Source organism: Heptranchias perlo, unplaced genomic scaffold (genome assembly GCF_035084215.1).
Source record: "Heptranchias perlo isolate sHepPer1 unplaced genomic scaffold, sHepPer1.hap1 HAP1_SCAFFOLD_59, whole genome shotgun sequence".
Lineage (NCBI taxonomy): Eukaryota > Metazoa > Chordata > Chondrichthyes > Hexanchiformes > Hexanchidae > Heptranchias > Heptranchias perlo.
The window spans coordinates 4,216,665-4,359,110 of NW_027139612.1; the positions used below are offsets into that span (position 1 = coordinate 4,216,665).

At 48.1% G+C, this 142,446-nt stretch overlaps 1 long non-coding RNA gene and 12 other non-coding genes across 13 annotated transcripts; 7 read left to right on the plus strand and 6 right to left on the minus strand.

The window, feature by feature from the left end:
- Window positions 1-18,966: 18,966 nt before the first annotated feature.
- On the minus strand, window positions 18,967-24,960 carry LOC137316378 (uncharacterized). The gene is made up of 2 exons (XR_010961541.1): window positions 24,874-24,960; window positions 18,967-20,041 (listed from the first exon to the last, which is right to left on the minus strand). It is a non-coding gene; the product is annotated as an uncharacterized lncRNA (long non-coding RNA).
- Window positions 24,961-57,011: 32,051 nt separating this feature from the next.
- On the plus strand, window positions 57,012-57,084 carry trnav-cac (transfer RNA valine (anticodon CAC)). The gene has a single exon. It is a non-coding gene; the product is annotated as a tRNA-Val (tRNA).
- Window positions 57,085-61,930: 4,846 nt separating this feature from the next.
- On the plus strand, window positions 61,931-62,013 carry trnal-cag (transfer RNA leucine (anticodon CAG)). Its single transcript has one exon. It is a non-coding gene; the product is annotated as a tRNA-Leu (tRNA).
- Window positions 62,014-70,873: 8,860 nt separating this feature from the next.
- On the minus strand, window positions 70,874-70,946 carry trnav-uac (transfer RNA valine (anticodon UAC)). The gene has a single exon. It is a non-coding gene; the product is annotated as a tRNA-Val (tRNA).
- A 1,132-nt stretch (window positions 70,947-72,078) lies between these two features.
- On the plus strand, window positions 72,079-72,151 carry trnan-auu (transfer RNA asparagine (anticodon AUU)). The gene has a single exon. It is a non-coding gene; the product is annotated as a tRNA-Asn (tRNA).
- Window positions 72,152-72,229: 78 nt separating this feature from the next.
- On the plus strand, window positions 72,230-72,312 carry trnal-cag (transfer RNA leucine (anticodon CAG)). The gene has a single exon. It is a non-coding gene; the product is annotated as a tRNA-Leu (tRNA).
- Window positions 72,313-76,940: 4,628 nt separating this feature from the next.
- trnap-cgg (transfer RNA proline (anticodon CGG)) lies at window positions 76,941-77,028 on the minus strand. Its single transcript is given in 2 exon segments — window positions 76,941-76,976; window positions 76,993-77,028. It is a non-coding gene; the product is annotated as a tRNA-Pro (tRNA).
- Window positions 77,029-79,888: 2,860 nt separating this feature from the next.
- Window positions 79,889-79,962, plus strand: trnan-guu (transfer RNA asparagine (anticodon GUU)). The gene has a single exon. It is a non-coding gene; the product is annotated as a tRNA-Asn (tRNA).
- A 441-nt stretch (window positions 79,963-80,403) lies between these two features.
- Window positions 80,404-80,476, plus strand: trnav-aac (transfer RNA valine (anticodon AAC)). Its single transcript has one exon. It is a non-coding gene; the product is annotated as a tRNA-Val (tRNA).
- A 2,079-nt stretch (window positions 80,477-82,555) lies between these two features.
- trnal-cag (transfer RNA leucine (anticodon CAG)) lies at window positions 82,556-82,638 on the minus strand. The gene has a single exon. It is a non-coding gene; the product is annotated as a tRNA-Leu (tRNA).
- Window positions 82,639-82,716: 78 nt separating this feature from the next.
- On the minus strand, window positions 82,717-82,789 carry trnak-cuu (transfer RNA lysine (anticodon CUU)). Its single transcript has one exon. It is a non-coding gene; the product is annotated as a tRNA-Lys (tRNA).
- Window positions 82,790-84,673: 1,884 nt separating this feature from the next.
- trnaw-cca (transfer RNA tryptophan (anticodon CCA)) lies at window positions 84,674-84,745 on the minus strand. Its single transcript has one exon. It is a non-coding gene; the product is annotated as a tRNA-Trp (tRNA).
- A 10,971-nt stretch (window positions 84,746-95,716) lies between these two features.
- On the plus strand, window positions 95,717-95,788 carry trnag-ucc (transfer RNA glycine (anticodon UCC)). The gene has a single exon. It is a non-coding gene; the product is annotated as a tRNA-Gly (tRNA).
- Window positions 95,789-142,446: the final 46,658 nt, after the last annotated feature.

Here is a 142,446-nt window from a genome sequence, read left to right on the forward strand (position 1 = left end):
CTGGCTTTAATTGACCTAACTTTCCTACCCGTGAGAATGTACCTCGACTGTACCCATGCCATCTCCTCTTTCAAGTCCACCCATTGTTCGATTACAGTTTTGCCTGCCAACCTTTGAATCCAATTTACTCGGGCCAGATCCGATCTCAACCCACTGAAATTGTCAATCCTGCAATGAATGTATTTAGATTGCTCCGTGTCCTTGTCCATAACTAATCGAAACCTCATGATACTATGATTGCCGTTCCCTAAATGTTTCCCCATTGAAACTTGCTCTGCTTGACCCACCTCATTCCCCAGAACAGCAGAACGGGAAGTTTCAGGAATCAGGAATGATGCTGAGAAGAGGCCGAGCCTGCGGAAAAATCACCGTGCTCAGTTTCTACACTGGCCGACCGGAAGCAGGATGTCCCGTCCAGCCAGACCATCCCCCACCACCTGTCCCAGGTGGATAAGTCTCTGAGGAGGAGCCACTTTGACCACAAAGCCCTCACACAGTGATCGGGACGGAACGTTCTCGGTATCCTGCAGGGAAAGGAGGGGGTGGATCCGAACGGGAAGTTCCTCCACCAGACGGCCGATGCCATTTGGCAGAATGTCTCATCGCCGGAACTGACCAAAAGGCGCCAGGGTGCGTCCTGGACGGTGGTGAGAAAGGCCTACCAGTGCAGTCCTTCCAACATGCACGGATCTGAGCACCACCGCTAGCTGACCTCGAGACTGCAGCATGGCGAGACTATCATCCACCTCCCGATGGACTGCCCCATTCACCCAGAAGGCATGGAGAGAGATGCATTGGTATCCATCCCGGTTCATCCCCAACACCTTTTTTTTATTCGTTCACGGGATGTGGGCGTCGCTGGCGAGGCCAGCATTTATTGCCCATCCCTAATTGCCCTCAAGAAGGTGGCGGTGAGCCGCCATCTTGAACCGCTGCAGTCCGTGTGGTGACGGTTCTCCCACAGTGCTGTTAGGAAGGGAGTTCGTGGATTTTAACCCAGCGGCAATGAAGGAACGGAGATATATTTCCAAGTCGGGATGGTGTGTGACTTGGAGGGGAACGTGCAGGTGGTGTTGTTCCCATGCGCCTGCTGCTCTTGTCCTTCTAGGTGGTAGAGGTCGCGGGTTTGGGAGGTGCTGTCGAAGAAGCCTTGGCGAGTTGCTGCAGTGCATCCTGTGAATGGTACACACTGCAGCCACAGTGCGCCGGTGGTGAAGGGAGTGAATGTTTACGGTGGTGGATGGGGTGCCAATCAAGCGGGCTGCTTTATCTTGGATGGTGTCGAGCTTCTTGAGTGTTGTTGGAGCTGCACTCATCCAAGCAAGTGGAGAGTATTCCATCCAAATTGGGCAGAGCAGCCTTGAGGAAGAGTTCATTGAGTGCATCAGGGATGGATTTCTTGAGCAGTATGTCAGTGATCCTACAAGGGGGCAGGCAACCTTGGACCTGGTCCTGTGTAATGTGTCGGAATTAATTAATAATGTCCTCGTTAAGGATCCCCTTGGAATGAGTGACCGCAACATGGTTGAATTCCATATCCAATTAGAGGGTGAGAAGGTTGATTCTCAAACAAGCGTACTGAGCTTGAATAAAGGAGACTATGATGGTATGAGAGCGGAATTGATTAAAGTGGACTGGGAAAATAGATTAAAGGGTAAGACGGTACATGAGCAGTGGTGTTCATTTAAGGAGTTATTTTACAACTTTCAAAATAAATATATTCCACTGAGGAAAAAAGGGTGTAAAAGAAATGACAGCCATCCGTGGCTAAGTAAAGAAATCAAGGATAGTATCCGACTAAAAACAAGGACATATAAGGTAGCCAAACTTAGTGGGAGGATAGAAGATTGGGAAGTCTTCAAAAGACAGCAAAAAGTAACTGAAGGATTGATTAAGAAAGGGAAGTTAGATTATGAAAAGAAATTAGCAAAAAATATAAAAACAGATAGCAAGAGTTTATACAGTTATATAAAAAGAAAAAGGGTGGCGAAGGCAAACGTAGGTCCCTTAGAGGATGAGACCGGGAAATTAATGGTGGGAAACATGGAGATGGCAAAAATGCTGAACAAATATTTTGTTTCAGTCTTTACGGTAGAGGACACTAAGAATATCCCAACACTGGATAAACAGGGGGCTCTACGGGGGGAGGAGCTAAATACGATTAAAGTCACTCAGGTGATGGTACTCAGTAAAATAATGGGACTCAAAGCGGATAAATCCCCTGGACCTGATGGCTTACATCCTAGGATCTTGAGGGAAGTGGCAGTAGGGATTGTGGATGCTTTGGTGATAGTTTTCCAAAATTCCCTGGACTCAGGAGACGTCCCGGCAGATTGGAAAACTGCTAATGTAACACGGTTATTTAAAAAGGGTAGTCGGCAGAAGGCTGGAAATTATAGGCCAGCTAGCCTAACATCTGTGGTGGGTAAAATTTTGGAGTCGATTATTAAGGAGACAGTAACGGAACATTTAGATAAGCATAATTTAATAGGACAAAGTCAGCATGGCTTTATGAAGGGGAAGTCATGTCTGACAAATTTGCTTGAGTTCTTTGAGGATATAACGTACAGGGTGGATAAAGGGGAACCAGTGGACATAGTGTATTTAGACTTCCAGAAGGCATTCAACAAGGTGGCACATAAAAGATTATTGCTTAAGATAACAAATCACGGGATTGGGGGTAATATTCTGGCATGGGTGGAGGATTGGTTATCGAACAGGAGGCAGAGAGTTGGGATAAATGGTTCATTCTCGGTCTGGCAACCAGTAACCAGTGGTGTTCCACAGGGGTCGGTGCTGGGTCCCCAAATCTTTACAATCCATATTAACGATTTGGAGGAGGGGACCGAGTGCAACATATCAAAATTTGCAGATGATACAAAGATGGTAGGGAAAGTAGAGAGTGAGGAGGACATAATAGACCTACAAGGGGATATAGACAGGCTGGGTGAGTGGGCGGAGTTTTGGCAGATGCAATATAATTTTGGAAAATGTGAGGTTATGCACTTTGGCAGGAAAAATCAGAGAGAAAGTTATTATCTTAATGGCGAGAAACTGGAAAGTACTGCAGTACAAAGGGATCTGGGGGTCCTAGTGCAAGAAAATCAAAAAGTTAGTATGCAGGTGCAGCAGGTGATCAAGAAAGCCAACGGAATGTTGGCTTTTATTGCGAGGGGGACAGAATATAAAAACAGGGAGGTATTGCTGCAGTTATATAAGGTATTGGTGAGACCGCACCTAGAATACTGCATACAGTTTTGGTGTCCACACTTAAGAATAGGCATACTTGCTCTCAAGGCAGTACAAAGAAGGTTCACTCGGTTAATCCCGGGGATGGGGTGGTGGACATTTGAGGAGAGGTTGAGTAGATTGGGACTCTACTCATTGGAGTTCAGAAGAATGAGAGGCGATCTTATTGAAACATATAAGATTGTGAAGGGGCTTGATCGGGTGGATGCAGTAAGGATGTTCCCAAAGATGCGTGAAACTAGAACTAGGGGGCATAATCTTAGAATAAGGGGCTGCTCTTTCAAAACTGAGATGAGGAGAAACTTCTTCACTCAGAGGGTAGTAGGTCTGTGGAATTTGCTGTCCCAGGAAGCTGTGGAAGCTACATCATTAGATAAATTTAAAGCAAAAATAGACAGTTTCCGAGAAGTAAAGGGAATTAGGGGGTATGGAGAGCGGGCAGGAAATTGGACATGAAGCTGTGTTCGGATCGGACAATGCCCTGTGTGTGGCGGAGAGGACCCAGGGGCTGAGTGGCCGGGTCCTGCTCCTACTTCTTGTGTTCTTTAGATTTGTGGTTGGGATCAGATCAGCCATGATCTTATTGAATGGCGGAGCAGGCTCGAGGGGCCGATTGGCCTACTCCTGCTCCTATTTCAGATGTTCTTGTGTTCTTATCACACTCCTGACTTGTGCCTTGTAGATGGAGGAAAGAATTTGGGGAGTCAGGAGGTGAGTCACTCGCCGCAGAATACCCAGCCTCTGACCTGCTCTCGTCGCCACGGTATTTATATGGCTGGTCCAGTTAAGTTTCTGGTCAATGGTGACCCCCAGGATGTTGATGGTGGGGGATTCGGCGACGGTAATGTCGTTGAATGTCAGTGGGAGGTGGTTAGACTCTCTCTTGTTGGAGATGGTCATTGCCTGGCACTTATCTGGCGCGAACGTTACTTGCCACTTATTAGCCCAAGCCTGGATGTTGTCCAGGTCTTGCTGCATGCGGGCTCGAAATGCTTCATTATTTGAGGGGTTGCGATTGGAACAGAACACTCTGCAGTCATCAGCGAACCTCGGTAACACAAAACGCTGTGGTGTACGGGCTGTTCCCTGGGACGCACACCGAGACAGATATCAACTGCCGCTGGAAGACCATTAACTCGGTGAAGGAGGCACTTTGGTCCTCCCGAAACCTGCTGACCTTCCATCTAAAGGAGCTGCCCACGACCGAGTGTTGCTGACCTGCACACTCCAAGGTCCAGGAGTAAGTGCTGCGGGACGCGAGGTGCTGTCGACACGAAGGCTCCATGGTAAAATGAACCGTGTAGGGCCATCCCACCTTGTTTTGGTCACCATGTATTGCGCAATATGTGCTGTGGTTGAACTGTAATATTGAGATCATATTGTTTACAATCTGTGTTGTATTATTTTGAATTGTATTGCTTTGAAATTGTGATATTTAATTTGAAATCTGTAGATTCTTACATTTTATGAAATAAGGTATATTTTGTGATAAAAAAAGTGTGCAGAAACCTTCGAGCCAGTTCGAAATCAAACCTACAATCTTCTGACCTGTAGTTCGACACGTAACCCATTGTTGCACTGGCGCAGTTAGTGGAGAGCGAGGAGCAGCTCACACTCCCTCATACCTGTGGGAAGAGCAGGTTCCGTGTCAGTCTCGGTCATGCCCACGTGACTTCACGAGTCCGGGAGTGTCAAAAGGCGCACAGTGAATATTTACCAAAGAGAGCAATCTTGGCTGCTTCCCTTCGATCGCTCAGCTGGTAGTGCAGAGGACTATGCTCAGAAACAAAGTCATCCTAAGGTTGCGGGTTTAAATCTGGATTGAAGAAGCCCGCGTGCTTTTGGAGTAAGCAGCAATTATCTCAAGGCCGCTTTCTTAACTTTACAGGCAGCCGACAGCTTAACATGTTGGTGCTGAGGTACAGGAGATCTCTTTTCCTTTCTCAAACCTGAAAGCTTTCTGTGTCTGCCCGAACACGGCAGTTTTGCTCGAGCACTTGCCTCTGCTCACCAGCAAGGAGTGCCTTTGAGCAACAACACGTCAAACCGCACTCACTTTCAGGCAAATAAGCCTTCGATCGGTCAGTCAGTCAGACAGACAGAGCTCTCGCTGTTTCCTCAAGCTCGGGGCGGCTGTTCTTTTCCGATGACCTCGTCTGCTTCCACAGGCTCGGGCTCTTCTCAGCATCATTCACGATTACTGAGCCTTCCCGTTCTGCTGTTGCTCACTTGCTGATGCTCGATACCGCGGATTGGAGCAAAGTATTGAATATATTCAGGGTGGGTGCAATTCGTGGCGCTGCTTTGAGGCGAGTGTGAAGCGATTATTGTGAAGGGCAATTTCCTTACTGCATTTGGCGAGTTAGTTCAAATGGTAAGTGCGTGCTTCGTATGCGAAAACTTGCGGGATCGATGCACGGATTTTCCACTCACTTTATTACCTTGGGGAAATGTCCGGAAACAAACTGCTGTCAGTTTTGAGCAAAACCATCACCCACGGAATTCCTAAGCTTCGATAAAGAGGGGTCAAGGGCAGTAAATCTTTTGGTGTGCTGCAGTAAGCAAAAGGTTTTGAATTTAGTGTTTCGCAAAGATGGAAAGATGAAGTGAGACATTGAAAAAAGCTTCACAGGTCCTGATATCTTTTCTGTGGATTGAACTCAGGATTTACAAAGTTAATGAAACTAATGCATTCCCTGCTGTGTGAAGAGCGCACGAATTGTGGAGACTGCCAGGCAGCACTGCCAATTCGGTCAGTTTGCAAGCTATCAAAAGTCATAAAGTAATGGGCAGTTTGCAAACACAATCCAGTCAGGTAGGATTTGACCAGACAATCTTCTGATTTGCCATGAGACACGATATCCACTGCTCCACTGGTCTTGGGTGTGCAGAGAAAGCAGCAGCTCACACTGCCACAGCGCTGCGGTCTGAGCAGGAAATGAGTCAGTCTCGGTCATGCACACGTGACTCCACGAGTCCGGGAGTGTCAAAAGGCACACAGTGAATATTTACCAAAGAGAGCAATAAGAACATAAGAACATAAGAAATTGGAGCAGGAGTAGGCCAATCGGCCCCTCGAGCCTGCTCCGCCATTCAATAAGATCATGGCTGATCTGATCCCAACCACAAATCTTGGCTGCTTCCCTTCGATCGTTCAGCTGGTGCAGCGGAGGACTGCAATACAATTAACAGATAAAAGTCATCCTTAGGTTTCTGGTTGGAACTAGCGAACGTGCTTTTGGAGTAAGCAGAAATTAGCTCAAGGCCGTTTTCTTTACTTTACAGACAGCCAAAAGCTTAACATGTTGGCGCTGAGGCACAGGAGACCTCCTTTCCTTTCTTAAACCTGAAAGCTTTTTGTGTCTGCCCGAAAACGGCTGTTTTGCTCGAGCACTTGCCTCTGCTCACCAGCAGGGCGTACCTTTGAATAACAACACGTCAAACCGCACTCACTTTCAGGCAAATCAGCCTTCCATCAGTCAGACAGACCGACAGACAGAGAGAGCTCTCGCTGTTTCCTCAAGCTCGGGCTGCTGTTCTTTTCCGATGACCTCGTCTGCGTTCCGCAGGCTCGGGCTCTTCTCGGAATCATTCACGATTACTGTGCCTTCCCGTTCTGCGGTTGCTCACTTGCGAATACTCGATACCGCGGATTGGAACAAAGTATTGAAAAAATTCAGGGAGGTGGCAATTCGTGGCGCTGTTTGGAGGCGAGTGTGAAGAGACTCTTGTAAAGGGCAATTGGTCTCGCTAAGCAGGGGAATTAGCTCAAATGGTAGAGCGCTCGCTTAGCATGCGAGAAGTAGCGGGATCGATGCCCGCATTCTTGACTCACTTTTTTACCTTGGGGAATTGTCCCGAAACAAAAATGGTGTCAGTTTTCAGCAAATCCAGAACCCACGTCAATCCTCAGCTTCGATAAATCGAGATCAATGACCAGCAAATCTTTAGGTGTGCTGCAGTCAGCAAAAGTTTTTGATTTTGGTGTTTAGCAAAGATGGAAAGATGAAGTGAGACATGGAAAAAATCTTCACAGGTCCTGATATCTTTTCTGTGGATTGAACTCAGGATTTGCAAAGTTAATAAAACTAATGCACTCCCTGCTGTGCGAAAAGCGCACGAACGGTGGAGACTGCCAGGCAGCATTACCAATAAGGTAAGTTTGCAAGCTATCTATAGTCATAAAGTAATGGACAGTTGGCAACAACAATCCAGTCAGGTAGGAGTTGTCCAGACAATCTTCTGATTTGTCATTAGACACGAAATCCACTGCTCCACTGGTCTCGGGTGTGCAGAGAAAGTAGCAGCTCACACTGCCACAGCGCTGCGGTCTGAGCAGGAAATGAGTCAGTCTCGGTCATGCACACGTGACTCCACGAGTCCGGGAGTGTCAAAAGGCGCACAGTGAATATTGACCAAAGAGAGCAATCTTGGCTGCTTCCCTTCGATCGTTCAGCTAGTACAGCGGAGGACTGCAATACAATTAACAGAGAAAAGTCATCCTTAGGTTTCTGGTTGGAACTAGCGAACGTGCTTTTGGAGTAAGCAGAAATTAGCTCAAGGCCGTTTTCTTTACTTTACAGACAGCCAAAAGCTTAACATGTTGGCGCTGAGGCACAGGAGTCCTCCTTTCCTTTCTTAAACCTGAAAGCTTTTTGTGTCTGCCCGAAAACGGCTGTTTTGCTCGAGCACTTGCCTCTGCTCACCAGCAGGGCGTACCTTTGAATAACAACACGTCCAACCGCACTCACTTTCAGGCAAATAATCCTTCCATCATTCAGTCAGACCGACAGACAGACAGAGCTCTCGCTGTTTCCTCAAGCTCGGGCTGCTGTTCTTTTCCGATGACCTCGTCTGCGTTCCGCAGGCTCGGGCTCTTCTCGGCATCATTCACGATTACTGTGCCTTCCCGTTCTGCGGTTGCTCACTTGCGAATACTCGATACCTCGGATTGGAACAAAGTATTGAAAAAATTCAGGGAGGTGGCAATTCGTGGCGCTGTTTGGAGGCGAGTGTGAAGCGACTATTGTGAAGGGCAATTTTTCTCACTAAGCAGCGGAATTAGCTCAAATGGTAGAGCGCTCGCTTTGCATGCGAGAAGTAGCGGGGTCGATGCCCGCATTCTCCACTCACTTTTTTACCTTGGGGAATTGTCCCGAAACAAAAATGGTGTCAGTTTTCAGCAAATCCAGAACCCACGTCAATCCTCAGCTTCGATAAATCGAGATCAATGACCAGCAAATCTTTAGGTGTGCTGCAGTCAGCAAAAGTTTTTGATTTTGGTGTTTAGCAAAGATGGAAAGATGAAGTGATACATGGAAAAAAGCTTCACAGGTCCTGATATCTTTTCTGTGGATTGAACTCAGGATTTACAAATTTAATAAAACTAATGCACTCCCTGCTGTGTGAAAAGCGCACGAACGGTGGAGACTGCCAGGCAGCATTACCAATAAGGTAAGTTTGCAAGCTATCTATAGTCATAAAGTAATGGACATTTGGCAAAAACAATCCAGTCAGGTAGGAGTTGTCCAGACAATCTTCTGATTTATCATTAGACACGAAATCCACTGCTCCACTGGTCTCGGGTGTGCAGAGAAAGTAGCAGCTCATACTGCCACAGCGTTGCGGTATGAGCAGGAAATGAGTCAGTCTCGGTCATGCACACGTGACTCCACGAGTCCGGGAGTGTCAAAAGGCGCACAGTGAATATTGACCAAAGAGAGCAATCTTGGCTGCTTCCCTTCGATCGTTCAGCTAGTACAGCGGAGGACTGCAATACAATTAACAGAGAAAAGTCATCCTTCGGTTTCTGGTTGGAACTAGCGAACGTGCTTTTGGAGTGAGCAGAAATTAGCTCAAGGCCGTTTTCTTTACTTTACAGACAGCCAAAAGCTTAACATGTTGGCGCTGAGGCACAGGAGACCTCCTTTCCTTTCTGAAACCTGAAAGCTTTTTGTGTCTGCCCGAAAACGGCTGTTTTGCTCTAGCATTTGCCTCTGCTCACCAGCAGGGAGTGCCTTTGAGTAACAACACGTCAAACCGCACTCACTTTCAGGCAAATCAGCCTTCGATCGGTCAGTCAGACAAACAGACAGACAGAGGTCTCGCTGTTTCCTCAAGCTCGGGCTGCTGTTCTTTTCCGATGACCTCGTCTGCCTTCCGCAGGCTCGGGCTCTTCTCGGCATCATTCACGATTACTGTGCTTTCCCGTTCTGCGGTTGCTCACTTGCGAATACTCGATACCGCGGATTGGAACAAAGCATTGAAAAAATTCAGGGAGGTGGCAATTCGTGGCGCTGTTTGGAGGCGAGTGTGAAGCGACTATTGTGAAGGGAAATTGGTCTCACTAAGCAGCGGAATTAGCTCGAATGGTAAAGCGTTCGATTAGCATGCGAGAAGTAGCGGGATCGAGGCCCGCATTCTCCACTCACTTTTTTACCTTGGGGAATTGTCCCGAAACAAAAATGGTGTCAGTTTTCAGCAAATCCAGAAACCACGTCAATCCTCAGCTTCGATGAATCGAGGTCAAGTTGCAGTAAATCTTTTGGTGTGCTGCAGTAAGCAAAAGTTTTTGATTTTAGTGTTTAGCAAAGATGGAAAGATGAAGTGAGACATGGAAAAAAGCTTCACAGGCCCTGATATCTTTTCTGTGGATTGAACTCAGGATTTACAAAGTTAATAAAACTAATATATTCCCTGCTGTGTGAAAAGCGCACCAACGGTGGAGACTGCCAGGCAGCACTGCCAATTAGGTTAGTTTGCAAGCTATCTAAAGTCATAAAGTGATGGACAGTTGGCAAAAAACAATCCAGTCAGCTCGGAGTTGTCCAGACAATCTTCTGATTTGTCATTAGACACGATATCCACTGCTCCACGGTGTGCAGAGAAAGTAGCAGCTCACACTGCCACAGCGCTGCGGTCTGAGCAGGAAATGAGTCAGTCTCGGTCATGCACACGTGACTCCACGAGTCCGGGAGTGTCAAAAGGCGTACAGTGAATATTTACCAAAGAGAGCAATCTTGGCTGCTTCCCTTCGTACAGCGGAGGACTGCAATACAATTATCAGATAAAAGTCATCCTTAGGTTTTTGGTTGGAACTAGCGAACGTGCTTTTGGAGTAAGCAGAAATTAGCTCAAGGCCGTTTTCTTTACTTTACAGACAGCCTACAGCTTAACATGTTGGCGCTGAGGCACAGGAGACCTCCTTTCCTTTCTTGAACCTGAAAGCTTTTTGTGTCTGCCCGAAAACGGCTGTTTTGCTCTAGCATTTGCCTCTGCTCACCAGCAGGGAGTGCCTTTGAGTAACGACACGTCAAACCGCACTCACTTTCAGGCAAATCAGCCTTCGATCGGTCAGTCAAACAGACAGACAGACAAAGCTCTCGCTGTTTCCTCAAGCTCGGGCTGCTGTTCTTTTCCGATGACCTCGTCTGCCTTCCGCAGGCTCGGGCTCTTCTCGGCATCATTCACGATTACTGTGCCTTCCCGTTCTGCGGTTGCTCACTTGCGAATACTCGATACCGCGGATTGGAACAAAGTATTGAAAAAATTCAGGGAGGTGGCAATTCGTGGCGCTGTTTGGAGGCGAGTGTTAAGCGACTATTGTGAAGGGCAAGTGGACTCGCTAAGTAGGGGAATTAGCTCAAATTGTAGAGCGCTCGCTTTGCATGCGAGAAGTAGCGGGATCGATGCCCGCATTCTCCACTCACTTTTTTACCTTGGGGAATTGTCCCGAAACAAAAATGGTGTCAGTTTTCAGCAAATCCAGAACCCACGTCAATCCTCAGCTTCGATAAATCGAGATCAATGAGCAGCAAATCTTGAGGTGTGCTGCAGTCAGCAATTGTTTTTGATTTTGGTGCACAGCAAAGATGGAAAGATGAAGTGAGACATGGAAAAAAGCTTCACAGGTCCTGATATCCATTCTGTGGATTGAACTCAGGATTTGCAAAGTTAATCAAACTAATGCATTCCCTGCTGTGTTAAAAGCGCACGAACAGTGGAAACGGCCAAGCAGCACTGCCAATTTGGTCAGTTTGCAAGCTATCTAAAGTCATAAAGTAATGGACAGTTTGCAAAAACAATCCCGTCAGATAGGAGTTGACCAGACAATCTTTTGGTTTGTCATGAGACACGTTAACCACTGCTCCACTGGTCTCGGGTGTGCGGAGAAAGTAGCAGCTCACACTCCCACAGCGCTGCGGTCTGAGCAGGAACCGAGTCAGTCTCGGTCATGCACACGTGACTCCACGAGTCCGGGAGTGTCAAAAGGCGCACAGTGAATATTTACCAAAGTGAGCAATCTTTGCTGCTTCCCTTCGATCGTTCAGCTGGTACAGCGGAGGACTGCAATACAATTAACAGATAAAAGTCATCCTTAGCTTTCTGGTTGGAACGAGCGAACGTGCTTTTGGAGTAAGCAGAAATTAGCTCAAGGTCGTTTTCTTTACTTTCCAGACAGCCAAAAGCTTAACATGTTGGCGCTGAGGCACAGGAGACCGCCTTTCCATTCTGAAACCACAAAGATTTTTGTGTCTGCCCGAAAACGGCTGTTTTGCTCGAGCACTTGCCTCTGCTCACCAGCAGGGAGTGCCTTTGAATAACAACACGTCAAACCGCACTCACTTTCAGCAAATAAGCCTTCCATCAGTCAGTCAGACCGACAGACAGACAGAGCTCTCGCTGTTTCCTCAAGATCGGGCTGCTGTTCGTTTCCGACGACGTGGTCTGCGTTCCGCAGGCTCGGGCTCTTCTCGGCATCATTCACGATGACTGTGCCTTTCCCTTCTGCTGTTGCTCAATTGCGAATACTCGATACCGCGGATTGGAGCAAAATATTAAAAAACATTCAGGGAGGTGGCAATTCGTGGCGCTGCTTGGAGGCGAGTGTGAAGCGATTATTGTGAAGGACAGTTTAACTTTTGTAACTGGGGAATTATCTCAAATGGTAGAGCGCTCGCTTAGCTTGTGAGAAGCAGTGGGATGGATACCCGCCTTCTATACTCACTTTTTCTACCTTGGGGAATTGTTCCGAAACAAAAATGGTGTCAGTTTTCAGCAAATCCATGAGCCACGTCAATCCAGAGCGTCGATAAAGAGAGGTCAAGGAGCAGCAAACCTGTTGGTGTGCTGCAGTAAGCAAAAGTTTTTGATTTGGAGGTTTAGCAAAGATGGAAAAATGAAGTGAGACATGGAAAAAAGGTTCACAGGTCCTGATATCTTTTCTGTGGATTGAACTCAGGATTTACAAAGTTAATAATAATAATGTGCTCCCTGCTGTGTGAAGAGCGCACGAACGATGGAGACTGCCAGGCAGCACTGCCAATTAGGACAGTTTGCAAGCTATCTAAAGTCATAAAGTAATGGACAGTTTGCAAAAACAATCCAGCTAGGTAGGAGTAGACCAGACAACCTTCTGATTTTTTTCATTAGACACGATCTCCTCTGCTCCACTGGCCCAGGTTGTGCGGAGTAAGTAACAGCTCAAACTCCCACAGCGCTGCGGTATGAGCAGGTACCGAGTCAGTCTCAGTCATGCACCCGTGACTCCACGGGTCAGGGAGTGCCAAAAGGCGCACGATGAACAATCACCAAAAAGAGAGCGATTTGCTGCTTCCCTTCGATAGCTCAGCTGGTAGGAGTGGAAAATAATAGTTAATTAAACTCAAAGCAAATTCATCCTTAAATCACTGTTACAATTCCAGTTTGAAGGAACGTGTCTGCTTTTGCATTAAGCAGCAATTAGCTCAAGGCCACTCTTTCAACTTTCCAGGCAGCCTCCAGCTCAACATGTCGACACCTCTTTTCCTTTCTCAAACCTGAAAGCTTTCTGTGTCTGTCCGAACACGGCTGTTTTGCTCCAGCATTTGCATCTGCTTACCAGCAGGGAGTGCCTTTGAGTAACAACACGTCAAACCGCACTCACTTTCAGGCAAAGAAGTCTTTTGTCAGTCAGTGGGACAGACTGGGCTCTCGCTGCTCCCTCAAGCTGTTCCTTTCCGGTGACCTCGTCTGTCTTCCCCAGGCTCGGGTTATTCTCCGCATCCATTCACGATTACTGTGGCTTCCCGTTCTTCTGTTGCTCACTTGCTGATGCTCGATACCGCCAATTGGAGCAAAGTATTGATTGTATTCAGGGAGGGGGCCAACCCAAGGCAAGATTTCTCTGCTGGTCATGGAGCTGCTTGGAGGCGAGTGCGAAGCAGCTACTGTGAAGGGCAATTTACAAGAAACAACCTCAAATATGGAATAAAGCGGGCAATAGAAACATGGATACAGAATTGGCTAAGGTGGAGGAAACAGACTGTAGATGTTGTTTTTCCGACTGGAGGAAGGTGTACAGTGGTGTTCCCCAGGGGTCGGTGCTGGAAACGTTGCTTTTCTTGATATATATTAATGACTTGGCCCTGGGTGTACAGGGAACAATTTCAAAATGTGCAGATGACCCAAATTTGGAAGTGTAGTAAACAGTGAGGAGGATAGTGATAGACTTCAAGAGGATATAGACAGGCTGTTGGCATGGGCGGACACATGGCAAATGATATTTAACGCAGACAAATGCGAAGTGATGCATTTCGGTCGGAAGAATGAGGAGAGGCAATGTAGACTAAAGGGCACAACTCTAAAAGGGGTACAGGAACAGAGAGATCTGGGGGTATATGTGCACAAATCATTGAAGGTGGCAGGGCAGGTTGGGAAAGCGGTTAAAAAGCATACGGGATCCTGGGCTTTATAAATAGAGGCATAGAGTACTAAAGTATGGAAGTCATGATGAACCTTTATAAAACACTGGTTCGGCCACAACTGAGTATTGTGTCCACTTCTGGGCACCGCACTTTAGGAAAGATGTGAAGGCCTGAGAGAGGGTGCAGAAGAGATTTACTAGAATGATACCAGGGATGAGGGGCTTTAGTTATGTGGATAGACTGGAGAAGCTGGGGTTGTTCTCCTTGGAACAGAGATGGTTGCGAGGAGATTTGATCGAGGTATTCAACACCATGAAGGGGCTAATCAGAATAGATAGAGAGAAACCATTCCCATTGTCGGAAGGGTCAAGGACCAGAGGACATCGATTGAAGGTGATTGGCAAAAGAACCACAGGTGACATAGGAAAACCTTTTTTACACAGCGAGTGGTTCGGATCTGGAATGCACTGCCCGAGGGGGTGATTCAATCATGGAAAGAAAAGAAAATGCAGGGATAAGGTGGGGGAGTTGGACTAGCTAGATTGCTCTTGCACAGAGCCGGTGCGGACGCGATGGGCCAAATGGCCTCCTTCCGTGCTGTAACCTTTCTGTGATTCTGGTCGAGTGCTCGCTCAGCATGTGAGAGATAGCAGGATCGGTTCTTGCATTCTCCACTCACCTTTTCACTTGGGTCAATTGTCCAGAAACAAAAGTGGCGTCAGTTTTCAGCGAGCCCAAGGTCCATGTACTTCTTAAGCTTCACTGCGTGCTACGGTACAGAGAGGTCAAGGGGCAGCAAATCTTTTGGTGTGCTGCAGGAAGCAAAAATTCTTGATCTTAGTCTTGAGCAAAGATGGGGAAAAAAACTTAACCATGCCTTCTTTGAGAATTGAACTCAAGATCTTCAGATTATGAGATTGACGCGCTGTCTGCTGTGCTAAGAAGGCACTTGAAGCATAAATGTCCAGGCAGCACTACCAAGTCGGACAGTTTGTAAGGTGTAAAGTCATAAGCTAATTGACAGTTTGCAAAAACCATCCATCCAGGTGGAAATCGAACCAACAATCTCCTGAATTCTGGTCAGACACGTTATTCATTTCTCCACTTGCCCAGGGTGCGGCAAGTAATTAGGAGCTCACACTCCCACAGCGCTGCGGTATGAGCAGGTACCGAGTGAGTCTCAGTCATGCCCACACGACTCCACGAGTCCGGGAGTGTCAATAGGCGCACGGTGAACAATCACTAAAGAGAGGGACCTTTGCTGCTTCCTTTCCATAGCTCAGCTGGCAGTGCAGAAAACTTGTAGAGATTAAGACTTGAAAGGAAAATCGCTGGTTTAATTCTGGCTCAAAGTATATTGCCACCAATCCCATGTGTTTTAATTTTGCACACTAATATGTGGGACTTTATCAAAAGCCTTCTGAAAATCCAAATAAAACACATCCACTGGTTCTCCCTTATCTATTCTGCCAGTTACATCCTCAAAAAACTCCAGTAGATTTGTCAAACATGATTTCACTTTCATAAATCCATGTTGACTTTGTCGAATCCCGTTGATATTTTCTGAGTGTCCTGTTATCACATACTTTATAATAGACTCTCACATTTTCCCTACTACTGATGTTAGGCTTACCGGTCCGTAGTTCCCTGTATTCTCTCTCCTTCCTTTTTTAAACAGTGGGGTTATATTTGCCACCCTCCAATCTGTAGGAACTGTTCCATAATCTATAGAATTTTGGAAGATGACGACTAATGCATCCATTATTTCCATGGCTAACTCTTTATTGCTCTGGGATGCAAGTTATCAGGCCCTGGGGATTTATCGGCTTTCAGTCCAATTATTTTCTCCAGCACTATTCGTTTACTAATACGAATTTCCTTTCATTCCTCCTTCTCACTTGTCCCTTGATTCTGGAGCATTTCTGGGAAATTATTTGTGTCCTCTTCCGTGAAGACAGAACCAAAGTATTTGTTGAATTGCTCTTCCATTCCCTTGTTCCCCATTATAAATTCTCCCTTTTCTTACTGTAATGGACCTACTTTTGTCTTCACTGATCTTCTTCTATTTACATACTTGTAGAAGTTTGTACAGTCCACTTTTATGTTCCTTGCAAGTTTACTCTCATACTCTATTTTTACTCTCATAATCAATCGCTTGGTCCTTTTTTGCTGAATTCTAAACCGTTTCTAATCCTCAGGCTTGCTACTTTTTCTGGCAACTTTATATGACTCCTCTTTGGAGCTAATACTACCCTTAATTTCTTGTGTTGGCCATGGTTGGCCATTTTTCCATTTGTGTTTTTGTGCCAAAAAAGAATGTGTAACTGTTGCAATTCATGCATTCGTTCTTTAAATGTTAGCCATTGCCAATCCACCGTCATGCCTTTTAATGAAGCTTCCCAATCTATCATAGCCAACTCACTCCTCACACATTCGTAGTTTCCATTGTTTTGATTTAGGATCCTAGTTTAGGATTGAACGACTTCACTTTCCTTCTTAAAGAAGAATTCTATTATGTTATGGTCACTCTTCCCTAAAGGACCACGCACAACAAGATTATTAATTAACCCCTACTCATTGCACAATACCCAATCTAGGACAGCCTGTTCCCTGGTTGGCTCCTCAACGTACTGGTCTAAAAGACCATCTCGTACACACCCCAGGAATTCATCCTCCACAGTATGATGGTGATTTGGGTTTAGCCAGTCTATATGTAGATGAAAATCACCCATGATTATTGAAGTACCCTTGTTACATGCATCTCTAATTTCCTTTTTGATACTGTCCCCCACATTAACACTACTGCTTAGAGGCCTATTGAAAACTTCCACCAGTGTGTTATGCCCCTTGGTGCTTCTTAACTCCACCGAGACTAACTCCACAGCGGCCATCTTGACAAAAAGGCAGTAAGTAGGCGGCCATATTGGACAAAATGTCGGCAGCACGGCGGCCATCTTGGACAAAATGGCGGCAGGTATGGCGGCCATCTTTGACAAAACGGCTGCAAGTACGGCGGCCATATTGGACAAAATGGCGGCAGGTATGGCGGCCATATTGGACAAAATGGCTGCAAGTGCGGCGGCCATATTGGACAAAATGTCGGCAGCACGGCGGCCATCTTGGACAAAATGGCGGCAGGTATGGCGGCCATCTTTGACAAAACGGCTGCAAGTACGGCGGCCATATTGAACAAAATGGCGGCAGGTATGGCGGCCATATTGGACAAAATGGCTGCAAGTGCGGCGGCCATCTTGGTCAAACTGGCGGTGAGGACGGAGGCGCTCTTGGACAAAATGGCGGTTATTACGGCAGCCATGTTGGACATAATAGCGTCAAGTACCTCAACGCTGTTCGACAGGAAGAGAAGGAGGCCATTCAGCCCCTCGAGCCTGTTACACAGTTAGAAGAGACCATTCAGCCCCTCAAGGCTATTGCACAGGAAAAGGAAGAGGCCATTCAGCCCTTCGAGCCTGTTACATAGGAACTGGGTGTAATTCAGCCCCTCGAGCATGATATACCGGAACTGAAGGCCAATCAGCCCCTCAAGCCTGTTACATAGCAACAGGCGGAGTCCATTCAGCCTCTCGAGCCTGTTGTACGGGATCTGAAGGCCATTCAGCACATAGAGCCTATTGCATGTGGATAGGGCTAGGTCATTCAGCCCTTCGTGCCTGTTATACAGGAACTGGACGCCGTTCAGCCCCACGAGCCTGTTAGGTAGGAACAGTAGGAGGCCATTCAGTTCCTTGAGCCTGTTCGGCCATTCAATTAGATATGTACCTTAACTCCATCTATCCGCCTTAGCTCCGTAACCCTAAATATCCTTACCTAACAACAATCTATCAAACACATTTCATGAACTTTCAATTGAGCCCCAGCCTTAACAGCTTTTTGAGGGAGAGAGTTCCAGATTTCCACGACCCTTTATGTGAAGAAGTGCTTCCTGACATCGCCACTGATTTTAAGGTTTTGCCCCCTTGTTCTGGATTCCCCACCAGAGGAAGTAGTTTCACTCTCTCTAACCGAGCAACTCCTTTAATCATCTTAAACACTTCAATTGGATCACCCCTTAATCTTCTATAGTCAAGGGAATACAAGCCTTGTCTATGCAACCTTTCCTCATAATTTAATTCTTTTAGCCCCGATATCTTTTTTGTGAAACTGCACTACACCCCCTCCAAGGGCAATATATCCTTCCTGAGGTGCAGTGCCCAGAACTGAATGCAGTCCTTCAGATGGGCTCTAACCAGAGCTCTGCACAGCTGGAACATAACTTCCACCCTTTTATATTCCAACCCCCTTGAAATAAAGGCCGACATTCTATTAGCCTTTTTAATTATTTTTGTAACTGTCCACTAGCTTTTAATGATCTCTGTACTTGGACCCTAAATCTCTCTGCTCCTCCACAGTTCCGAGCTCCTCACCATTTAGAAAACTCTCTGATCTATCTTTCTTAGATCCAAAGTGAATGACCTCACATTTCCCCACATTGAACTCCATTTGCCACAGTTTCACCCACTCACTTAATCTCTCAATGTCCTGGGAATGCTTGGTGCTTTTGTTTGGTTGGAGAATGCTTTACATCGGATCGTTATATTAAAACGATTACAATTGTTTTTTTATGTTGTAAAGTTTGAACAAGATCATTATTGCCCGATCAGTAAAATGTCCGTGTTTATTTAGATAATGGTGATAGTTCAGAGATAGTTGCCTTTTACCTACTTTAACGAAGTGAAATTTTGCTGACTTAAAATCAGCTGTATTTCGAAGGTTGAAAAAGCAGCTCCTCTGTTAGGTGAGGCTTCACTCCCAATGTCTCAGTGTTTCCGCTTGTCCTGATATCAATGTAACATTTGAAGGGCTCCAGGTAATGAACAGTGAAACCCCTTCAGATTATCTCAGCCCACTCGTTCTATCCAGTGCTTAATAGTGCCTGCTCTTCAGAGAGAGACAGATTCACACTACACTAGACCTTGTTTTAGACTTTAACTGCCAAACAAATTGATGAAACAGTAAGATAATAAACAAATAGTAGCAGTAAGACAACAGTTTTACTGTAAAGTTCAACCAGATCCTTATTGGAAAAGAAAATATATCTATATATATATATATATATATATATATATTGCATAGACTATAGCACGGCAAGAAAGAGACCATTCGGCCCATTTGGGTAAATCAGTGTCTCCGGGATTCCCTGTTTTACTACAACAACAATAACAACATTATCTATATTTGTACACTACATACAATTACATCGAATGTACAGCAGAGAGACAGGGGCCTTTCTGCCCGCCTGGGTAAGGAAATATCCCACAGAGTTCCCACAGTGAGCAAGTGATCCCACAGTGCAACCAGTGAGAGTTCCCCATTGATCCACAGTGTCCCAGTGATCCACAGTGCACCCAGTGATCCGACAGTGATCGCAGAGTGACCCAGTGATCCTACAGTGCACCCACTGATCCAAAGTGTCCCAGTGATCCAAAGTGTACCAGTAATCCCAGAGTGTCCCAGTGCTCTCAACGTGATCCCAATGATCCCACAGTGCAGCCAGTGTTCTCACAGTGCACCCAGTGATTGCACGGAGCACCCAGAGGTCCCAGGATCCAAACTGCAATTGTGTAAAAGTTGCAGATACTTTCTTTGTATATATATATATATATATAAATATATATATGTACAAAATATTTATGTGTTACATAGAATGGGTAAAGTAATTTCTCCGGTAACGCCACGAAGCTGAAACAAAATGGTGCCAGTAAGGCGGCCATCTTAAATAAAATGGACGCCATTGTCCCAGTGATCCCTCAGTAAGCCAATAATTCCACGATGACCCACTGATCCCACAGTGTCACAGTGACCCCACAATGTCACAGTGAACCTGCAGTGTCCCAGTAATCCCACAGCAACCCGTGATCCCACAGTGCTCCCAGTGATCCCACAGTGACCCAGGCAAATCTCACGTGAGTCACATTGAGTGCAGCCTGGGATGAAGGCCTCGGTCAGTTCGCTATGGAGAGAAAACTTCTTGTCCAAGGATTCATCCTCCTCCCAAAAATTGTCTTTCCACATCTTCATGTTACAGTATTTCCACAAAAAAATATCCGCTGTAGGGAGAGAGATGGTGAAAAACAATTGATTAAAAACAAAGCAAGTGATTGAAAAGGCACAGCAAGAGCCCAGAGCTCCCTCACACTCACTCACACATACACATTCACACTCACTCACTCACTCCATTACACAGGCAGGCAATCTCTCAGCAAACACCACTGACAAACAAAATCCCCAGTTACAAAGCAGAGAATCAAAAGAAAAGAGAGAAAAGTTGCGAGAGAGAGAGAGACAGAAAGATGCTCGGGCAGACTGAACAGCACAAGTTGCTTCTCTCTCTCCAATACAAGTTTGCAGGGTTTTCTCTCCTGCTTTGCCACTCACTCCCTCACTCACCCACTCCCCCTCACCCCTCCCCTAAAAAGTGCTGGTCTGTCAGCCTGTCCTAGTTCGTGTTTGCTGCAGGGTCCAAATTGCCCCTGTGCTCATTTTCTCTTCTGTTTCTGGAGCAGGGGACAAAAAGCCCGGGCATTTTTTGCTACTTCACCCTTTATGCTGCAGTTTGCAAAGGTGAACGAACTTTCCCTTTGCTCTTTTCTCTTGTTTTAATTCGCAGTGGATAAAAAGCCTATAGTTTGTATTCAACTTACAGTTTGTGGCTTTTTCCAATCAGCCAAAGAGTTCAAATAAATTCATGACATATAAAAGAGCCAAAGCGAAAAAGTTTTTTAAAAAACCTAATACACAGCATGATCCCTCACTCAGTTACAGGGTCAATCACTCAGCAACATTCATTTACACGGAAACAAAGCCCAGTTTATAAAGGAGAAGAATCTAAAGAGTAAAAGATTGAGAGACAATCTTTGTCGACAACAACAACTTGTATTTATATATTACAGCAACTGCTATAACATCAATTTGTTTATATATTAGTGTATGTGTATTATTACAACTACTGTTACAAAGCTTCCATAAGGGCAGTTGGGGAAAAGCAGAGCGGGAAATGGGACTAATTGGATAGCGCTTTCAAAGAGCTGGCACAGGCACAATGGGCTGAATGGCCTCCTCTTGCACCGTACCTGCAATGAAACCATGAACAACATCTTCAACGCCGTGAACGTGAAAAAAAATGGCCACCAGTAAGACGGCAATCTTACTCAGCAGTAAGGCGGCCAACTTACTTGGAGAGCAAGATGGTTATATTGAGAAAATTGGCCGCCATGAAGCTTAAAGAAAATTGCCGGCCTGATCCTTGAACTAAATGGCCGTCAATAGGGCATGCATCTTACTGATTGGTAGGGCAGCCATCCAACTGAGGGACAAGGCCGCGATGAATTTTAATCAAAATGGCCGCCCTGACCTTGAATCTAAATGGTCACCAGGAAGACAGCCATCTTACTGAGGGGCAATGAGAAGCTTGTTCTGGTGAGAGATACAGAAAGGGTTAATTTGCTGTCCCTGTTAAATCACTGTTGCATTACAGTTAAAGATACAAACTGAGTGAGAATCGCACTGGCTGGTGTTTAACACAAAGACAGCGGTTCAGTGAGGTAATTAAACAACAAATGTGAACTTCGGCAAAAAAAAGATTAACATTTGGTTATTTGGACGTAATGGTTAAACAAAAGGAGAGAGCAGACATTCGGAGGAAAGGTCCAATTAGCCATTTTGTGTAGAGAATGTAATTCTAGCTTCTATTAAATAAATCAGAGTAAAATTGGACTCAATCTGAATGTCGTTCTGATCTGGGATTTAATTAATTTCTCCATTATTCATATTTTTCTTCAATCTGAAACAATAACAGTATTTGTAACAGAAACAGAACAGGAGAGTGCTGTGGGACCCTGTCCAGTATATTATCACTGCAGCAGAGGTAAAGCTACATTGTGATTTATTAGAGAATCCAGCAGCTCGCTGGGAAAGTTACACATGGTCCAGATGGAGGAGCAAAAAGGTGCAAAGTGGTTTTTACTTTAATTTGGGGCAATGACTTTTTATCTCCACGAGGTTTAGTTTTACATTTAATTAATGGGCTCTTTTTCCGAAACAAACTTTAGGCACAAACCATGGCTTTATAACGAAAACAATCATTTATTATTAATTCAATAGAAAAAGAAATGACATTAGAATTTAAACAACACCTTGGGTTTATGTCCGATTTAGGATTGCTTTAACAAAAATAAAACAACACATTCTCAATTCTCAAAATGCATAACCGTTTGGAAATCAAATGCCTATCTTAGAGTTATTCCATAACGAAAGTTATGTACTGATGGTTGGCTCAAGCTTGCCGAGAAGATTCCAGGTATTTTGATGGATACCGTTATAGTGTAGCGTGACTTTCTCTTGTATCCAGGTCATCTGCTTCACAGGCAATCTATAAACCTGCATCGAGGCATCAAGCTGTGAGTTAGTAAGCAGTCAGGAAGATTCCAAGTGGGGTGGAGCTGCCAGGAAGCGAAAAGGGAGGTTGGAGCAGTTATGGTGCATCTGTGTCTCTCTCCACTCAACTTCTGCCCAGCTTTTAAAGACCGTTTCTACGCTGAACAACACCTCTGGGACGCTGGCTTGTCAACAATAGGTTCCTACAAATACAACCCACGATTGATTGACACTTCACTTGTTTTCTCTCAGTGTCCACAACGTAACCAAGTTAAGTCGGCAGGAGTTCAAACGACCTCCAGCCCTCCTGGAATCGTTATTATTGCTATGGTGATCTATCCCCTGCTGTCTGATCTTTTACAATGTGTCATTAACAATCCTTTCAACAGCCCTTCCACCTTTTAATCGTCCCTTTCCTTCAGACATGCTGAAGCCGATTTAGTCTCAGGCTTTCGTTTATCAGATGATTATTTACTACACAGAGCAGCTGGGAAACTCCTGCAGTAAGTAATGGTCAGGGTCAGGTACACAAGACTGAGTGACTTTATTGTGCAGCCTTCGGGCATCATCTTTAGAAATGTCAAGATTAAATCCACAGGAGTGTTACCCCAGAACAAACATGAACTGTCTGGCCAGCTTCATCTGCTGCTGTTCTGCTGGTCAGCACTCTCACACACTCCAGGCTGATTACACAGTTTGTTTGGTTATTTAATGCTTTCTGAGACCTATTTTCACTCCCGTCTCTCCCCTCCTGTCACTTTATGTGTTTCTCCATGTTTCACCCTGTCTGTTCTCTTTTTATATGGTTGATCTCTGTTTATTTTCTGAGTGTTTTTCTACCTGGTTATTTCCACTTGTACTGTAATTTCAGTCTCTGTCGCTGTTTATCTCTCGATCTTTTTCTGTTACTCTTAGTTTTTTATCGGTATGCCTCCCTTTCTCTCTCTCTCGGTCTGTTTGTCGCTGCCTATATTCCCTCTCTGCCTTCTCTGTCTTTTTCCCATCTGCCTCCCTGTCCCTCTCTCTCTCTCTCTCTCTCTCTCGGTCTGTTTGTCGCTGCCTATATTCTCTCTCTGCCTTCTCTGTCTTTTTCCTATCTGCCTCCCTGTCCCTCTCGCTCGTTCTCTCTCTCGCTCTCTCTCTCGGTCTGTTTGTCGCTGCCTATATTCTCTCTCTGCCTTCTCTGTCTTTCTTTCTCTCTGTCTCTCTCTCTATCGGTCTCGCTCTATCTGTCTCTCGCTGTCTGCCTCTCTCTCTCTCTCTCTCGCTCGCTCTGTCTCACTCGCTCTGTCTGCCTCTTTCTGTTACTGTCTCTCTCTCTCTCTTTCTATCTCTCTCTCTATGTCTCTCCCTCTCTGCTCTCTCTCCCTTTCTCCCTCTCCATTTATATGGAGTGCGCAAATTCCAATTAGACCCTAAACAGCTACTTTAATTATCAGCTACTTTAATTACCAGCTTTGGCCATTTATCAGGGTGGTGACTTAGTTCAAGTCCAGCTGAGCTCCTTCGTGCCGACATTTCGAGCAAAAATTCATGTGACGTCTGTGGAGTAAATGCTGTCTCAATTGGTCAGATTATCAATAAAATATAACATCAGAATCTGATTTAATATCATTTCAGGACTCTGTGCTGCTAATATAAAATATAATTTATATCCCCTGGGAAGTGTAGGGGATGGAGTATGAAATGGGATTTAGTTCTAGTGCTTGAAACCCTTCAGCTCTTTCTATCGTTTCACTAATTTAACAATTAGATTGAATGGGTATTTCGCCCCGTTCTTCAGCTCTTCTCTGAATTTAGTCTGGGTCAGGACATAAATACACGTGTTTGTGCAGGAACTGAGGAGCTGCAGCATCTTTGATGATTGATTTGTGATATAACAAGGGTCAGTGTGAGAGTAAAATGACCGAATGTCTGCAATTCGCATATAAATGTAAAAGACAACCTGTGTCAGCCACAACAATATAAAACTGCCCGATATACTGAAGAGTAAAATGATGGATTTCTTTCGGTTCTCCATCTCTGGATCACTCTGATTCTCTCCATTGCTGCGGCCCCGGAGTCCCCTGCGGGCTCGACTGGACACTAAAATACGCCTGACCGTCAGAACATTGAGCAGCAAAATCAGACAGACCGGGAGACAAGGGGTTAAAATGATGTGAAACATGTCAAATGTGGCCCATGCGGGGGAAGTACGGAAGCTCGGTTTACCCACACAAAACCAGGGAACATTATCAATTATAAATCTAGGTTCATATATAAAGTACGTGGGGACACTCTCCAAACAGCCCAGCACACTCACTGTTCCCAGAACCACAGCCGCCGTTCTCTCGGTGCAATATTTAGTTTTGAGCTTCTCACAACAAATGGCCACAAATCGATCAAAGGTGAAAGCCACTGTGAGCCAGACAGAAACCACGGTGGTTGCAAAACCCAAGAACCTAATAAAGCTGCACACGGGAGTGATGTCCAGGAATGACCGTGGGAAATACATCACATTAATCACCGTCAATATCGGATCAGTGATAACGACCAGGAGATCGGCCACTGCCATTCCCACCAGGTAGCGACTGATACATTTGGAGAGACCACACTTTCCTCGGGACAGGATCACAATCGCCACCAAGTTAACTGGAAGAGACAGAAAAGGAAGCAGAGAAATTACTGATCAGATCTGGAGCAAAAGCAGCAGTTTGAGAGGATCTGAGGTGAAATTTCAAGCTTTGTTGCTGCATCGAAGGGTGGAAAGTGATTGATTGACCTGGGCAGCGCTTTCGGGCAGAGAGATTTTTTTTTAAACACAATGTTCAATAATGAATTGGGAGATGGATACAGGAAATTAATAAGTTGAGCACCGAATCCAATGGAAGGGCTGCGTGAGGGCACAGTGCGGTGGGGAAGGGAGAAAGGGCTTCGCACACCGGGAATCAATCGGATTAAAGCCGCATTTGGGTTCCAAACGGACTGGGAAAGAGAAGGAAAGGTGAAGATGGTGAGAGGACAGGGGAAGAAGCAGTTTTTGTGTTGCTCTGGTTTAAGAGCGTCGACAGTGAGTGAGATTGGGAAGGAGTCAAGGAAAAGTGTAGTGTAGTTGAACGAGTGCGGGCTGGAGGGGAGTCAGGAGCAGATGGTTTGCGAAAACGGACAAACTGAAGGAACCGACGAGGAGACAGAGGATTCAATGCAATGGGAGGAGAGGCTGGGATTCACAGGGAGAGACTGCAGCAGAGTGTTTGAGGAAATCTAATCTATAGGTCTCACTAACACAATCCAACTAATACATTCAACAGTTCATTTCTGTGGTTATTGATGTCGGGGAACATGTGTTGGGTGTAAAATGTCGAAAATAAATTTAATTTGCAGATTCAATTAAACTTAAAATGAAAATAATTAATAAAATCAACCACGTTGTTTATTGAATTCAGGCTAGCTTTAAAAATACAGTATCCAAATAATTCATTCCGTACAAGAAATTCCTGATTCCATTATTTAAGCAAATTTTAATTATGTTTAGTGTTAAGTTGGAAAACAAGGAACATTCACAAAACAGACTGAGGACCTGACAGGGATATAAACATGAGGAGCGAGTCCCACATTAAAAACTCACCCAATCTGACCACATCATAATAACACCTTCAAATCACATTTTCTCTGTTTAATTGTACTGGAAGTTTCAGCAGTTCATTCTGATGAATTATTCAAACCACAGCCTCTCGCTTTCCCTCTCAGTCGCCCTCTCTATCACTCACTCCACTCTCTTTCTCAAGTCCATTTTCATATCCGATTAAATCCTATCATCCTGTGCCTGCATTCTGTTCACCAGCCCCGTGTTCCACCGATCCTATTCTCAGTGTTAGTTTGTTAAATAGTGAAGCCTCTGTGGAATAGTTTAATGTTTCTACAGATCATCCGATTCTCCACCTGTTCACCTACACTGTTCATTTCATCTGCAAATCATGGAACAAAAAGAATCAAATGCCTCTCCCAGGCAGATCTCAAAATAATTGAGATTCCTTCTCCTGTAATTATGAAGTAAAGTGATAGATGGCGGGACTGTTCAATTAACAAAACGCCAAAATCACACTTATAATCTACAGATATATAGAAGGGTTCTTATTCCAACAGGTACGGTGCAAATTGAGACAACATAACCTCAAAACATTTCATGTTACAGTGAAGTCCAGTGACAGTCAGTGAATTAACCAAAATGAAGCGGAGAAGGAGATGTGAAAGAGTCAGCAGCAAACTCAGTTCAGTCACCAGACATCTGAAGCGGCGTTAGATGCACAGATAAAGAAATAATATTTCATAAAAGGGATAACCAATACATACATTGAAATCCCAGTTAAACTGAAGCATGTTATTGGGGAGGGAAGACACTGCACTGGCTCCTTGTAACACTGAGACCGTGAGCTGTCTCATTATCAATCACTGAAAACACATTGATGAAAATATATTCCAGGACAGGTTAGTTCCACACGATGAATCTATTAACAGCTCCTGATGATCTGACATCAGCTATTAGCCCAGACACATGACTCCAATACATTCAGTACAGTGATTATTCCAGTAACAATGCCGGGGGGTTTGGATATGGAAAGGCCACTACAGATAGAATGTAACTCCTTCAAGGCCGAACTTTGAGAAGTTAAGGACATACCATTGTTCAACAATACATTCAGTTTAGAGAATGATCCAGTGACAATGCCAGGGTTGGATGTATAAAATCTTTGCCAAAATATTTCAACTCCGACAAGACAGAAAGAAACTTAACACATTCCATCATTCAACCAATATAACAGAACAGGCGGCTGCGTAAAACATGCAGGGAAAACATATAATTTGCCAATTACAGCAACAGAGTTAACACCGATTTACACCATTAAGAGCTGGGATAACGGCTTACCTGGAACTCCAATGGCTGCAAGAACAGGATAATAAATTAGCATTATCTGATAGATTACTGGATATCCCATTTCTGTGAGAAGCACTGACTTCTGTTGGCCTGGAAACCACAGCTCCAGCAGGCACTCTGAGCTGATCCATTCCAACAAGCCGTGATTTATACAGGAGATAAATCTCCACTGACACGGTTATACTCCTGATCATTGCTATTAGTTACAGTCAGTTTAACAAACACATTATATCTGCAGCTTTGTCTCCGATGTAAATAATGTGGTGAATAAAAAACAAACATTTCAAAGCCCAGGATATTAACTTAATCAGATCTCTCTCAGGAATAAAGTTTAACTCTGTTCTCATACAGGACTGATCGAACAATAATGCGCGGGTCCACTTACAGTTTTTGTATAATTGTATTGACCATGTTCACTCTTGGTGATTCATTTATTAATGTTACCGATTCTCCGCAGTGGAGATTGAATCCAGGGACACAAGCAAACCCGTTTCACTCTGCTCCTGCAGTTTCCCAGTTAAAATATGAATTGTGTGTCTCTGACACGAGGACAGTTAAAGGGCAGGTTGAGGATTGCAGCCTAGAAATGACTGTGGGTGATATTAGGGGACGGACACTGAACGTGTCCCATTGACATTCCTCTCTCCGCTATTTTACTGCAGATATTGACCCGTTTCTTCTACATTGGTTAACGGCTCCAGTAAAATTGGTCCCGTGTAACACCTAGCTGAGCTCATGACCCGATTTGACCTCCATCACAAAGGCCCCGTGATTCCCTCACCCGCCTCCATTCCTTCCTCAGCCCATTGCCATTGAAACCCTCATCAATGCTTCAGTCAGCTACAGACTCCATTCCTCCAATGCACTCCTAGCCGGCCACCCAAACTCCACCTTCCATGGACGTGAGCTCGTCCAAAACTGTGTGGTCCGTGTCCAACCAGAACCAGGCACTGCTCGGCCTCACTGACCCTCACTGGCTCCCAGTTCCTTAACGCTTAAATTTATAATTCTCATCCTTGGGTGTAAATCCCTCCATGGCCCACCCCTCCCCATCTTCACACCTACAGCAACCCACCCGTCACCTCCTCATTCATCAGACACTGGCCTCTTTTGCTGGGACTGCCCTCACTTGATTCCACTAACCTATCTGATCAGAGCCAGGAGAAGCTTCTCTTCCCACCCTATCACCGTTATCTCTGATGTTTCTAAAGGTTCAATCCTTGGCTCCCTCCTCTTCCTCATCTGCATGCTGCCCTTTGGTGACACAGTCCACAGACATGGACCAGCTTTCAGATGGACGCTGACAAAACCACCGCCTCTCTTGACCCTTCCAATGTCTTTGTGTTGCCAGACCCACATTCTGATTGATTTGAGCCAAAGCTCGCTACAGTTAAAAATTGGGCAGTCATGATCTTTGGCTCTACACAATCTCCACAATCTCCACATCCTAGCCACGGATTCCATCCTCACCCCTGTTTTTTTGATCGGTGAGTCGTTCACCAATCACCCAAGCCCTAACTGAACTGCATTGGATTCCAGTCTCATAATCCTGTAGTTTATTTCATCCTTTCTTACACGTAAATTCATCAGAACCTCACCCCTCCCTCGCTCTGTAACCTCCTCCAGTCCGACAGCCCCTCCCAAACACTCTGCTCCTCCACCTGTGGTCGCTTGTAAACCGCAGTCCATTTGCCCTATTTTTGACAGCCGTGCCTTCATCCATATCCACATTCCAGAATGCCCACCCTAAATCCCTCCATCTCCCTCTCCTAATTTCAGGTGTCAGCCGTGGCTCAGTATCAGCAGTCTCGCATCTGAGTCAGAAGATTGTGCGTTCAAGTCCCACTTCAGAGGCTTGAACACATAATCCAGGCTGACACTGTAGTGCAGTACTGAGGGAGCGCAGTACTGTCGGAGAGAGGACCATACTGTCGGAGAGAGGACCATACTGTCGAAGGGCCATAAAAACATAAGAAATAGGAGCAGGATTAGGCCATACGGCCCCTCCAGCGTGTTCTGCCATTTAATAAGATCATGGCTGATCTTCGACCTCAACTCAACCTTTCCGTCTGATCCTCGAATCCAAAAACCTATTGATTTCAGTCTTGAATATATTCAATGACTGAGCATCCACAGCCCTCTGGGGAAGAGAATTCCAAAACTTCACCACCCTCTGAGTGAAGAACTTCCTCCACATCTCAGCCCTAAATGGCCGACCACTTATCCTGACTCTCTAGCCAGGGTAAACGGCCTCTCCGCATTTACCCTGTCAAGCCCGCTAAGAATTTTATACGTTTTAATGAGATCGCCTCTCATTCTTCCAAATTACAGAGAACATGGAACCATTCTTCTCAATCTCTCCTCAGATGACGACCCTCTGACCCCAGGAATCAATCCAGTGAATATTCGTTGCACCACCTCTAAGGCATGTATATCCTTCCTTAGATAAGGAGACCAATTCTGTACACAGTAGTACAGGAGCGGTCTCACCAAAGCTCTGTACAATGTGAGCCAGACTTTCTTGCTCTTGTACTCCAAATCTCTTTCAATAAATTCCAACATACCATTTGCCTTCCCAATTGCTTGTTGTACCTGCATGTCAGTTAACTTTTTATGTTTCGTGGACAAGGACACCAAAATCTTTCCGAACACCAACATTTAATCGTTTCTCATCATTTAAAAAATATTCTATTTTTCTATTCTTCCTACCAAAGTGAATAACCTCACATTTCCCCACATTATCCTCCACCTGCAATCTCTTGCCCACTCACTTAACCTGCCTATATCCCTTTGCACTCTTTATGTCCTCCTCTCAGTTTACTTGCCCACCTAGCTTTATAGCATCAGCATAGTTGGATGCATTGCTAAGTATTGAGGGAGCGCAGTACTGTCAGAGGGTCAATACTGAAGGAGCGCAGTGCTGTCGGAGATGCCGACTTTTGTCGGACACATTAAACCGAGAGCCCATCTGCCCTCTCAGGTGGGTGTAAAAGATCACCCGGCAATATTCGAAATAGTGCAGGGTAGTTCTCCCCGGTGTCCTGGCCAATAACTTTCCCTCAACCAACTTGACAAAACTGATTGTCTGGCCATTTATCTCATTGAAGTGTGTGGGATCTTGTTGTGTGCAAATTGGTTGTCGTGTTTCCTAAATTACCACAGTGACTGCATTTCACAATGTACTTCATTGATATCGGACGTCCTGAGGCTTTGAAAGGCGCAATATAAAGGCAAGTTCTTTCCTTCTTTCAGACCTTTCATGAAACCCATCTCTTGATCCAAGCTTTTGTCATCCCTCCGAATATCTCCTTCTTTTGGGCCTTCTTTCAGGGACTATTGGGTCCTGCTCTCCGCTGCCAAAACTGCTCAGTACTCCAGGATCATCCTGGAAAGCAAATATAACCCCCAGCTTCTCTTCTCCACTACAAACCATCTTCTTAAAACCCATCTCCCCTGCCCACTCCAATCTCACCTCCAACGAAAAGTGTGAGGAGCTCATGGAATTCTTAGTCACTAAGATTGTGACCATCCGTTCAGCTGCCTCCCTTCCCCAAGCCCACCAAGCCAAACTTTCCCTAAGGCTCCCCCTGCCCTAGCCCTGAAATCACATCTTCCCTTGTTTCTCTCCTTTCTCCCCTCATACCCTCTCCAAGCTCATTTTGACCATAACACCCACCTCCTGCTCCCTCGACTCCATTCTCACTAAACTGCTGACCACACAACTTCCCTTCCTGGGCCCCCATGTTAGCTGATATTGTTAACTGTTCCCTCTCCTCAGGTATTGTCCTCCTCCCCTTCAAATCCACCGTCATCACCCCCCTCCTCTAAAACTCAACCTTGAACCTCTGTCTATGCAAATTAACGCCCCATCTCCGACCTCCTTTTCCTCTCCAAAGTCCTTCAACGTATTGTCACCTCTCAAATCAGTGCCCATCTTTCTCTCAACTCCATGCGTGAATCCCTCTCCTCAGGTTTCTGCCCCTGTCACAGGACTGAAACGGCCCTTATCAAAGTCACAAATGACATCCTATGTGACGGGGACGATGGTAAACTCTCCCTCCTCATCCTTCTCGACCTGTCTCCAGCCTTTGACACGGTTGACCACACCATCCTCCTCCAACACCTCTCCTCCATCGTCCAGCTGGGTGGGACTCTGCTCGCCTGGTTACATTCTTATCTATCCAGTCACAGCCAGAGAATCACCTGCGATGGCTTCTCTTCCTACTCCCGCACCATTACCTCTGGGGTCCGCGAAGGATCTATCCTTGAACCCCTCTCATTTCTCATCTACACGCTGCCTCTCGGCGACATCATCCGAAAACACAACGTCAGATTCCACGCGTACACTGACGACACCCAGCTCTACCTCACAACCACCTGCCTCGACCCCTCCACTGTCTCTCATTTGTCACATTGCTTGGCCGACATTCAGTACTGGATCAGCAAAAAATTCCTGCGACTCAATATTGGGAAGAGCAAAGACATTGTGTTTGGTCCCTGCCACAAACTCCGTTCCGTTGCCAACAACTCCATCCTACTCCCTGGCCGTTCGCAACATTGGCGTCCTATTGACCATGAGATGAGCTTCTGACCACAAAATCGCTCCATCACTAAGACCGCGTCCTTCACCTCCCCAACAACAGCCGTCTCTGCCCCTGCCTCAGTTCATCTGCTGCTGAAACCCTCATCCACGCCTTTGTTACGTCCAGATAGGACTATTCCAATGGTCTCATGGCCGGACTCTTATCTTCCACTCTCCATGAACTAGAGGTCATCCAAAAGTCTGCTGCCCGCAAACTAACTCGCACCAAGTCCCTTTCTCCCATCACCACGGCCCGCATCCTAACTCGGACCAAGTCCCTTTCTCCATCACCACGGCCCGCATCCTAACTCGGACCAAGTCCCTTTCTCCCATCACCACAGCCCGCATCCTAACTCGGACCAAGTCCCTTTCTCCCATCACCACGGACCGCATCCTAAATCAGACCAAGTCCCTTTCTCCCATCACCACGGCCCGCATCCTAACTCGGACCAAGTCCCTTTCTCCCATCACCACAGCCCGCATCCTAACTCGGACCAAGTCCCTTTCTCCCATCACCACGGCCCGCATCCTAAATCAGACCAAGTCCCTTTCTCCCATCACCACGGCCCGCATCCTAACTCGGACCAAGTCCCTTTCTCCCATCACCACGGCCCGCATCCTAACTCGGACCAAGTCCCTTTCTCCCAACACCACGGCCCGCATCCTAACTCGGACCAAGTCCCTTTCTCCCATCACCACGGCCCGCATCCTAACTCGGACCAAGTCCCTTTCTCCCATCACCACGGCCCGCATCCTAACTCGGACCAAGTCCCTTTCTCCCATCACCACGGCCCGCATCCTAACTCGGACCAAGTCCCTTTCTCCCAACACCACGGCCCGCATCCTAACTCGGACCAAGTCCCTTTCTCCCATCACCACGGCCCGCATCCTAACTCGGACCAAGTCCCTTTCTCCCATCACCACGGCCCGCATCCTAACTCGGACCAAGTCCCTTTCTCCCATCACCACGGCCCGCATCCTAACTCAGACCAAGTCCCTTTCTCCCATCACCATGGCCCGCATCCTAACTCGGACCAAGTCCCTTTCTCCCAACACCACGGCCCGCATCCTAACTCGGACCAAGTCCCTTTCTCCCATCACCACGGCCCGCATCCTAACACGGACCAAGTCCCTTTCTCCCATCACCACGGCCCGCATCCTAACTCGGACCAAGTCCCTTTCTCCCATCACCACGGCCCGCATCATAACTCGGACCAAGTCCCTTTCTCCTATCACCACGGCCCGCATCCTAACTCGGACCAAGTCCCTTTCTCCCATCACCACGGCCCGCATCCTAACTCGGACCAAGTCCCTTTCTCCCATCATCTCTGTGCTCGCCGACCAACATTGGCTCCAGATCCGGGAGCGCCTCGATTTTAAAATTCTCATCGTTGTGTTCAAATCTCTCCATGGCCTCACCTCCTCCCTAAATCTGTAACTCCTCTAACCCCACAACCCTCCGCGAACTCTGCGCTCATCCAATTCTGGCCTCTTGCACATCACGGATTTTAATCACTGCATCATTGACGGCCGTGCATTCTGCTGCCTCGGCCCTAAGCTCTGGAATTCCCTCCCTAAACATCTCCACCTCTCTACCTCTCCCTCCTCCTTGAAGATACTCTTAAAACCTACCTCTTTGACTCCTGTCCAAATGTCTCCTTATGTGGCTCAGTTTCAAATTGTGTTTGCTGATTGCTCCTGTAAAGTGCATTGAGACGTTTTCCTAACTTAAAGGACCTGTATAAAGGTAAGTTGTTGATGTTCTTGTTTCAGTCTGGGAGAGTGAATCAACATGAAAAAGCGATACCAAGCACTGCAGATATCCAGACTGTCCCCAGATTGTGTCATCTTACAGAGGGATGTCTGTGAGTGAGCCAACCTGTAAAATGGTTCCAAGGACTGTAGATATTCAGGGAGTCCCCAGATTCTGTCATTATTTACAGGGGTCTGTGAGAGTGAGTCGATATTTACAGCGATACCAAGGACTGCAGATATTCAGGGAGTCCCCCGATTGTGTCAGTATTTATAGGGGTTTGTGAGAGTGAGTCGATATTTACAGGGATACCAAGGACTGTGGATTGTCATGGAGTCCCCGAATTGTGTCAGTATTAACAGGGATCTGTGAGAGTGAGTCAATATTTAAAAGGGTACCAAGGACTGTGGACATTCAGGGAGTCCCCCGATTGTGTCAGTATTAACAGGGGGCTGTGGGAGTGTGTCGCTATTTACAGGGCTACCAGTGATTGTACACATTGAAGCTGTACCAGTCTATGTCAATATTTACAGGGGTCTGTGGGACTGATTCAATATTTACAGTGTTACTAGGCAGTGTACATATTCAGACAGTCCACAGATTGTGTGAGGAAATCCAGAAGTGGATCCATATTTAAAAGTATCCAGAGCCTTTCTCATAGTCTGTATGAATAATTGAAGGGAAATCCATAGACTGTGCGAATATTTACAGTAGATTCCAAAGATTGTGTCATTATTTACAGGTAGATCCAGAGACTGCCCCAATATTTACAAGAGGATCCATAGACTTGTCAATATTGACGGGGTATCCAGAGATTGTACCAATATTCGCAGAATGGTCTCCAAACTGACCAATAGAAAGGTTCAGTTCCCATCTCTGAGTTTAAACCCAACCCTTGAGAAGTGGGTAGAAACTCTGAAATTAAAGGGTTTCACTCAGAAATAATCTGCAATCTGTGAATGAAGCTGCTCTCCCTTCACATCAGTGCTGTCAGACTGTGGGTCTCATAGATTCTCTTCGTCCAAATATTTATTAAAATTATATACTGGGCTTTGGGTTTTCCATCTGTGTAATATTTGTTTAATTATTTGTTGTGATATAAGCATTGTTGGAATTAAATTTGTTAACTGAATCTGTTTGTTCAGTGACTGTAATTAATGTCAGCCTCCATGGGCCCTAATTGTGTCACTGGAGTGTTTCTCCCTGCTATTAATAAGCGACTACTTTCAACATGTTATCCCATAGTGTCAGTGGGAGCATCACCTCCAAGGTGGCCGATGGAGCACGTCACTCTAGATTGATGCGCGCGCATTCCGGACGCCATCTGGGCACATTCGGAGGCCGCGTAGCGCCGAGACAACGGGCGTGACACGACCCAATTTATAGCCCAGTGAGCTGACACATCGGGGGAGGCTTCACAGTGTTGGAAATGCAGTGAAATGTATTGAAGTGTTTATAAACACAGGGAGCTGACACACCGGGGGAGGACTCGCAGTGTTGGAAATGCAGTGAAAGACATTTAAGTGTGTCTCAGTTCTGGCCCATTCCCCACAGTTCCTTCGCCACAGTCACCCAAGCTATCTTCTACTTTGTCTGGAGGCGAAAGTTAGAACGTGTCCACAGGGACACCATGTACAAATCCCCCAGGCAAAGTGGGGAGGAGCGTCCACAATGATGCCCTCTCCTGATGGCCACCTTTGTGTGTGGCTGCCTCAAGATGTGTTTAGAGCCCCGGTACACAAACTCCAAGTGTCACTACGTGCTGAGTTTCTACCTGTCAAATACACTGAGATGACCGGATCTGGTCATGCTGGCCGTCCCCCACCACTGTCCCAGGTGGAGAAGTTCCTGAGGTGGAACACCGTTGACCACAAAGCCCTCAGACAGTGGTCGACACAGAACGTTCTGGGGTCCTGCAGGTAAAGGAGAAGCTGGATCCGATCGGGCAGTTCGCCGACCAGACGGTTGATGCCATTTGGCAGAACGTCTCGTCGCCAGAACTGACCAACAGGCACCAGGATGTGGCCTGGATGGTGGTGAGAAGGGCCCTCCCAGTGAGGTCCTTCCAACACACACAGAATCTCAGCGCCACCGCGGGCTGCTCTCGAGGCTGCAAAGGGGATGAGACCATCGTCCATCTCCTGATAGATTGGTCCTTCACGCAGAATGTGTGGAGAGAGATGCGTTGGTATCTGTCCCGGTTCATCCACACCACCTCGGTAACACAGGACACTGTGCTCTGCGGGCTGTTCCCCAGGAGGCACACCGAGACATATATCAACTGCTGCTGGAAGACCATCAACTCGGTGAAGGAGGCCCTTTGGTCCGGCCGAAACCTGCTGGCCTTCCAGCTGAGGGAGCTGTCCACAACGGAGTGTTGAGGAATTGTGGACTGACACACTCCAACGTCCAGGAGTACGTACTGCAGGACGCACTGAAACGTGGCCTACGCAAAGGCTCTATGGGGATAGGGCAGAATGTTAGGCCAGCCCATCTTATACTGTACAGAATATATTATAAGACATGTACTGTGTTTTGTACTGAAATAATGGGATCATAGTGTGTGCGATCTGTTTTGTATTGTTTTGAATTCAAATTGTGACTTTTACACTGAACTGTATGTATCCTTAAATTTTATGAAATAAAGTATTTTTTGACATTAAAAAAAATTGCTGCTCAAAGGCGCTCCCTGCTGGTGAGGAGAGGCAAATGCTCGAGTGAAACAGCCGTGTTCGGGCAGAAACAGAAAGCTTTAAGTTTTGAGAAAGGAAAAGAGTTGTCCTGCGCCTGAGCGCCAACATGTTAAGCTGTAGGTTGCCTGTAAATTTAAGAAAGCGGCCTTGAAATAATTGCTGCTTACTCCAAAAGCCAACATTTTCATGCACAAGTTCGAGCAGGACTTCTTCACTGCACAAGACCTCCAACCAACACTATACACCAGATACATCGACGACATTTTCTTTCTATGGACCCACGGCAAGGAATCACTAAAGAGACTACACGATAACATCAACAAGTTCCATCCCACCATTAAGCTCACCATGGACTACTCCTCAGAATCAGTTTCTTTCTTGGACACACGAATCTCCATCAAAGACGGGCACCTCAGCACCTCACTCTACCGCAAGCCCACGGACAACCTCACGATGCTCCACTTTTCCAGCTTCCACCCTAACCATGTCAAAGAGGCCATCCCCTATGGACAGGCCCTGCGAATACACAGGGTCTGCTCAGACGAGGAGGAACGCGATGGACACCTACAGACGCTGAAAGACGCCCTAGTAAGAACAGGATATGACGCTCGACTCATCGATCGACAGTTCCGACGGGCCACAGCAAAAAATCGCACAGACCTCCTCAGGAGACTAACACGGGACGCAACCAACAGAGTACCCTTTGTCGTCCAGTACTTCCCCGGAGCGGAGAAACTACGCCATGTTCTCCGCAGCCTTCAACATGTCATCAATGAGGACAAACACCTCGCTATGGCCATCCCCACACCTCCACTACTCGCCTTTAAACAGCCACCCAACCTCAAACAGACCATCGTTCGCAGCAAATTACCTAGCTTTCAAAAGAACAGCGTCCACGACGCCACACAACCCTGCCACGGTAACCTCTGCAAGACATGCCAGATCATCGACACAGATACCACCATCACACGAGAGGACACCACCCACCAGGTGCATGGTTCATACTCCTGTGACTCGGCCAACGTTGTCTACCTCATACGTTGCAGGAAAGGATGCCCCAGAGCATGGTACATTGGCGAGACCATGCAGACACTGCGACAACGGATGAACGGACACCGCGCAACAATCGCCAAACAGGAGGGTTCCCTCCCAGTCGGGGAACACTTCAGCAGTCATGGACATTCATCCACCGACCTTCGGGTAAGCGTACTCCAAGGCGGCCTTCGAGACACACGACAACGCAAAATCGTCGAGCAGAAATTGATAGTCAAGTTCCGCACCCATGAGGACGGCCTCAACCGGGATCTTGGGTTCATGTCACGCTACACGTTACCCCACCAGCGAACAAATGTTATCTGTTTTTAATATAATGGGTCATTTGCTGGCTTTCTCTGCCTTCCGGATGTTTCTGCCTCTCTCTGTTTTTTTTTCCTGTTTGTTTTTTTGTTGAATGTGTATTCGGGGGTTCTGCAGGTGACACCTCTCTGTCTGAACACGGTGATTGCCTTGGCAACGGGCAGTTGCAGGGGCATTCTGTAAACACCATGTATTGTTCTATATGTATAAATGCGTAGGCTTCGATGAGCTCCTGAACATTTACCTGAGGAAGGAGGAAGCCTCCGAAAGCTTGTGAATTTAAAATAAAATTGCTGGACTATAACTTGGTGTTGTAAAATTGTTTACAATCTTCCATCTGGAAGGACAAGGGCAGTTGGCACATGGGAACAACACCACCTGCACGTTCCCCTCCAAGTCACACACCATCCCGACTTGGAAATATATCGCCGTCCATTCATCGTCGCTGGGTCAAAATCCTGAAACTCCCTAACTAATAGCACTGTGGGAGTGAGAACTTTCACCACACGGACTGCAGCGTTTCAAGAAGGCGGCTCACCACCACTTTCTCAAGGGCAATGAGGGATGGGCTACAAATGCTGGCCTTTCCAGGGACGCCCACATCCCACGAACGAATACAAAAACTTAAAAAAATTCACAGTCCGCCCTTTATTTAATAAACATTCCCAAGGGGATTCACGGAGAATTAAAAGGAGTAAGAAGATATCAGGAGGACTGGTGAAAACCTTGGTCAAAGAGTGGTTTTAAGGAGGGTGTAAAAGAAGGAGAAGTAAATGGAGAGTCGGAGGGGATAAGATTGGTTTTCAAGAGTAGAATTTCGATGTCTGAAGGACAAAAATGGACCCCCAGCTAAAGAAGGAGTTATTAGGAGGGATGACAAAAGTTTGAAGCAAGAAATAGGTTTCATGAAAGGTCTGAAAGAAGGAAAGAACATGCCTTTATAAAGCACTATTCAAGGTGTCAGGACGCCCAAAACAGTCAATGAAGTACATTGTGAAGTGCAGTCACTGTGGTAATGTAGGAAACGTGACAGACAATTGGCACCCAGCAACATCCCACATACTGCAATGAGATAAATGGCCAGAAAATCGGCTTTAGTAATGTTGGTTGAGAGATAAATATTTGCCAGGACACCGGAAAGAACTCCCCTGCACTTTTTCGAATATTGCTGTGGGATCTTTTACATCTACCTGAGAGGGTAGATGGGCCCTCGATTTAACGTATCCTTCTGTTGGCACCTCCGACAGTACAGCGCTCCCACAGTACTGCCCCTCCAACAGTACCGAGCTCCCGCAGCACTGACCATCCAACAGAGTGCCACTCCCTCAGTACTGACCACCCGACAGTGCAACACTTCCTCAATACTGACTCTCCGACAGTGCAAAACTCCCTCAGTAGTGAGCCTCCGACGGTGTAGCACTTCTTCAGTACTAACCCTCCGACAGTGTCGCACTCCCTCAGTACTAACCCTCCGACAGTGTCGCACTCCCTCAGTACTAACCCGCCGACAGTGTAGCACTCCCTCAGTACTAACCCTCCGACAGTGTCGCACTCCCTCAGTACTAACCCTCCGACAGTGTCGCACTCCCTCAGTACTAACCCTCCGACAGTGTAGCACTCCTTCAGTACTAACCCTCCGACAGTGTAGCACTCCCTCAGTACTGATCCTCAACAGTACTGAGCTCCCACAGCACTGACCATCCAACAGAGTGCCAGTCCCTCAGTACTGACCCTCCGACAGTGCAGCACTTCCTAAGTACTGACTCTCCGACAGTGCAGCACTCCCTCATTACTGACCCTCCGACAGTGTAACGCTCCCTCAGTACTGACTCTCCCACAATTCAAAACTCCCACAGTACTGACCCTCCGAAAATGCAGCACTCCCTCAGTACTGACCATCCGACATTGCAACATTCCCTCGGTACTGACCGCCCGACAATGCAGCACTCCTTCAGGACTGAGCCTCTGACAGTATTACACTCCCTCAGTCGTGACTTTTCGACAGTGCACCACTACCTCACTACTAACCTGTACTGGTGGCCCCTCAGTACTGCACTGCAGTGTCAGCCTGGATTATGTGTTCAAGTCTCTGATATTGGACTTCAATGCACAGCTTTCTAACTCACAGATGAGACTGCTACCAATGATCCAGTCTGACACCTGAAAGGAGGAGAGGGAGATGGAGGGGCTTCGGGAGGGCATTCAGGAGCGTGGCCATGGCTGAAGGCACGGCTTTCAAAAATAGGACAAATGGACTGCGGATGCATAAGTGGCCAGAGGTGGAGGAGTAGAGTGTTTGGGACGGGCTGTCGGACTGGGGAGTTTACAGAGATAGGGAGGTTTGAGACTCTGATTCAATTAAGTGTAAGAAAGAATAAAAATAAATTACAGGCTTAGGAGACTGGAATCCAATGCAGGTCAGTAAGGGCTTCGGTGGTTGGTGAGCAACCAATCAAAAAGCCAGGGATGGGGATGGAATCTCTGGCAAGGATGTGGAGATTTTGGGGCCAAAGGTCATGACACCCCAATTTTTAATTGGAGGAACTGGTGGCTCATTTAAAACAGAATGTGGGTCTGACAACACAAACACATTGGAAGGTTCAAGAGAGGCGGTGGATTTGTCAGCGTCCATCTGAAAGCTGGTCTATGTCTGCGGACTGTGTCACCAAAGGGCAGCATGCAGACGAGGAAGAGGAGGGAGCCAAGGATTGAACCTTTAGAAACATCAGAGATAACGGTGATAGGGTGGGAAGACAAGCTTCTCCTGGCTATGATCAAATAAGAACATAAGAACATAAGAAATAGGAGCAGGAGTAGGCCAATCGGCCCCTCGAGCCTGCTCCGCCATGCAATAAGATCATGGCTCATCTGATCCTCACCTCAAATCTAAATTCATGTCCAATTTCCTGCCCACTCCCCATAACCCCTAATTTCCTTTACTTCTAGGAAACTGTCTATTTCTGTTTTAAATTTATTTAATGATGTAGCTTCCACATCTTCCTGGGGCAGCAAATTCCAGAGACAGAGGTGAGTGGAACCAAGTGAGGGAAATCCCACCAAAAGAGGCCAGCGTCTGATGAATGAAGAGCCGACGGGTGAGTTGTCTGTTGGTATGGAGACGGAGAGGGGTGGGCTATGGAGGGTTTTAAACCCAAGGATGAGGATTTTAAATTTAAGCGATATGGAACTAGGAGCCAGTGAGGGTCAGTGAGGCCGAGCACGACCTGGTGCTGGTTGGACACAGACTACAGAGTTTTGAACGAGCTCACGTTTATGGAAGGTGGAGGTTGGGTGGCCGGTCAGGAGTGTATTGGAGGAATGGAGTCTGGAGGGGACAGAGACATTGATGATGGTTTCAATGGCAATGGGCTGAGGAAGGAATGGAGGCGGGTGAGGGAATCACGGGGCCTTTGTGATGGAGGTCAAATCGGGTCATGAGCTCAGCTCGGTGGTACACGGGACCAATTTTACTGGAGCCGTTAACCAATGTAAAAATAACCGGATAAACATCTGCAGTAAAATAGCGAAGAGAGGAATGTCAATGGGACACGTTCAGTGTCCGTCCCCGAATATCACCCACAGTCATTTCTTGGCTGCAATCCTCAACCTGCCCTTTAACTGTCCTCGTGTCAGAGACTCACAATTCATATTTTAGCTGGGAAACTGCAGGAAAAGAGTGAAACGGGTCTGCTTGTGTCCCTGGATTCAGTCTACACTGCGGAGAATCGGTAACATTTATAAACGAATCACCTGGAGTGAACTTGGTCAACACAATTATACAAAAACTGTAAATGGACCAGCTCATTATTACTGGATCAGTCCTGTATGAGAACAGATTTAAACTTTATTCCTGAGAGAGGTCTGATTAAGATAATAACCTGGACTTTGAGATGTGTTTTATTCACCACATTATTTACATCGGAGTCAAAGCTGCTGATGCAATGTATTTGTTCAAGGCATTGTAACCAATAGCAATGGTCAGGAGTATAACCGTGTCAGTGGAGACTTATCCCCTGTATAAATCAGGGCTTGTTGGCATCATTCTGGGTTGACTGCGGGATCACTGGGGACACTGTGTTGGCGACTTGCCGCCATCTGACCAAAATGTTGGCCGCGCTGGCCTCCATTTTGTCCAAGCCGGCTGCCGTACCTGCAGCCGTGCTGCCCCTGTGCAAATGCACTTCAAAATATATCAATACATCATAAATATATCGGTGATATATACATATTATAAATACAAGCTGTTGTTGTTGTTGTTGTTGTTGTTGATGTTGGTGGTGGCGGTCTGATGATAAAGACCACCACTCTGGCATGACTGGGTGCAACCTGGGAACCCTGGCTGCAGCCTGGCATCATTCTGGATTCATTGCGGGATCACTGGGGACACTGGGTTGGCTGCTTGCTGCCATCTGACCAAGATGGCGGCGGCGCAGCCGCCTTTTTTCCAAAAGGTTGGCCGCGCTGTGCTCCATTTTGTCCAAGGTGGTGGCCAAGCTGGCTTCCATTTTGGCATGGAAGACGCGCCAGCGGCCTTTTTTTACAAAATGCTGGTCGCGCTCGCCCCCGTTTTGTCCGGGACGGACTCCCCGCTGGCCTCCATTTGGTCCAAGCCGGCTGCCGTACCTGCAGCCGTGATGCCCCTGTGCAAATGCACTTCAAAATATATAAATACATCATAAATATACAGGTAATATACATATATATTATAAACACATGTTGTTGTTGTTGGTGGTGGTGGTGGTCTGATGATAAAGACCACCACTCTGGCATGACTGGGTGCAAGCTGGGAACCCTGGCTGCAGCCTGGCATCATTCTGGGTTCACTGCGGGATCACTGGGGACACTCGGTTGGCTACTTGCTGCCATCTGACCAAGATGGCGGCGGCGCAGCGGTCTTTTTTCCAAAAGGTTGGCCGCGCTGTGCTCCATTTTGTCCAAGGTGTCCGTTCCCTAATATCACCCACAGTCATTTCTAGGCTGCAATCCTCAACCTGCCCTTTAACTGTCCTCGTATCAGAGACTCACAATTCATATTTTAACTGGGAAACTGCAGGAACAGAGTGAAACGGGTCTGATTGTGTCCCTGGCTTCAGTGCACACTGCGGAGACATCTGTCTAAATTATAAATGAAACGCCAGGAGTGAACATGGTCAATATAGTTATATAAAAGCTGTAAATGAAGCCGTTTATTATTATTGGATCAGTCCAGTATGAGAACAGATTTAAACTTTATTCCTGAGAGAGGTCTGATTAAGTAATATCGTGGACTTTGAGATGTTTGTGTTTTATTCATCACATTATTTACAGCGGAGTCAAAGCTGCTGATATAATGTGTTTGTTAAACTGACTGTAACTAATAGCAATGATCAGGAGTATAACCGTGTCAGTGGAGACTTCTCCCCTGTATAAATCAGGGCTTGTTGGAATGGATCAGTTCAGAGTGCCTGCTGGAGGTGTAGTTTCCAGGCCAACAGAAGTCAGTGCTTCTCACAGAAATGGAATATCTAGTAATGATTCAGATACAACGATTTTATTTTCCTGTTCTTGCAGCCATTGGAGTTCCAGGTAAGCCGTTATCCCAGCTGTTAAAGGTGTAAATCTGTGTTAACTCTGCTGCTGTACTTGGCAAATTGTTTTTTGTCCCTACATATTTTACACAGTCACTTGTTCTGTTGTATTGGTTGAATGATAGAATTTGTTAAGTCTCTGCACTTTCGGTATTGAGGCGCTGTATTATATCTGTCATGAATTTGTCTATCCAACCCTGGCATTGTGACTGGATTATTCTCTGTACTGAATGTATTGGGCTAAGAGTTGGTGTCAGACCATCAGGAGCTGTTAACAGTTTCTTGTTGTGGAACTAACCTGTCCTGGAATATGTTTTCATCAATGTGTTTTCAGTGATTGATAATGAGACAGCTCACTGTCTCAGTGTTACAAGGAGGCAGCGGAATGTCCTCCCGCCCCAATAACATGCTTCAGTTTAACTGAGATTTCAATGTATTTATTGGTGATCACTGTTATGAAATATTATTTCATTATGTGTGTATCTGACGCCGCTTCAGATGTCTGGTTACTGAACTGAGTTTTCTGCTGACTCTTTCACATCTCCTTCTCTGCTTCACTGTGGATGAATTCACTGACTGTCACTGGACTTCACTGTGAAATGAAATGTTTTGATGTTTTGTGGTCTCAATTTGCACTGTCCCTGTTGGAATCAGCAGCCCTTCTATGTAGCTGTAGATTATAAGTATGATGTTGGAGTTTTGTAAATTGAACAATCCCGCCATCTGTCCCTTTACTTTATAATTACAGGAGAAGGAATCTCAATTATTGTGAGATCTGCCTGGGAGAGGGATTCGATTCTGTTTATTCCATGATTTGTAGATGAAGTGAACAGTGTCGGTGAACAGGTGGAGAATTGGATGATCTGTGGAAATATTAAACTATTACACAGAGGCTTCACTATTTAACAAACTAACACTGAGAATAGAATCGGTGGAACACAGGGCTGGTGAACAAAATGCAGGCATAGGATGATAGGATTTAATCGGATATGAAAATGGACTTGAGATATGGAGTAGAGTGAGTGATAGAGAGGGTGACTGAGAGGGAAAGCGAGAGGCTGTGGTGTGAATAATTCATCAGAATGAACTGCTGAAACTTCCAGTACAATTAAACGTCGAAAATGTGATTTGAAGGTGTTATTATGAAGTGGTCAGATTGGGTGAGTTTTTATTGTGGGACTCGCTCCTCATGTTTATATCCCTGTCAGGTCCTCAGTCTGTTTTTTGTGAATGTTCCTTGTTTTCCAACTTAAAACTAAACAAAATGAAAATTTACTTCAAGAACACAATCAGTAATTTCTTGATCGTAATGAATTATTCGGATACTCTGTTTTTAAAGCTCGGCTGAATTCAATAAACAACTGGGTTGATTAAATTAATAAATATCAATTTAATTTTAATTGAATGTACAAAGTAAATTTATTGAACATATTTTACACCCAACACAGGTTCCCTGACATCAATAACCACAGAAATGAACTGTTGAATGTATTAGTTGGATTGTGTTGGTTGGAGCTATAGATTTGATTGCCTCTAACACTCTGCTGCAGTCTCTCTCTCTCCGAATCCCAGCCTCTCCTCCCACTGCATTTTATCCTCTGTCTCCTCATCCCTTACTTCAGTTTGTCCACTTTCCCAAACCATCTGCTCCTGACTCCCCTCCAGCTCTTACATATCCTTTTCCTTGTCTCCCTCCCAATCTCACTCACTGGCTCGGTCTCCAACTGCCTTTCCCATTTAGTGCCAGCCCCTGACGGCTCTCTTAACCCAGAACAACAAAGCAGCTGCACCTCTCCCTGTCCACTCACCTTCCCGGCTTTTCCCCTCTCTTTCCTCGTCCGTCTGGAGGCCAAACCCGGTTTAATCCACTGTATTCCCGGTGTGTAAAACACTTTCTCCCTTCCCCACCGCACTGGGCCCTCACTCAGCCCTTCCAGTGGATACGGTGCTCACTTTATTCACTTTCTGTATCCATCTCCCAATTCATTATTGATCATTGTGTTTAAAAACAACTCTCTGCCCGAAAGCGCTGCCATGGTCAATCAATCACTTTCCACCCTTCGATGCAGCAACAAAGCTGGAAATTTCACCCCAGATCCTCTCAATCTGCTGCTTTGACTCCAGGTCTGATCAGTAATTTCTCTGCTTCCTTTTCTCTCTCACACAGTTAACTTGGTGGCGATTGTGATCCTGTCCCGAGGAAAGTGCGGTCTCTCCAAATGTATCAGTGTCTACCTGATGGGAATGGCAGTGGCCGATCTCATGGTCGTTATCGCTGATCCGATATTGAGATGGATTAATGAGCTGTATCTCTCATGGTCATTCCTGCACATCACTCCCGTGTGTAGTTTTGTTATATTCTTGTGTTATGTAACCGCGAATGTTTCTGTCTGGTTCACAGTCGCTTTCACCTTTGATCGATTTGTGGCCATTTGTTGTGAGAAGCTGAAAACTAAATATTGCACCGAGAGAACGGCGGCTGTGGTTCTGGGAACAGTGAGTGTGCTGGGCTGTTTGGAGAGTGTCCCCTGGTACTTTATATATGAACCTTACTATATAATTGATAATGTTCCCTGGTTTTGTATGACTAAACCGAGCTTCAGTACTTCCCCCGCATGGACCGCATTTGACATGTTTCACCTCATTTTAACCCCTTGTGTCCCGTTCTGTCTGATTTTACTGTTCAATGTTCTGACTGTCAGGCGTATTTTAGTGTCCAGTCGAGTCCGCATGGGACTCCGGGGCCGCAGCAATGGAGAGAATCAGAGTGATCCAGAGATGGAGAACCGAAAGAAATCCATCATTTTACTCTTCAGTATATCGGGCAGTTTTATACTGTTGTGGCTGACATGGGTTGTATTTTTCATTTATGTGCGAATTGCAGACATTCGGAATTTTTACTCCTACACTGACCCTGTTTATATCACACAACAGACAGCAAAGATGCTGCAGCTTCTCAGTTCCTGCACAAACACGTGTATTTATGTCCTGACCCAGACTAAATTCAGAGAGGAGCTGAAGAACGCGGTGAAATACCCACTCAATCTAATTATTAAATGAGTGAAATCATAGAAAGAACAGAAGGGTTTCAAGCACTAGAACTAAATCCCATTTCATTCTCCATCCCCTACACTTCCCAGGGGATGGAAAGTACATTTTATATTAGCAGCACAGAGCCATTAAATGATCTTAAATCTGATTCGAAGATTATATTTTATTGATAATCTGACCTATTGAGGCAGCATTTGCTTTGCAGACAACACGTGAATTGTTGCTCAAAATAGCGGCACCAAAGAGCTCAGCTGGACTTTAATTAACTGACCGCAAGGCAAATTGGGCAAAGCTGGAAATCAAAGTCACTTCTGTGGCCCTGTTCAGAATGTGTGTACTCCACATAAATTGTGAGAGAGAGGGAGAGAGGAAGGGAGAGACGGAGAGAGAGACGGGAGACAGAGAGAGAGAGCGTGAGAGACAGAGAAAGAGGGACAGAGATAGTGTGGAGGGGGAGAGCGGGAGAGAGAGAGAGAGAGTGAAAGAAAGAGAGAAGGAGCTAGAAGGAGGGAGAGAAAGGGAGAGGCAATTAGAGAGGGACAGAGAGAGGGAGAGAGAGAAAGAGTGAAAGAGGGAGAGAGGGTGCTCGAAAGAGGGAAAGAGAGGGATAGGCAATTAGAGAGAGACAGAGAGAGGAAGACAGAGAAAGAGAGACAGAGGGGGAGAGAGGGAGAGAGAGACAGAGAATGTGACAGAGAGAGACACAAAGAGAGAGGCAGGGAGAGAGAGACAGAGAGAAAGAGAGAGGGAGGACAGAGAGAGAGAGACAGAGAGAAAGAGAGTGGGAGAGACAGGGAGGGCAGAGAGAGAGAGAGACAGAGAGAGGGAGACGGAGGGAGAGAGAACACAAGGACAAAAGAAATGTACCAATTACAAAAGTGCAGAAACAAAGAGGGGCAGAGACAGAGTTACTCGGAGACGAAGAGAAACAAGGAGTAGGTTATTTAGATTGGAGATAAAAATAAAGAGAGAAAAAAAGCATATATTATAATGAGAGAGAGACAACACAGATATGGATGGAACGAGAGTGAAACACTGACAAATGATTATATAGTGATAGGAGCGGAGAGGTAATTAGATGGAAGAAATCAATTCAAAATAACTAGAGACTGAGAGTGAGGCAGAGCAGGAGAGTGTCAGACATAAAAAGACAGTAAGAGAAAGAGAGAAATAGGAACAGAAAGCAAGGAGAATAATAGAAAACAGGAGAGATGGGAGAAATACAAATATTAAAACGGAGACTGAGAGAGATGGAATGAAATACTGAAACAGATGGAAAGAAGAGATCGAGAAGTCAAATAGAAACGGAGAGAAAGAAGGAGACAGAAGTAGAGCTGGAGAGAGTGAGAAACAAACAGAATAGAACAAAGACAGGTGAAAAGGGAAAAGTAGATCCACAGAGATAAACAAAGAAAGAGGTGATGCCGGGATGCCCCACAATAAAGTCACTCAGCCTTGTGTACCTGACCCTGACCATTACTTACTGCAGGAGTTTCCCAGCTGCTCTGTGCAGTAACAATTCATCTGATAAACGAAAGGCTGAGATTAAATCAGCTTCAGCATGTCTGAAGGAAAAGGATGATTAAAAGGAGGAAGGACTGTTAAAAGAATTGTTAATGACACATTGTAAAAGATCACACAGCAGAGGATAGATCACCATAGCAAAAAGAACGATTCAAGGAGGGCTCGAGGTCGTTTGAACACCTGCCGACTTAACTTGGTTACGTTGTGGACACTGAGAGACAACAAGTGAAGTGTCAATCAATCGTGGGTTATATTTGTCTGAACCAATTGTTGATAACCCACCGTCCCAGAGGTGTGATTCTTTGTTAAAAAGGTCTTTAAAATCTGGGCAGACGTTGATTGGAGAGAGACACAGATCCACCACGACAGCTCCAACCTCACCTTTCACTTCCTGGCAGCACCACCTCACCTGGAATCTTCATGACTGCTCGCTAACTCCCAGCTTGATGCCTCGATGCAGGTTTACAGATTGCCTGTGAAGCAGATGGCCTGGATACAAGAGAAAGTCACACTACACTACAACGGTATCCATCAAAATACCTGGAATTTTCCCGGCAAGATTGAACCAACCATGAGGATATAACTGTTGTTATGGGATCAGTCTAAGATAGATATTTGATTTCCAAACAGTTACGTATTTTGGGAATTCAGAGTGTGTTGTTTTATTGTTGTTGAAGCAATTCTAAATCTGGCATAAACCAAAGATGTTGATTAAATTGTAATCTCAATTTTTCTTGTAAATTAATAATAATAATAAATGATTGTCTTGTTCATAAAGCCATGGTTTGTGCCTAAAGTTTCTTTAGGATAAAGAGCCCATTATTTCAAATAAAATTAAACATCGTGGAGACAAAAAGTCATTGCCCCAAATTAAAGTGTAAATTCACTTTGTACCTTTTTGCTCCTCCATCTGGACCATGTGTAACTTTCCCAGTGAGCTGCTGGATTCTGTATTAATTCACAATGTACTCTTACCCCTTCTGCTGTGTTACTAAACTGGACAGGGTCCCGCAGCACTCTCCTGATCTGTTACTGTTACAAATACTGTTATTGTTTCAGATTAAAGAAAAATATGAAGAATGGAGAAATGAATTAAATCCCAGATGAGAACCACATTCAGATTTAGTCCAATTTTACTCTGAATTATTTAACAGAAGCTAGAATTACATTCTCTACACAAAATGGCTAATTGGACCTTTCCTCCGAATGTCTGGTCTCTCCTTCTCGGTCACCATTACGTCCAAATAACCAAATGTTAATCCACTTTTTTTTCAGAAGTTCACCTTTTGTTGTTTAATTCCCTCACTGCACCGCTGTCTTTGTGTTAAACACCAACTCGTACCAGTCTCACTCAGTTTGTATCTTTAACTGTAGTTCAACAGTGATTTAACAGGAACAACAAATGAACCCTCTCCATGTCTCTCACCAGAACAAGCTTCTCCTTGCCCCTCAGTAAGATGGCTGCCGTATTGTTGGCCATTCAGTTTCAGAATCAGTGTGGCCATTTTCTTTAAGCTTCATGGCGGCTTATTTGTTCAATATGACCATCTTGCACCCCCAGCAAGTTGGCCGCTTTACCCCTCAGTAAAATTGCCGCCTTACTCATGGCCATTTCGTTTCACGTTCACGGCGTTGAAATTATTGTTCATCGATTCATGGTTTCATGGTGGGTACGATGCAAGAGGGAGTCCATTCAGCCCACCATGCTTTTGCGAGCTCTTTGAAAGCGCTATCCAATTCGTCCCATTTCCCGCTCTGCTTTTCCCCCACAGCCCTTTTGGAGGCTTTGTAATAGTAGGTGTATAATGGAAATACATATATATGTGTATGTGCAAATTTAGTTGCAAATGATTGTCTCTCAATCTTTTACTCTTTAGATTCTTCTCCTTTATGAACTGGGCTTTGCTTGTGCGCAAATGAATGTTGCTGAGAGATTGTCCCTGCAACTGAGTGAGGGATCATGCTGTGCATTAGTTTTTTGAAAAAAACACTTTTTTGCTTTGGCTCTTTTATACGTCATGAATTTGTTTGAACTCTTTGGCAGATTGGAAAAAGCCACAAACTGTAAGTTGACCACAAACTACAGGCTTTTTGTCCATTGCTAATTAAAACAAGAGAAAAGAGCAAAGGTAAAGTTCGTTCACCTTTGCAAACTGCAACATAAAGGGGTAAAGTAGCAAAAAATGCCCAGAGTTTTGTCGCCTGCTCCAGCAACAGAAGAGAAAATGAGCACAGGAGTAATGTGGACCATGCAGAAAACACTAACCAGAACAGACAGACAGACCAGCACCTTTTAGGGGAGAGGTGAGAGGGAGTGGGTGAGTGAGGGAATGAATTTCAAAGCAGTAGAGAAAACCCTGCAAACTTGTATTAGAGAGAGAGAGAGAAGCAACTTGTGCTCTTCAGCCTGCCCTGAGTGTCTTTCTGTCTCTCTCTCTCTCCCAACTTTTCTCTCTTTTCTTTAGATTCTCTGATTTGTAACTGGGGAGTTTCTTTGTCAGTGGTGTTTGGTGAGAGATTGCCTGCCTATGTAATGGAGTGAGTGAGTGAGTGAGTGAGTGTGAATGTGTGTGAGTGAGTGAGTGTGAGGGAGCTCTGGGCTCTTGCTGTGCCCTTTCAATCACTTGCTTTGTTTTTAATCAATTCCTTTTCAGCACCTCTCTCTCCCTACAGAGGATATTTTTTTGTGGAAATGCTGTAACATGAAGATGTGGAAAGAGAATTTTTGGGAGGAGGAGGATTCTTTGGACAAGAAGCTTTCTCTCCACAGGGAACTGACCGAGGCCTTCACCACAGGCTGCACTCAATGTGGCTCACGTGAGTTTTGCCTGGGTCACTGTGGGATCGGTGGGAGCACTGTGGGATCACGGGTTGCTGTGGGATCACTGGGATACTGCAGGTTCACTGGGGCACTGGCGGCCATTTTGTTTCAGCTTCATGGGGTGACAGGAGAAACTACTTTACCCATTCTATGTAATATAGAAATATTATATACATATATATATATATATACATATATATATATCTTATTTTATATACACATGAAAGTCTCTCAAACATTTACACAAATTCAGTTTGGATACTGGGACCTCTGGGTGCACTGTGGGATCACTGGGATCACTTTGGGAGCACTGTGACATTATCACTGGGTGTGCAGGAGGATCACTGGGTCACTCTGCGATCACTGTGGGATCACTGGGTTCAATGTGGATCACTGGGACAATGTGGATCACTGGGATACTGTGCATGACTGTGGCATAACACTGGGTGTACTGTGGGGGTCACTGGGTCACTCTGCGATCACTGTGCGATCACTGGGTGCACTGTGGATCACTGGGACACTGTGGATCAATGGGGCACTATCACTGGGTGTACTGTGGGATCACTGGGTCACTCTGCGATCACTGTGCGATCACTGGGTTCTCTGCGGATTACTGGGACAATGTGGATCACAGGGACGCTGTGCAAGACTGGGGCAGTAACACTGGTTGCACTGTGGGGGTCACTGGGTCACTCTGCGATCACTGGGTGCACTGTGGATCACTGTGACACTGTGGATCAATGGGGCACTATCACTGGGTGCACTGTGGGATCAGTAATCACTGTGTGGACTCTATGGGATATTTATTTACCCAGTTGGGCCGAATGACCTCTGTTTCTCTGCTGTACATTCGATGTAATTCTATGTAGTATACAAATATAGATAATGTTGTTATGATGTTGTGGGAAAACAGGGAATCCCGGAGAGACTTCCTTACACAGATGGGCCGAATGGCCTCTTTCTGTGCCGTGCAGTATTCAATGCTATATAGATATATATATATCTCAAAAGATAAATATTTTATATACACAAGCAAATGTTGTAAAATAGAAATAGAAATCGGGCTGAATGGCCTCTGTACTATACTCTGTTGTACTGTACATTCAATGTAAAATATATGTAACTGTATAATTCTATTATATATTATATTATACCATATATTCAACAATTTGTTGTTGTTGTCAAATAAGAAATTCAGGGGAATTTCTTTACCCAGATGGGCTGAATGGCCTGTTTCTGTGCCGTGCTGTATTCTATGTAAAATATATATAAAGAAATGTACGGGGTTAAATTCGATAACCCCCGAATCCGGGCGCGGGGGGCGATTAACCCCCGAGTGATTAACCTGCACCCGGTCGTTGAGATGCAGACAGTCCGTGAGATTGGTGCTGCCTGGTGATTTACCTGATTCCTGCGAGCAGTCAGGCCTGGCTGTGCTGTTGAGCGGCTTCTCACCAGCAGGGGGGCCCTGATATTGCGTGAGTGGTGAGCGCCTCGAAAAGGCAGCCCGCACCTCTTCAAGGCAGGCCGCACCTCTGAAAGGCAGGCCGCACCTCTGAAAGGCAGGCCGCACCTCTGAAAGGCAGGCCGCACCTCTGAAAGGCAGGCTGCACCTCTTAAAGGCAGCCCGCACCTCTTAAAGGCAGGCTGCACCTCTGAAAGGCAGCCGGCACCTCTTAAAGGCAGGCTGCACCTCATAAAGGCAGGTTGCACCTCTGAAAGGCAGGCTGCACCGATTAAAGGCAGCCTGTACCGATTAAAGTCAGGCTGCACCTCTGAAAGGCAGGCTGCACCGATTAAATGCAGCCTGTACCGATTAAAGTCAGGCTGCACCTCTTAAAGGCAGGTTGAATCTCTGAAAGGCAGCCCGTACCTCTTAAAGGCAGGCTGAACCTCTGAAAGGCAGCCCGCACCTCTCAAAGGCAGCCCATACCTCTCAAAGGCAGGCTGAACATCTGAAAGGCAGGCTGCACCTCTTAAAGGCAGGCTGAACCTCTGAAAGGCAGGCGGCACCTCTTAAAGGCAGGCTGCACCGATTAAAGTCAGGCTGGATCTCACAAAGTCAAACATTTGATTCAGATTCAAACCTCCGGGGTAATTTCCTCTCGTACAGTTTTGATTGGCAGCTTCTTTTGAATTAAACAAACCATTGCTTAAAATGACTGGCTCCCAGTCACTGTTTTGAAGCCATTTTTCACCTTGTCTTTTTCAAACTGGTGAGTCTGTTTGGAATCTCTGAGAATGTTAATCAAGTCGACAGCTTCCATAGTTTGTGATAAAAAGACAACAAAGAACCAGGATGTTCGAAAGTTCGGTCACAGTTTCGTATAGTATTTGTGAATTATTTATTATTTTCTTTTCCATTAAGGATCTGGTTGAGCTTTACAGTAAAACTGTTGTCTTACTGCTACTATTTTGTTTGTTCTCTTATTGTTTCATCAATTTGTTTGGCAGTTAAAGTCTAAAACAAGCTCTAGTGTAGTGTGAATCTGTCTCCCTCTGAAGAGCAGGCACTATTAGGCACTGGATAGAACGAGTGGGCTGAGATAATCTGAAGGGGTTTCACTGTTCATTACCTGGAGCCCTTCAAATGTTACATTGATATCAGGACAAGCGGAAACACTGAGACATTGGGAGTGAAGCCTCACCTAACAGAGGAGCTGCTTTTTCAAGCTTAGAAATACAGCTGATTTTAAATCAGCAAACATTCACTTCATTAAAGTAGACAAAAAGGCAACTATCTCTGAACTGTCGCCACTCTCTCAAAAACATAGATATTTTACTGATCGGGGAATAATGGTCTTGTTCAAACTGTACAAAATAAAAATCAATTGTGATCTTTTTAAAATAATGAACTGATTTAAAGCATTGTCCAACCAAACAAAGGCACCAAGAATTCCCAGGACATTGAGAGATTATGAGTGGGCAAAACTGTGGCAAATGGAGTTCAATGTGGGGAAATGTGAGGTCATCCACTTCGGATCTAAGAAAGATAGATCAGAGAGTTTTCTAAATGGTGAGGAGCTCGGAACTGTGGGGGAGCAGAGAGATTTAGGGGTCCAAGTATAGAAATCATTAAAAGCTAGTGGACAGTTACAAAAATAATTCAAAAGGCTAATGGAATGTCGGCCTTTATTTCAAGAGGGCTGGAATATAAAGGGGTGGAAGTTATGTTCCAGCTGTACAGAGCTCTGGTTAGACCACATCTGGAGGACCGCATTCAGTTCTGGGCACTGCAACTCAGGAAGGATATATTGCCAATGGAAGGGCTGCAGCGCAGATTCACCAGAATGATCTCGTGGCTAAAAGGGGTTAAATTATGAGGACAGGTTGCATGGACTAGCCTTGTATTCCCCTGAATAAAGAAGATTAAGGCGTGATTGAATTGAGGTGTTTAAGATGATGAAAGGATTTGATAGGGTAGATAGAGAGAAACTACTTCCTCTGTTGGGGGAGTCCAGAACAAAAGGCCATAACCTTAAAATTGGAGCTCGGCCATCCAGGGGTGATGTCAGGAAGCACTTCTTCACACAAAGGGTCGTAGAAATCTGGAACTCTCTCCCACAAAAGTCTGTTGAGGCTGGGGGTCAATCCGAAATTTCAAAACGGAGATTGATAGATTTTTATTAGTCAAGGGTATTGATGATTAAGGAACCAAGGCGGGTAGATGGAGTTAACATACTGATCAGCCATGATCTAATTGAATGGCAGAACAGGTTGAGGAGCTGAATTGTCTACTCCTGTTCCTATGTAACAGGCTCGTGTGGCTGAATGGACTTCTCTTGTTCCTATGTAACATGCTCGAGGGGCTGAATGTTCTCATCTTCTTCCTATATTATCATGCTCGAGGGGCTGAATGGACTCCTCTTGTTCCTATGTAACATGCGCGACAGGCTGAATAGCGTCCTGATCCTGTATAACAGTCTCGAAGGGCTGAATGGCTTCCTCTGTTCAAGTGCAACGAGCTCGAGGGGCTTAATGGCCGAGTCCTATTCCAGTGTAATCGGCTCGAGGTGCTGAATGGCCTTCAGTTCCCGTGGAACACGCTCGTGGGGCTGAATGGCCTGCTGCTGTTCCTATCTAACAGGCTTGAGAGGCTGATTGGCCTCCAGGTCTGATGTTTCGGGATCGAGGGGCTGAATTGCCTTCAATTCCAGTATAACACGCTCGAGGGGCTGAATGGTCTGCTGCTGTTCCTGTGTAACAGGCTTGAGGTGCTGATTGGCTAACAGATCTAGTCTAAGGTGCTCGAGGGGCTGAATGGCCTCCTCCTGTTGCTATCTTACAGGCTTGAAGGGTTGATTGGCGTCTAGTTCCTATATAACAGGCTCGAAGGGGTGAATGGCCTTCAGTTCCCAGATAACAGGCTCGAAAGGCTAAATGGCCTCCTCCTTTTGATATTTGACAGGGTTGATTGGCCTCAAGTTCCTGTATAACAGGCTCAGAGGGCTGAATGGCCTCCTCCTGATTCTATGTAACAGGCTTGAGGGGATGATCGGCCTCCAGTAACGATGTAACGGGCTTGAGGGGCTGAATGGCCTCCTCCTTTTCCTGTGTAACAGCCTTCAGAGGCTGAATGGCCTTCAGTTCCCATATTAAAGGCTTGAGGAGCTCAATGGCCTCCTTCTGTTCCTGTCGAACAGCCGTGAAGGACTTGCGGCCAATTTGTCCAAGATGATTGCCAGACTTGCTGCCATTTTGTCCAAGATGTCTGGCGAACTTGCCACCATTTTGTCTAAAAATTAGAGCCGAACCTTTCAGGAGCGAGATTAGAAAACATTTCTACACACAAAGGGTGGTAGAAGTTTGGAACTCTCTTCCGCAAATGGCAATTGATACCAGCTCAATTGCTAAATTTAGATGTGAGATTGATAGCTTTTTGGCAATCAAAGGTATTAAGGGATATGGGCCAAAGGCGGGTTCATGGAGTTAGATCACAGATCAGCCATGATCTTATCAAATGGCGGAGCAGGAACGAGGGGCTGAACGTCCTACTCCTGTTCCTATGTTCCTATGATATTATTTATATGGAATTCCGACAGGCATTTGATAAGGTTCCACACAAGAGACTGTTGGCAAAAATGAAAGCGCATGGAACTTGAGGCAATGTATTGGCATGGGTCGAGAATTGGTTAGGAGATAGTAGTCAGAGAGTGGGGATAATGGGTACATACTCCAATTGGCAGGATGCGACTAGTGGTGTCTCCCAGGGATCTGTAACTGGGGTCTCAGCTTGTCACCATATTTATCAATGACTTAGATGAAGGAACAGAGAGTCGTATATCCAAGTTTGCTGATGAGACTCAGTTAGGTGGTACAGTGAGTAGTGTGGATGCGAGTGGAAAGTTGCAAAGGGACATTGATAAATTTAGTGAGTGGGCAGAACTATGGCAGATGGACTTCAATGTGGGGTAATCCACTTTGGACCTATGGTCAGGGTATTTTCCAAATGGTAAGAAGCTCGGAACTGTGGAGAAGCCGAGAGAATTAACGGTTCATTTACATAAATCAGTAAAAGCTAACGGACGGGTCCAAAAATAATTTAAAAGGCGAACGGAGTGTTAGCCCTTATCTCAGGGGGCTGGAATATAAAGAAGTGGAAGTTATGTTCCAGTTATATAAAGCTCTGGTTAGACTGCGTCTGGAGTAACTGCGTTCAGTTTTGGAAACTGCACCTCAGGAAGGATAGATTGGCCTTGGAGGGGGTGCAGAGCAGATTCACCAGAATGTTACCGCGGTTAAAAAGGTTAAACTATGAGGACAGGCTGCATGGACTGGGCTCGTATTCCCTCGAGTACCGAAGATTGAGGGGCGGTCTGAGCGAGGTGTTTAACATGTTTAAATGAGTCGATAGAATAAAGAGAGAGAGAATCAATTTTCTCTGGGGAATCAAGAACGAGGGGGACAGAACCTTAAAATTAGAACCATGCCATTCAGGTTCGAAATCAGGAAGCACTTTTTTACACAATGGGCAGTAGAAGTCTGGAACTCTGTCCCCCAAAAGACTGTGGATGCTGGGGTTCAATTGAAGCTTTCAAGACTGAGATCGATAGATTTTTGTAGGGTGAGGGTATCGAGAGATAGGGAGCAAAGACGGGTAAATGGATTTGCGGTTCAGATGATCTCTGATCTCATTGAAGGGTGGAACAGGTTCAAGGGGCGAAATGGCCTCCTCCTGTTCCCAATGGAAATGTTGAGAATATGCTTTATTGATGCTGTGATGCCAGGTCCCACACCTGTCAAAACAAGGCCACATTTGGGAGTTTAATAACTTTGAAATGAACATCTTTCTTTTGTGACTTGTGCAACTTCGATCAATTGAATAGTTATGAAAGAGAATCAATGCCGTCATTCTAATTTCTGGCTGACCAGCAAAGCAAAGGTTTCCGTAGTGTAGTGGTTATCACGGTCGCCTCACATGCGAAAGGTCCCCGGTTCGATTCCGGGTGGAAACATTATGTTGGGGCAGATGTTTTTTTCATCTGTGAAAGAGCCGGTCCTGTTAAATTTAACACAAATTCGTGGTCTCACGAGCACTGAACATTTTAAACCGAGCCCTTCAAAATACAGTGTGTAAAATGAGAAGGGATAAAAAGTTCATCGCACAAAATAAATCATTTCAAACTTCCCTCAGTCGCCTTTCTGCAAAATAACGTTATCGGTTAATTAATGGTGATGAAAACAATGATCGTTTTTTTTTTCTTGCCACAGCCTTTCAATTAGTTCATGCGACTAATATAACAAGTGTTCAAAAGTTGCTTTTCTGACCGGGAATCGAACCGGAGCCGCGGCAACCTCTGAAGAGCAAGCACTATTCGGCACTGGATCGAACGAGTGGGCTGGAACCCTTCAAATGTTGCACTGATATCAGGATAAGCGGAAACACTGATACATTGGGAATGAAGCCTCACCAACAGAGGAGCTGCTTTTTCAAGCTAAGAAATACAGCTGATATTAAATCAGCAAAATTTCACTTCATTAAAGTAGACAAAAAGGCAACTATCTCTGAACTGTCGCCGCTATCTGAAAAACACTGACATTTTATTGATCGGGGAATAATGATCTTGTTCAAACTGTACAAGTTAAAAATCATTTCGAATCTTTTAAAAATAACAATCTGATTTCAAGCATTCTCCAACCAAACAAAATCACCAAGCATTCCCAGGATATTGGGAGATTATGTGAGTGGGTAAAACTGTGGTAAATGGAGTTCAATGTGGGGAAATGTGAGGTCATCCACTTCGGATCTAAGAAAGATAGATCAGAGAATTTTCTAAATGGTGAGGAGCTCGGAACTGTGGAGGAGCAGAGAGATTTAGGGGTCCAAGTACAGAAATCATTAAAAGCTGGTGGACAGTTACAAAAATAATTAAAAAGGCTAATAGAATGTTGGCCTTTATTTCTCGAGGGCTGGAAAATAAAGGGGTGGAAGTTATGTTCCAGCTGCACAGAGCTCTGGTTAGAGCCCATCTGGAGAACTGCATTCAGTTCTGGGCACTGCACCTCAGGAAGGATATATTGGCCTTGGAAGGAATGCAGCACAGATTCACCAGAATTATAGGCGGGCTAGAAGGGTTATATTATGAGGACAGGTTGAATAGACTAGGCTTTATTCCCCTGAATATAGAAGATTAAGGGGTGATCTAATTGAGGTGTTTAAGATGATTAAAGGAGTTGATAGGGTAGATGGAGAGAAACTACTTCCTCTGCTGTGGAATCCAGAACAAGGGGGAATAACCTTAAAATTAGAGCACGGCCGTTCAGGGTTGATGTCAGGAAGCACTTCATTCTGTTGAGGCCTGGGGTGAATACGAAATTTCAAAACGAAGATTGCAGATTTTTGTTAGGCATGGGTATTAATAATTAAGGAACCAAGGCGGGTAGATGGAGTTAAGATACAGATCAGCCATGATCGAAGTGAATGGCGGAACAGGTTGAGGAGCTGAATTGTCTAATCCTGTTCCTGTGTAACAGGCTCGTGTGGCTGAATGGACTCATCTTGTTCCTGCATTAACATGCTCGAGGGGCTGAATGGAATCCTCTTGTTCCTATGTAACATGCGCGAGGGGCTGAATGGCATCCAGATCCTTTATAACAGTCTCGAAGGGCTGAATGGCCTCCTCATGTTCCAGTGCAACAAGCTCGAGGGGCTTAATGGCCGAATCCTATTCCAGTGTAATAGGCTCGCGGTGCTGAATGGCCTTCAGTTCCCGTATAACACGCTCGAGGGGCTGAATGGCCTGCTGCTGTTCCTATGTAACAGGCTTGAGGGACTGATTGGCCTCCAGGTGTGGTGTAACGGGCTCGAGGGGCTGAATTGCCTTCAGTTCCCATATAACAGGCTCGAGGGGCTGAGTGGCCTCCTCTTGTTCCTATTTTACAGGCTTGAGGGGCTGATTGGCCACCAGATCTGGTGTAAGTTGCTCGAGGGGCTGAATGGCCGCCTCCTGTTGCTACCTTAGAGGCCTGAAGGGTTGATTGGCGTCTAGTTCCTGTATAACCGGCTCGATGGGCAGAATGGCCTTCAGTTCTCAGATAACAGGCTCGAGGGGCTGAATGACCTCCTCCTTTTGCTATTTGACAGGCTTGAGGGGTTGATTGGCCTCAGGTTCCTGTATAACATGCTCGAAGGGCTGAATGGCCTCCTCCTGATTCCATGTAACAGGCTTGAGGGGATGATCGGCCTCCAGTAACGATGTACCGGGCTTGAGGGGCTGAATGGCCTCCTCCTTTTCCTGTGTAACAGCCTTCAGAGGCTGAATGGCCTTCAGTTCCCATATAAGAGGCTTGAGGAGCTCAATGGCCTCCTTCTATTCCTGTCGAACAGCCGTGAAGGACTTGTCGTCATTTTGTCCAAGATGGCCGCCATGATTACAGCCATTTTGCCCAAGATGTCCGGCGAACTTGCCACCATTTTGTCTAAAAATTAGAGCCGAACCTTTCAGGAGCGAGATTAGAAAACATTTCTACACACAAAGGGTGGTAGAAGTTTGGAACTCTCTTCCGCAAACGGCAATTGATACCAGCTCAATTGCTAAATTTAGATGTGAGATTGATAGCTTTTTGGCAATCAAAGGTATTAAGGGATATGGGCCAAAGGCGGGTTTATGGAGTGAGATCACAGATCAGCCATGATCTCATCAAATGGCGGAGCAGGAACGAGGGGCTGAATGGCCTACTCCTGTTCCTATGTTCCTATCATATTATTTATATGGAATTCCGACAGGCATTTGATAAGGTTCCATCCAAGAGACTGTTGGCAAAAATGAAAGCGTATGGAACTTGAGGCAATGTATTGACATGGGTCGAGAATTGGTTCGGAGATAGGAGACAGAGAGTAGGGATAATGGGTACAAACTCCAATTGGCAGGATGCGACTAGTGGTGTCCCCCCAGGGATCTGTAACTGGGGTCTCAGCTTGTTACCATATTTATGAATGACTTAGATGAAAGAACAGAGAGTGGTGTATCCAAGTTTGCTGATGACACTAAGTTAGGTGGTACAGTAAGTAGTGTGGATGCGAGTGGAAAGTTGAAAAGGGACATTAATAGATCAAGTGAGTGGGCTAAACTCTGGCAGATGGAGTTCAATGTGTGGGAATCCACTTTGGACCTATGGTCAGGGTATTTTCCAAATGGTAAGCAGCGAGGAACTGTGGAGAAGCAGAGAGAATTAACGGTTCATTTACATAAATCAGTAAAAGCTAACGGACGGGTCCAAAAATAATTTAAAAGGCGAACGGAATGTTAGCCTTTATCTGAGTGGGCTGGAATATTACGAAGTGGAAGTTTTATTACAGTTATATAAAGCTCTGGTTAGACTGCGTCTGCAGTAACTGCGTTCAGTTTTGGACACTGCACCTCAGGAAGGATAGATTGGCATTGGAGGGGGTGCAGAGCAGATTCACCAGAATGTTACCGGGGCTAAAAAGGTTAAATTATGAGGACAGGCTGCATGGACTGGGCTCGTATTCCCTCGAGTACCGAAGATTGAGGGGCGGTCTGAGCGAGGTGTTTAACATGTTTAAATGAGTCGATAGAATAGAGAGAGAGAGAATCAATTTCATCTGCGGAATCAAGAACGAGGGGGACAGAACCTTAAAATTAGAACCATGCCATTCAGGTTCGAAATCAGGAAGCACTTTTTCACACAATGGGCAGTAGAAGTCTGGAACTCTGTCCCCCAAAAGACTGTGGATGTTGGGGGTCAATTGAAGCTTTCAAGACTGAGATCGATAGATTTTTGTTGGTTAAGGGTATCGAGGGATAGGGAGCAAAGGCGGGTAAATGGATTTGAGGTACAGATCATCTATGATCTAATTGAAGGGCGGAGCAGGTGTTCGGGGCTGAATGGCCTCCTCCTGTTCCCAATGGAAATGTTGAGAATATGTTTTGTTGAGGCTGTGACGTCAGGGTTAATCCCTGTCCAAACAAGGCAGGTCACATTTGGGAGTTTAATAACTTTGAAATGAACATTTTTCTTTTGTGACTTGTGCAACTTCGATCAATTGAATAGTTATGCAAGAGAATCATTGCAGTCATTCTAATTTATGGCTGATAATCAAAGCAGAGGTTTCCGTAGTGTCGTGGTTATCACGTTTGCCTTACACGCAAATGGATCATGGGCCGGAACATTATGTCGGGGCAAGTTTTTTTCCCTCTGTGAAATAGCCAGTCCTGTTAAATTTATCACAAATCCGTGGTCTCACGAGCACTGAACATTTTAAACCGAGCCCTTAAAAATACAGTGTGAAAAATGAGAAGGGATAAAAAGTTCATCGCACAAAAGAAATTATTAAAGTTTTTCAACTTCCCTCAGTAGCCTTTCATTCTGCAAAATAACGTTATTGGTTAATAAATGGCGATGAAAACAATGATTGTTTTTTTTTTCTTCCAACTGAGTTTGAGTACTTTCATGCGATTAATATAACAACTGTTCAAACGTTAGTATCCTGATTGGGAATTGAACCCCGACCGCGGTTATAAGTGCGCTAAATCCTAACCACTAGACCATCAGGGAGCACTGTTTTGAATTTTATCAGATGTAACATGGATTTCTCTTTCTCTGTGATTCAGCTTTTAATTCTTTTTAGTTCCTAATTGCGGATATTCCCGTGATGAAATAGGAATAAAGTACAATAGGTTCAGGAAAACCCGGGGAGGTGGCATCCCGCTCACCGAGCCTCTCCAGCAGCATTTATCTGACCAAGCACTGGAGTGAGTGAAACTTTCTCCGGGTGGGGGGGGGGGGGCGGGGGGCTCTCAATGTTGGAAGAGTGGCGAGTGAAAAAGAGATTTATCAGTCAGGATGGCCGAGCGGTCTAAGGCGCTGCGTTCAGGTCGCAGTCTCCTTTGGAGGCGTGGGTTCGAATCCCACTTCTGACATCCTATTTTATTTGATGCTTGAGCTGCAGTTGATTTTTCGGCCCAGTTGATTTGCTCTTCCCGCAATAAGCAATCCGGTCTCCATCCATGGCACGTTTTGAAGCCCACCGGCTCATCCCGAAACCGAGCTTTAACGAAAATATGCTGGAAACACAAGGTGGTCATTCAAAAACTACAGAGAACAGACACTTGGGGAAATGTACCATCAGAACAAGAAGTGGGCTGTTTCGCCCCTCGAGCCCACTCCGCCATTTGATTAGATCATGGCTGATCTGTGATCGAACTCCATATCCCTGCCTTTGGCCCATATCCCTTCATACCTTCGGTTGGCAAAAAGCTATCGATCTCAGATTTAATTTTTAGACTGCGCCCCCTCGTCCTAGAATTCCCAACCAGCGGAAATAGTTTCTCCCTATCCAGAAAATGTCAATGACACAGTCAATGAAAGGTGCAGTTCACGAAGGCGACTCACCAGCACCTTCTCAAGAGCAATTAGGGGTGGGCAATAAATGCTGACCTTGCCATTGACACCCACATCCCATGAATGAAGACAAAAAAGGTCGCCTGCATGGCCGAGTAATTTCATCCTGCTAAACGACGTGAAGAATGAAACCATCGGTTTCAGTCCTCGATGTCTTATTTTTCATTACACACTAATACATAACACAGATACACAGAGATATATTGATAATCACCAAACAGGTACACCCAAATGTATTTATAAGTGTCACAGATGCAATCATATGTATTTATAACGAGATATATCATATTGTAAAAATAATCAAAATAAATTTATAAATGACACACATAACATAAACACTCATTTTATAAAGAAGCATGACATCCATTTATACACATCCATTGTTTAAATTTTCACAACGTCTTGTTAGCAGTCCTGAACAAAGTTCACACATCGAAAGTCTCAGCGTTTTTTCAGATGCTGCCTGTCCTGTTATGATTTTTAGCAGTTCCTTTCCTGTGATGTGATGATTCTGGGTGCCGGGTGTGTGTAATTGGATTTGCTGCAGTCATGCTGCCGCGGACAGGTGAAGGCTGCTTCTGAGGCTGCCTGACACCCGGTGGGAGTGGGCGGGGATTTGGTAATCTGAAATAAATGAAACGGTGTATGAGAAAATTACATAAAGGTAAACATCCACGTCCCTGCCATCAGACTTCGAAGCGCAACGATAGCGCGTCTGATTCCACATCGGGAGGTAACGTGTTTAAGTCACGTCGGGGTTTTCCATGTATTTAGCGCTGGTAGGAGTCTGAGTAATTCCGGAAATCATTTTGCATTCCCTTTTCAACAATAAACAGAACGATGCTCTAAATTCTGCCTCACTAGTTCCCCAGCGTCAGGGAGAGAAGCGTCTGATTCCCTCATTTATTTATTGCAAGAAACAGACACAAACACACTTATTAATTCAAAATCAGCCTGCAGCTCCACACGCACAGAGATAAACACAGCCAGAGAGACAGGCAAACACCGGGAAATAGACAAACCGGTTTCTCAGAGAATTGCCTGTACCTCCACGGTCGAATGGAAGGGCGCGATGGCCCCAATGGCCTGCTTCTGAGCTGCATCCTTCTGTGATTCTGAACTCAGCCCCTGGGGCGGAGCCAGCAGCCGCCTCGCTGCAATAACAGACCAAATGGAAAACCTTAAGCAGGCCCAGCTAGCTCAGTTGGTAGCTTATGAGACTGTTAGGGTCGTGGGTTCAAGCTCCACCTTGGGCAAATTCTGTTTTAAACTATTACTCTGCTTTCGCGAGTGAACCCTCCGCTTGCTTGACTGTCAGTACAAGAGACGAGTCTGTCAGTGCCGCATCGTGTGCAATGTTCAAAACTTTAAAAGGAGCAGAAGTTTTTTCGGAGTTCAGATACACAAACCTCTCTGATGAGCCTGAGATTTTGTCAGAGGTTGCTGCCTCCCCTCCATCTCTTACCCTCTGACGAGGCACTTGCTCCGGTTTCAATTTACAAACTGGGTGAGTTGGTGATCGGGTGTCGGAGAGCTGGTTTGTGATCTGAGTAGGAGACTCAGCGGCCCCGGGTGAGACAGAGAAAAAAATCAGTCCAGGCCCCGGCTCCAATCTGCGGATGTGGAAGAAAACACGGGAGGAGGGTGCAGTGTGAGGTCCCTGTCAAACCAACTGCCCGAACAAAACTGGCCACATTCACAGAATCAGAATGGCTACTTCCTGAGGCGGGGGGAGGCCGGTTCATTTGGAAAAGGATCCGGACGAGAATGCTCTGATTCATAAGGTTAGGGGAGGGAAATTAGGGAGCTCCTTCGGAACGTTAATTACTTGAAAATGAAGCCTTTTTCCTGTGTAACTTGTGTGGTTTTGATGAATGAAATGGTTGTAAAAAGGCATCCGTGGAGAAGGATTGAGAGCTTTCAGGACTAGAGGGGAAATTAGGAGATTTTGTTTTTCACACAGAGGGTTGTTACGATCTGGTAGCCACTCCCTGAAAGGGTGGTGGAAGCAGCTTTCATAGGAACTTTCAAAAGGCAATTGACAGGTACTTGAAGAGGACTGATTTGCAAGGTGACGGGGAAAAGGCTGAGTTTTTTGGGACTAAATTGGACAGCTCTTTCAAAGAGTAGGCAGGACAACACGGCCGAATGGCCTCCTTCTGTGCTGTAATATTCTATGATTCTATTCCATGATTTTAGTGTGGGACAGGAGAGATGTTGTTTAAAGAGAAGTAAAATTGTCCCAATCAGAGCAGAGAGAGGTGACTGGTCAGTTCCCCTCTGTCCAGTATAAGTCACCAGCGGTTTTTTTGTGGTGTCGTGGTTACCAGTTCACATTACACACGAACGGCCCTGCTTTCGATCCTGGACAATTTATATTGCAGTTACTGTTCACATTCTATATTAATGACTTAGATGAGGGGACCGAGTGTAATGGATCCAAGTTTGCTGATGATACAAAGGTAGGTGGGAAAGTAAGCCGTGAGGAGGACGCAAAGAGAGGTGGACGGTTAAGTGATTGGGTAAGAAAGTGGCAGTTGGAGTATAAGGTGGGAAAATGTGAAATTGTCCACTTTGGTAGGAAGAATACAAAAGCAGAATATTTTTCAAAAGGTGAGAGTCCAATAAATGTTGGTATTCAGAGGGAGTTGGGTTTACTTGTAAACAAATCACAGAAATTTAACATGCAGGTACAGCAAGCAATTAGGAAGAAAAATGGTATGTTGGCCTTATTGCAAGGAGGTTGGAGTATAAGGAAGTCTTGCTGCAATTAAATAGAGCTTTGGTGAGAACACACCTGGAGTACTTTGATGTAGTCGACATGGATTTTAGCAAGGCTTTTGACAAGGTCCCAATTGGCAGACTGGTCAAAAAAGATGTAATTGCACTAAAGAGGGTACAGAGGAGATTTACGAGGAGGTTGCCAGGGCTGGAGAATTTTGGCTGTGAAGAAAGATTGGATAGGCTGGGGTTGATTTCTTTGCAACGGAGGAGGCTGAGGGGTGATTTAATTGAGTTGTACAAAATTATGAAGGGCCTTGATAGAGGCGATTGGAAGGATCTATTTACCTTAGCAGGGAGGTCAATAACCTGGGAGCAGAGATTAAAAGTGATTGGTGGAAGGATTGGAGGGGCGCTGAGGAGAATTTCTTTCACCCAGAGGGTGGTGGGTGTCTGGAAAGCACTGCCTGAAAGGGTGGAAGAGGCAGAATCCCTCGTTACATTTAAATAATACTTGGATATGCACCTGAAGTGGCGTAACGTAAAATGCTACGGACCGAGTGCTGGAAAGTGGGATTAGACTGGGTGGCTTATTTTCGTCCGGCGCGGACGCGATGGGCAGAATGGCCTCCTTCTGTGCGGTGAATTTGCCATGATTCGACAAAATTTGCGTTTGTTTTTTGTCAGAGCAAAATTCCCAAACCGGGAATCGAACCCAGGCCACAGCTGTGAAGGTCCCGAATCCGAACAACAAGACCACCAGGGAAGGCATGGCAGATTTTCAAATATATCTGGGAGTGTTTACATTAGGTACAAATAATATTTTTGGTTTCGTGACTCTGTTATTTACAAATGTATTATTGTATTATTTGTATCATTTATTTATTTATTGGGGTGTAAAGCTACTTTTGGCGCTGATAAGAGTCTGTAAAATTCCGCAATTAATGCTTTATTTGCGTTTTCACAATAACAAGTCTGTCTCACTTGTTCCCCAGTGTCAGGGAGGGAAGTGTCTGATGCCCTCTTTTATTTAATGTTAAAAACAGAAGACAAACACTCGGATTCGTTCAATATCAACCTGCAGGTCGACACAGACAATTAGATAAACACAGCCAATGATATGGACGTTATGTTGGGATTGCTGTCCCTGGACAGCCAGGGCCGAGTTAAGAGCAGTTGTACATTCCAGGCCCGGCGAACTCAGTTGGTAGAACATGAGCCTCTTGAACTCAGGGTCGTAGGTTCGAGCCCCACGTTGGGCGAATTCTCTTTTAAACTGTTTCTGTTGCTTTCAGGGGTGAACCCCAGCTCTGACTCCCCCCGACCTCCCGTGCAGTGTCACCGCGCACATTGTGGCCGCCCCCGGGCTGATTTCTCTCACTGTCTCACCCGGGACCGCTGAGTCTGGTGCACCGTGATCACCAACTCATCCAGTTTGTGAATTTAAACCGGAGCAGTTGCCTCACAAAAGGCAAGAGAAGTTGAGAAGGCTGCAACCTCTGACAAAATCTCATTCCCATTAGAGGTTTGTGTAACTGAATCCCTAACACTTTCTGCAACTTTTAAAAGTTTTGACATTCACTGTACAGGACGCGGCACCTTGAGACTCGTCTCTGACACTCACAGTGATGCGTATGGCCGTTTTCACTCGTCAAACAGAGATTGTGATATTGTGATATTGACTTAGACTCCCTCACCAGCAGAAAGGTTTTGCCTTTTTTGGCAGGATAAAAAAACTCCTCCCTGGATGTTTATGCTCGGGAAACTTTCGTGAGTTAAAGCAAACGCGATAACCGCTACACGACGGAAACTGCGACTATTTCATTAACAACAATGGTGAACTGACTTACTCTCCTGTCTCTGTTCTGATTTGGAATGTGTTGCTTCTCCGTCCAGCAACACTTAACATGTTACAAAACAGAAGGAGATCATTCGGCCTATCGTGCCTGTGCTAGCCCTTTGAAAGTGCGATCCAATGGTCTCACCACCCATAAGCTCTTTCCTCAGAATTCCTGCAATTTATTTTCCTTTTCAAGTATTTATCCAATCCCCTTTTGAAAGTTACTATTGAATCTGCTTCCACCGGCCTTTCAGGCAGCGCATTCCAGATCATAACAACTCGCTGTGTAAATTATGTTCCCTCATGTCGCCTCTGGCTCTTTTGCCAATTACCTTAAATCTGTGTCCTCTGGATACCGACCCTTCTGCCACTGAAAACAGTTTCTCCTTATTTGCTCTATCAAAACCTTTCATTATTTTGAACACCTCTGTCAAATCTCCCCTTAACCTTCTCTGCTCTAAGGGGATAATCCCAGCTTCTCCATTCTCGCCATATAACTGAAGTCCCTCATCCCTGTTACCATTCTAGTAAATCTCCTCTGCACCCTCTCCAAGGCCTTGACATCTTTCCGAAAGTGTGGTGCCCAGAATTGAACACAATACTCCAGCTGCAGCTTAATCAGTGTTTTGTAAACGTTTGTCATAACTTTGTTGCTTTTTTACTCTATGCCCCTATTAATAAAGTCCATTTCACAAGGCTGTCTATGTCCTCCTGAAGTCTGATAGTATCCACCACATTGTTTGATCGATTCCCGAGTTTTGTGCCATCTGCAAACTTTGAAATTATACCCTGTACACCCAAGTCCAGGTCATTAATGTACGTAAGAAAAATGAAAACTTTTTGCAGTGTGACTTGTGTGACTTGAAGCCGAGTTTATATAACATCTTCTCATAATTTAAGGCATCGCACCCTGGTAACAATCTGGTGAATCTGTGCTGCACTCCTTCCAAGGACAATATATCCTTTCAGATGCAAAGGGTATAAACTTGAAATAAGCGTCACTGTGGATCAGTTTTCGCTCACTCAAAGTTATCTGTTGAGTGAAATAAAAGAAAGCGCTTTGAAAGAATAAGCAAGCAGCCACTATCGCCCCTTTTGACAAGCCTATTTTGTGGCACTTTATCAAACGCCTTTTGAAAGGCCATATACAAAACATCAACCACATTGCCCTCATCAGCCGTCTCTGTTAACTAATCAGAAAACTCAATCACGATTTGCCTTTAACAAATCCACAGTGGCTTTCTTGTCCAAATGACAATTGATTTTGTCCCGGATTATCATTTCTAAAAGCTTCCCACTACCGTGGTTAAACTGACTGGCCTGTAATTGCTGCGTTTATCCTTTCACTCTTTTTTGAGCAAGGGTGTAAAATCTGCAATTCTCCACTTCTCTGGCACCAAACCCTGTATCTAAGGAGGATTGAAAGGTTATGGCCAGGACCTCTGTAATTTACACCCTTACTTCCCTCAGCAACCTAGGATGCATTCTATTCGGACCAGGTGACTTATCTACTTTAAGTACAGCCAGCCTTTCTAGTATCTCCTCTTTATCAATTTTCACCCCATCCAGTATCCCAACTACCTCCCCTTTTACTGTCATTTAGGCAGCATTTTCTTCCTCGGTAAAGACGGATGCAGAATACTCATTTAGTACCTAAGCAATGCCCTATGCCTTCTTGTGTAGATCTCCTTTTTGGTCCCTAATCGGTCTTACCCCTCCTCTTACTACCCGTTTACTATGTATATGCCGATCGAAGACTTTTAATGACTTGATGAAGGGATCGAGTTTAACGTATCCAAGTTTGCTGATGATACAAAGCTAGGTGGGAAAGTAAGCTGTGAGGAGGACACAAAGAGTCTGCAAAGGGATATAGACAGTTTTAGTGTGTGGGCAAGAAGGTGGCAGATGGAGCAAAATGTGGGGAAATGTGAGGTTATTCACTTTGGTAGGAAGAACAGAAAAACAGTATATTTTTGAAATGGTGAGAAACTATTAAATGTTGATGTCCACAGAAACTTGGGTGTCCTGGACACCTGATCTCCAGGTTGTACTTACCTAGTATAAGCATATAAAACCTGATGACGGAGAAAGGCTAAATAAGCACGAAGACATGAAACAATCCTTGGTGGTTTCTGAGAGTCAGCAAAGTCGGATGGTTTACGATCATGAGTTAAGATCAGTGGTGCTTACGTACAGAACAATGTAACCGAATCGTATAAAGATAGGGCATGCTCCCTTCTCAAATGTTAGACCTCTCAATAGGGGTCAGTCAGAAGTCCATTGCCACAGGCAGTCCGCAAAGGTCAGTTCTGATATATCTGGATTCGCAGACAGGTCAGGTTGTGTTGATTGCTTGACATTAATGTAATCTGTAGACAGTTATATTATAATAATAATCCTGTTGAATGTAATGTTGAAGACAGCTGAGGTACAATTCTGTTGTAAGTCAATCTACTAAACTTGCTATTTTGTAACCACTCGGGCTAAAATCTAGCGGAAGTTATTGTTGATGAATTAACAACCCATAGTTGCCACAGTAACGGGAGAAATCCGCTAACATTCACTTTATATATAAACATCACACCCATAGTTTATATTTTCACACGTTCTCTTTTGCAGTTCTAACCAAAGTCCAAACATCGAAAGTCCACGTGTTTTTCAGAAGTTTCCCGTCCTGTTATGTATTTTGAGCAGTTTCCGACAGACAGAAACATCACACCCACAGTTTATATTTTCACACGTTCTTTTTTGCAGTTCTAATCGAAGTCTAAACACCGAAAGTCTAAGTGTTTTTTAGAAGTTTCCCCTCCTGTTCTGTAACTTGAGCAGTTTCCCACATCCTTTTCCTGTGATGTGATAACTCTGGGTGCAGGATGAATGTAATTGGATTTGCTGCAGTCCGCTGACAGCAGGCGATGGAAGCGAGCGCCATGCTGCCCCTGACAGGTGAAGGATGCTTCTGATGCTGCCTGACATCCGGTGGGAGTGGGCGGGGATTTGAAAGCCAACCCATTCGACCAATCTCGGAGCTCAAAAGCGGTGCTTGACAAACATTGATAGAAACAATCACCCATTAAAACACCCAGGCATCGTAGAGCAACGGTAGCGCGTCTGATTCCAGATCAGAAGGTTGCGTGTTCAAATCACGTCGGGGTCACAGTTTTTTCCCTGAGAGCCGGTTTGAACAATTCTGCAATTCAAGTTTTCTTTGCGTCTTCACAATTAACAGAACCCTGCTCGAAAGTCTGCCTCGAGCCGGGAGGGAAGCACCTGATGACCTCATTTATTTAATGCAAATAACAGAAGACAAACACACATCTTCGTTCAAAAACCACCCTGCAGGTGGACACATCGTGAGAGAAACACAGGGCAGAGATGCAGACAGTATCCGGAAACATAGGGAAATAGACAAGAGAAATAGATTGAGCGCTTTGTTATCAGAAAATTGTCTGAACCTCCACGGTCAATGAAAGGGCTTTTGTTGGTCGGTTTCCCATTGAACCGGAGAATTCGGGAGAACTTGGTGGATGGTTGGTTCGTATTCCCTTGTCCCCCACCATTGGAAAAGGTTTGTCCATCCCACCGGACGAACTCCTTTCAAAAGCCACTCTGTCCAAAGCCAATATATCCTTCCAGATGAGAAGGGAATAAAACTTGAAAAGAGCGTCACTGTGGATCAGTTTTCTCTCACTCAAAATTATCTGTTTAATGAAGTAAAATATGCAGGTGACAAAGAATACGGCAACAGCCACTGTCTCCCTTTTTGGCAGGAGAAGAAAATCGATCTGTCTGTTTGTGGAGACCAAGTTCAAACATAATGTTTCCGCCCAGGATCGAACTGGGGACCTTTCGCGTGTAAAGCGAACGTGATAACCGCTACACTACGGAAACCGATAGCATGGTATGTAACACAATTGGTAGCTGAATGGTGTGCTCTCTCTGCTCGGACTTGGAATGTGTTCTTTCCATTGCAGCTGGAGACACAGACAGTGGCTGCTCCCCCTCATCTTTAAAAACTCTCAGGGTAGTGGGTTTGAGCCCCACGTTGGGCGAGTACCGTTTTAAACTTTCATGCTGCTTCCACCCGCCCCCCTCCGTCTCACCGCACACGATGGGGCCGCGCCCGGGCTGAATCGCTCCAATCAGGTTTCCGCCGCTGTCGCAGCATGAAATGGTCCTTATCAAAGTCACAAATGATACCCGATGTGACTCCAACCATGATAAACTATCCCTCCTCATCCTTCTCAAATACAATATCTCACCGTGCTGTTATGCTGTTAGACTCGTTTCCTCTCTCTGCTCTTATTTGGAATGTGTTGCTTTTCCATCTGACAACACTTAGTATCATGGTATTATGTTAGTCCACAAGAGGAGATCATTCGGCCCATCGTGCCTGTGCCGGGTCAAACACACGTATTCGTTCAAAATAAGTTCAGAGACAGATTGAGCGTTTTTTTTATCAGAAAATTGCCTGAACCCCCACAGTCCACAGCTTTCCTCCTCGCTATCAACCACACGGCCTACTTTTATGTCAACCGCAAATTTCTCAATCATGCCCCCTACGCTTAAGTCCAAATCGTTAATGTATACCACAAAAAGCAAAGGACCAAGTACCGAGCCCTGCGACACCCCACTGGAAACAGCCTTCCAGCCGCAAAAACACCCGTTGACCATTACACATTGCTTTCTACCACTCAGCTAATTTTGGATCCAATAAGCCACATTCCCTTGGAGCCCATGGGCCTTTACTTTTTCGACCAATCTGCCATGTGGGAATTTTTCAAAAGCCTTGCTACAATCCATGCAGACTACATCAATTGCGCTACTCTCATCGATCCTCCTTGTCATCTCCTCGAAAAATTCAATCAGGTGAGTTGGACACGACCTCCCCTCAACAAATCCATGCTGACTGGCCTTGATTGGTCCGTGCCTTTCGAAGTGACAGTTGATCCTGTCCCTCATTTGAAATGGAGTCTTTCTCCTGCTTGCTGCAATAACAGATAAGGCGGTTATTAGTACTCAGGCCTGGCTAGCTCAGTTGGTAGAACATGAGACTATTAATCTCAGGATCGTGGGTTCGAGCCCCACATTAGGCGAGGACCATTTTTAAGTTTCATGCTGCTATCACTGGCCAACAGTGCAGAAATAATGCAGAATAAAACATGGCATTGGTCGTCAGAATGGCCGAGCGGTCTAAGGCGCTGCGTTCAGGTCGCAGTCTCTTCTGGAGGCGTGGGTTCGAATCCCACTTCTGACATTGTTCATTTTTACCAAGACGTGGAAATATTTTATTTGTGGATTGGGCTGCAGCTGATGATTCTGCCAAGTTGATTTGCTCCTCCCACAAAAGCAACTGGCTTTGTCATGGATATGTGACTTGAGAAGTTTTGAATGGTGAAATGTTTGACATATTAATGACCGGGACAAAGAAATAGAACAGCAGTGGGAAACATTTAAAACGATGATCGATAGAGTCCAGGAGAAATATATCCCACGACAAAGCAAGAAAAAACTAGCCAGAAATGATACAACAGGGATGAATAAAGAAATAAGGACAACATTGAAACTAAAGAAAAAGGCACACACGAGACAATAAAGGAGAGAGGGGAATGTGAAAATACTGGGAAAGTAGTCTAAAGAACTATTGGAAAGGCAAAAAGGAATATCAAAAAAGCGAAGTATTCTGGACACATCAACAGCCAAAGAAAATTTAGGATTGGAATAGGGCCACTAAGGGATACACATGACAAACTCACAGGCAATGACAGCGAAATGGCAGAAATATTAAATAATCACTTTGCTTCAGTATTTACCAGGGAGACTAATATTGTGGGCATGACAGGAGAAGAAGAGATCAAAAAAAATATAAAGACATTTAAGATCGAAAGGGGGGAGATAATTCATAAACTAATCAAACTTAGAGAGGAAATTTCCTGTTAGGAGCCGAACGACAGTTTCAAACCGCTCAGCCACGCTAATTTCCGTATTACTGTTCAGGAGCTCAGTTCACAGGGACACGATTACTGCGCTCCATTTAGAGAGGCTTATTGGCAGGTGGAAATTGACCTATTAATAGAATCATAGAATAGGACAGCGCCATTCGGATGCCATTCGGCCCATCGTGCCTGTGCCAGCTCTCTGAAAGTGCTGTCCAGTTAGTCCCACTCGCCTGCTGTTTCCCCATAGCCCTGAAAAAGTTTCCATTCAAGCGTTTATCCAATTCCCTTTTGAAAACTGTGAGTTAAGAAAAACAATATTGAAAAGGGTGCTGGGGCCTCTGCAGAGTCGATGTAGAGTGTGTGATGATTGAAGTTATCAAGATGGTTGCTTTACACATGGTATGTTGTGCAATCATCCTGAAATATCTTCAATATCCAATACAAATTGAATTGCAAATCTGACGGACAAACACTGGAAAACAAGTCACGAGTGAACGCAAATCATCTGGGACCCGTTTTCAGCCTCACCGCACTTTAAATAAAGTGAAATAACTTTGCATTGAAAAGATTTGGAACTTGCATCTGTGCCTTTATCTGTTCCATTTCTTAAAGTTGCTGGCGTCTGATGATGAACACGCCTCTGCTCCCTCTATTGAACAAGAAAGGAGGTGTTTGACGTTGACGGGACCTGTTGGTTCTGAGCTCATTCTTGACATTGAGTGGGATCGCGTCCTTCAACTTTAGCCCAGCGGTGAACTTCGCAGCAAACAAGTTCGACACCGTCTCACCGCGGACGCTGACTGACATGTTTATTGTAAACAATTTTACAACACCAAGTTATCGTCCAGCAATTTTATTTTAAATTCACAAGCTTTCGGAGGCTTCCTCCTTCCTCAGGTGAACGTTTGTTGGAAATGACAAACGTTTCCAACAAACGTTCACCTGAGGAAGGAGGAAGCCTCCGAAAGCTTGTGAATTTAAAATAAAATTGCTGGACTATAACTTGGTGTTGTAAAATTGTTTACAATTGTCAACCCCAGTCCATCACCGGCATCTCCACATCATGCCATGTTTATTGTTATTTCTTTCAGACCTAAATAAATAGTGACCGTGATTTTAAATTTGCACTCAATGATTTTTAGGTAGTCTCCTTTCAGTGTTTCAAAGGCGACCCCTAATTTATGATAGTCCGGCCATTTCACCAGCCGTGTTGAAAACAAAACATGTCTCTGCTTTTCGCTGCTTTTTTCGAAAGGCAAAAAATATATTTCCCGTGACCTCTGAAGGATGGACAAGTACAGTTCAGAAAGCAGAAGCTAGTTCACCGAGCTTAAATCGTCTGACCACATTAAAGGCGATATATACAAGTAGTTGCTGTCTGTTTCTGTGGTTGTCTTTTTTCTGTGTGTGTCCATCTGCAGGTCGATTTTGAATCAATACCAGTATTCGTGTCAGTTTGTTGCATGAAATAAATGAGGGTGTCAGGCGCTCCCCTCCCTGCCACTGGGTAGGTACTGAGTCAGGGTTTCGACCAAACTTCTGTTTTGTTTTGTGTGAAAAAGCAATTGAAACCTTCATTCGGGAATTATCCAGTCTCATGTGAGCGGTGAAAGAAACAGTGACCCCGATGTGATGTGAACACGCAGCCTTTTGATCTGGAGTCAGACCTTTGCGCCATCCACTCTGAAGACAGGATCCTGGATGTTATTATATTTTTTGAATGTTTCTCAAACACCGTTTCATATATTGGTTAAATCGATAGGGCTTATCAAATCTCCGCCAGATCCCACCGGGTGTGAGACAGTCTTGGAAGCAGCCTTCACCCCCAATATCACGCTGGCATTCATCGCCTGCTCCCAGCGGACTGCATGAACAGGGCTGGGAGATATGGACTTTGTTCACATCATTCAGCAATGTGAATCCTTAAATATTTAATCATTTTTAATGGGGACAAGGTTTCAAAATGCTCCCGCCCGGTTTCGAACCAGGGTTCTTTCGCCTGCTCGGCAAACGTGATAACCACTATACTACGGAAAACTGATGCTTCAAGCTCTGTGATATGGATATAACCCCTCAGCCAAACTAATTTCCGTATTACTGTCCAGGAGCTCATTTCACAGGGATACATTTACTGCGCTGTATTTCGGAAGGCTGCAGAGAAGGACAGGTGACGATGGTCAGGCAGGGAATCCCAGAGCATCGCGCCCACACAAACATTTCACTGATTTTTTCATGTACCTGTTATCCGACCGCAGTTTAAACTATTGCGAATGGCATGCGCAGATGATATTGTTCATTGAGTGTTTTCTTGCTCGAAACATCAGCCTTTACGGTTAACAGCCGAACGCGCTAACCGATTGCGGCACAGAGACCAACCGGTGTGGGTTCTTGCAAGATACACGAAAGCAGCGTGTCACCTGGCCAAAGTTTCATGTTGCAGCCACAGAAATGTAGTTGTCCATTATCAGTGTTACTTTTCCAGAAATAAAGGAAGGAACATTGTTTGTGGAAACATGGAAACGGTCTGATCTCGCTCACAGCATCGATATCACCGCCAACCAGCTCTCCTGCAACCGGCGCGCTAATCGCTGCTTTGTCTGTTACTTATTAGCACTGCGGGAGAGCCTTCGTCACACGGATTGCAGCGGTTCAACAAGGCGGCTCACCACCACCTTCTCCAGGGTAATTAGGGATGGGCAATAAATACCGGCCTCGCCAGCGACACCCACATCCCATTAACGAATAAAAAAAATATTAATTTCAGATTCTGCATCAGTTTGAGGTGCTGTATTGGATTAAGCTGTTGTATTTGTTTGAGGTACTTTATTGCTTTGAGATACTGTATTAGATTGAGATGCTGTATTAGTTTGAGGTAGTAATTTATGTTTCAGGTTCTCTATCGGTTTGAGGTACTGTATTAGTTTAAGGTGTTGTATTTGATTGAGGTACTGTATTAGTTTGAGGTACTTTATTAGTCTGAGATGATGTATTAGCTTGAGGTATTATATTAGTTTTAGATTCTCTATCCGTTTCAGGTATTGTATTAGCTTGAGGTACCGTATTAGTTTGAGACACTGTTTTAATTTGAGAAGCTCTATTAGTTTGAGGTTTTATATTAGTTTGGGGTATCTGTATTGTAAGGAAATAGTTAGTCTTTATATTGAATTAATATTAACCTTTACCATTTGCCTCTTAAGTAAGGAAGTATAAATCTCTGTTGGGAGAATGAAACTACAATCATAAGTCAGATTTGCTTCATTTTATATGCATGCATATGTTTAATATAGAGACGAGTCGATTCTGAAGTCCAGAAACTCTTGGATCGGAGCTGATATCATAATACTCATAAGTTTAATTATCCTTTTGATATAAACAATTCTCTGACAATCATAACAAGGCCTTTAAATCATTCAGAGCTGGTGTGTAGCTGTGTCAGAGAGCATTGTGTGCTATTCGTCTTACCAGCTTCACAGGGAAGCAGGAGAGGTGTGAGATATGTATGAATGCTACGTATCATTCCAAGCTGACGCAGCGGGAAAGGGCTGCACTGGTGAGAGATAAACACCATTCTGCTCTCTGGTCAATGGGCAAGGCCATATGTTTCAACGAACAAGTTCAAAAGTTATAGTTATAATTAATGCCTAAAGCAGAACACCTGGCTGTGCCGAAGGAGCCTGCTTGCACCACAAGGCTGCATCTAGTGGAGGAGTGTAGTTAGGTGATGAGGGAAGTGATACTCTGATGACATAGAAAATTCTGGAAACCTTCAGCAGGTCAGGCAGAATCTGTGGAGAGAGTAACAGAGTTAATGTTTCAGGTCAATGACCTTTCATCAGAACCACGTTGGGCAGTTGTGTTTGGTAATCGTATGAAACATTGGAATTGTTTCACTCATGTGGGGTGATTTGGGTACTTTTCTGTCTTTGGAAGTTGAAGAGTAAAATAAGGGCTCGTCCGGGATTTGAACCCGGGACCTCTCACATATTTGGATAGACAACCCCGAAGCGAGAATCATACCCCTAGACCAACGAGCCCGTTGACAAAAACCAATGCATTCAAGAGCCAGCCGTCGTAAAACCCTTTTTGTTGGCTATCCTTGATCAGCAATTATGAGGACAGGTTGCAAAGACCAGACTTGCATTCCCTTGAGTGCAGAATATTCAGGGGTGATCTAATTGAGGTGTTTGGATTATTAAAGGATTTGACAGGGCAGATAGAGACTATTTCCTCTGGTGGGGAGAGTCCAGAACAAGGGGGCATAACCTTAAAATTAGAGCTGGGCCGTTCAGGGTTGATGTCAGGAAGCACTTCTTCACACAAAGGGGAGTGGAATTCTGGAACTCTCTCCCTCAAAAAGCAGTTGAGGCTGGGGGTCAATTGAAAATTTAAAAACTGAGATTGATAGATTTTGGGGCTAATTCGGGAGTTTAATGACTTTGACATTTTTCCCTGTGACTTGGACAGTTTCGATCGATGAAATATTCGTGAAAAGAGTCAGTGCAAAGAGAGTCAACAGTTCATGTTTTCCCGAGACACTTCCTTCAGAGCTCAGAACGAAAAGTTTCTCATTTCCATAGTGCAGCGGTTATCATGTTCACGAGTTACACGCAGAAAGTCCCCGATTTAACCTCGGAGGGAAGCATGTTGTTGGGACTTGCTCCCCATAAACCTCCAGGGTCGAGTTTGTTCATGCATGAAAGGGGCTACAAACCTTTTTAAATTTAACAACGGCTACACCAGATTCCTGGTATAATAAGCACTAAACACTTTTAAGCAGACTCCTAAAATACAGTATGTAAAACGGGAAGGGATAAAAGTTCATGACATACAAAACACAAAGATTTATTGACGTTTTAATTGTCACTTGGCAAACAAGTTAGCATTTACTTAAGTGTGCAACAGAACGTATTAATGGCGATTAAAAAAACATTAAATGCCTCACAGACTTGAATTATTATTGTGCAATGAACTATTCCCAACCACAAGGGAACACTGCATCAAACATATATATTTAAGTATATAATAAGTATATATAATATATATCTACATATATATAATCTATGCCATCAGTAGACCTCGTGGTGAAACGGTAGCGCGTCTGACTCTGGATTCTGAAGGCTGCGCATTTAAATCATGTCGAAATCACTACTTCTTATACCATTCATATCAGCCTGGATAATTTCGGAATCACTGCTTTTTAATAATAAACGAAACTTTGCTCACTAGTTCATTGTTCATTGCTCCCTGTCATTGATAATTGAAATGAAATATTAATCTAGCTAAGCCGGAGAACAAAATATTAAACAAGCGAAACAAATACTGAGCAAAATTATTTGCAATGTTTGGGGGGAAGTGCAGCTGAAAAGCAGAAGATCTGAATGGAATGATCAATGATTGAGCGGAATACATTGCTCGACTTGTTACTCGATTGCCTTCTTGCACAGCACCTCACAAACCCGTGACATCAACCACCTAGAAGGACAAAGGCAGCAAGTACATGGGAATAACACCACCTGCACGTTCCCCTCCAAGTCACACACCATCCCGACTTGGAAATATATCGGCCGTTCCTTCATCGCCGTTGGATCCTGGAACTCCCTACCGAACAACTCTGAGGGAGAACCTTCACCACACGGACTGCAGCGGTTCAAGAAGACGGCTCACCACCACCTTCTCAAGGGCAATTAGGTTTGGGCAATAAATTCTGGCCTTGCCAGCGACACCCACATCCCATGAACGAATAAAAAAAATCTCTGTGCTCCTCCAATTCTGGCCTCTTGCGCATCCCCGATTTAAATCGCTCCACCATTGGCGGCTGTGCCTTCAGCAACCTAAGCTCTGGAAATGCCTCCTTTAACCTCTCCGCCTCTCTCTCCTTTAACACATGCCTTAAAACCTACCTCTTCGACTAAGCTTTTGGTCACCTGTCCCAATATCTCCTTATGTGGCTTAGTGTCAAATTTTGTTTAATAACGCTCCCGTGAAGCACCTTGTGACGTTTTACTACGTTAAAGGCGCTCGACAAATGCAGGCTGCGTCCTCTGGTTATCGACCCTCCTGCCAATGGAAACAGCTTCTCCCCATCCATTCTATCAAAATCCCCTCATAATTTTGAATACCTCTATTAAATCTCCCCTTAACCTTATTTTGCTCGAAGGAGAACAATCCCAGCTTCTCCAGTCTCTCCACATATCCCATCACTGGACACGATGCAAGGCGGAGGTTTGCAACCAGGTTTGCAAATTATTGCCAGTCGGGAGCTGGACAAATCGAAAGGAACCGAAATGACAAACAGCTTTGTGAATCTGTAGATACGCTTTGGGAAACGGAATTGGAGGCGATTAAAGGACTGACCAGACAGGCGGCCAAGACGCAGCTGAGTCGGCATGTCCCCCTGGAACAGTTACTCTGATGTTGTGGATGAAATTAAGAGTTCGGAGCCATTTAAAGCGCTCCCAGTTACTGCAGATCAGGGATCAAAACCTGACATCAGCGTCAGGACGCTTAGAATACTTTTTCTTTGTTTGTTCATGGGATGTGGGCGTCGCTGGCGAGGCCGGCATTTATTGCCCATCCCGAATTGCCCTTGAGAAGGTGGTGGTGAGCCGCCTTCTTGAACCGCTGCAGTCCGTGTGGCGAAGGTTCTCCCACAGTGCGAATTAGTAACAGACAAAGCACCGGTGGGCGCGCCGGTTGCAGGAGAGCTGGTTGGCGGTGATATCGACGCTGTGAGCGAGACCAGACCGTTTCCATGTTTCCACAAACAATGTCCCATCCTTTATTTCTGGAAAAGTAACACTGATAGTGTTCAATTGCATTTCTGTGGCTGCAACATGTAACTTTGGCTAGGTGACACGCTGCTTTAGTGTATCTTGCAAGAAAAAGGATCAGATGGTCTCTGTGGCGCAATCGGTTAGCGCGTTCGGCTGTTAACCGAAAGGTTGGTGGTTCGAGCCCACCCAGGGACGGAAATTGCACCTTTTTCTTCCCACTTTTGGATTCATTGCCTCATTCTGATCGCCCTGAAGCCGGTGCCATATTTTAATTCCTGATCTGCAGCAACTGGGAGCACTTTAAATGGCTCCGATCTCTTCACCTCATTTCAAGTTTTCTAATGTGTGATTTGGCTGCAAGAAAACACTCTGTGAACAATGTCATCTGAGCTTGCCTGATTCGCCATAATTTACACTGCCATCGGATATCAGGCACATGCAAAAAAAAACAGTGAAATGTTTGTGTCGGCGCGATGCTCTGGGATTCCCTGCCTGACCATCTCCACCGATCCTTCTCTGCAGCCTTCCGAAATACAGCGCAGTAAATGTATCCCTGTGAAATGAGCTCCTGGACAGTAATACGGAAATTTGTTTGGCTGAGGGGTTATATCCCTAACACGAGCGTGGCGGTGTCAGGTTTCCGTAGTGTAGTGGTTATCACGTTCGCCTAACACGCGAAAAGTCCCCGGTTCGAAACCGGGTGAAAATATTTTGAAAACTTGTCCCCATTAAAAATGATTGAAGACTGAACGATTCACATTGCTGATTAAATGTGAACAAAGTCCATGTCTCCAAGCCCTGTCAATGCAGTCCGCTGAGAGCAGGCGATGAATGCCAGCGTGATATTGGGGGTGAAGGGTGCTTCCAATGCTGCTTCATTTCCGGTGGGACCTGGCGGAGATTTGATAAGCCCTATCCATTCAACCAATATATGAAACGGTGTTTGAGAAACATTCAAAAGTTAGAATAACATCCAGGATCCTGTCTTCAGAGTGCGTGGCGCAAAGGTCTGACTCCAGATCAAAAGGCTGGTTAACTTGCTTCTGCTTTCTGAAATGTACTTGTCCATCCTTCAGAGGTCATGGGAAATATGTTTTTTGCCTTTCGAAAAAAGACGCGAAAGTTAGAGACATGTTTTGTTTTCAACACGGCTGGTGAAATGGCCGGACGATCATAAATTCGGAGTCGCCTTTGAAACATTTAAAGGCGACGACCTAAAAATCACTTAGTGCAAATTTAAAATCACGGTTCCTATTTATTTCGGTCTGAAAGAAATAACGATAAACGTGTCAGTCAGCGCCCACGGTGAGACGGTGATGAACTTGTTTGCTGCGAAGTTCACCGCTGGGCTAAAGTTGACGCCGTTGAAAAGACGCGAACCCACTCAATGTAAAGGATGAGCTCATAACCAACAGGTCCCGTCAACGTCAAACACCTCCTTTCTTGTTCAATAGAGGGAGCAGAGGCGTGTACATCATCAGACGCCAGCAACTTAAAGCAATGGAACAGATAAAGGCACAGATGCAAGTTCCAAATCTTTTCAATGCAAAGTTATTTCACTTTATTTAAAGTGCCGTGAGGCTGAAAACGGGTCCCAGATGATTTGCGTTCACTCGTGACTTGTTTTCCAGTGTTGGTCCGTCAGGTTTGCAATTCAATTTGTATTGGATATTGAAGATATTTCAGGATGATTGCACAACATACCATGTGTAAAGCAACCATCTTGATAACTTCAATCATCACACACTCTACATCGACGCTGCAGAGGCCCCAGCACCCCTTTCAATATTGTTTTTCTTAACTCACAGTTTTCAAAAGGGAATTGGATAAACGCTTGGATGGAAACATTTTCTGTGCTTTGGGGAAACAGCAGGCGAGTGGGACTAACTGGACAGCTCTTTCACAAATCTGGCACAGGCACGTTGGGCCGAATGGCATCCGAATTGCGCTGTCTTATTCTATGATTCTATAAATAGATCAAATTCCGCCTTTCACTGAGCCTCCCTAAATGGTGCGCAGTAATCGTGTCCCTGTGAAATGAGCTCCTGAACAGTAATACGGAAATTAGCGTGGCTGAGCGGTTTGAAACTCTGGTCAAGCACCTTACAGGAAATTTCCTCTCTGAGTTTGATTAGTTTATCAATTACCTCCCCACCTTTCCATCTTAAATGTCTTTACATATTTTTTTGATCTCTTCTTCTACTGTCATGCCCACAATACTAGTCTCCCTGGTAAATACTGAAGCAAAGTGATTATTTAATATGTCTGCCATTTTGCTGTCATTGCCTGTGAGTTTGTCGTGTGTATCCCTTAGTGGCCCGATTCCAATCCTAAACTTTCTTTGGCTGTTGATGTGTCTAGAATACTTTGCTTTTTATGATATTCCTTTTTGCCTTTCTAATAGTTCTTTAGACTTCTTTCCCAGCCTTTTCAAATTCCCCTCTCTCCTTTATTGTCTCGTCTGTGCCTTTTTCTTCAGTTTCAATTTTACCCTTATTTCTTTATTCATGCCTGGTGTGTCATTTCTGGCTCGTTTGTTCTTGCTTTTCTGTGGGATATATTTCTCCTGGACTCTATTGATCATCGTTTTAAACGTTTCCCACTGCTGTTCTATTTCTTTGTCCAGGTCATTAATATGTCAAACATTTCACCGTTGGAAACTTCTCAAGTCACATGTGCATGACAAAGCCAGTTACTTTTGTGGGAGGAGCAAATCAACTTGGCAGAAAAATCAGCTGCAGCCCAATCCACAAATAAAATATTTCCACGTCTTCGTAAAAGTAAGGAATGTCAGAAGTGGGATTCGAACCCACGCCTCCAGAAAAGACTGTGACCTGAACGCAGCGCCTTAGACCACTCGGCCATCCTGACCACCAAGTTCATGTTTCATTCTGCATTATTTCTGCACTGTTGGCCAGTGAAAGCAGCATAAAAGTTTAAAATGGCACTCGCCCAACGTGGGGCTCGAACCCACGATTCTGAAATTAAGAATCTCATGCTCTACCGACTGAGCTCGCCGGGCCGAAAGGCTTTTAACCGCCCGATCTATTATTGCAGCAAGCAGGAGAAAGACTCCATTTCAAATTAGTGGAATTAATTCTGAGGGACAGGATAAACTGTCACTTCGAGAGGCACGGACGAATCAAGGACAGTCAGCATGGATTTGTTTAGGGGAGGTAGTGTTTGACTAACCTGATTGAATTTTTCGAGGAGGTGATAAGAAGGATCGATGAGGATAGTGCAATTGATGTCGTCCACATGGATTTTCGCAAGGCTTTTGAAAAGTTCCCACATGGTAGATTGGTCAAAAAAGTAAAGGCCCATGGAATCCAGGGGAATGTGGCTTGTTGGATCCAAAATTGGCTCAGTGGCAGGAAGCAAAGTGTAATGATGTTTTTGCGGCTGGAAAGCTGTTTCCAGTGGGGTGCCGTAGGGCTCGGTACTTGGTCATTTGCTTTTTGTGGTATATATTAACGATTTGGACTTAAACGAAGGGGACATGATTAAGAAATTTGCGGGTGACACAAAAATAGGCCGTGTGGTTGATAGCGAGGAGGCAAGCTGTAGACTGTGGGGGGTTCAGGCAATTTTCTGATAACAAAGCAATCAATCTATCTCTGAACGAATTTTGAACGAATACGTGTGTTTGACCCGGCACAGGCACGATGGGCCGAATGATCTCCTCTTGTGGACTAACATAATACGATGATACTAATTGTTGTCAGATGGAAAAGCAACACATTCCAAATAAGAGCAGAGACAGGAAACTCGTCTAACAGCAGAACAGCACGGTGAGATATTGTATTTGAGAAGGATGAGGAGGGATAGTTTATCATGGTGGTCGTCACATAGGGTATCATTTGTAACTTTGATAAGGACCATTTCATGCTGCGACAGGGGCGGAAAACTAATCGGAGAGATTCAGCCCGGGCGCGGCCTCATCGTGCGCGGTGAGACGTAGGGCGGGCGGGGGAAGTGTCAGAGCTGGGGCTCACCGGCGGAAGCAGCATAAAAGATTAAAACGGTACTCGCCCAACGTGGGGCTCAAACCCACTACCCTGAGAGTTTTTAAAGAAAAGGGGGAGCAGCCACTGTCGGCATCTCTTGCTGTACTTGAAACAACACATTCCACGTACGAGCAGAGAGAGGACACCATTCAATTGCCCATTGTGTTGAACAGAATGCCATCGTTTTCCGTAGTTTGGTGGTTCCCGGTTCGATTCAGGGGAGGAGCATTATTTTGGAATTTGGTCTCCATAAACATCCCGATCGATTTTCTTCTCCTGCCAAAACGGGAGAAAGTGGCTGCTCCCTTATTCTTTGAAAGCTGCATCTTTTACTTCATTAAATAGACAACTTTGAGTGAGAGAAAACTGATCCACAATGACGCTCATTTCAAGTTTATTCCCTTTTAAACTGGAAGGATATATTGGCTTTGGACAGAGTGGCTTTTGAAAGGAGTTAGTCGGGTGGGATCGACAAACCATTTCCGCTGGTCGGGGACAAGGGAACCGAACCAAACATCTACCAAGTTCTCCTGAATTCTGAGGTGCAATGGGGAACCGACCAACAAAAGCCCTTTCATTGACCGTGGAGGTTCAGACAATTTTCTGATAACAAAGCGCTCAATCTATTTCTCTTGTCTATTTCCCGATGTTTCCGGATACTGTCTGCATCTCTGCGCTGTGTTCATTTCACTCTGTGTCCACCTGCAGGGTGGTTTTTGAAGGAAGACGTGTGATTGTCTTCTGTTTGTTACATTAAATAAATAGAGGGCATCAGTTGCTTCACTCCATGACACTGGGGAAACAGAGGCAGACTTTCGAGCAGGGTTCTTTCACTTGTGAAGACGCAAAGAAAACATTGATTGCAGAATTATACAAACCAATTTTAAGGGAAAAAACGGTGACCCCGACGTGATTTCAACACACAACCTTCTGATCTGGAGTCAGACGCGCTACCGTTGCGCCACGAGGCCTGGGTGCGGCAATGGGTGTTTGTTTTTCTCAATGTTTGCCAAGCACCGCTTTATAGCTCCGATATCGGTGGAATGGGTTGGCTTTCAAATTCCCGCCCACTCCCACCAGATGTCAGGAAGCATCAGAAGTCGCCTTCACCTGTCAGCGGCAGCATGGCGCTCGCTTCCATCTCCTGCTGTCAGCGGACTGCAGCAAATCCATTTACATTCATCCTGCACCCAGAATTATCACATCACATGAAAAGGATGTGGGAAACTGCTCAAGATACATAACAGGAGGGGAACCTTCTGAAAAACACTTAGACTTTCGGTGTTTCGACTTCGATTCGAACTGCGAAAAAGAACGTGTGAAAATATAAACTATGGGTGTGATGTTTATATATCAAGTGAATGTTTGTAACGGATTTCTCCCGTTACTCTTACAACTATGGGTTGTTAATCCATCAACAATGACTTCCGCTTGATTTTAGCACGAGTGGTTACAAAATAGCAAGTTTAATAGATTGACTTACAACAGAGTTGCACTACAGTTGTCTTCAACATTATATTCAACAGTATTATTATTATTATACAACTGTCGACAGATTACATTAATGACAAGCAATTAACACAACCTGACCTGTCCACGAATCCAGGTGTATCAGACCTGACCTTTGCGGACAGCCTGTGGCAATGAACTTCTGACTGTCCCCTTTTGAGAGCTCGAACATTTGAGAAGGGAGCATGCCCTATCTTTATACGATTCGGCTGCATTGTTCTGTACGTAAACACCACTGATCTTAACACATGGTCGTAAACCATCCCACTTTGCTGACTCTCAGAAACCACCAAGGATTGTTTCATGTCTTAGTGCTTATTTAGCATTTCTCCGTCATCAGGTTTTGGATGCTTATAATAGGTTAGCACAACCTGGAGTTCAGGTGTCCACGACACTCAAGTTTCTCTGGACATCAATATTTAATAGTTTCTCACCATTTCAAAAATATTCTGTTTTTCTGTTCTTCCCACCAAAGTGAATGATCTCACATTTCCCCACATTATACTCCATCTGCCACCTTCTTGCCCACACATTTAACCGGTCTATATCCCTTTGCAGACTCTTTGTGTCCTCCTCACAGCTTACTTTCCCACCTTGATTTGAAACATCTGCAAACTTGGATACATTACACTCGATCCCTTCATCAAGTCATTAAACGTCTTCTATAGGTATATAAATAGCAAACAGGTAGTAAGAGGAGGGGTAAGACCGATTAGGGACCAAAAAGGAGATCTATGCATGAAGACATAGGGCATGGCTGAGGTACTAAATGAGTATTTTGCATCTGTCTTTACCGAGGAAGAAAATGCTGCCTAAATCACAGTAAAAGGGGAGGTAGTTGAGATACTGGATGGGGTGAAAATTGCTAAAGAGGAGATACGAGAAAGGCTGGCTGTACGTAAAGTCACCTGGTCCGAATGGGATGCATCCTAGGTTGCTGAGGGAAGTAAGTGTGTAAATTGCCGAGGTCCTGGCCATAATCTTTCAATCCTCCTTCGATACAGGGTTTGGTGTCAGAGAACTGGAAAATTGCAGATGTTACACCCTTGTTCAGAATAGGGTGTAAGGATAAACCCAGCAATTACAGGCCAGTCAGTTTAACCAAGGTGGTGGGAAGCTTTGAGAAATGATAATCTGGGACAAAATTAATCGTCATTTGGACAAGTGTGGATTGATAATAGAAAGCCACTGTGGATTTGTTAAAGGCAAATCGTGATTGAGTTTTGTGATGAGTTAACAGAGAGGGCTGATGAGGGCAATGTGGTTGATATTGTGTATCTGGCCTTTCAAAAGGCGTTTGATAAAGTGCCACAAAATAGGCTTGTCAAAAGTGGCGATAGTGGCTCCTCCCTTATTCTTTAAAAGTGCTTCCTTTTATTTCACTCAACAGATAACTTTGAGTGAGCGAACAGTGACGCTTATTTTAAGTTTATACCCTTTTAATCTGAAAGGAAAAATTGGCCTTGGAGGGAGTGCATCACAGATTCACCAGATTGTTAAATTATGAGAAGATGTTATATAAATCACACAAGTCACACTGCAAAAAGTTTTCATTTTTGATACATACATTAATGACCTGGACTTGGGTATACAGGGTATAATTTAAAAGTTTGCAGATGACACGAAACTCGGGAATGTAGTAAACCATGTGGTGGATAGTATCAGACTTCAGGAGGACATCGACAGCCTGGTGAAATGGACTTTATTACAGAGTACAAAGTACAAAAGCAACATAGTAATGCTAAACGTTTATAAAACACAGGTTAAGCTGCAGCTGGAGTATTGTGTTCACTTCTGGGCACCGCACTTCAGGAAAGATGTCAAGGCCGTGGAATGGGTGCCGAGGAGATCCAACAGAACGGTAACAGGGATGAGGGACTTCAGTTATGTGGCGAGAATGGAGAAGCTGGGATTATCCCCTGAGAGCAGAGAAGGTTAACGGGAGATTTGATAGAGGTGTTCAAAATTATGAAAGGTTTTGATAGATCAAATAAGGAAAAACTATTTTCAGTGGCAGAGCATAATGCTCCCGCCCAGGATTGAACCGGGGACTTTTCGCGTGTGAGGCGAACGTGATAACCACTGCACTACGGAAAATATGCTTTGGTTGCTAGCCAGATGTTAGAACGAATGCATTGATTCTCTTTCATAACGATTCAATTGATCGAAGACGGCTCACCACCACCTTCTCAAGGGCAATTATGGATGGGCAATAGTTGCCGGACTCGCCAGCGACGCCCACATCCCATGAACGAATATAAAAAATGTATTCTGAGCGTTCAGGACAGGTCGCGTCTGACTGGCCTGATTGAATTTTTCGAGGAGGTGACGAGGAGGATCGATGAGGGTAGCGCAATTGATGTAGTCTACATGGATTTTAGCAAGGCTTTTGAAAAGTTCCCACATGGCAGATTGGTCAAAAAAGTGAAGGCCCGTGGGATCTAAGGGAATGTGGCTTGTTGGATCCAAAATTGGCTCAGTGACAGGAAGCAAAGGGTAATGGTCAACGGGTGTTTTTGCGGCTGGAAGGCTGTTTCCAGTGGGGTGCCGCAGGGCTCGGTCGTTGGTCCTTTGCTTTTTGTGGTATACATGAACAATTTGGACTTAAACGTTGGGGACATGATAAAGACATTTGCGCGTGACACAAAAATAGGCCGTGTCGTTGATGGCGAGGAGGAAAGCTGCAGAATGTGGGGGTTCAGGCAATTTTCTGATAAAAAGCACTCAATCTATCTCTGAACGAATTTTGAACGAAAACGTGTGTTTGACCCGGCACAGGCACGATGGGCCGAATGATCTCCTCTTGTGGACTAACATAATACGATGATACCAAGTGTTGTCAGATGGAAAAGCAACACATTCCAAATAAGAGCAGAGAGAGGAAACTAGTCTAACAGCAAAAAAGCACGGTGAGATATTGTATTTGAGAAGGATGAGGAGGGATAGTTTATCATGGTGGTAGTCACATTGGGTATCAATTGTGACTTTGATATGGACCATTTCATGCTGCGACAGTTTCTGGCACTGTGTGTGAGTGTGGGATTCATTCTGTATCTGTCAGTCTCTGGTACTGTGTGTGAGTGTGGGATTCATTCTGTATCTGTCAGTCTCTGGTACTGTGTGTGAGTGTGGGATTCATTCTGTATCTGTCAGTCTCTGGTACTGTGTGTGAGTGTGGGATTCATTCTGTATCTGTCAGACTCTGGTACTGTGTGTGAGTGTGGGATTCATTCTGTATCTGTCAGTCTCTGGTACTGTGTGTGAGTGTGGGATTCATTCTGTATCTGTCAGTCTCTGGTACTGTGTGTGAATGTGGGATTCATTCTGTATCTGTCAGTCTCTGGTGCAGTGTGTAAGTGTGGGATTCATTCTGTATTTGTCAGTCTCTGGTACTGTGTGTGAGTGTGGGATTCATTCTGTATCTGTCAGTCTCTGGTACTGTGTGTGAGTGTGGGATTCATTCTGTATCTGTCAGTCTCTGGTACTGTGTGTGAGTGTGGGATTCATTCTGTATCTGTCAGTCTCTGGTACTGTGTGTGAGTATGGGATTCATTCTGTATCTGTCAGTCTCTGGTACTGTGTGTGAGTGTGGGATTCATTCTGTATCTGTCAGTCTCTGGTACTGTGTGTGAGTGTGGGATTCATTCTGTATCTGTCAGTCTCTGGTACTGTGTGTGAGTGTGGGATTCATTCTGTATCTGTCAGTCTCTGGTACTGTGTGTGAGTGTGGGATTCATTCTGTATCTGTCAGTCACTGGTACTGTGTGTGAGTGTGGGATTCATTCTGTATCTGTCAGTCTATGGTACTGTGTGTGAGTGTGGGATTCATTCTGTATCTGTCAGTCGCTGGTACTGTGTGTGAGTGTGGGATTCATTCTGTATCTGTCAGTCTCTGGTACTGTGTGTGAGTGTGGGATTCATTCTGTATCTGTCCGTCTCTGGTACTGTTTGTGAGTGTGGGATTCGTTCTGTACCTGTCACTCTCTGATACTGTGTGAGTTTGGAATTGATTCTGTATCTTTTCAGCAGTATGTGTGAGAGTTTGTGATTCATTCTTTATATGCAGTCTCTCATACTGTGTGTTAGTGTAGGATTCTTTCGGTATCTGTCAGTCTCTGGTACTCCATGTGAGTGTGGGACTCATTCTGTATATACAGTCTCCAGTACTGTATGTGGGAGTTGAATTCTTCCTATATATGCAGTTACTAATACTGCATGTTAGTGTGGGATTCATACTGTACCTGTCAGTCTCTGGCACTGTGTGTGAGTGTGGGATTAACTGTGTGTCTGTCAGTCTCTTGGACTGTATGTGAGTTTGGGATTCCTTCTGCATCTGTGAGAGTTGGATTCATTCTGTGTCTGTGTGTCTCTGGTACAATCTCTGAATGTGAGATTCATTCTGTATCTGTACGTAATTATTCTCTCAGATTACATTATGACGTTCAATATTGTAGCTTTAATATCTCAATGTTTAAATAGTTTTACTCCTTGTTTAATTGGTAAATATGGACGTACTTTAGGATTTGATGCTGGAGGTTTTAATCACATAATTTGTGTGCTTTTTGGAGTACTATTAAATCTGTATCTCTGTGAGTACTGTTGTGGATGATAATGTATCTTTCAAACTAATAAGGTGACATTTTTGAATTGGTATGTAATGTGTAGATCAGTCTGTAGAAATGGAATTGATACCGTATCTTTCAGTCCAATATTGTATGAGATTTTTGGACTGGTATGTAATGTGTATCTCAGTCTGTACTAATAGAATTGATATTCTATCTTTAAATCTCATTCTACGAGTGCATTCTGAACAGGTATCTAATTTGTTTCTCAGGTTTACTATCTTTCAATATTTCTCACTCTGATACTCTACCTGAGTTTTGGACTTGTGTGCAATTTGTATCATATGATACACTTTTCGAATGGATATTGCATGTATTTAAGTCATGTGTGTGAGAGTTCTGGGCTAGTATTCAATTTGAATCTCAGGGTACATTATTGGGATTCATTCTGTACCTTTGAATCGGGTACCATGTGTGATTTCTATCTAGTATTTAATTCGTAGCTCATTTTGCTCTATTGTGAGATTGACACAGTGTCTTTCACTCTGAGAGTGTGATTTTGGACTGGGATTTTTGTATCTACCTGTCAGCGGGACTGAGTTAGGGGGAAATGGAACAGTGTCTGCCTCACCCGCTCTGCTTGACTGTTGGATTGAAAATGTGTCTCTGGAAATTGTGATGAGTGTGGGACTGACTACTTCTGCTGTCTGAGACTGTGGAACTGATGACCTGTCTGTGTCTCTGTGCTCTGTGAGTGATATTATACTTACTGTGTGTGAGAAGGAACTGGCTGCAATGTTCCTTCTGCCTCGGGTGGAGGAAGCATCACATTTATTCTGGATCGTTCAAGGGTTTGCCTGGAGAAAGAAAATTACCTCTTGTTACTCAGAAACATGTGAGGTAGAAAATACAGAAGTGATCAGTTTAATATCTCTGTTAATGATCATTTTGAATATCCACAAATGAAATCCAGTGACACAAACAGTGTCAGTGTCTGACTCCACTGCAGTACTGCAGCACTCAGCTTCTGCATACCAGGTGTGTTGGGCTGTTTTACAACAATTTAATGACATCCAGACACGGCCCAACCCCTGCACTGATCCATGAATGGGACTACACGATGGGAAACAGGTCAGGTTTCTAATCCCCTCTCCCATGGGACTAACCGTTCAACCAAAACCAAACAGTCGCTGCTTAAAATGTGTCCTTCACACTTCTCACCTGATGCCTGCAATAGATGCTCTTTGTATAACTCCCCACATCCTTACTGTCCGGCTCTGTTTCCACTCTTCACTGTCCAATAACAATAAACAGGGTGAGGCTGGAACTAAACCAGGACCATTCACTCCTGGTTTGGGGAGAGAAAGCAGCAATGATTTTAACAGCAGGTTCTTCCCATTCTCTCTCCCTTCCCCTGGACACACCCTGTACGCACACAGCCCGAGAATGACCTCTCCCTTCCCCCCTCTCACTCCATGTTCCGGGACCAGTTCCTGATCCACTCCGCCTCTTACAAACAGCCCCCGGACTCCCCCTGAACTTCCCCCGGACTCAATGCCGATCTCTGAGCCCATCTGCGGACACGGTCCCGAAGCGATGATCTGCTGTAACGAGGCTGCTCTTTGCTCCCTTCCCCCTGGGGCCGTGATCTCTCCATTCCCGGCTGTTTTAAACCATCTTCTTCCGCTCACTGAGGGAATGCCGCCCACAATTCCCAATCCAAAAATCGATGGAAACTTTCTCCAATTGGAATTTTTCCGAGTCTGAGCAAAGGAAGTGGGGCTGGGGGAAAGGTCAGAGGGAATGGGGTCCACAGGCAGTGCAGGAACAGGCACCAGAATGGGAAACAGATGGGATTCCACCAGTGCCTAACGCTGGAATCCAGACTGACTTTACAATCTCCAACTATTAAACGATATGTTTCCATCCCTGCTGTTTCTCTCGGGGTCTTTTGATGGTAAAGAGCCTTTCGGAGATAAAATGAGCGGCTGTGAAATCAGCCAATGGATTCTCTTCATTAATGGTCATGAAAATGTGTGACTGAGAGAGGATTTCTCAAACCAATCCTGGAGAAACATGGGAGGAAAGTGGGAGTCGGTGTATTTGCTGGGACCGTGTAGGGTTAATATCAGGCAGCAACAGTCGCAGATTAATGTAACCGGAGTGAAACTGTAGGTCACTGAGAGTAATATCGAACAGCCCTGAGCTGTAAAACTGCAGCTCGTACAACAGGCATTAGAGGGTTAAATGTGGCCCATTGTTTCTGTCCCTCTCTGTACTGTCCCTGAGTGTGGGATTAATAGTGTTTCTCACCCGTGTACAATATCAGTGAGAGATGAGATTGCATCTTCTGTCTCTCCAACGCGATCTTTCTGGATAAAACGGCACTTTACCGGTCAGTCTGGAACTAATACTGTTAACGTCTGTCTGTCACTGTGTCTCACCGCTCTCTCTGTCTCTCTCACCGTGTCTGCCTCCCTCTCTCTCTCTGGTGCTGTATATGAAGGTGGATACTGCTATTGAGCGTGATTTGGACACAGATAGGGAGTGTAAGACTGATACTGTCTCTCTCTCTCTCTCTGTTGCTGGACATGAAAGTGGGATCCTGTCTGATATAAAATAGAGAGAATGAGATGTCCGGGCCGGGCCTCACTGTAACTGGGGATGTGTTCGGCTCCAGTCCCAGTTCATGGTCATAATCTTTTCACAGATTCAGGGCGAGAGTCTCTGTGAGACGGTAACACTGGCGGAGAAACTGCGCGTCATAACTCAAACCCCAACACATGAGATTCTCCAAATAAGCTGGAATAAGGTGTTTGTAAAACGCTGAACCCGTCTGGGAGGTGATGTGTGCGGAGATTGAACAGGGAAACAGAGTTGACTTGTTATTGAACGGACTGTATTTAGGCAGGAATATTAACGATTTCTCGTTGTAACGGGGCTTATTTGAAAGCTTCGGGTTTTGGGAATCCTTGAATATGAAGCCCGGGTCTGTCAGGGTTTGTGCGGAGCGCTGAGATTCGGTTCTATTATCGATAAACGGTTTGAAACTGTCGGATGGAGAGAACTGGAGGTGGAGCTGGAAGATCAGAGGCCGCTCTCCGCTCTGTCACTCTGACTGTCTCCTCCCCTCCCGATTTCTCTGTTTAATCCCCCATATGGAACCAAAGCGGGTCGGTGGACTCTAAACACGGTTTACTCGTTAACAGGACGAAAGGCGAGTAATGTTCCTGATCTCCTGGGCACCAGGCAATTCACTGTTATTTATTTCTGTACAGAGTTACATCTCAGTGATTCCCCAGTGAGTTTGATGTGTTATGTAAATAATCCAACAAAATAGAACAGAAACGGAGCGAAGCGCTGAATTCCACAGATGTAGAAAGTTTAGTCGAGCAGTTCTGGTGATTCTTTATGAGCCCAGCATGGCAAGTAGTTTAAATAAATACAAGAAATCTGGTGATGTGTGGGCTGGGGTCTATAAGTCACCGTTTAAAGTACTGGACTGTGGTCACTGCCCCGACTCCAGTCCCATTAATACCTCATCTCGTCCACAACGAGACAAAAGCAGCTCAAAGCCACACTGGTAGCATGATATCAGCGTCTCCCTTCAGACAGTAACCAGCCCTTTCACAGATACAGAGGGTGGCTCTGAAAAGAGCCTTTACATCGAGTTACATTGAAACTACAGCACAGAAACAGGCCATTCGGCCCAACTAGTCTATGCCGGCGTTTATGCTGCTCATGAGCTTCCTCCTTCCTTACTTCATCCAACCCTATCGGCATATCCTTCTATTCCTTTCTCCCTCATGTGCTGATCTATCTTCCCCTTAAATGTCCCTATGTTATTTGACTCAGCTACTCCTCGTAGTTGCAAGTTCCACATTCTAACCACTCTCTGGGTAAAGCAATTTCTCCTGAATTCCCTATTTGATTTATTAGCGACTATTTTATATTTATTACCTGAAGTTTTGGACTCCCCACAAGTGGAAACATTTTCTCTACATCTACCCTAACAAACCCTATCATTATCTTAAAAACCTCGATCAGATCAACCCTCAGCCTTCTCTTTTCTACTGAAAGGAGACCCAGTCTGTTCAGCCTTTCCTGATAAGAATATCCTCTCATTTCTGGTATCATCCTTGTGAATCTTGTCTGCACCTTCTCCAATGCCCCTATGTCTATAATATGGAGACGAGACCTGTTCGCAGTATTCCAAGTCTGGTCTAAACAAGGTTCGATACAAGTTCAATATAACTTCTTTGCTTTTCAACTCTATCCCTCTAGAAATGAATCCCAGTGTTTGATTTGTCTTTTTATGACCTGATTAACCTGGGTCGCTACTTTTAGTATTTTGTGTATCTGTCCCACTAGATCCCTTTGCTCCTCTATCACGTTTCGACTCTTATTATCCAAGCAGTGTGTGACCTCCTGATTCTTCATTCTGCAAGTTTATTAATGTCCTCTTGCATTTTGATGCATTCTTCCTTTTTATTAACTAAATCCCCCAATCTGGTGCCGTGCACAAATTTTGGAATTGTACTTCCGATTCCCGAATCCAAATCGTTAATGTAAATTGTGAAGAACAGTGGTCCCAGCAACTGGAACTCCACTTCCCACCTTTTGCCAGTCTGAGTAGCGACCCTTAACCTCTATTCTCGGCTTTCAGTTTTGTAGCCAACTTACTATCCATTCAGCCACCTGACTCTGACTCCACGTGCTCTGAACTTAGCCACGAGTCTACAATGTGGTACATTATAGAAGGACTTCGGAAAATCCAAATATATCACCTCTACTGCATTAAACTTATCTGCACTTTCTGTTCCTTCTTCAAAGATTTCAATCAGGTTGGTCCTGTCCTTTGGGTTATCAGATTAAGCCTTGTCCGGTTTACTTGCTCTTGGAGCTCACAATGCTGGTTTTCTTCTGCAGCAGCACGGCCTGGATATCAGACAACACCCTGAGCGATGGTCACCCGTCCCAGCAGCTTGTTGAGCTCCTCGTCGTTGTGGATGGCCAGCGGCAGGTGTCTGGGGATGATGCGGGTCTTCTTGTTTGTCCCGGGCCGCGTTGCCGGGCAGCTCGAGGATTTCAGCCGTCAGATACTCGATGCACAGCAGCCAGATAGACCGGGGCTCCGGCACCCACACGTTCAGCATAGTTCCCCTTTCACAGGAGCCTGTGAACACAGCGAACAGGGAACTGCAGTCCGCCCCGGGATGAGCGAGACTTGGCCTTGGACAGAGCTTTACCGCCGGTTTTTCCTCTTCCAGACATTTCCACAATCTCACAAACACTTTCACAAAGAATGAAGAAATCCTCCCGCACTCGCCCTTCTTATACCTTCTGGAGGAGTACAGCGGGGGCACTTGTGATGGGTCTCTCTCAGAGTGTTTACACTGCCCGCTCACCCTCACTGATATTCTATCTTTGAACTGCTGTAATATTGTCCTTTAGTAATATTGCTGCTCCTCCTCCTTTCGCTATTTCCCTGTCCTTTCTAAAGATCTGAAAGACTTGAATATTAAGCTGCCATTCCTGCCCAGTTGGTAGTCAGGTCTCTGTAATGATTTAATGGAATTATTTAACTTTACTCAATGGCTGATGTGAGCTGTGGTAAAATGTATTTCCAGCTGGTCAAGTATTGCAGGTATCGACTGTCTCTTCAGTCCGATATCAGGTGAAGAATTACTGGCTGGTGTGGAATTTCCATTGATTGGGGGTTGGCTAAATCGACTGGGCGGAAACAGGAACTGCAACAGAGCGAGAAAGGATCCGTCAGAAACCAGTTCAAATGAAGAACAAAATCCAACAGCCTGCAGTGTCTGTTCAGGGTCTGATGTTTGGGAACTATTTTATTGTTGATTATTTTCAGCGGTGGTGGTACAGTGGTGAGCATAGCTGCCTTCCAAGCAGTTAACCCGGGTTCAATTCCCGGCCATCGCAATTAAGTGTTCTTATTAGTTTATTTCCATCAGAAACTGTTCAGTTTGCAATCGAATTTGAAGCATATCAGTTGGATATTGTTTCCAAAACATAATCGGGTGTAATTATAGTAAAATATTTTCAACCTTCATTTCTTTTCCCTGTCAAAGGAAAAGAGGAAAAACATGCTGGAAATACTGAGTTGCCAAGGGTCGAATGAGAGTGAGGAAGGGAAATGATATGTTCGCCTTTATTGTAAGGGTGTTGCAACAAAAGAGTAAGGAGGTCTTGCTGCAATTGTAGTATGAGGAAATATTGCGTAAAATTGGCCAATATTCGGTGGAGTTTAGAAGAATGAGAGGTGATCGCATTGGAATGTATATAATTCTTCGACGGCTTGACAGGGTAGATGCTGAGAGTCTGATTCCCCTGGAGGGAGAGTCAAGAACTGGAGCTCATAGTCTCAAGATAAGGGGTCGGACATTTCGGACCGACATGAGGAAACATTTCTTTACTCAAAGGATTGTGAATCTTTGGAATTCTCTACACCCCAGAGGGCTGTGGATGCTCAGTCGTTGAGTTATATTCAAAGCTGAGATCGATAGATTTTTGGACTCTTGGGGAATCAAGGGATATGGGGATCGGACGGGAAAGTGGAGTTGAGATCGAAGATCAGCCATGATCTTATTGAATGGCGGAGCAGGCTCGATGGGCCATATGGTCTATTCGGCATCTATTTCTTATGTAGAGAGTTTTATTTCCAAGTGTGCTGACGACAACAATTTAGGTAGCACAGTAAACATTGGAGATGGGAGCAGAAAATTGCAAAGGGACATTGATAGATTAAGTGAGTGGGTGAAACTGTGGCAGATGGAGTTCAACGTGGGGAACTGTGAGGTCATCCCTTTGGACCATAAAACGATAGATCAGTGTATTTTCTAAATGGCAAGAAGCTACGAACTGTGGGGGAGGAGAGAGATTTATGGGTCCAAGTACAGAAATCAATAAAAGTGATTACTAAATCACAAAAAAAAGTTAAAATGGAGATTACATTTTGATCTTTATCTCAAGGGAATTGGAATAAAAAGCAGTGGAAGTTATGTCATAGTTATACAGAGCTCTGGTTAGGCATCATTTAGAGTTCAGTGTTCAGTTCTGGGCACCGCACTCTCCATAATGGCTTGGAATTGGAAGGGGTTTTTCATTAAAGGAAACTCACTGAACTGCAGGGTTTTTGAAGAGTTACGCTCAGAAATGGGAGCGGAGCTCATTTCCTGCTTCACACTGTTACAACACATTGAGAAGAACAGCATCAATGAAGATAAAGGGAATGAAATGAAATGTGTCACACAGTTCCATCTCGCTGCTCAGTCTGACCATTTTAGTCACTACTTCCCTGCAGAGGGATTTGAAAATTTGAAGGAAAAGCGTTGGGTGAAAGATCCTTTTGCTTTCGAAAATCCTGAGTCAATAATGAGGCGAAACTTGATGCCTGAGCAAGAAAACGATCTGGTGCGACTCACCTGTGAGCACACTGAAAACACGCCACAAGTCATTCGGATTGTCATCTTTTTGGATCAGTGCTTTCAAAGAATATCCTCTGTTATGATTACTGTTCTGTTGCTGCCGTTCACAACAACCTACATGTGCGAACTGGGATTTTGGACTTTGACAAGGTTAAAAACAAGTGAAAGAAACTCAACAGCGCACCTGAGATGCGTGAAGCACTTTCATCCTGTGATCCAGATTGGAACGAGATCATGACCAACTGACAGACCCACCCCTCACATTAAGTCAGTGAAACTCAACCTGATCTTCTTTTACTGTATTTATACTGTATTTAAAATGTTTTTCAAGCAACGTCGATGTGTAATTTTCGTTATGACTTGAAGTGAATTGAAGAGCGAGCATGGACTGACCTTTATTGGGATTTGATGAAAACTCCAGTCTGAAGTTATTATTGTTTGGGGTCCCTGGGGGAAGTGTTTTTCTTCCACTGGGTCACGAGAAAAATAGTTTGAGAAACTCTGTTCTACATTGTACGGTCAGTGTCTGTTCAGCAAACCCGCTCTGAATTCCTCAGTCTGTATTTCCAGAAACGGTTCTGTGGGCGACGCGCGCAACAGAACACTGAACCACAACCTACGACTAATGGCAGCCGGAGGGCCCACAATCCCCCGCGCCCCAGAAACCCCTCTATCTCTCCAAGGCGCTGATTTCTCCGGCCAGCGGCCCTTGCCGCGCCTGCGCATTGCGCCCCTTCGAATGGAGATAGACCGTATTCTACCCCGCGCGGCATTCGGGGTAATCTCATCCGCCATTGTAATCCCCTCTTGCTGATAATTCTCTGATGGGGTTTAGAAGGGCGAGGTTTATCCAATCAAAAGCAAAATAATGCGGATGCTGGAAATGTGAAATATAAAGAGAAAATGCTGCAAAGCAAGTGAGGCAGCGTCTGTGGAGAAAGAAACAGAGTTAACGCTTCAGGTTAGAGTTAAGATTTCGTCAGAACTGGAAGAAGTTAAAGTTTTAACAGTTTTTCAGCAAGTGGAGAGCCAGGGAAAGGTGGGGGGAGGGAAAGAACAAAAGGGAAGGTCTGTGATAGAGTGGAGGGCAGGAGTGATAAAGCGACAATAGGGATGATGGTGCAGGGGAAGGAGGGTGGTAATGGGTCAAGTAAAGAAACAAAAGATGGGTCGAGAGGAGCTTTAAATGGTTCCAGTCAGTTAGATGTGTAAAAGAGACTGTGAGCCGAAAGAAGTGCATTTGAAGCGGAGAGAGAGAGGGACACGCTGTGTAACCGGGCGCAAACACTCACCCACAGCCCAAACAAAATTTGTTTCCCACTTGGCGCAAAACAGAAGCCGCTGGCCGGAGAAATCAGCGCCTCGGAGAGATAGAGGGGTTTCTGGGGCGCGGGGGATTGTGGGCCCTCCGGCTGCCATTAGTCGTAGGTTGTGGGTCAGTGTTCTGTTGCGCGCGTCGCCCACAGAACCGTTTCTGATTATTTGATTTTAAAGACTTTTGTTTCTAAATTGTATCATGTTTCTCCAATTGTATTTCCCAACTCAGGTTCAAGGCCTCCAAACCAACCCAAATGTTGGAGATGGTGTGATGGGTTTGGATTTCAGCAGAGGGAGAAGGGTGAGTGTGTGGGACGGGGATTTACAGTCTGGGGGAATCAGCAGGAAGAATGCTCCATAGAAATTAGATTTGCCTGTTCTGAATTTCTATCCTGTATCCACAATGAGGACTTTTGTTATCTACTTTTACAGGGTATTACAAGGGGAGGATTTGCAGACAGGAAACTCAAACCAAACATGACATCAAGATCTGACAGTCACTCAATTCAGCAGCACCTGAAGATCATCGGCCTTTGAACATAGAAGGAGAAATGTTCATCGGTTCTGTCCGTGGGAAAAGATTTCAAACATCAGTGTAACTGGAAAAGCACCGAGACACAAACCCGAGTGAGAGTGTTACAGTGCGCTGACTGTGGAAAGAGCTTTAACCAGTTACACAGTATGAAAACACATCACACCATTCACAGCGGGGAGAAACCAGACACGTGTTCTCTGTGTGTGGACGAGGCTTCAACTGATCGTCCAACCTGGAGAGACACAAGGACACCCGCACCATGGAGAAACCGTGGAAATGTAGGGACTGTGGGAAGGGATTCAGTTACCCATCCCAGCTGGAAACTCGACGCAGTCACACTGGGGAGAGGCCGTTCACCTGCTCCGTGTGTCGGAAGGGATTCACTCAGTCATCCCAACTGCTGAGACACCAGCGAGTTCACACTGGGGAGAGGCCGTTCACCTGCTCCGTGTGTGGGACGGGATTCACTCAGTCATCCCACCTGCTGAGACACCAGCGAGTTCACACTGGAGAGTTCACCTGCACTGAGTGTGGGAAGGGATTCACTCAGTCATGCCACCTGCTGTCACACCAACGTATTCAGACCGGGGTGAGGCCGTTCACCTGCTCCGTGTGTGGGAAGGGATTCATTCAGTCATCCAACCTGCTGACACACCAGCGAATTCACACTGGGGAGAGGCCGTTCACCTGCTCCGTGTGTGGGAAGGGATTCACTCAGTCATCTCACCTCATTGAAAATCAACTTGTTCACATTGATAAGAAACTTTTTTAATGTTCTGTCTGTGAGAAGAGCTTTAAAAGAAAAAGTGACCTGCTGACACACCAACGTACTCACATTGGGGAGAGGCCGTTCAACTGTTCCGTGTGTGGGAAGGGATTCACTCGGTCATCCAACCTGCTGACACACCAGCGAATTCTCACTGGGGAGGGGCCGTTCACCTGCTCTGTGTGTGGGAGCGGGTTCACTCAGTCATCTCACCTCATTGAACATCAACTTGTTCACATTGATAAGAGACCCCTGAAATGTTCTAACTCTGAGAAGAGCTTTTAAAGAACATGGGACCTGCTGAGACATGAACATACTCACACTGGGGAGAGGCCATTCACCTGCTCCATGTGTGCGATTGGATTCACCCGATCATCCCACCTGCTGAGTCACCAGCGAGTTCGCATGTGACTGCAGGTGTTGGATTCTGCTGTTATTACTGCTGTTATTGCTGCATCCAGGACTGAACCATGTTCATTCTGACAGTTGGGGGTTTGTTTCTGATGTTAATGACCCCCTTCAACTGGGCTGGAGTTTCGTATTCTGTAGAAGTGTCAAATAAATCAGCTTTCTTTTAAACACAGTGTTTCTAGTCCTTGATATCTCGATGATGAGAGAAACAGTTTGAGGACTTATGATGAAGTGAGTGGAATCCATCTTAGAACTGAGTTCCTCCACCTTTTTAAAAGATGGATCTACAAGATGACCAAGTCTGACAGGACAGAAAATTCTATTATATCACAGGGCCCACTTTAATCAGCCTGAGCAGATTTCCACCACCCTTGTGTGAAAAGGAGCTTCCTGATTTCAATCCTAGACACCCTAGCTGTAAATTTAAGGTTGTGTCCTCTTGTTCTGGATTCCCCCACCAGAGAAAATGGTTTCTATTTCTACCATATCGAATCCCTTTATCATTTTAAATATCTGGATCAGATCATCCCTCAACCTTCTGAACTCAAGGGAATGCAAAACAAATTTATGCAACCGGTCCTCATAAATGAACCCTTCAAGCCCCAGTATCATTCTGGTGAATCTGCACTGTCCCCCCTCCAAGGCCAATATATCCTTGGTGAGGATCAGTACTCCAGATGGGCTCTGACGAAGGCTCTGTAGAACTGAAGCATCACTTCCTTCCCTTTGTATTCCAGCCCTGGAGATAAAGGTCATGAGTCTGTGATTGCTTTTTGTATCTGTGCACTAGCCTTTAGTGTTTTTTTGTACATGGACACCCAAATCCCTTTGCTCCTCCACCATTCCCAGTCTCTCACTTTAAGAAAATACTCCAATGTTTCCTTTTTATATCCAAATTGAATTATCTCACACTTCCCCACATTGAACTCCACCTGCCACAGTTTGTCCATTCACTTAAACTGTCACTTTGGAACTTCCTGCTCCAATCTACACCACCGACTGTGCCTCATAACTTAGTGTCATCTAGAAACTTGGACCTATAACTCTCTATTCCTTCATCCAAGTTATTGATAAACATGGTGAAAAGCTGAGGCCCCAGTACTGATCCCTGGGGACACCACTTGTCATATCCCCCCAATCAAAGAACATTCCCTTTATCCCTACTATTTTCTCCTGCCTCCCAACCATTTCTAACCCGAATCACAAGGTCCCTTTCTTTTTATTTATTCTATTAATCTCTTGTGCTGAAACTTATCAAATGCCTTCTGTAAGTCCATATGGACAACATCCATAGACACTCCCCTGTCCACCTGTTTAGTGACCTCATAAAATTTAAATAGATTGGTCAGACATGACCTGCCCTTCACAAATCCAAGTTGACTCTCTTTGACCAACTCATTTTTTCTCTCATGATAGATTTCAGTAAGTTCCCCACAATCGACTTTAAAATGACAGGTCTGTAATTTTCTGGTTTCTCCCTCCCTCCTTTCTGAAATAACGGAGTGACATTTTCAACATTCATATCCAAAGGCACGATTCCTGAGTCTAGAGAGCTTTGGGAAATTATGACTAATGCATCTGCAATTTCCCGAGCTGTTTCCTTAAATACTCTGGGTGGAAACCATCAGGTCATGGAGATTTCATTCTTTGTTTGCAGTTATTTATTTATCTGACTGTGTATAACAGGACTGAGTGTCCCAGCACTGACTGTGTGTATAACAGGACTGAGTGTCCCAGCACTGACAGTGTGTATAACAGGACTGAGTGTCCCAGCATTGACTGTGTGTGTAACAGGAATGAGTGTCCCAGCATTGACTGTGTGTAAAATAGGACTGAGTGTCCCAGCATTGACTGCGCATATAACAGGACTGAGTGTCCCAGCACTGACTGTGTGTATAACAGGACTGAGTGTCCCAGCATTGACTGTGTGTAAAATAGGACTGAGTGTCCAAGCACTGACTCTGTATGTAACAGGACTGAGTGTCCCAGCACTGACTGTGTGTATAACAGGACTGAGTGTCCCAGCATTGACTGTGTGTAAAATAGGACTGAGTGTCCAAGCACTGACTGTGTGCATAACGGGACTGAATGTCCCAGCACTGACTGTGTGTATAACAGGACTGAGTGTCCCAGCACTGACTGTGTATGAAACGGGACTGAATGTCCCAGCACTGACTGTGTGTATAACAGGACTGAGTATCCCAGCACTGACTGTGTATGTAACGGGACTGAATGTCCCAGCACTGACTCTGTATGTAACAGGACTGAGTGTCCCAGCACTGACTGTGTGTTTTACAGGACTGAGTGTCCGAGCACTGAGCGTAGAGTGTACATTGGCTGCGGGAGGAAATATATGGGTGCGGTCGAATCCATGATTGGGTAGAGTGACATGGGGTTGTCGGTTGAGATTAAATCGGTTGGAGGAGGGTAGAGAGTCAGGGGTTGAGGGCCTTGGAGGCTTTAGAACACGAAGATGAGAATTTTAAAATCGAGGCATTGCCATACCGGGAGCCAATGTCGTAACACACGAACAGAACAAGACACACACAGAGATCTCACAACAGAGCATGGACGGTCTCAAAGACCACCTCCCTCCGAGGGTTGCGGTCCACCGTCCCGGGGTCGCGGCTCCTCCCTCTCGGGGTTGCGGAACCTCCATCGCGGGGTCTCGGTCCCACTGTCCCGGGAGTCGCAGTGCGACCGTCCCGGGGTGGAGGCCCTTCGCTCCAAGGGTCGCTCTCCCGCCGTCCCGGAGATCAAGGTCCCTCCATCCAGGTGTCACGGTCCCTCCATCCTGGGGGTCACGGTCCCTCCATCCCGGGGTCTCCGTCCCTCCATCCCGGGGTCTGGGGCCCTCCGTCCTGGGGGTCACGGTACCTCCATTCTGGGGTCTCGGTCCTTCCATCCCGGGGTCTCGGTCCCTCTGTCCTGGAGGTCTCGGTCCCTCCATCCCAGGGGTCATGGCCCCTCCATCCCGGGATCTCCATCCCTCCGTCCCGGGGGTCACGGTCGTCCCTCCATCCTGGGGGTCACGGTCCCTCCATCCCGGGGTCGCGGTCCCTCCGTCCCAGGAGCCAAGGCCCTTCTGTCCCGGGGGTCACGGTCCCTCTATCCCGGGGGGTCACTGTCCCTTCATCCCGGGGTCACGGTCCCACCGTCCCGGGGTCTCAGTCCCTCTATCCCGTGGGTCATGGTCCTTCCATTCCGGGGTCTCAGTCCCTCCATCCTGGGGGTCACGGTCCCTCCATCCCGGGGTCGCGGTCCCTCCATCCCGGGGGTCACGGTCCCACCATCGCGGGGTCTCAGTCCCTCCGTCCCAGGAGCCACGGCCCTTCTGTCCCGGGGGTCACGGTCCCTCTATCCCGGGGGGTCACGGTCCCTCTATCCCGGGGTCACGGTCCCACCGTCCCGGGGTCTCAGTCCCTTCATCCCGGGGTCACGGTCCCTCCGTCCCGGGATCTCAGTCCCTCTATCCCGTGGGTCATGGTCCCTCCGTCCCGGGGTCTCAGTCCCTCCGTCCCGGGGGTCACGGTCCCTCCATTCCGGGGTCGTGGTCCCACTGTCCGGGGGTCTCAGTACCTCAGTCCGGGGGTTCTCAGTCCCTCCATCCGGGAGTACAGGTCGCACCGTCCCGGCGACTCAGTCCCTCCGTCCTGGGGGTCGCAGCCCCATTAACGCCGCTCAGCCTGGAGCCAGAGGAGCTGTAGCTCGGGGTCTAATCCACTCCAGGGTGCGGACCCTCCCTGTGTTGGCCTCGCCCCCGCCCACAGCAGCGGCCGCCCACCTGCCAACCCGAGCCCACCATCATCATCCTCCCGACGCCCGCCTGTTGCTGAGGGAATGTGGCACAGGGACCACGAGGCGCATGCGCGGCGTCCCTCGGGCCGGAGATGCACGGACGCGTCGCGATGTCAGCGCGCAAATGTGAGAGATGGTGCCGCGTGTCACGTGATGGGAGGAGTCAGCCCAGGACGAAGGTGGGTGGAGGTGAGAGCTGTCAATCAAAGGGCCCGGAGTCAGCACTCACTGCGCACAGGGTTTGGAGAATTTTTTCAAAATATAAAAATAGAAATGTACAAAAAAATGAAAAAATTGCAAATGCAATAATCTGAATTAAAAACAGAAATGTCCAAACTCACATGAGGCTGATGGTCTGGGTCCTCCCGCCACTATTAGTCTTCTCTACCTGGGGCATAGGATGAGCAGAATGCTTGAATGCAACTTTCTTAATGCAGAGGGTGCTGCTGGCTGTATGTAATGGACCAGCGAGGGAGGCAGTGTGGACTGATTGTATCAGCAAATTCTAGAGAGTTGGCTAAGTACCTGATAGTGGTACCTTGGGATATGACTTCCTCGAAATTGGGATCTTTCTTTCATTCTTTATACTTGTGCATTTAGTTTTATTGATTGCTGTACCTGGACACCCAAACCCCTTTGCTCCACTACAGTCCCTAGTTGCTCACCATTTAGAAAATACTCCCTATTTCTCAACTGATGCCTGCAATAGATGCTATTGGTATAACATCCCACATCTTTACGATCCGGCTCTGTTTCCACTCTTTGGTGTCCAATAAGAACAGACAAAGTGAGACTGGAACTTTTAAAAAATATTTCAAAATATACTTTATTTCGTAAGATTCATGGATACACACAGTTCAATGTTAACATTACGATTCAAAACAAATACATTACACATCATACGTTTCCATTATTACAATTCAAAACACAGTACATATCTTGTAATACATGCTGTACAATAAAGCCTTTGTGTAAGCCGCACCTCGCTTCATTGTGCACCTCAGCATGTAATACTGGACCTTGGAATGTGCCAGTGGCCAACACTTAGCCACGGACCGTTCCCTCGGCTGGAAGACCAGCAGGTTTTGGGGGAACAAACGGCCTCCTTGACCGAGTTGATGGTCTTCCAGCAGCAGTTAATATCTGTCTCGGTGTGCATCTTGGACAACTGCCCATACAGCACAGCGTCCTGTGTTACCGAGCTGTTGGGGATGAACTCCTCTTCGACTCTACGGTATAGGGGTCGAGTCTCCGTGGAGAGGGATTATCACCTTTTACATGAATACAAGGATCCAATCTCCCACATTCATGTCAGTGTTTGGCAAACACTGTCTGAATGGCTTTCACACACCTGTCGAACCTTGGGGTCAGAGACGTGGGGGTAATTTCACCTTCACTGCTTGGACGGAGCAGAAATTAAAATCGGGCCGGTTCTATGAGAGGCGGGTGATCCGCTCTCCCAGATCAGCCCCAAGCAATGGTGAAAATTTCCCTCCACTTGTTGTGAACCGGTGGCGTTTGAGACAATGGACCAGCTTGTGGGCTTCTAAGATTGATGCTAGGGCTTAGGTCAGGAAAGGTGTGGCCGATTTTAAGTATCCCCGCCTGGCGGAAATGGGGTGGTAGAGGCTAGTAAATGGTGTCAGTTCACTTACAGTCCCTTTATCGGTGACGTTCCTGCCTTCACCAACGTGGGTAGGTTCCTGAGAGGAGCGGCCGGACCTCCGCCCTGGTATCAATCTTCGAAGCCCACAAGCTGGTCCATTCATTCAAACTGCATCGGTTCAAAACATGTGGAGGGAAATACTCTGGTCAGGTCACGTGTAATATGTAAATCAGAGTATTGTGACGTACGTGGGACACCATTTAATGTTGGTTACAAATGGGTGGATGAGCCGCCCTTTCGATGGGCATTGAATGGTCCAGAACACTGAGGAGTTTCTTTTTAACTTATAATTTGTTGAGCAAGGAGAAGCAGGAGAGCTTTCCATTGACCTGCTGCGGCCGTGAGAAATCTCTCAGCTCCTGATCGTATCAGAAATGTGACAGGAGGTTTCCTTTTAGATCTGTGTAACCAGGTCCAGACTCATGTCCCATTAATCTCGCTTCAGTGAGTAAATATTGCTGTACAACAGCTCAGAGAGGAAACAATCTCCAGAACTCCCCACTGGAGTTTGAAATTACATTAATATTTTACCAGTTAGTAACGGTCCGGGTGTTGGTCCATTATTACTCTGTTCTGATCAAAACAAATGTCCCAATGAACAGGACGCTTTCTGACCCTGACAGCTCACCCTGAGTCCATCCCACCGGGCAGTGAGTGTGATGGGAAATAATCATCAACCGAAAAGGAGGATTTGATTTTTTTCATTTCAGGATAAAACATTTAATATTGAAATCATATTATTTCCAGACAAATAACATCAAGCAATTTCATGTTAGAATCACATCTTGTATCATTTCACAACACCGCATTTGTCGGGTAAAATATAATTCCTGTCTGGTATTTCCACATTTATTTAAAGTATTGTATTGATATCAGTTACTTTGATGTCAATGGATAGTAAAATCAGGTGCACTGAATAACGGGCGCCCGATCCACCACCGCCCGTCTTACGCCACTGCCAAACGTGAAAATCTACTCTCATTGACTCTATTTAATTTTGGATGAAAAATCTTCAGATGTTTCTATGATTTAACTAATGTAACAATTAGATTGAGTGGGCATTTCACGCCGTTCTTCAGCTCCTCTCTGAATTTAGTCTGGGTCACAGCATAAATACACGTGTTGGTGCAGGAACTGAGAAGTTGAAGCATGAATCCGGCTGACTCAATGTCACTGGCCGTATAGTACTGGGCGTTTGTTACACGCAGAGAAATAAAATAAAAAATGAATGTGCTCCATAACAATATAAAACTGCCTGATATACTGAAGAGTAAAATGATGGATTTCCTTCGGTTTTCCATCTCTGGATCCTTGTGATTTTCTCCACTGCTGCGGCCCCGGAGTCCCCGGCGGACTCTACTGGCCACTACAATGTGCCTGGCAGTGAGAACATTGAACAACAAAATCAGAATGAATGGAAGACAAGGCATTATCACAAGACTAAACAAGTCAAACACTGCCCATTCGGGTGAAGTGAAAAAGGTCGGTTTCAATACACAACCCCGGGGTACATTGTCCATTATATATTCCGGGTCAAATACAAAGTACCCGGGAATGTTTAGTAAACAGCTCAGCGCACTTACCACCCCGATAACAGCAGCTGCCGTTTTCTCAGTACAATATTTTGTTTTCAGCTTCTGACAACAAATGGCCACAAATCGATCAAAGGTGAAAGCTACTGTGAACCAGACAGAGGTCGCTGTGGCTGTTAAACTGAGCGTGAGAATGAGACGGCACACGGGGGTAATGGTCAAGAATGAAACTGGGAAATAAATCTCACCAATCCCACTGAATACAACACCAGTGATAACGACCAGGAGATCGGCCACTGCCATTCCCACCAGGTAGCGACTGATACATTTGGAGAGACCGCACTTTCCTCGGGACAGGATCACAATCGCCACCAAGTTAACTGTAGGAGAAAGAGACAGAAGCAGAAAAATTACTGATCAGACCTGGAGGCAAAGTATCAGATTGACAGGATTTGGGGTGAAATTTCCAGCTTTGTTGCTGCAGCAAAGGGTGGAAACTGATTCACTGACCTGGGCAGCGCTTTCGGGCAGAGAAATGTTTTTAAACACAATGATCAATAATGAATTGGGAGATGGATACAGGAAGTGAATAAAGTGAGCACCTGATCCACTGGAAGGGCTGAGTGAGGGCGCAGTGCCGGTGGCGAAGGGAGAAGGGATTTTAAGGACCGGGAATTCAACAGGTTAAATCCGGATTCGGGCTCCAGATGGACGAGAAATTGAGCGAAGAGCCGGGAAGATGAGAGGACAGGGGGAGGTGCTGCTGGTTTGTTGCTCTGGGTGAAGAGAGCCGACACGGACCGGCACAAAACGGGAAAGACCAAGATCCGTGGCGGTGAGTTTGATCTTCGGATTGGATTGGAAGAGGCAGCTGCAGGCCGAACGAGTGAGTGAGATTGGGAGAAAGACAAGGAAAATGACATGTCGGAGCTGGAGAGGATTCAGGAACAGATGGTTTGGGAAAACGAATAAACTGAGGCAACGGATGAGGAGACAGATGATTCAATGCAGTGGGAGGAGAGGCTGGGATTCACAGGGAGAGACTGCAGCAGAGTGTTAGAGGAAATCTAATCTATAGGTCCCAGTAACATAATCCATTCAATAAATTCAACCTTTAATTACTTTGGTTATCAGTTTCAATGAACTGCTCATTGGTTGCATAATATGTTCAATAAATTTAATTTGCACAATCAATTAAAATTACATTAAAATACAATAATTGAATTAGCCTCGTCCTTTATTCAATGAAGCTGACACACAGTCTTTAGAATAAAATATCCCAATAATTCAATGCGGTAAAGAAATCACTGATTTTGTTCTTTAATTACATTTCAATTATGTTTATGTATTCAATCAGTAAACAAGTAAATGGAACATTCACATGAACAGACTGAGGACCTGATATCGATAAACACACCCGGCGAGAGTACAATAAAACTCTCACAATCTGACAACATCCTAATAACGCCTTCAAGTCACATTTCCTCTTCATAATTGTACTGGAAGTTTCACCAGTTCATTCCGATCAATTATTCACACCGCTGCTGCTCTCTCTCTCCCCCTCTCTCGGTCTCTGTGTGTGTATCTTTCTCTCTGTCTCTCTCTTTCCCTCCTTTCTTCTCCCCCTAACTCTCGTTTTCCTTCTGAGTTACTTTCTCTATCGCTCCTCTCTATGTCTCCGCACTGTCTCTACTCTCTTTCTCAATGCCCCTTTTTCACTTCCGAGTAAATCCGAACATCCTGCGCCTGCTTTCTCTTCACCAGCCCCGTGTTCCAACGATTCTATTCTTAATGTCAGTTTGTTAAATGGTGAAGCATCTGTGAACAGTTTAATATGGCCACAGATCATCCAAGTCTCCACCTGTTCACCGACACTCTTCACTTCATCTATAATGCATGGAATAAACAGAATTGAATCCCTCTTCCAGACATCTCTCACAATAATTGAAATTCCTTCTCCTGTAATTACAAAGTACAGCGTTAGATGGCGGCATTGTTCAATTAACAAAACACCAACATCACCGCTGCTACTTATAATCTACAGATAAAGAGAAGGGCTCGTGATTCCAACAGATAAAGTGCAAACTGATACGACATAACCTCAAAATATTGCATTTTACAGTGAATTCATCCACAGTTAATCAGAGAATGAGATTGAAAGAATTAGCATCAAACTCAGTTCAGTAATCAGACATCTGAAGCGGCGTCAGATACACACACAATGAAACAATCTTTCATAACAGTGATAACCAAGAAATACATTGAAATTCCAGTTAAACTGAAGCATGTTATTGGGGAGGGAGGACACTGCACTGCCTCCTTGTAACACTGAGACCGTGAGCTGTCTCATGACCAATCACTGAAAACACATTTATGAAAAGAATATTCCAGGAGAGGTTAGTTCCACAACAAGAAACTGTTAACAGCTCCTGGTGGTCTGATACCAGCTCTTAACCCAGACACCTGATTCCAAAGCATTCCTTACAGACAATATTTCAGTAACAATGCCAAGGTTAGATACACAAGATCATAACGCATACAATGCAACTGCTGCAAGACAAAAAGACAAGAGACTTAGGACAGTCGATCAACTGATAGAACAGAACAGTCCACTGCGTAATACACGATGGGAGAAAAATAGTGCCAAGTACAGCAGCAGAGTTAATATCGATTTACACCATGAACAGTTGAGATAATGGCTTACCTGGAACCCCAACGGTTGCAAGAACAGGATAATAAATACATTCTATCTGATACATTACTGAATATCCCATTTCTGTGAGAAGCAATGACTTCTGTTGGCCTGGAAACCGCAGCTCCGGCAGGCAGTCTGTGTGGATTCATTACAGCGATCCCTGATTTATACAGTGGGTAAATCTCCACTGACACGGTTATACCCCTGATCATTGCTATTAGTTACTGTCATTTGAACAAACACATTACATCAGCAGCTTTGCCTCCGATGTTAATGATGACGTGGATATATCACAAACATCTCAAAGTTCAGAACCTTGTCTTAATGAGAACTCTCTCAGGAATAAAGTGAAAAGCTGTGCTCAGAAAGGACTGGTCCAACAATGAGCGGCTTCATTTAAAGTCTTCATATAATTGTATTGACCATGTTCACTCCTGCCGATTCATTTATAAATTTTACAGATTACTCTACATTGTACATTGAATCCAGGGACACAAGCAGACCCGTTTCACTCTGCTTCTGCAGTTTCCCACTTAGAATATGAATTTTGAGTCTCTGACACGAAGACATCATCCTTTCAGGCAATGCTTAACAACCCTCTGTGTGAAAAATATTCTCCCACTTTCCCCTCTAGTTGCTTTGCCAATTATTTTAAACCTATGACCTCTGGTTAAAAATGCAGTTGCCAGAGTGAACAGTTTCCTCTGTTTGCTCTATAAAAACCCTCATTACTGTGAACACCTCTATTTGGTCTCCCCTTAACCTTCTCTGATCTAAGGAGAACAATCCCAGCTTCTCCAATCTCGGCACATAACTGAAGTCCTTCATCCCTGGTATCACTCTGGTAAATCTCCACTGAACCCTCTCCAAGGCCTTGACATCCTTCTTAAAGTGTGGTACCCAGTGTTGTACACAATATACCGGCTGAGGCCTAACCAGTCTTTTGTAAAGGTTTAACATCACTTCCCTATTTGAGTATTCAATGCCCCTATTTACAAACCCATATATCCCATACGCCTTATCAACTTGCCCTGCTACCTTCAAAGTTTTGTGAATATGCGCCCCCAGGTCCGTCTGCTCTTCCACCACCCTCAAAATAGTACATTGACTTACATCGAGACTCCAGCACAGAAACAGGCCATTCGGCCCAACTGGTTTATGCCAGCTTTCATGCTCCACACGAGCCTCCTCCCTCCCTTCTTCATCTAACCCTATCAGGATACCCTATTCCTTTCTCTATCTTGTGCTTATCCAGCTTCCCCTTAAATGCATCTACGTTATTTCCCTCAACTACTCCTTGTGTTAGTGCGTTCCACATTCTCACCACTCTTTTGGTAAAGAAGTTTCTCCTGAATTCCCAATTGGATTTATTAGTGACTATTTTGTATTTATGACCTCTAATTTTGGACTCCCTCACAATTCGAAACATTTTCTCTACGTCTACCCTACCAAACCCTATCATTGTCTTAAACACCTCTATCAGGTCACCCCTCAGCATTCTCTTTTCCAGAGAAAAGAGCCCCAGCCTGTTCAACCTTTCCTGATAAGGATATCCTCTCAGTTCTGCTATCATCCTTGTGAATCTTTTTTGCACACTCTCCAATGCCTGTATATCTTTCTAAAATATGGAGACCAGACTGTGCACAATACTCCAAGTGTGGTCTAACCAAGGCTCCGTACACGTTTAACATAACTTCTTTGCTAATCAATTCTATCCCTCTAGATTTGAACCCCAGTGCTTGATTTTCCTTTTTTTAAAACCGTGTCGCTACTTTTAGTGATTTATGTATCTGTGCCAGAAGATTTTAGGAAAATTTCAAAATATACTTTATTTCATAAAATTTAAGGATACACAGATTTCAATGTAAATGACACAAATCCCTTTCAAAACAATACAATGCAGATCGTACACACTATGACCTCATTAATACAATTCAAAACACAGTACATATCTTCTAATGCATGCTGTACAATACAAGGTGAAATGGCCTTACACAGTAGCCTTGCCCCATCGCTGCTTATGCTCGGCAGCACTTCGTTTCATTACATCCCTCAGCATGTTCTCCTGGACCTTGGAGTGTGCCAGTCAGCAGCACTCGGTCGTGGACAGCTCCTTCAGCTGGAGGACCAGCAGGTTTCAGCGGACCAAAGAACCCCCTTCACCGAGTTGACGGTCTTCCAGTTGCAGTTGATATCTGTCTCGGTGTGCGTCCTGGGGAACTGCCCGTAGTGCACAATGTCCTTTGATACTGAAGTGTTGGGGATGAACCAGGACAGATACAAACGTACCTGTCTCCACACCTTCTGCACCAGGGGCAGCCCAGCAGGAGATGGACGACGGGCTCCTTCTCGCCGCTGCCTCGAGGGCAGCTCGCAGTGGTGCTGAGGTTGAGTATGTGTGTTGGTAGGGCCTTACTGGGAAGGCCCTTCTCACGACCATCCAGGCTTCATCCTGGTGCCTGTTGGTCAGTTCTGGCAATGAGACGTTCTGCCAAATGGCATCGACCGTCTGGTCGGGGAACTGCCCGATCGGAGCCACCCTCTCCTGTACCAGGAGGACTCCCAGAACATTTCGTGCTGATCACAGTCTGACGGCTTTGTGGTCGTCAGGAACCTCTCCACCTGGGACAGGTGGGGGGAGTTTACAGACCAGCTGGATTGGACGTGCTGCGTCTGCCAGCCTAGCGTGGCCCGACCCAATCTTTTCAGTGTGGTGGACAGTTGGAAACTCAGCACGTAGTGACACTTGGTTTTTGCGTACTGGGGGTCTATACATATCCCGAGGCGGCCACACACAAAGGTGTCCATCAGGATCAGAGCGGCGTGGGGGACACACTACCCCCTTAATCTGGGGTCTTGTACATGGTGTCCCTGTGGACACGTTCTGCATTGGACCTCCAGGTAAAGTGGAAAATAGCTCGGGTGAATGTGACGGCGGATCAGCGCGGAACGGGCCAGACCCTGGCCATGTGGAGCAACACCGCGAGTACCTCACACCTTATCACCAGGTTCCTGCCGGTTATGGAGAGGAAGCGCCCCACCCAAGTACAAGCTACTGTTTGGCTTTGGCGACCCGCTGCTCCCAGTTCTTGGTGCAGGTCAGGGGACCCTGGAACCAGATCCCCAGCACCTTCAGGTAGTCGGACCTGACGGTGAAGGGGACAAGGGATCGGGCATCCAACCTGCGAAATAACATGGCTTCGCTTTTATTTCGGTTCACTCTAGCCCCCGAGGCCAGTTGGAAAAGGTCGCAGATGCCCATCTGTCTGTGAACCGACCGCTGATCGGAGAAAAAGTTGGTGACATCGTCCATGTACAGGGAAGCCTTAACCTGAGAGTCTCCGCTGCCTGGGATCGTCACCCGCCCCCTCTCCACCCTGATACCTGCGTCCTTCCTGATGGACACAGCAAACGGATCGATACAAGACATGAACAAGACCACGGAGAGAGATCATTTTGCTGACTCCAGATCTGATTGGAACGCTCTCCGATTTCCACCCATTGATCAGGACTGCGCTACAGATGTTTGTGTAGAGCGCACCGATCCAATCGTGGATTCTCTCCTCAAACTACATTTTGGAGAGCACGTCCATTATGTGCATGTGGGATATTCTGTGAAAGGTCTTCTCCTGGTCAAGGCTGATGAGGGAGGTGTTCACCCTTCTGTTCTGCACATAGGCGCTCGGATCACAGTGTATCAATTCTATCCCTCGAGAATTTAAGCCCTTTGTTTGATTTACGTTTTTAACCTGTGTCGCTACTTTTAGTGATTTGTGTAATTGTGCCCCAAGATTTTATTCCTCTAGTACATTCTGAACAATACAGGGTGAAATGGCCTTACAAGGTGGCCTTTCCCCAGAGAGCCTTTCCGTAGGTCGCACCTCGCTTCATTACATCCCTAACGGCGTACTCCTGTTCCTTGGAGTGTGTCAGTCGGCAACACTCGATCACGGACAGCTCCATCAGCTGGGAGACCAGCAGGTTTCGGGCGTACCAAAGGGACTCCTTCACCGAGTCGATGGTCTTCCAGCAGCAGTTCATATCGGTCCCTTTGTGCGACCTGGGGAACTGCCGTAGAGCACAGCATTCTGTTTTACTGAGGTGTTGGGGATGAACCGGGACAGATACAAATGCATCTGTCTCCACAGTTTCTGCACCAAGTGGCAGCTCACCAGCAGTTGGACGGCGGTCTCCTCCCCGCTGCAGCCTCGAGGGAAGCTCACGGTGGTGCTGAGGACAGTGAACTTACTGCTGATTGGAGCAAACGTCAGTGACGTCGTCCATGTATTGGGAGGCCTTAACCTGAGACCATCCGCTGCCGAGGACAGTCACCCCCTGATATCTGCATCCGATCTGATGAACGCAGCAAACTACTCGATGCAACATACGATCAAGGCCGCGGAGAAAGGACAGACCTGCCTGACTCCAGGTCTGATCAGAGAGCTTTTTGACTCCTGCCTGTTGATTTGGACTGTGCTACGGATGTCTGTGTAGAGCAGTCAGATCCAATCGCGGATTCCCTCCTGAAAACATTTTTTGGAGAGCACGTCCATTATGTACGTGTAGGATATTCCGTCAAAGGCCTCCTCCCGGTCCAGGCTGATCCCTGAGCTGCACAAGGCTATCCGAGATCTTCCTGTCGGGTACAGTACAGGTCTGATCCGGGTGGATCACTCGCTCCAGAGCAGACTTGAGCCTATTGGCGATGACCTTAGACAGAATCTTGTTGTCAACACTTAAACGGAAATGGGTGCCCAATTTCTGATTTCTTCCCTCTCCCCCTTCCGCTTGTCGATGAGGGTGATGATGCCTTTCCTCATGGACTCTGACATGCTGCCTGCCAGAAGCAAACCCCCGTACACATCCAGTATGTCTGGCCCTATCCAGTCCCACAGAGCCGAGTACAATTCAACAGGTAAACCATCACTCCCCGGAGTTCTACTCTTCTCGAAGGACTGGACGGCCTTTGTCAGCTCTTCAAAGGTCAGTGGCCGATTCATGCTCTCCTGCATAAAAGGATTTGCTGATCCTCAGTATTTCGGCCTGTGAAGTCGTCACTGAGCCGTCTTCCTCCTTCAGGCTGCTGATCACAGAGATCTCTCTGTGAGGTTTCTGGAAGAAGAAGCTCGAGCATTTCTCACCCTGCTCCACGGAGCGGACACTGGGACGGAAGATGTTCTTTGAGGCCTCGGAGAAGAAGAGCGAGGATTACTGGCTCTTCACCTCCTGGTTTTCCTCACAGACATCGACTCCGATCGACTGCAGCTGCGGCAGATCCTGAATGCTTTTTTGGAGCTGTGCCACTTCCCTCTGCCTCTCTCTCGTCTTCTGAACGCCTTTGAGGATGAAGAACTGCTTGATGTTGGCCTTGATCGCTTCCCACCAGTGCACCGTGGAGTCGAAGGGGGGTTGTACGGTCCTCCAACCTTTGTAATCCCTCTTTAGTACCTTGATGTTCTCCGGGGTCAACAGTCACACGTTCAGCTTCCAGATCCCGCTACCCGCCCTCTTGTCCTCCAGCGTTTGACAGTCGGCCAGCAGGAGGCAGTGGTCAGAGAGGAACACCGGCTGGACGTCGGTGGATCTGACCTTGAGCGTTGAGGACACAAATTGGAAGTCTATCCTGGAACGGACAGTCCCGTCTGGCCGTGACCAGGTGTATCTCTGCTGCGCTCGGTCTGCCGAGTTGCTGAAGACGACATGAAGCTTTGCTTCTTTCACTGCTTCCATCAGGAATTTGGAGATGATGTTCAGTATTCCGCCGCCCCCGCTGGATCGTCCAGCCGCATTGATGATGCAGTTGAAGCCTCCGGCGAGAACGATCGGCCTGGATGTCGCCAGCAGCATCGGGAGATGCTGGAAGATCTCCAGAATCTCGCTGCTGAGGATCGTACACATTAGAATCATAGAATCATAGAAAGTTTACAGCACGAAAGGAGGCCATTCAGCCCATCGAGTCAGTGCTGCTCAATGCAACAGCAATCCACCGGTCCCAGTCCCCCGCCCTATCACCGTAGCCCTGCATTTTTTTTTTACTTTCAAGTGCTGATCCAGTTCCCTTTTGAAGGCCATGATTGAATCTGCCTCCACCACTCCCTCGGGCAGTGCATTCCAGATCTTAACCATTTGCGGTGTAGAAAAGTTTTTCCTTTTCTTTTGCCAGTCACCTTAAATCTATGCCTTTTGGTTCTTGACCCGTCTGCCAATGGGAACAGTTTCTCGCTATCTACACTGTCTAGACACTTCATTATGTTGAATACCTCGATCAAATCTCCTTGAAACCGATCTGTTCCAAGGAGAAAAACACCAGCTTCTCCAGTCTATCGATGTAATGGAATCATTCTAGTAAATCTCTTCTGCACCCTCTCAAAGGCCTTCACATGTTTCCTGAAGTGCGGTGCTCAGAACTGGACACAATGCTTCAGTTGTGGCCGAACCAGTGTTTTATAAAGGTTCATCATGACTTCCATACTTTTGTACTCTATGCCTCTATTGATAAAGCCCAGGATCCCGGATGCTTTTTAACCGCTTTCTCAAACTGTTCTGCCACCTTCAACGATGTGTGTCCATATACCCCCAGATCTCTCTGTTCCTGTGCCCCTTTTAGAATTGTGTCCTCTAGTTTATATTGCCTCTCCTGGTTCTTCCTACTGAAATGTACCACTTTGCAACTTTCTGCGTTAAATTTCATCTGCCACGTGTCCGCCCATTTCACCAGCCTGTCTATCCTCTTGAAGTCTATCACTATCCTCCTCACTGTTCACGACCCTTCCAAGTTTCGTGCCATATGCAAATTTTGAAATTGTACCCTGTACACCCAAGTCCATGTCATTGATATCTATCAAGAAAAGCAGTGGTCCCAGCCCCAACCCCTGTGGAACACCACTGTACACCTCCCTCCAGTCCGAAAAACAACCATTCACCACTACTTTCTGCTTCCTGTCCCTTAGCCAATTCTGTATCCATATCGCTACTGCCCTCTTTATTCCATGGGCTGCCATCTTGATGACAAGCCTACCATGCGGTACTTTATCAAACGCCTTTTGAAAGTCCAGAGACACCACATCAGCTGTACTGTCCTCATGTACCCTCTCTGTGACCTCAACAAAAAACTCTATCAGGTCAGTTAAACACGATTTTCCTTTAACAAATCCGTGCTGACTTTCCCTAATCAATTCACCCTCGTCCAAGTGACTGTTAATTCTGTCCCGGATTATCGTTTCTTACTTCCCTCAGCAACCTGGGATGCATCCCATCTGGACCGGGTTACTTATCTACTTTAAGCACAGCTAGCCTTTCAATTACCTCTTCTTTACCAATTTTTAGCCCATCCAGTACCTCAACTATATCTTCCTTTGTTGAGATTCTGGTAGCATTTTCTTCCTTGGTAAAGACAGATGTAATGTATTCATTTAGTACCTCGGCCATCCCCTCTGCCCTCAAGAGTAGATCTCCTTTATGGTCCCTAATCGGGCCCACCCCTCCTCTTATTACACGTTTACTGTTTACATGCCTGTAGAAGACTTTTTGGATTCCCTTTTATGTTGGCCACAGTCAGAGCGGGATGTTCTTGTACAGAATGTCTGCTATGCGCAGGCGGCCCTCCACCACCTCCTTAACCTCGGTGATGGTGAATTGAAGTCCTTGCAGCAGAATCCCCAGGCCCGAGGATTGACTATCATTGATTCCCGACCAGTTCGACTGCCCGTGGGTCCAAATGCGTGACCACTGTCGGTAGTTGCAGAGGTTCAGGATCCCACACTCCTGCAAAAACAGCATGTCCTTCTTGACCTTCGATAGGTAGTTCAGAGTTGCAGCACACCGTGTAGTAGCTTTAATACTACACACGTTTAAGGATGCAATTTTGAAAGCCATGTTAAAAATACAAACGACAACTATTAACGTCTTCCAATTGCATCAGTCCAGGTTCAACGTTACGGTCCATTTCCAACGCTCGGCCCAGATTTTGCATTGGTGTCGTGTGCAGGAACTTCTGGACAATCCTTGCGCTGAGGACTGAGGCCTGTCCTCCGTTGGGGGAGGCTCTGTGCTCGGGGGTCAATGGCGGATTCTCTTGTGGTGGTGTGTTCATGAGCTCTGCGGCCAGGTCAGGCTCCTCGGCCTTCGCTAGTGGTTCGTTTTCCGCGACGGTCTGCTGCTCCCAGTATCCCGGATTTGGGGTGTGTTGGGCACGTTCCTGCTCGCCCTGGAAGTCGGTGTTATTCCTCCCGAATCCCTGGAGCTGGAGCGTGCTGTCTGTGTCTCTTCTCACTGTTGCGTTTTGCCGGTCCCTTTGATGAATGCGGGGTCTTCCCCCTTTTTTCCTATTAATCAGTCGAGGAGCAGCCGCTGTTGTCCATTGAGGGCTCGAAGCGCCTTTTGCTGCCGGTCCCACCTTTGACGTCAGTTCCTCTGATCCGACAGGACATCCTCTTTTTCTTTTCTTGTGTGGTCCTTCCTTCTTCCGCCCCTAGTTCACCTTCCATCGGCTCAGGGAGAGTCTCGGGGTCGAGTGTCGGGGTTTGGTTGGTTTTCTTGACGCTCGCTCCCTTTTCTTTGTCCTCCTCTTGGTGTTTGGATCTTTCACGGGGCTACACGAAGTGGGGGAAGGGGTCTGACCTCCATTGTTGCATCCACGACTGCGGCTTTCCTCACCTGCGTCGCCTGGCCTCCTGTCAGTCCACTGTCTGTTGGCCCGTCTTCCTGCAGTTTCTACAGATCACCGCCTTGGAGGAGGCCGCCTCGTGCCCGGGTTCGCCGCAGGAGCGACACACTCTGGGCTGCCCCTGGTACACCGCAAGCCCACAACTCATCCCAATCACGAAGCTTCAGGGGAGGTGAGCGAAGTTTCCCCGGCCATTCACACTCAGCGTCGCCGTGATGCTCCTCTCGTTCGTCCAGATCACGAACATTACCTCGATGTCGATGCTCAAGTCCGCGCCATCCACGTTTCTTCTGAGGAATGTCAGCACATCCATGAGGGGCACATGTGTGTTGAACATGTGGACCGTCAGCGGCCCTTCCTTCCCCAGTGGGAGTGTGAAGAGCGGCTCCTCAGTGTGAAGTGACAGCGGCCCTTCCTTCCCCAGTGGGAGTGTGAAGAGCGGCTCCTCAGTGTGAAGTGTCAGCGGCCCTTCCTTCCCCAGTGGGAGTGTGAAGAGCGGCTCCTCGGTGTGAAGTGACAGCGGCCCTTCCTTCCCCAGTGGGAGTGTGAAGAGCGGCTCCTCAGTGTGAAGTGACAGCGGCCCTTCCTTCCCCAGTGGGAGTGTGAAGAGCGGCTCCTCAGTGTGAAGTGACAGCGGCCCTTCCTTCCCCAGTGGGAGTGTGAAGAGCGGCTCCTCAGTGTGAAGTGACAGCGGCCCTTCCTTCCCCAGTGGGAGTGTGAAGAGCGGCTCCTCAGTGTGAAGTGACAGCGCCCCTTCCTTCCACAGTGGGAGTGTGAAGAGCGGCTCCTCAGTGTGAAGTGACAGCGGCCCTTCCTTCCCCAGTGAGAGTGTGAAGAGCGGCTCCTCAGTGTGAAGTGACAGCGGCCCTTCCTTCCCCAGTGGGAGTGTGAAGAGCGGCTCCTCAGTGTGAAGTGACAGCGGCCCTTCCTTCCCCAGTGAGAGTGTGAAGAGCGGCTCCTCAGTGTGAGGTGACAGCGGCCCTTCCTTCCCCAGTGGGAGTGTGAAGAGCGGCTCCTCAGTGTGAGGTGACAGCGGCCCTTCCTTCCCCATTGGGAGTGTGAAGAGCGGCTCCTCAGTGTGAAGTGACAGCGGCCCTTCCTTCCCCAGTGGGAGTGTGAAGAGCGGCTCCTCAGTGTGAAGTGACAGCGGCCCTTCCTTCCCCAGTGGGAGTGTGAAGAGCGGCTCCTCAGTGTGAAGTGTCAGCGGCCCTTCCTTCCACCGTGGGAGTGTGAAGAGCGGCTCCTCAGTGTGAAGTGACAGCGGCCCTTCCTTCCCCAGTGGGAGTGTGAAGAGCGGCTCTTCAGTGTGAAGTGACATCGGCCCTTCCTTCCCCAGTGGGAGTGTGAAGAGCGGCTCCTCAGTGTGAAGTGACAGCGGCCCTTCCTTCCCCAGTGGGGGTGTGATGAGCGGCTCCTCAGTGTGAAGTGACAGCGGCCCTTCCTTCCCCAGTGGGAACTTGAAGAGCGGCTCCTCAGTGTGAGGTGACAGCGGCCCTTCCTTCCCCAGTGGGAGTGTGAAGAGCGGCTCCTCAGTGTGAAGTGACAGCGGCCCTTCCTTCCCCAGTGGGAGTGTGAAGAGCGGCTCCTCAGTGTGAAGTGACAGCGGCCCTTCCTTCCCCAGTGGGAGTGTGAAGAGCGGCTCCTCAGTGTGAAGTGACAGCGGCCCTTCCTTCCCCAGTGAGAGTGTGAAGTGCGGCTCCTCAGTGTGAAGTGACAGCGGCCCTTCCTTCCCCAGTGGGAGTGTGAAGAGCGGCTCCTCAGTGTGAAGTGACAGCGGACCTTCCTTCCCCAGTGAGAGTGTGAAGAGCGGCTCCTCAGTGTGAAGTGACAGCGGCCCTTCCTTCCCCAGTGGGAGTGTGAAGAGCGGCTCCTCAGTGTGAAGTGTCAGCGGCCCTTCCTTCCACCGTGGGAGTGTGAAGAGCGGCTCCTCAGTGTGAAGTGACAGGGGCCCTTCCTTCCCCAGTGGGAGTGTGAAGAGCGGCTCCTCAGTGTGAAGTGACAGGGGCCCTTCCTTCCCCAGTGGGAGTGTGAAGAGCGGCTCCTTAGTGTGAAGTGACAGCGGACCTTCCTTCCCCAGTGGGAGTGTGAAGAGCGGCTCTTCAGTGTGAAGTGACAGCGGCCCTTCCTTCCCCAGTGAGAGTGTGAAGAGCGGCTCCTCAGTGTGAAGTGACAGCGGCCCTTCCTTCCCCAGTGGGAGTGTGAAGAGAGGCTCCTCAGTGTGAAGTGACAGCGGCCCTTCCTTCCCCAGTGGGAGTGTGAAGAGCGGCTCCTCAGTGTGAAGTGACAGCGGCCCTTCCTTCCCCAGTGAGAGTGTGATGAGCGGATCCTCAGTGTGAAGTGACAGCGGCCCTTCCTTCCCCAGTGAGAGTGTGAAGAGCGGATCCTCAGTGTGAAGTGACAGCGGCCCTTCCTTCCCCAGTGGGAGTGTGAAGAGCGGCTCCTCAGTGTGAAGTGACAGCGGCCCTTCCTTCCCCAGTGGGAGTGTGAAGAGCGGCTCCTCAGTGTGAAGTGACAGCGGCCCTTCCTTCCCCAGTGGGAGTGTGAAGAGCGGCTCCTCAGTGTGAAGTGACAGCGGCCCTTCCTTCCCCAGTGGGAGTGTGAAGAGCGGCTCCTCAGTGTGAAGTGACAGCGGCCCTTCCTTCCCCAGTGGGAGTGTGAAGAGAAGCTCTTCAGTGTGAAGTGACAGCGGCCCTTCCTTCCCCAGTGGGAGTGTGAAGAGCGGCTCCTCAGTGTGAAGTGACAGCGGCCCTTCCTTCCCCAGTGAGAGTGTGAAGAGCGGCTCCTCAGTGTGAAGTGACAGCGGCCCTTCCTTCCCCAGTGGGAGTGTGAAGAGCGGCTCCTCAGTGTGAAGTGACAGTGGCCCTTCCTTCCCCAGTGGGAGTGTGAAGAGCGGCTCCTCAGTGTGAAGTGACAGCGGCCCTTCCTTCCCCAGTGGGAGTGTGAAGAGCGGCTCCTCAGTGTGAAGTGACAGCGGCCCTTCCTTCCCCAGTGAGAGTGTGAAGAGCGGCTCCTCAGTGTGAAGTGACAGCGGCCCTTCCTTCCCCAGTGGGAGTGTGAAGAGCGGCTCCTCAGTGTGAAGTGACAGCGGCCCTTCCTTCCCCAGTGAGAGTGTGAAGAGCGGCTCCTCAGTGTGAAGTGACAGCGGCCCTTCCTTCCCCAGTGGGAGTGTGAAGAGCGGCTCCTCAGTGTGAAGTGACAGCGGCCCTTCCTTCCCCAGTGAGAGTGTGAAGAGCGGCTCCTCAGTGTGAGGTGACAGCGGCCCTTCCTTCCCCAGTGGGAGTGTGAAGAGCGGCTCCCCAGTGTGAAGTGACAGCGGCCCTTCCTTCCCCAGTGGGAGTGTGAAGAGCGGCTCCTCAGTGTGAAGTGACAGCGGCCCTTCCTTCCCCAGTGGGAGTGTGAAGAGCGGCTCCTCAGTGTGAAGTGACAGCGGCCCTTCCTTCCCCAGTGAGAGTGTGAAGAGCGGCTCCTCAGTGTGAAGTGACAGCGGCCCTTCCTTCCCCAGTGAGAGTGTGAAGAGCGGCTCCTCAGTGTGAAGTGACAGCGGCCCTTCCTTCCCCAGTGGGAGTGTGAAGAGCGGCTCCTCAGTGTGAAGTGACAGCGGCCCTTCCTTCCCCAGTGAGAGTGTGAAGAGCGGCTCCTCAGTGTGAAGTGACAGCGGCCTTTCCTTCCCCAGTGGGAGTGTGATGAGCGGCTCTTCAGTGTGAAGTGACAGCGGCCCTTCCTTCCCCAGTGGGAGTGTGAAGAGCGGCTCCTCAGTGTGAAGTGACAGCGGCCCTTCCTTCCCCAGTGGGAGTGTGAAGAGCGGCTCCTCAGTGTGAAGTGACAGCGGCCCTTCCTTCCCCAGTGCGAGTGTGAAGAGCGGCTCTTCAGTGTGAAGTGACAGCGGCCCTTCCTTCCCCAGTGAGAGTGTGAAGAGCGGCTCCTCAGTGTGAAGTGACAGCGGCCCTTCCTTCCCCAGTGGGAGTGTGAAGAGAGGCTCCTCAGTGTGAAGTGACAGCGGCCCTTCCTTCCCCAGTGGGAGTGTGAAGAGCGGCTCCACAGTGTGAAGTGACAGCGGCCCTTCCTTCCCCAGTGGGAGTGTGAAGAGCGGCTCCTCAGTGTGAAGTGACAGCGGCCCTTCCTTCCCCAGTGAGAGTGTGAAGAGCGGCTCCTCAGTGTGAAGTGACAGCGGCCCTTCCTTCCCCAGTGAGAGTGTGAAGAGCGGCTCCTCAGTGTGAAGTGACAGCGGCCCTTCCTTCCCCAGTGGGAGTGTGAAGAGCGGCTCCTCAGTGTGAAGTGACAGCGGCCCTTCCTTCCCCAGTGAGAGTGTGAAGAGCGGCTCCTCAGTGTGAAGTGACAGCGGCCTTTCCTTCCCCAGTGGGAGTGTGATGAGCGGCTCTTCAGTGTGAAGTGACAGCGGCCCTTCCTTCCCCAGTGGGAGTGTGAAGAGCGGCTCCTCAGTGTGAAGTGACAGCGGCCCTTCCTTCCCCAGTGGGAGTGTGAAGAGCGGCTCCTCAGTGTGAAGTGACAGCGGCCCTTCCTTCCCCAGTGCGAGTGTGAAGAGCGGCTCTTCAGTGTGAAGTGACAGCGGCCCTTCCTTCCCCAGTGAGAGTGTGAAGAGCGGCTCCTCAGTGTGAAGTGACAGCGGCCCTTCCTTCCCCAGTGGGAGTGTGAAGAGAGGCTCCTCAGTGTGAAGTGACAGCGGCCCTTCCTTCCCCAGTGGGAGTGTGAAGAGCGGCTCCTCAGTGTGAAGTGACAGCGGCCCTTCCTTCCCCAGTGGGAGTGTGAAGAGCGGCTCCTCAGTGTGAAGTGACAGCGGCCCTTCATTCCCCAGTGAGAGTGTGAAGAGCGGCTCCTCAGTGTGAAGTGACAGCGGCCCTTCCTTCCCCAGTGAGAGTGTGAAGAGCGGCTCCTCAGTGTGAAGTGACAGCGGCCCTTCCTTCCCCAGTGGGAGTGTGAAGAGCGGCTCCTCAGTGTGAGGTGACAGCGGCCCTTCCTTCCCCAGTGGGAGTGTGAAGAGCGGCTCCCCAGTGTGAAGTGACAGCGGCCCTTCCTTCCCCAGTGGGAGTGTGAAGAGCGGCTCCTCAGTGTGAAGTGACAGCGGCCCTTCCTTCCCCAGTGGGAGTGTGAAGAGCGGCTCCTCAGTGTGAAGTGACAGCGGCCCTTCCTTCCCCATTGAGAGTGTGAAGAGCGGCTCCTCAGTGTGAAGTGACAGCGGCCCTTCCTTCCCCAGTGGGAGTGTGAAGAGCGGCTCCTCAGTGTGAAGTGACAGCGGCCCTTCCTTCCCCAGTGAGAGTGTGAAGAGCGGCTCCTCAGTGTGAAGTGACAGCGGCCTTTCCTTCCCCAGTGGGAGTGTGATGAGCGGCTCCTCAGTGTGAAGTGACAGCGGCCCTTCCTTCCCCAGTGGGAGTGTGAAGAGCGGCTCCTCAGTGTGAAGTGACAGCGGCCCTTCCTTCCCCAGTGGGAGTGTGAAGAGCGGCTCCTCAGTGTGAAGTGACAGCGGCCCTTCCTTCCCCAGTGGGAGTGTGAAGAGCGGCTCCTCAGTGTGAGGTGACAGCGGCCCTTCCTTCCCCAGTGAGAGTGTGAAGAGCGGCTCCTCAGTGTGAAGTGACAGCGGCTCTTCCTTCCCCAGTGAGAGTGTGAAGAGCGGCTCCTCAGTGTGAAGTGAGAGCGGCCCTTCCTTCCCCAGTGGGAGTGTGAAGAGAGGCTCCTCAGTGTGAAGTGACAGCGGCCCTTCCTTCCCCAGTGAGAGTGTGAAGAGCGGCTCCTCAGTGTGAGGTGACAGCGGCCCTTCCTTCCCCAGTGAGAGTGTGAAGAGCGGCTCCTCAGTGTGAGGTGACAGCGGCCCTTCCTTCCCCAGTGGGTGTGTGAAGAGCGGCTCCTCAGTGTGAGTGACAGCGGCCCTTCCCTCCCCAGTGGGAGTGTGAAGAGCGGCTCCTCAGTGTGAAGTGACAGCGGCCCTTCCTTCCCCAGTGGGGGTGTGAAGAGCGGCTCCTCAGTGTGAAGTGACAGCGGCCCTTCCTTCCCCAGTGGGAGTGTGAAGAGCGGCTCTTCAGTGTGAAGTGACATCGGCCCTTCCTTCCCCAGTGGGAGTGTGAAGAGCGGCTCCTCAGTGTGAAGTGACAGCGGCCCTTCCTTCCCCAGTGGGGGTGTGATGAGCGGCTCCTCAGTGTGAAGTGACAGCGGCCCTTCCTTCCCCAGTGGGAACTTGAAGAGCGGCTCCTCAGTGTGAGGTGACAGCGGCCCTTCCTTCCCCAGTGGGAGTGTGAAGAGCGGCTCCTCAGTGTGAAGTGACAGCGGCCCTTCCTTCCCCAGTGGGAGTGTGAAGAGCGGCTCCTCAGTGTGAAGTGACAGCGGCCCTTCCTTCCCCAGTGGGAGTGTGAAGAGCGGCTCCTCAGTGTGAAGTGACAGCGGCCCTTCCTTCCCCAGTGAGAGTGTGAAGTGCGGCTCCTCAGTGTGAAGTGACAGCGGCCCTTCCTTCCCCAGTGGGAGTGTGAAGAGCGGCTCCTCAGTGTGAAGTGACAGCGGACCTTCCTTCCCCAGTGAGAGTGTGAAGAGCGGCTCCTCAGTGTGAAGTGACAGCGGCCCTTCCTTCCCCAGTGGGAGTGTGAAGAGCGGCTCCTCAGTGTGAAGTGTCAGCGGCCCTTCCTTCCACCGTGGGAGTGTGAAGAGCGGCTCCTCAGTGTGAAGTGACAGGGGCCCTTCCTTCCCCAGTGGGAGTGTGAAGAGCGGCTCCTCAGTGTGAAGTGACAGGGGCCCTTCCTTCCCCAGTGGGAGTGTGAAGAGCGGCTCCTTAGTGTGAAGTGACAGCGGACCTTCCTTCCCCAGTGGGAGTGTGAAGAGCGGCTCTTCAGTGTGAAGTGACAGCGGCCCTTCCTTCCCCAGTGAGAGTGTGAAGAGCGGCTCCTCAGTGTGAAGTGACAGCGGCCCTTCCTTCCCCAGTGGGAGTGTGAAGAGAGGCTCCTCAGTGTGAAGTGACAGCGGCCCTTCCTTCCCCAGTGGGAGTGTGAAGAGCGGCTCCTCAGTGTGAAGTGACAGCGGCCCTTCCTTCCCCAGTGAGAGTGTGATGAGCGGATCCTCAGTGTGAAGTGACAGCGGCCCTTCCTTCCCCAGTGAGAGTGTGAAGAGCGGATCCTCAGTGTGAAGTGACAGCGGCCCTTCCTTCCCCAGTGGGAGTGTGAAGAGCGGCTCCTCAGTGTGAAGTGACAGCGGCCCTTCCTTCCCCAGTGGGAGTGTGAAGAGCGGCTCCTCAGTGTGAAGTGACAGCGGCCCTTCCTTCCCCAGTGGGAGTGTGAAGAGCGGCTCCTCAGTGTGAAGTGACAGCGGCCCTTCCTTCCCCAGTGGGAGTGTGAAGAGCGGCTCCTCAGTGTGAAGTGACAGCGGCCCTTCCTTCCCCAGTGGGAGTGTGAAGAGAAGCTCTTCAGTGTGAAGTGACAGCGGCCCTTCCTTCCCCAGTGGGAGTGTGAAGAGCGGCTCCTCAGTGTGAAGTGACAGCGGCCCTTCCTTCCCCAGTGAGAGTGTGAAGAGCGGCTCCTCAGTGTGAAGTGACAGCGGCCCTTCCTTCCCCAGTGGGAGTGTGAAGAGCGGCTCCTCAGTGTGAAGTGACAGTGGCCCTTCCTTCCCCAGTGGGAGTGTGAAGAGCGGCTCCTCAGTGTGAAGTGACAGCGGCCCTTCCTTCCCCAGTGGGAGTGTGAAGAGCGGCTCCTCAGTGTGAAGTGACAGCGGCCCTTCCTTCCCCAGTGAGAGTGTGAAGAGCGGCTCCTCAGTGTGAAGTGACAGCGGCCCTTCCTTCCCCAGTGGGAGTGTGAAGAGCGGCTCCTCAGTGTGAAGTGACAGCGGCCCTTCCTTCCCCAGTGAGAGTGTGAAGAGCGGCTCCTCAGTGTGAAGTGACAGCGGCCCTTCCTTCCCCAGTGGGAGTGTGAAGAGCGGCTCCTCAGTGTGAAGTGACAGCGGCCCTTCCTTCCCCAGTGAGAGTGTGAAGAGCGGCTCCTCAGTGTGAGGTGACAGCGGCCCTTCCTTCCCCAGTGGGAGTGTGAAGAGCGGCTCCCCAGTGTGAAGTGACAGCGGCCCTTCCTTCCCCAGTGGGAGTGTGAAGAGCGGCTCCTCAGTGTGAAGTGACAGCGGCCCTTCCTTCCCCAGTGGGAGTGTGAAGAGCGGCTCCTCAGTGTGAAGTGACAGCGGCCCTTCCTTCCCCAGTGAGAGTGTGAAGAGCGGCTCCTCAGTGTGAAGTGACAGCGGCCCTTCCTTCCCCAGTGAGAGTGTGAAGAGCGGCTCCTCAGTGTGAAGTGACAGCGGCCCTTCCTTCCCCAGTGGGAGTGTGAAGAGCGGCTCCTCAGTGTGAAGTGACAGCGGCCCTTCCTTCCCCAGTGAGAGTGTGAAGAGCGGCTCCTCAGTGTGAAGTGACAGCGGCCTTTCCTTCCCCAGTGGGAGTGTGATGAGCGGCTCTTCAGTGTGAAGTGACAGCGGCCCTTCCTTCCCCAGTGGGAGTGTGAAGAGCGGCTCCTCAGTGTGAAGTGACAGCGGCCCTTCCTTCCCCAGTGGGAGTGTGAAGAGCGGCTCCTCAGTGTGAAGTGACAGCGGCCCTTCCTTCCCCAGTGCGAGTGTGAAGAGCGGCTCTTCAGTGTGAAGTGACAGCGGCCCTTCCTTCCCCAGTGAGAGTGTGAAGAGCGGCTCCTCAGTGTGAAGTGACAGCGGCCCTTCCTTCCCCAGTGGGAGTGTGAAGAGAGGCTCCTCAGTGTGAAGTGACAGCGGCCCTTCCTTCCCCAGTGGGAGTGTGAAGAGCGGCTCCACAGTGTGAAGTGACAGCGGCCCTTCCTTCCCCAGTGGGAGTGTGAAGAGCGGCTCCTCAGTGTGAAGTGACAGCGGCCCTTCCTTCCCCAGTGAGAGTGTGAAGAGCGGCTCCTCAGTGTGAAGTGACAGCGGCCCTTCCTTCCCCAGTGAGAGTGTGAAGAGCGGCTCCTCAGTGTGAAGTGACAGCGGCCCTTCCTTCCCCAGTGGGAGTGTGAAGAGCGGCTCCTCAGTGTGAAGTGACAGCGGCCCTTCCTTCCCCAGTGAGAGTGTGAAGAGCGGCTCCTCAGTGTGAAGTGACAGCGGCCTTTCCTTCCCCAGTGGGAGTGTGATGAGCGGCTCTTCAGTGTGAAGTGACAGCGGCCCTTCCTTCCCCAGTGGGAGTGTGAAGAGCGGCTCCTCAGTGTGAAGTGACAGCGGCCCTTCCTTCCCCAGTGGGAGTGTGAAGAGCGGCTCCTCAGTGTGAAGTGACAGCGGCCCTTCCTTCCCCAGTGCGAGTGTGAAGAGCGGCTCTTCAGTGTGAAGTGACAGCGGCCCTTCCTTCCCCAGTGAGAGTGTGAAGAGCGGCTCCTCAGTGTGAAGTGACAGCGGCCCTTCCTTCCCCAGTGGGAGTGTGAAGAGAGGCTCCTCAGTGTGAAGTGACAGCGGCCCTTCCTTCCCCAGTGGGAGTGTGAAGAGCGGCTCCTCAGTGTGAAGTGACAGCGGCCCTTCCTTCCCCAGTGGGAGTGTGAAGAGCGGCTCCTCAGTGTGAAGTGACAGCGGCCCTTCATTCCCCAGTGAGAGTGTGAAGAGCGGCTCCTCAGTGTGAAGTGACAGCGGCCCTTCCTTCCCCAGTGAGAGTGTGAAGAGCGGCTCCTCAGTGTGAAGTGACAGCGGCCCTTCCTTCCCCAGTGGGAGTGTGAAGAGCGGCTCCTCAGTGTGAGGTGACAGCGGCCCTTCCTTCCCCAGTGGGAGTGTGAAGAGCGGCTCCCCAGTGTGAAGTGACAGCGGCCCTTCCTTCCCCAGTGGGAGTGTGAAGAGCGGCTCCTCAGTGTGAAGTGACAGCGGCCCTTCCTTCCCCAGTGGGAGTGTGAAGAGCGGCTCCTCAGTGTGAAGTGACAGCGGCCCTTCCTTCCCCATTGAGAGTGTGAAGAGCGGCTCCTCAGTGTGAAGTGACAGCGGCCCTTCCTTCCCCAGTGGGAGTGTGAAGAGCGGCTCCTCAGTGTGAAGTGACAGCGGCCCTTCCTTCCCCAGTGAGAGTGTGAAGAGCGGCTCCTCAGTGTGAAGTGACAGCGGCCTTTCCTTCCCCAGTGGGAGTGTGATGAGCGGCTCCTCAGTGTGAAGTGACAGCGGCCCTTCCTTCCCCAGTGGGAGTGTGAAGAGCGGCTCCTCAGTGTGAAGTGACAGCGGCCCTTCCTTCCCCAGTGGGAGTGTGAAGAGCGGCTCCTCAGTGTGAAGTGACAGCGGCCCTTCCTTCCCCAGTGGGAGTGTGAAGAGCGGCTCCTCAGTGTGAGGTGACAGCGGCCCTTCCTTCCCCAGTGAGAGTGTGAAGAGCGGCTCCTCAGTGTGAAGTGACAGCGGCTCTTCCTTCCCCAGTGAGAGTGTGAAGAGCGGCTCCTCAGTGTGAAGTGAGAGCGGCCCTTCCTTCCCCAGTGGGAGTGTGAAGAGAGGCTCCTCAGTGTGAAGTGACAGCGGCCCTTCCTTCCCCAGTGAGAGTGTGAAGAGCGGCTCCTCAGTGTGAGGTGACAGCGGCCCTTCCTTCCCCAGTGAGAGTGTGAAGAGCGGCTCCTCAGTGTGAGGTGACAGCGGCCCTTCCTTCCCCAGTGGGTGTGTGAAGAGCGGCTCCTCAGTGTGAGTGACAGCGGCCCTTCCCTCCCCAGTGGGAGTGTGAAGAGCGGCTCCTCAGTGTGAAGTGACAGCGGCCCTTCCTTCCCCAGTGGGGGTGTGAAGAGCGGCTCCTCAGTGTGAAGTGACAGCGGCACTTCCTTCCCCAGTGAGATTGTGAAGAGCGGCTCCTCAGTGTGAAGTGACAGCGGCCCTTCCTTCCCCAGTGAGAGTGTGAAGAGCGGCTCCTCAGTGTGAAGTGACAGCGGCCCTTCCTTCCCCAGTGGGAGTGTGAAGAGCGGCGCCTCAGTGTGAAGTGACAGCGGCCCTTCCTTCCCCAGTGGGGGTGTGAAGAGCGGCTCCTCAGTGTGAAGTGACAGCGCCCCTTCCTTCCCCAGTGGGAGTGTGAAGAGCGGCTCCTCAGTGTGAAGTGACAGCGGCCCTTCCTTCCCCATTGGGAGTGTGAAGAGCGGCTCCTCAGTGTGAAGTGTCAGCGGCCCTTCCTTCCCCAGTCAGAGTGTGAAGAGCGGCTCCTCAGTGTGAGGTGACAGCGGCCCTTCCTTCCCCAGTGGGAGTGTGAAGAGCGGCTCCTCAGTGTGAGGTGACAGCGGCCCTTCCTTCCCCAGTGAGAGTGTGAAGAGCGGCTCCTCAGTGTGAAGTGACAGCGGCCCTTCCTTCCCCAGTGGGAGTGTGAAGAGCGGCTCCTCAGTGTGAAGTGACAGCGGCCCTTCCTTCCCCAGTGAGAGTGTGAAGAGCGGCTCCTCAGTGTGAGGTGACAGCGGCCCTTCCTTCCCCAGTGAGAATGTGAAGAGCGGCTCCTCAGTGTGAAGTGACAGCGGCCCTTCCTTCCCCAGTGAGAGTGTGAAGAGCGGCTCCTCAGTGTGAAGTGACAGCGGCCCTTCCTTCCCCAGTGGGAGTGTGAAGAGCGGCTCCTCAGTGTGAAGTGACAGCGGCCCTTCCTTCCCCAGTGAGAGTGTGAAGAGCGGCTCCTCAGTGTGAAGTGACAGCGGCCCTTCCTTCCCCAGTCAGAGTGTGAAGAGCGGCTCCTCAGTGTGAGGTGACAGCGGCCCTTCCTTCCCCAGTGGGAGTGTGAAGAGAGGCTCCTCAGTGTGAAGTGACAGCGGCCCTTCCTTCCCCAGTGAGAGTGTGAAGAGCGGCTCCTCAGTGTGAGGTGACAGCTGCCCTCCGTTCCCCAGTGGGAGTGTGAAGAGCGGCTCTTCAGTGTGAAGTGACAGCGGCCCTTCCTTCCCCAGTGAGAGTGTGAAGAGCGGCTCCTCAGTGTGAAGTGACAGCGGCCCTTCCTTCCCCAGTGGGAGTGTGAAGAGCGGCTCCTCAGTGTGAGGTGACAGCGGCCCTTCCTTCCCCAGTGGGAGTGTGAAGAGAGGCTCCTCAGTGTGAAGTGACAGCGGCCCTTCCTTCCCCAGTGAGAGTGTGAAGAGCGGCTCCTCAGTGTGAGGTGACAGCTGCCCTCCGTTCCCCAGTGGGAGTGTGAAGAGCGGCTCTTCAGTGTGAAGTGACAGCGGCCCTTCCTTCCCCAGTGAGAGTGTGAAGAGCGGCTACTCAGTGTGAAGTGACAGCGGCCCTTCCTTCCCCAGTGGGAGTGTGAAGAGCGGCTCCTCAGTGTGAGGTGACAGCGGCCCTTCCTTCCCCAGTGGGAGTGTGAAGAGAGGCTCCTCAGTGTGAAGTGACAGCGGCCCTTCCTTCCCCAGTGAGAGTGTGTAGAGCGGCTCCTCAGTGTGAAGTGACAGCGGCCCTTCCTTCCCCAGTGAGAGTGTGAAGGGCGGCTCCTCAGTGTGAAGTGACAGCGGCCCTTCCTTCCCCAGTGAGAGTGTGAAGAGCGGCTACTCAGTGTGAAGTGACAGCGGCCCTTCCTTCCCCAGTGGGAGTGTGAAGAGCGGATCCTCAGTGTGAAGTGACAGCGGCCCTTCCTTCCCCAGTGGGAGTGTGAAGAGCGGCTCCTCAGTGTGAAGTGACAGCGGCCCTTCCTTCCCCAGTGAGAGTGTGAAGAGCGGCTCCTCAGTGTGAAGTGACAGCGGCCCTTCCTTCCCCAGTGGGAGTGTGAAGAGCGGATCCTCAGTGTGAAGTGACAGCGGCCCTTCCTTCCCCAGTGGGAGTGTGAAGAGCGGCTCCTCAGTGTGAAGTGACAGCGGCCCTTCCTTCCCCAGTGAGAGTGTGAAGAGCGGCTCCTCAGTGTGAAGTGACAGCGACCCTTCCTTCCCCAGTGGGAGTGTGAAGAGCGGATCCTCAGTGTGAAGTGACAGCGGCCCTTCCTTCCCCAGTGGGAGTGTGAAGAGCGGCTCCTCAGTGTGAAGTGACAGCGGCCCTTCCTTCCCCAGTCAGAGTGTGAAGAGCGGCTCCTCAGTGTGAAGTGACAGCGGCCCTTCCTTCCCCAGTGAGAGTGTGAAGAGCGGCTCCTCAGTGTGAAGTGACAGCTGCCCTTCCTTCCCCAGTGGGAGTGTGAAGAGCGGCTCCTCAGTGTGAAGTGACAGCGGCCCTTCCTTCCCCAGTGAGAGTGTGAAGAGCGGCTCCTCAGTGTGAAGTGTCAGCGGCCCTTCCTTCCCCAGTGGGAGTGTGAAGAGCGGCTCCTCAGTGTGAAGTGACAGCGGCCCTTCCTTCCCCAGTGAGAGTGTGAAGAGAGGCTCCTCAGTGTGAAGTGACAGCGGCCCTTCCTTCACCAGTGGGAGTGTGAAGAGCGGCTCCTCAGTGTGAAGTGACAGGGGCCCTTCCTTCCCCAGTGGGAGTGTGATGAGCGGCTCCTCAGTGTGAAGTGACAGCGGCCCTTCCTTCCCCAGTGGGAGTGTGAAGAGCGGCTCCTCAGTGTGAAGTGACAGCGGCCCTTCCTTCCCCAGTCAGAGTGTGAAGAGCGGCTCCTCAGTGTGAAGTGACAGCGGCCCTTCCTTCCCCAGTGAGAGTGTGAAGAGCGGCTCCTCAGTGTGAAGTGACAGCTGCCCTTCCTTCCCCAGTGGGAGTGTGAAGAGCGGCTCCTCAGTGTGAAGTGACAGCGGCCCTTCCTTCCCCAGTGAGAGTGTGAAGAGCGGCTCCTCAGTGTGAAGTGTCAGCGGCCCTTCCTTCCCCAGTGGGAGTGTGAAGAGCGGCTCCTCAGTGTGAAGTGACAGCGGCCCTTCCTTCCCCAGTGAGAGTGTGAAGAGAGGCTCCTCAGTGTGAAGTGACAGCGGCCCTTCCTTCACCAGTGGGAGTGTGAAGAGCGGCTCCTCAGTGTGAAGTGACAGCGGCCCTTCCTTCCCCAGTGGGAGTGTGAAGAGCGGCTCATCAGTGTGAAGTGACAGCGGCCCTTCCTTCCCCAGTGGGAGTGTGAAGAGCGGCTCCTCAGTGTGAAGTGACAGCGGCCCTTCCTTCCCCAGTGGGAGTGTGAAGAGCGGCTCCTCAGTGTGAAGTGACAGCGGCCCTTCCTTCCCCAGTCAGAGTGTGAAGAGCGGCTCCTCAGTGTGAAGTGACAGCGGCCCTTCCTTCCCCAGTGGGAGTGTGAAGAGCGGCTCCTCAGTGTGAAGTGACAGCGGCCCTTCCTTCCCCAGTGGGAGTGTGAAGAGCGGCTCCTCAGTGTGAAGTGACAGCGGCCCTTCCTTCCCCAGTGGGAGTGTGAAGAGCGGCTCCTCAGTGTGAAGTGACAGCGGCCCTTCCTTCCCCAGTGGGAGTGTGAAGAGCGGCTCCTCAGTGTGAAGTGACAGCGGCCCTTCCTTTCCCAGTGGGAGTGTGAAGAGCGGCTCCTCAGTGTGAAGTGACAGCGGCCCTTCCTTCCCCAGTGAGAGTGTGAAGAGCGGCTCCTCAGTGTGAAGTGACAGCGGCCCTTCCTTCCCCAGTGGGAGTGTGAAGAGCGGCTCCTCAGTGTGAAGTGACAGCGGCCCTTCCTTCCCCAGTGGGAGTGTGAAGAGCGGCTCCTCAGTGTGAAGTGACAGCGGCCCTTCCTTCCCCAGTGAGAGTGTGAAGAGCGGCTCCTCAGTGTGAAGTGACAGCGGCCCTTCCTTCCCCAGTGGGAGTGTGAAGAGCGGCTCCTCAGTGTGAAGTGACAGCGGCCCTTCCTTCCCCAGTGGGAGTGTGAAGAGCGGCTCCTCAGTGTTAAGTGACAGCGGCCCTTCCTTCCCCAGTGAGAGTGTGAAGAGCGGCTCCTCAGTGTGAAGTGACAGCGGCCCTTCCTTCCCCAGTGAGAGTGTGAAGAGCGGCTCCTCAGTGTGAGGTGACAGCGGCCCTTCCTTCCCCAGTGGGAGTGTGAAGAGCGGCTCCTCAGTGTGAAGTGACAGCGGCCCTTCCTTCCCCAGTGAGAGTGTGAAGAGCGGCTCCTCAGTGTGAAGTGACAGCGGCCCTTCCATTCCCAGTGGGAGTGTGAAGAGCGGCTCCTCAGTGTGAAGTGTCAGCGGCCCTTCCTTCCCCAGTGGGAGTGTGAAGAGCGGCTCCTCAGTGTGAAGTGACAGCGGCCCTTCCTTCCCCAGTGGGAGTGTGAAGAGCGGCTCCTCAGTGTGAAGTGACAGCGGCCCTTCCTTCCCCAGTGAGAGTGTGAAGAGCGGCTCCTCAGTGTGAAGTGACAGCGGCCCTTCCTTCCCCAGTGGGAGTGTGAAGAGCGGCTCCTCAGTGTGAAGTGACAGCGGCCCTTCCTTCCCCAGTGAGAGTGTGAAGAGCGGCTCCTCAGTGTGAAGTGACAGCGGCCCTTCCTTCCCCAGTCAGAGTGTGAAGAGCGGCTCCTCAGTGTGAAGTGACAGCGGCCCTTCCTTCCCCAGTGGGAGTGTGAAGAGCGGCTCCTCAGTGTGAAGTGACAGCGGCCCTTCCTTCCCCAGTGGGAGTGTGAAGAGCGGCTCCTCAGTGTGAAGTGACAGCGGCCCTTCCTTCCCCAGTGGGAGTGTGAAGAGCGGCTCCTCAGTGTGAAGTGACAGCGGCCCTTCCTTCCCCAGTGGGAGTGTGAAGAGCGGCTCCTCAGTGTGAAGTGACAGCGGCCCTTCCTTCCCCAGTGGGAGTGTGAAGAGCGGCTCCTCAGTGTGAAGTGACAGCGGCCCTTCCTTCCCCAGTGAGAGTGTGAAGAGCGGCTCCTCAGTGTGAAGTGACAGCGGCCCTTCCTTCCCCAGTGGGAGTGTGAAGAGCGGCTCCTCAGTGTGAAGTGACAGCGGCCCTTCCTTCCCCAGTGGGAGTGTGAAGAGCGGCTCCTCAGTGTGAAGTGACAGCGGCCCTTCCTTCCCCAGTGAGAGTGTGAAGAGCGGCTCCTCAGTGTGAAGTGACAGCGGCCCTTCCTTCCCCAGTGGGAGTGTGAAGAGCGGCTCCTCAGTGTGAAGTGACAGCGGCCCTTCCTTCCCCAGTGGGAGTGTGAAGAGCGGCTCCTCAGTGTGAAGTGACAGCGGCCCTTCCTTCCCCAGTGAGAGTGTGAAGAGCGGCTCCTCAGTGTGAAGTGACAGCGGCCCTTCCTTCCCCAGTGAGAGTGTGAAGAGCGGCTCCTCAGTGTGAGGTGACAGCGGCCCTTCCTTCCCCAGTGGGAGTGTGAAGAGCGGCTCCTCAGTGTGAAGTGACAGCGGCCCTTCCTTCCCCAGTGAGAGTGTGAAGAGCGGCTCCTCAGTGTGAAGTGACAGCGGCCCTTCCTTCCCCAGTGGGAGTGTGAAGAGCGGCTCCTCAGTGTGAAGTGTCAGCGGCCCTTCCTTCCCCAGTGGGAGTGTGAAGAGCGGCTCCTCAGTGTGAAGTGACAGCGGCCCTTCCTTCCCCAGTGGGAGTGTGAAGAGCGGCTCCTCAGTGTGAAGTGACAGCGGCCCTTCCTTCCCCAGTGAGAGTGTGAAGAGCGGCTCCTCAGTGTGAAGTGACAGCGGCCCTTCCTTCCCCAGTGGGAGTGTGAAGAGCGGCTCCTCAGTGTGAAGTGACAGCGGCCGTTCCTTCCCCAGTGAGAGTGTGAAGAGCGGCTCCTCAGTGTGAAGTGACAGCGGCCCTTCCTTCCCCAGTGGGAGTGTGAAGAGCGGCTCCTCAGTGTGAAGTGACAGCGGCCCTTCCTTCCCCAGTGGGAGTGTGAAGAGCGGCTCCTCAGTGTGAAGTGACAGCGGCCCTTCCTTCCCAGTGGGAGTGTGAAGAGCGGCTCCTCAGTGTGAAGTGACAGCGGCCCTTCCTTCCCCAGTGGGAGTGTGAAGAGCGGCTCCTCAGTGTGAAGTGACAGCGGCCCTTCCTTCCCCAGTGAGAGTGTGAAGAGCGGCTCCTCAGTGTGAAGTAACAGCGGCCCTTCCATTCCCAGTGGGAGTGTGAAGAGCGGCTCCTCAGTGTGAAGTGACAGCGGCCCTTCCTTCCCCAGTGAGAATCTGAAGAGCGGCTCCTCAGTGTGAAGTGACAGCGGCCCTTCATTCCCCAGTGGGAGTGTGAAGAGCGGCTCCTCAGTGTGAAGTGACAGCGGCCATTCCTTCCCCAGTGAGAATCTGAAGAGCGGCTCCTCAGTGTGAAGTGACAGCGGCCCTTCATTCCCCAGTGGGAGTGTGAAGAGCGGCTCCTCAGTATGAAGTGACAGCGGCCCTTCCTTCCCCAGTGGGAGTGTGAAGAGAGGCTGCTCAGTGTGAAGTGACAGCGGCCCTTCCTTCCCCAGTGAGAGTGTGAAGAGCGGCTCCTCAGTGTGAAGTGACAGCGGCCCTTCCTTCCCCAGTGGGAGTGTGAAGAGCGGCTCCTCAGTGTGAAGTGACAGCGGCCCTTCCTTCACCAGTGGGAGTGTGAAGAGCGGCTCCTCAGTGTGAAGTGACAGCGGCCCTCCCTTCCCCAGTGGGAGTGTAAAGAGCGGCTCCTCAGTGTGAAGTGACAGCGGCCCTTCCTTCCCCAGTGGGAGTGTGAAGAGCGGCTCCTCAGTGTGAAGTGACAGCGGCCCTTCCTTCCCCAGTGGGAGTGTGAAGAGCGGCTCCTCAGTGTGAAGTGACAGCGGCCCTTCCTTCCCCATTGAGAGTGTGAAGAGCGGCTCCTCAGTGTGAAGTGACAGCGGCCCTTCCTTCCCCAGTGGGAGTGTGAAGAGCGGCTCCTCAGTGTGAAGTGACAGCGGCCCTTCCTTCCCCAGTGGGAGTGTGAAGAGCGGCTCCTCAGTGTGAAGTGACAGCGGCCCTTCCTTCCCCAGTGGGAGTGTGAAGAGCGGCTCCTCAGTGTGAAGTGACAGCGGCCCTTCCTTCCCCAGTGGGAGTGTGAAGAGCGGCTCCTCAGTGTGAAGTGACAGCGGCCCTTCCTTCCCCTGTGGGTGTGTGAAGAGCGGCTCCTCAGTGTGAAGTGACAGCGGCCCTTCCTTCCCCAGTGAGAGTGTGAAGAGCGGCTCCTCAGTGTGAAGTGACAGCGGCCCTTCCTTCCCCAGTGGGAGTGTGAAGAGCGGCTCCTCAGTGTGAAGTGACAGCGGCCCTTCCTTCCCCATTGAGAGTGTGAAGAGCGGCTCCTCAGTGTGAAGTGACAGCGGCCCTTCCTTCCCCAGTGGGAGTGTGAAGAGCGGCTCCTCAGTGTGAAGTGACAGCGGCCCTTCCTTCCCCAGTGGGAGTGTGAAGAGCGGCTCCTCAGTGTGAAGTGACAGCGGCCCTTCCTTCCCCAGTGAGAGTGTGAAGAGCGGCTCCTCAGTGTGAAGTGACAGCTGCCCTTCCTTCCCCAGTGGGAGTGTGAAGAGCGGCTCCTCAGTGTGAAGTGACAGCGGCCCTTCCTTCCCCAGTGGGAGTGTGAAGAGCGGCTCCTCAGTGTGAAGTGATAGCGGCCCTTCCTTCCCCAGTGAGAGTGTGAAGAGCGGCTCCTCAGTGTGAAGTGACAGCGGCCCTTCCTTCCCCAGTGGGAGTGTGAAGAGCGGCTCCTTAGTGTGAAGTGACAGCGGCCCTTCCTTCCCCAGTGGGAGTGTGAAGAGCGGCTCCTCAGTGTGAAGTGACAGCGGCCCTTCCTTCCCCAGTGGGAGTGTGAAGAGCGGCTTCTCAGTGTGAAGTGACAGCGGCCCTTCCTTCCCCAGTGGGAGTGTGAAGAGCGGCTCCTCAGTGTGAAGTGACAGCGGCCCTTCCTTCCCCAGTGGGAGTGTGAAGAGCGGCTCCTCAGTGTGAAGTGACAGCGGCCCTTCCTTCCCCAGTGAGAGTGTGAAGAGCGGCTCCTCAGTGTGAAGTGACAGCGGCCCTTCCTTCCCCAGTGGGGGTGTGAAAAGCGGCTCCTCAGTGTGAAGTGACAGCGGCCCTTCCTTCCCCAGTGGGAGTGTGAAGAGCGGCTCCTCAGTGTGAAGTGACAGCGGCCCTTCCTTCCCCAGTGGGAGTGTGAAGAGCGGCTCCTCAGTGTGAAGTGACAGCGGCCCTTCCTTCCCCAGTGGGAGTGTGAAGAGCGGCTCCTCAGTGTGAAGTGACAGCGGCCCTTCCTTCCCCAGTGGGAGTGTGAAGAGCGGCTCCTCAGTGTGAAGTGACAGCGGCCCTTCCTTCCCCAGTGGGAGTGTGAAGAGCGGCTCCTCAGTGTGAAGTGACAGCGGCCCTTCCTTCCCCAGTGGGAGTGTGAAGAGCGGCTCCTCAGTGTGAAGTGACAGCGGCCCTTCCTTCCCCAGTGAGAGTGTGAAGAGCGGCTCCTCAGTGTGAGGTGACAGCGGCCCTTCCTTCCCGAGTGGGAGTGTGAAGAGCGGCTCCTCAGTGTGAAGTGACAGCGGCCCTTCCTTCCCCAGTGGGAGTGTGAAGAGCGGCTCCTCAGTGTGAAGTGACAGCGGCCCTTCCTTCCCCAGTGAGAGTGTGAAGAGCGGCTCCTCAGTGTGAAGTGACAGCGGCCCTTCCTTCCCCAGTGGGAGTGTGAAGAGCGGCTCTTCAGTGTGAAGTGACAGCGGCCCGTCCTTCCCCAGTGGGAGTGTGAAGAGCGGCTCCTCAGTGTGAAGTGACAGCGGCCCTTCCTTCCCCAGTGGGAGTGTGAAGAGCGGCTCCTCAGTGTGAAGTGACAGCGGCCCTTCCTTCCCCAGTGGGAGTGTGAAGAGCGGCTCCTCAGTGTGAAGTGACAGCGGCCCTTCCTTCCCCAGTGGGAGTGTGAAGAGCGGCTCCTCAGTGTGAAGTGACAGCGGCCCTTCCTTCCCCAGTGAGAGTGTGAAGAGCGGCTCCCCAGTGTGAAGTGACAGCGGCCCTTCCTTCCCCAGTGGGAGTGTGAAGAGCGGCTCCTCAGTGTGAAGTGACAGCGGCCCTTCCTTCCCCAGTGGGAGTGTGAAGAGCGGCTCCTCAGTGTGAAGTGACAGCGGCCCTTCCTTCCCCAGTGGGAGTGTGAAGAGCGGCTCCTCAGTGTGAAGTGACAGCGGCCCTTCCTTCCCCAGTGAGAGTGTGAAGAGCGGCCCCTCAGTGTGAAGTGACAGCGGCCCTTCCTTCCCCAGTGGGAGTGTGAAGAGCGGCTCCTCAGTGTGAAGTGACAGCGGCCCTTCCTTCCCCAGTGAGAGTGTGAAGAGCGGCTCCTCAGTGTGAAGTGACAGCGGCCCTTCCTTCCCCAGTGGGAGTGTGAAGAGCGGCTCCTCAGTGTGAAGTGACAGCGGCCCTTCCTTCCCCAGTGGGAGTGTGAAGAGCGGCTCCTCAGTGTGAAGTGACAGCGGCCCTTCCTTCCCCAGTGGGAGTGTGAAGAGCGGCTCCTCAGTGTGAAGTGACAGCGGCCCTTCCTTCCCCAGTGGGAGTGTGAAGAGCGGCTCCTCAGTGTGAAGTGACAGCGGCCCTTCCTTCCCCAGTGGGAGTGTGAAGAGCGGCTCCTCAGTGTGAAGTGACAGCGGCCCTTCCTTCCCCAGTGGGAGTGTGAAGAGCGGCTCCTCAGTGTGAAGTGACAGCGGCCCTTCCTTCCCCAGTGAGAGTGTGAAGAGCGGCTCCTCAGTGTGAGGTGACAGCGGCCCTTCCTTCCCGAGTGGGAGTGTGAAGAGCGGCTCCTCAGTGTGAAGTGACAGCGGCCCTTCCTTCCCCAGTGGGAGTGTGAAGAGCGGCTCCTCAGTGTGAAGTGACAGCGGCCCTTCCTTCCCCAGTGAGAGTGTGAAGATCGGCTCCTCAGTGTGAAGTGACAGCGGCCCTTCCTTCCCCAGTGGGAGTGTGAAGAGCGGCTCTTCAGTGTGAAGTGACAGCGGCCCGTCCTTCCCCAGTGGGAGTGTGAAGAGCGGCTCCTCAGTGTGAAGTGACAGCGGCCCTTCCTTCCCCAGTGGGAGTGTGAAGAGCGGCTCCTCAGTGTGAAGTGACAGCGGCCCTTCCTTCCCCAGTGGGAGTGTGAAGAGCGGCTCCTCAGTGTGAAGTGACAGCGGCCCTTCCTTCCCCAGTGGGAGTGTGAAGAGCGGCTCCTCAGTGTGAAGTGACAGCGGCCCTTCCTTCCCCAGTGGGAGTGTGAAGAGCGGCTCCTCAGTGTGAAGTGACAGCGGCCCTTCCTTCCCCAGTGGGAGTGTGAAGAGCGGCTCCTCAGTGTGAAGTGACAGCGGCCCTTCCTTCACCAGTGGGAGTGTGAAGAGCGGCTCCTCAGTGTGAAGTGACAGCGGCCCTTCCTTCCCCAGTGAGAGTGTGAAGAGCGGCTCCTCAGTGTGAAGTGACAGCGGCCCTTCCTTCCCCAGTGGGAGTGTGAAGAGCGGCTCCTCAGTGTGAAGTGACAGCGGCCCTTCCTTCCCCAGTGGGAGTGTGAAGAGCGGCTCCTCAGTGTGAAGTGACAGCGGCCCTTCCTTCCCCAGTGGGAGTGTGAAGAGCGGCTCCTCAGTGTGAAGTGACAGCGGCCCTTCCTTCCACAGTGAGAGTGTGAAGAGCGGCTCCTCAGTGTGAAGTGACAGCGGCCCATCCTTCCCCAATGAGAGTGTGAAGAGCGGCTCCTCAGTGTGAAGTGACAGCGGCCCTTCCTTCCCCAGTGGGAGTGTGAAGAGCGGCTCCTCAGTGTGAAGTGACAGCGGCCCTTCCTTCCCCAGTGGGAGTGTGAAGAGCGGCTCCTCAGTGTGAAGTGACAGCGGCCCTTCCTTCCCCAGTGGGAGTGTGAAGAGCGGCTCCTCAGTGTGAAGTGACAGCGGCCCTTCCTTCCCCAGTGGGAGTGTGAAGAGCGGCTCCTCAGTGTGAAGTGACAGCGGCCCTTCCTTCCCCAGTGGGAGTGTGAAGAGCGGCTCCTCAGTGTGAAGTGACAGCGGCCCTTCCTTCACCAGTGGGAGTGTGAAGAGCGGCTCCTCAGTGTGAAGTGACAGCGGCCCTTCCTTCCCCAGTGAGAGTGTGAAGAGCGGCTCCTCAGTGTGAAGTGACAGCGGCCCTTCCTTCCCCAGTGGGAGTGTGAAGAGCGGCTCCTCAGTGTGAAGTGACAGCGGCCCTTCCTTCCCCAGTGGGAGTGTGAAGAGCGGCTCCTCAGTGTGAAGTGACAGCGGCCCTTCCTTCCCCAGTGGGAGTGTGAAGAGCGGCTCCTCAGTGTGAAGTGACAGCGGCCCTTCCTTCCACAGTGAGAGTGTGAAGAGCGGCTCCTCAGTGTGAAGTGACAGCGGCCCATCCTTCCCCAATGAGAGTGTGAAGAGCGGCTCCTCAGTGTGAAGTGACAGCGGCCCTTCCTTCCCCAGTGGGAGTGTGAAGAGCGGCTCCTCAGTGTGAAGTGACAGCGGCCCTTCCTTCCTCAGTGGGAGTGTGAAGAGCGGCTCCTCAGTGTGAGGTGACAGCGGCCCTTCCTTCCCCAGTGGGAGTGTGAAGAGCGGCTCCTCAGTGTGAAGTGACAGCGGCCCTTCCTTCCCCAGTGGGAGTGTGAAGAGCGGCTCCTCAGTGTGAGGTGACAGCGGCCCTTCCTTCCCCAGTTAGAGTGTGAAGAGCGGCTCCTCAGTGTGAAGTGACAGCGGCCCTTCCTTCCCCAGTGGGAGTGTGAAGAGCGGCTCCTCAGTGTGAAGTGACAGCGGCCCTTCCTTCCCCAGTGAGAGTGTGAAGAGCGGCTCCTCAGTGTGAAGTGACAGCGGCCCTTCCTTCCCCAGTGGGAGTGTGAAGAGCGGCTCCTCAGTGTGAAGTGACAGCGGCCCTTCCTTCCCCAGTGGGAGTGTGAAGAGCGGCTCCTCAGTGTGAAGTGACAGCGGCCCTTCCTTCCCCAGTGGGAGTGTGAAGAGCGGCTCCTCAGTGTGAAGTGACAGCGGCCCTTCCTTCCCCAGTGAGAGTGTGAAGAGCGGCTCCTCAGTGTGAAGTGACAGCGGCCCTTCCTTCCCCAGTGGGAGTGTGAAGAGCGGCTCCTCAGTGTGAGGTGACAGTGGCCCTTCCTTCCCCAGTGGGAGTGTGAAGAGCGGCTCCTCAGTGTGAAGTGACAGCGGCCCTTCCTTCCCCAGTGGGAGTGTGAAGAGCGGCTCCTCAGTGTGAAGTGACAGCGGCCCTTCCTTCCCCAGTGGGAGTGTGAAGAGCGGCTCCTCAGTGTGAAGTGACAGCGGCCCTTCCTTCCCCAGTGGGAGTGTGAAGAGCGGCTCCTCAGTGTGAAGTGACAGCGGCCCTTCCTTCCCCAGTGAGAGTGTGAAGAGCGGATCCTCAGTGTGAAGTGACAGCGGCCCTTCCTTCCCCAGTGGGAGTGTGAAGAGCGGCTCCTCAGTGTGAAGTGACAGCGGCCCTTCCTTCCCCAGTGGGAGTGTGAAGAGCGGCTCCTCAGTGTGAAGTGACAGCGGCCCTTCCTTCCCCAGTGAGAGTGTGAAGAGCGGCTCCTCAGTGTGAGGTGACAGCAGCCCTTCCTTCCCCAGTGGGAATGTGAACAGCACCTCCTCAGTGTGAAGTGACAGCGGCCCTTCCTTCCCCATTGGGAGTGTGAAGAGCGGCTCCTCAGTGTGAAGTGACAGCGGCCCTTCCTTCCCCAGTGGGAGTGTGAAGAGCGGCTCCTCAGTGTGAAGTGACAGCGGCCCTTCCTTCCCCAGTGGGAGTGTGAAGAGCGGCTCCTCAGTGTGAAGTGACAGCGGCCCTTCCTTCCCCAGTGGGAGTGTGAAGAGCGGCTCCTCAGTGTGAGGTGACACCGGCCCTTCCTTCCCCAGTGGGAGTGTGAAGAGCGGCTCCTCAGTGTGAGGTGACAGCGGCCCTTCCTTCCCCAGTGGGAGTGTGAAGAGCGGCTCCTCAGTGTGAAGTGACAGCGGCCCTTCCTTCCCCAGTGGGAGTGTGAAGAGAGGCTCCTCAGTGTGAGGTGACAGCGGCCCTTCCTTCCCCAGTGGGAGTGTGAAGAGCGGCTCCTCAGTGTGAAGTGACAGCGGCCCTTCCTTCCCCAGTGAGAGTGTGAAGAGCGGCTCCTCAGTGTGAAGTGACAGCGGCCCTTCCTTCCCCAGTGAGAGTGTGAAGAGCGGCTCCTCAGTGTGAAGT